This window comes from Typha latifolia, chromosome 14, assembly GCF_019914945.1.
Source record: "Typha latifolia isolate L0001 chromosome 14, TyphaL0001v2, whole genome shotgun sequence".
Lineage (NCBI taxonomy): Eukaryota > Viridiplantae > Streptophyta > Magnoliopsida > Poales > Typhaceae > Typha > Typha latifolia.
Window position 1 is genome coordinate 2,847,793 of NC_133099.1, and position 108,221 is coordinate 2,956,013.

The 108,221-nt window shown below is 35.0% G+C and overlaps 11 protein-coding genes and 1 long non-coding RNA gene across 35 annotated transcripts; 10 read left to right on the forward strand and 2 right to left on the reverse strand.

The window, feature by feature from the left end:
• Positions 1-4,976: 4,976 nt before the first annotated feature.
• Positions 4,977-11,026, forward strand: LOC140800979 (two-component response regulator-like PRR95). 4 transcript variants are annotated; one of them, XM_073155939.1, is made up of 9 exons: positions 4,977-5,609; positions 5,706-6,031; positions 7,565-7,726; positions 7,816-7,946; positions 8,054-8,209; positions 8,712-8,883; positions 8,987-9,293; positions 9,594-10,302; positions 10,564-11,026. In XM_073155939.1, the coding sequence occupies exons 2-9, from the start codon at positions 5,803-5,805 to the stop codon at positions 10,693-10,695; spliced, it is 1,998 nt and encodes a 665-aa protein (XP_073012040.1). In that variant the 5' UTR covers positions 4,977-5,609; positions 5,706-5,802; the 3' UTR covers positions 10,696-11,026. The 4 variants fall into 4 exon arrangements, 3 of the variants coding, with proteins under 3 accessions (XP_073012040.1, XP_073012042.1, XP_073012041.1); XR_012111344.1 differs by lacking the exon at positions 4,977-5,609 and having other exon boundaries at positions 5,625-6,031; positions 9,594-10,048; positions 10,116-10,302; XM_073155941.1 differs by lacking the exon at positions 4,977-5,609 and having other exon boundaries at positions 5,871-6,031; positions 7,565-7,719.
• Positions 11,027-11,896: 870 nt separating this feature from the next.
• LOC140801022 (NDR1/HIN1-like protein 1) lies at positions 11,897-12,917 on the forward strand. The gene has a single exon (XM_073156001.1). The coding sequence runs from the start codon at positions 12,035-12,037 to the stop codon at positions 12,650-12,652; it is 618 nt and encodes a 205-aa protein (XP_073012102.1). The 5' UTR covers positions 11,897-12,034; the 3' UTR covers positions 12,653-12,917.
• A 3,612-nt stretch (positions 12,918-16,529) lies between these two features.
• On the forward strand, positions 16,530-27,092 carry LOC140801494 (uncharacterized). 11 transcript variants are annotated; one of them, XR_012111462.1, is made up of 3 exons: positions 16,530-17,534; positions 26,035-26,073; positions 26,893-27,092. XR_012111462.1 is itself a non-coding variant. In XM_073156660.1 (2 exons), the coding sequence occupies exon 1, from the start codon at positions 16,696-16,698 to the stop codon at positions 17,506-17,508; it is 813 nt and encodes a 270-aa protein (XP_073012761.1). In that variant the 5' UTR covers positions 16,530-16,695; the 3' UTR covers positions 17,509-17,539; positions 26,893-27,092. The 11 variants fall into 11 exon arrangements, 7 of the variants coding, with proteins under 7 accessions (XP_073012761.1, XP_073012757.1, XP_073012755.1 ...); XR_012111460.1 differs by lacking the exons at positions 26,035-26,073; positions 26,893-27,092 and adding exons at positions 21,355-21,520; positions 21,628-25,272; XR_012111463.1 differs by lacking the exon at positions 26,035-26,073 and having other exon boundaries at positions 16,530-17,566.
• Positions 27,093-32,628: 5,536 nt separating this feature from the next.
• LOC140801122 (protein STAY-GREEN 1, chloroplastic-like) lies at positions 32,629-37,365 on the forward strand. Its single transcript, XM_073156126.1, has 4 exons — positions 32,629-32,739; positions 32,837-33,010; positions 33,090-33,257; positions 37,171-37,365. Exons 1-4 carry the CDS (start codon positions 32,629-32,631, stop codon positions 37,363-37,365), a joined length of 648 nt encoding a protein of 215 aa, XP_073012227.1.
• A 5,377-nt stretch (positions 37,366-42,742) lies between these two features.
• LOC140800592 (protein STAY-GREEN, chloroplastic-like) lies at positions 42,743-44,659 on the forward strand. The gene is made up of 4 exons (XM_073155346.1): positions 42,743-43,057; positions 43,133-43,306; positions 43,408-43,575; positions 44,141-44,659. The coding sequence occupies exons 1-4, from the start codon at positions 42,947-42,949 to the stop codon at positions 44,441-44,443; spliced, it is 756 nt and encodes a 251-aa protein (XP_073011447.1). The 5' UTR covers positions 42,743-42,946; the 3' UTR covers positions 44,444-44,659.
• A 2,930-nt stretch (positions 44,660-47,589) lies between these two features.
• On the forward strand, positions 47,590-61,944 carry LOC140801497 (lysophospholipid acyltransferase LPEAT2-like). Its single transcript, XM_073156662.1, has 14 exons — positions 47,590-48,209; positions 49,134-49,314; positions 49,457-49,516; positions 50,691-50,854; positions 50,927-50,990; positions 52,245-52,313; positions 53,048-53,143; positions 55,349-55,393; positions 55,568-55,638; positions 56,032-56,098; positions 58,060-58,110; positions 61,174-61,284; positions 61,371-61,418; positions 61,513-61,944. The coding sequence occupies exons 1-14, from the start codon at positions 47,806-47,808 to the stop codon at positions 61,642-61,644; spliced, it is 1,563 nt and encodes a 520-aa protein (XP_073012763.1). The 5' UTR covers positions 47,590-47,805; the 3' UTR covers positions 61,645-61,944.
• Positions 61,836-70,978, reverse strand: LOC140801496 (uncharacterized). Its single transcript, XM_073156661.1, has 12 exons — positions 70,606-70,978; positions 70,319-70,437; positions 70,134-70,240; positions 69,934-70,021; positions 66,790-67,828; positions 66,586-66,640; positions 66,424-66,505; positions 66,163-66,243; positions 65,849-65,953; positions 65,708-65,757; positions 62,757-62,883; positions 61,836-62,010 (listed from the first exon to the last, which is right to left on the reverse strand). Exons 1-12 carry the CDS (start codon positions 70,748-70,750, stop codon positions 61,942-61,944), a joined length of 2,067 nt encoding a protein of 688 aa, XP_073012762.1. The 5' UTR covers positions 70,751-70,978; the 3' UTR covers positions 61,836-61,941.
• Positions 70,979-73,713: 2,735 nt separating this feature from the next.
• Positions 73,714-79,165, forward strand: LOC140801204 (polygalacturonate 4-alpha-galacturonosyltransferase-like). Its single transcript, XM_073156204.1, has 10 exons — positions 73,714-74,070; positions 75,365-75,399; positions 75,510-75,569; positions 76,088-76,216; positions 76,304-76,382; positions 76,466-76,509; positions 76,808-77,142; positions 77,217-77,574; positions 77,646-78,233; positions 78,478-79,165. Exons 1-10 carry the CDS (start codon positions 73,905-73,907, stop codon positions 78,751-78,753), a joined length of 2,070 nt encoding a protein of 689 aa, XP_073012305.1. The 5' UTR covers positions 73,714-73,904; the 3' UTR covers positions 78,754-79,165.
• A 1,507-nt stretch (positions 79,166-80,672) lies between these two features.
• Positions 80,673-86,657, reverse strand: LOC140800931 (histone deacetylase complex subunit SAP18). Its single transcript, XM_073155865.1, has 7 exons — positions 86,345-86,657; positions 85,875-86,035; positions 84,968-85,000; positions 82,932-83,042; positions 82,757-82,852; positions 81,087-81,158; positions 80,673-81,003 (listed from the first exon to the last, which is right to left on the reverse strand). Exons 2-7 carry the CDS (start codon positions 85,983-85,985, stop codon positions 80,971-80,973), a joined length of 456 nt encoding a protein of 151 aa, XP_073011966.1. The 5' UTR covers positions 85,986-86,035; positions 86,345-86,657; the 3' UTR covers positions 80,673-80,970.
• A 2,265-nt stretch (positions 86,658-88,922) lies between these two features.
• On the forward strand, positions 88,923-94,022 carry LOC140801471 (uncharacterized). Of its 11 annotated transcripts, none has more exons than XM_073156626.1 (10): positions 88,933-89,119; positions 89,597-89,656; positions 90,171-90,276; positions 91,331-91,542; positions 91,618-91,869; positions 91,946-92,022; positions 92,104-92,485; positions 93,471-93,525; positions 93,607-93,671; positions 93,732-94,022. In XM_073156626.1, the coding sequence occupies exons 2-9, from the start codon at positions 89,612-89,614 to the stop codon at positions 93,666-93,668; spliced, it is 1,191 nt and encodes a 396-aa protein (XP_073012727.1). In that variant the 5' UTR covers positions 88,933-89,119; positions 89,597-89,611; the 3' UTR covers positions 93,669-93,671; positions 93,732-94,022. The 11 variants fall into 11 exon arrangements, with proteins under 11 accessions (XP_073012717.1, XP_073012727.1, XP_073012726.1 ...); XM_073156625.1 differs by having other exon boundaries at positions 93,744-94,022; XM_073156621.1 differs by having other exon boundaries at positions 93,614-93,671.
• Positions 94,023-95,287: 1,265 nt separating this feature from the next.
• On the forward strand, positions 95,288-98,202 carry LOC140801036 (PTI1-like tyrosine-protein kinase At3g15890). The gene is made up of 5 exons (XM_073156026.1): positions 95,288-95,531; positions 95,617-95,761; positions 95,852-96,114; positions 97,041-97,415; positions 97,817-98,202. The coding sequence occupies exons 1-5, from the start codon at positions 95,476-95,478 to the stop codon at positions 98,058-98,060; spliced, it is 1,083 nt and encodes a 360-aa protein (XP_073012127.1). The 5' UTR covers positions 95,288-95,475; the 3' UTR covers positions 98,061-98,202.
• A 528-nt stretch (positions 98,203-98,730) lies between these two features.
• Positions 98,731-102,730, forward strand: LOC140801037 (uncharacterized). Its single transcript, XR_012111354.1, has 2 exons — positions 98,731-98,868; positions 102,353-102,730. It is a non-coding gene; the product is annotated as an uncharacterized lncRNA (long non-coding RNA).
• The last annotated feature ends 5,491 nt before the right edge of the window (positions 102,731-108,221 follow it).

The following is a 108,221-nucleotide window of genomic DNA, read 5'->3' on the forward strand; positions in this document are numbered from 1 at the left end:
TAAATGTGATTAAAGTCATCAAATAATTATCCAAACTGACATACACAAAATTGGCCCACACTAAATTCTATCGTGCCTCTTTAACTTTTTAAGCTTGGTGTGTTTTGTTGATATATCACAGAGACTCTTGGTTGTGAACCAGTTGGGCTCTCATATGATTTCACTGATTAGTAGATATTTTATTTTTTCTATAAATATTCTTACCGTAAGTTTAGTATTCTTACTTTCTTTTAGTGCATTTCATAGTTGATTGGATTCTGCTTGTTAATTGCAACTTGGATTTGATCATAACTAGGCTCACTAAGGTTTAATTTTGATTTTTTATTTTCTTTTTTAGAAATAATGGGCATAGTCCAATTAAGAATTAATATGTTACGAACCGGTTTGATCCGATCCAAAACAATTCTAGACTCAATTAGGTTTATAACTTTCGAAGAAATCTGCGAACAATCTAACCAATAAATCTTTCTGAATTTTGGATATATTGTCGCTCTTGAAAAAAGTTTTCCAACGAATCTAAGATCGCAGGGTCTAGACGGTTAGATCTTGAATTAACGATAAAGCAATGGCCGAAGATCAAATAACCCTAGCTTGTTAGCCCTCCAACCGACAGAATATGGGAGAAAGCGTCAATAGCTAGAGACAGTTGGGAAGGAGATAAAGGCACAATACCAATTTCAATTATCATATTTCAACTCAATTTCCTCTAGATATTTATAGAGGCTCGTCCTAATACAACTAAGTTAAAATCCTAACAAACCAACTAAACCAATCTTCCTTATCTTCTCGGATTAACTTTCGTTTTGCTGCAGATAGATTCTAAAAAAATAGTGAATACTAAAATTGTACATCTGAAGGTTGGCCATCTTATTCAATTAGTTTGATATTATTCGAATATTTGTAGAATATTCTACAAATATTTTCTCAAAAAGAGCTGAATTTAGCTAATTAAATAAAGTCCTAACCTGCTTTAACTAAACCAAATAACCAAATAAGATAATTAGACTTAATCTATTTAGACCAATTTCTATTTAATGTGATCCGACCCCGTTCGTCGTAATAACTGAAGTAAAAATTTACGAAAAAAAGGATAAGAAAGAAAATAAAATGTTACAATAGTAAAAGCAATAAGACTCCCATTCTTGCTAAAGCCATGTCAGCTCTAAGATGAAGCCAGACGAAATAAGTGCCTTGAGAAGTTGTTAAAGATTATCATGAAATATGAGTAATTAAAGACAATGTGCTTAATAGTTTCGACTTCCAGGCCACAGACAGCACAAGAAAATAGCCCAGTTTTAACCCATTTTTGACAGGGATTCACTCTGGTGTGAAACTTATTGAAGAAGGCTAACTAAGGAAAGCTCAATTCAAGTCTTATCCAATTCGAGTTAAAATTAAGCTTACATCAGATTTGAATTAAACTTGGCCCAAAATATATTTGATTGTGCTGCTTATCAAGCAACTAATTTAGGTTTGAGCCCATGCTTGATTCTTAACTTTATCAAGCTGGGCTTGATTATTCCCCTGATTAAAAAAGCTACAAACTGACCCAAAAACAAAAAAAAACTAATAACAAATATAGAGTTGTAAATAAATCCACATCGCGATCCACGTCATCACGTCCACTTTATCCAACTCCCCCTCAAAACTTTACAAAAATTACATCACCTAAATCCACCCACAAACCACAGCATATTGCAATCAAATTGAAAGCTAATATATACCCAAAAGACTAACCTCGGATCGCGACTTGGGAATCCGACCGGGAGCTAATTACGCCTCGTCTTCGTCCGGGAAAGCGAGGCGGGAGGCGATCGCGGAGTGGTACATTGCGTCGTGCCACGTCGCCGTCGCCCTCGTCTCCCTCCGCAGGACCCTCGCCTTCTCCGCCGTCAGCCCCGCCCTCCTCCTCGCCGCCGCCGATGGATCTCCTTCCGCCGCCGGATCCGCCTCCTTCTCGGATCCGTCGCGGAGGACCGCGCGGAAGAGGGGGGCCCACCAGGGGCGCTTCGGATCAGAGCCGGGCGGAGGGGAGGCGGACTTCCTAGGGTTTGAGGAAGCGGCGGTGGCGGTGGCGGCGGCAATGGGGAGGAATGGAGGAGAGGGGAGAGAAGCCATGGAGCTGGAGGAGTTGACGAGGGTTTTTTGATCGGGTCGGAGGAAACGAGGTGGTCTTTTTACTACTAGTTTTTTAAGGGGAGTGACGAAGAGGAGAGCGGTTTAGTTTAAAAAGGACCCGAGAAGGCACCCGCGCGGTGATTGGCTGGATGAGATGGGTCGTGGGCTCCATGTCTCACTGGTGTAATAGGCGTTATGAGGTACGGCCGTACGCGTCTCGGAGATTGGGCTCGCTTGTCACGTGAGACATGTTGTAGCTCGATGCATGATGTGTACGTATGGGAGCAGATCCTCTGCGGCCATGTTCACAGGAAAAATCTAAAACACCCTACTCTGGTTGGCTCACACTTTCCGATGTAAGCTGAAAGGTATCATGTAATCGTAAATTCCTACATATTTGTTTAGCACTTCATTAGTACTCATCATTTAGGGGGGAATTGCACGTTACCCTTCTCTTCTCAATTTCACGACTATGCCTCATGTGTCGCCTTCGGAAAGAGAGCATCGAGTATTTTATTTTATCACTGTTGTTATGCACTTGAGATCTTGGGGGTCATTACTTAGTATCTCGGAATTCTTTTTGTCAGGCTAACTTATGATTAGGACTATTTAGAGGGAAACCAAGAAAAATTTAACATTATTATAGCCTCCTCAATTTTGATAATTTAGAATGCGAGGATCCTTTGAGGCATTCAAGATGAAGGCAAAACACATTGCTTAGCTGGCATCTCAGATGGTATTTGAGTACTTTGATAAGGGTTGGGTTAAAAAATCAGCTTGACCCAAAAGCAAAGAGACTGGACTCCTCCACCTCATGTATCACTAAAATCAACTTCAACAACTTGTGGGACCCGCTGAGCAACGGTGGTAGTATTAGTTTCTTGGCATGTAAATCATGTCATTTTTGAAAGGGATTCCATTGTACTCAACCAAGTAATCAACAACCCGAATGAAGTCCCCTGATGTATTCGAGAAATTGTTCACTATTATAAAAACTTTTATAACTCTTTTTTATCTTTCTCTATTGTGCACGCGTTCAGAGGTTGTAATAAGATAGCCGATTGGGCTGCTCATTTTGTAATGCAACATTCTTTTGATGCTCTACGTAGGTGGCCACCCATCTCCCCCCGAATCTAGCTTTTTATCACCTTTGCTGACGTCCGAGGCATTTTTATCCCTAGGACGACTTTTAATACATATCTGATCTCACAACTTATTTATATTTTTTAACTTAAATATTTAATCTTTTTATGGTCGCCACTAAAATATAATCATAATTTCTTTATTATATTAACTAAATTATAGATTTAAAAATTCCCGTTACAAACAAAGTGATATAGAGTATTGATCAAATTTTAAATTATATATACATATATATATATATATATATATATTATCATATCTTTATCATCTCAAATCTTATTAGTATCTTATTCAATTCTTTACAACTTAGAGAACTTTCATATTCAACTTTTGGTGTAATTATATAATATAAAAAATATAACAGTTGCACTTTAATTAAGATCATATGAGATTTAAGTGCTTAAGTTAAAAATATATTCGGTTTTATATTAAAAAGTAAAAAAAAAAGAAGAAAGATAACTCGACCAAACTTGTGGGCCCCCTTTCCTTGCAGACTTGATCGGATTTCTATCATAATGGACTGGGCCGGGCTAAGTGTAATAATCCGCATTTTTTATCCTACACGGGCTTAGAGCCTTAGATGCCGGACTCCGTTAACTAATCTATATGATCCTGCGACAGCTCGTCGGATTGTAACGACGAGTGCATTGGGAATTTGGGAGTTATGCGTGATGTCATAGAATGTTATTAATTAATAATAAACTTTGATTAAAAAAAATGCTTTTGTTTGCTATTATAATCATAATACTCATTGCTTAGGAAATGAGAAGCTTATATACTCATGAGCACTTATTTGACTATCACGATTATACATGGGCTATTTAGATTTCTTAAATTATCACTTCTTTTTTTCATATCTCTCGTGAATATTTTTTTAAGACACACAAAAAAAAAAATCTCAAACACCTTTTTTTTTATATTAAGTTTTTGTTACTTTTTACATTTATAAATTATCATGTGTTGGTCACACGATTACTAATAAAATTTTTAGTTTGCTAAAATTACCTTCATATTTTTACATGAATATTTGAGTCATTGTAGCTTTTCTATGTAGTGCATATGGAGTGAAATATATATAAATTAGTGACAATTCAAAGAAATCTAAGTATAATTATTTTTTATTTTTAAAAGAAACACAAGAAGATCATAAAATTTGAATGTATAATGACTAGATGTGTCAAATACACAGGAATGGGATGCTTTGACGCACATGCATATTCTTTTTCATCATATTTTTCAAACAAAAGAAAAGAATATCTCACTATTGGATTATATTCATCCACTTGGATCCTATTTACGCACGACTAAACTCCCCTTCTCTTTATCATTAAGAAAAGTATTAAATACAACAATTAGCCTATCTTCCAGAAGACTCCAAAGTAGCTTACTCCACCACAAAAAGGATCCACTAAAGATCCACACCCACTCGACCATACACGTGGCTAGTCCACTGTAGTGGTTCCCATGCCAACCTCTGAAACAAGCTAAAGATACCAATAAATATCTCGTTGCATTAAATATCCATCAAGGAAATGGATGGCTCAAATTGGTCATCGTCTCTCCTTCCTTAACTTCGCGCGGCCCACTCATTGCTCCCATTAATTCCTCCACGTCAGCCTCACGAAACCTTGTATACCCAGAAATGACGGAGACTTCGTCCCACCACTACTCCATTATATTATATACATATCTCGTCAACTCTCACATCAAACAATGGAAATATTTCCCAATTCCCCTTCTGCTTCCAACTCTTTAATTATTAGCCATCAGTCCTCTAATGTTATCTTCTTAGTAATAATAGTAAAAATATCCAACTACCGGTCGAGCCAAAAGGTTCAAGCCAACGCGGATACGATATTACGATCCATTTAAATATAACTTATTTATTAAGCTAATAATATGATTCATAGACGAGCTATTAGATCATAGAAACTATTTATATACCAAAAAAAAATCAGGGCAAAGGAGTTGTAATATCCCAATCCGAAAGCAACGGCGCCTCCAAGGCCACAAACCCTCCATCCCCATTCCCCATTCCCCATCACCCACGTGGCGACCTACTGTCCGTACATCTTATATCTTTCGCCCACGTCCTCCCACGTGGCGGTTGTCGGGGAAAATATCAACCGAATCGGGTGCGCGGTAGCGGATCAGAGCGGAGTCGTCTGCCGGAGAGTATCCGAACCTGTGAACCAGCTCGCGCCACGTCATCTGTGGAAATCACGTGGGAGGACGTGGCCGTCGCACCGTCCAGAAGAGGAGAGGTGGGTGCGCGGAGATATTTCTGGCCCCAAGCTGAAGGACGTTACTGTGCGGAGCGGAAGAAATATTGCCATATAACCCCCTGCGTTAGTAGAATTTACGTTTTGGATCCTATCTATTAGCTGTTTGTAAATTGTACTCCTTTATTTTACGTTGAAATAATAGAAATTGCCTGAACTTAGGGTGTCATTTGCGAGCGTCACAAGAAGAAAAGAAGCACAGCAGCGGCAAGAGCTTATCGGATTCCTTTCTCGAAGAGGGAAGGTATTGGATCGGGGAATGGGGGAAGGAGAAAAGGAGAGAGGAGAGGAAGAGGTGGTTGTAATGGAGGGGTTGGAGGAGGAGGAGACGGCGGCGGCGGCGGCGGCGGCGGCTGGAGAGGAGGGCGAAGGTGGGATGAGATGGGGGAAGTTTTTGCGGAGGATGCCGGTTAGGGTTTTGCTGGTCGAAGGAGACGACTCCACGCGGCAGATCATAGCGGCGCTCCTGAGGAAGTGTAGCTATATAGGTTTGTTTCTTCGTGATTGATGCTTATTTGCCTCGTAACTTGTAACTTTCTTTGTAGTTTAGACTTTTTCTGATCGATTCTGAGGAAGTTGCTGGGAATTTGTTCGAGTTAGTAGGTTTTGTTGTGCTTTGGTTTGTTTGATTGAAGACCGGAATAGCGAAGTGGGAGGAATTTGTTGACGGGATTTGGTTCCTTGCTTGGTATCCTTTAGTTGGCGATGCAGTTTCTTTTAAGGTTTACACCTCATTTGTATGTCATTCAACTTACTATTTGTTTGACATAGTACTTTTTTTGTAGCTCAATAATATTGAGGGAGATTTTCATAGATTGAGCTGAAACTGCTGAAGCTTTATTGCTTGTCCGTCTGTGATAAAGAAATGAAAAATGATGATGATAACTTTAGCACTCATTACTTGATGGCACGTAGACATGTAGTATTGCAGGCTGCTATTGATCGTTGGAGCTTACGTCACATTTGTTTGAATACAGATTTCAGAAGTTGATATTGGATTTTCTTTTTGTCTAGACGGATCAAAATTGCAATGAACTGTAATCATGATTTTATTAGAACAGAGTCAGTCCTTCCTTCGAGATAAAACTAGCGAGTGGCTTAAGATTTCTTTAACTCCAGTAGTGAGAACTGTGTTGCTGCAATTTTTGATGCATGATTCTAATGCTAAGAAATCTAAATGCTTAAGTCCTTTAAGAACATTATAGCTATAAATTGTACAGAATTATCATAGGTAAGGTTAGATTCCAAGTCATTGGAAGGCTGACGACTGGCATGAAGGTTAAGAGAACTGAGGGCTGGGAGGTAATGGCTCATTTGCATTGATTCTGTGCATTGAAGTCCTTGTGCATAGCGTTAGTTGATTTTTTAACAAGATTAACCCATCATCCAGTTCATAGTAAAGGTATATGAAATATTTGGAATATATTTTATTTGTGGTATTTGCTCCTACTATTTTCTTTGAAGAATCTCTTAAATTGGATTTACTGAATTAGTTAGTTACATGCTGATGACTATCAGTATATTTTGTTTTTTATGTTCAAGGAAGCAATTGAAAATGTCCCATTTCCATTTGGTAGAACTAGGTAGTGAAATCTGTGAGTTATATTATGCTTGATCAGAAGAAAAGGCATTTTCTGGAATGATCTTCAAGCTAATGTGGCCCCAGCTTGAGTGAGTTGAGGTTAGCTCGAGCTTGGCTTGTTTAACAGCGACATGTAGTTCAAACAATTTTAGAAAAAAAAGGAATTTGCCTTCTTAACTTGGTTCATCTTGAAATGTTTCCGATTATTGTGATTTGACAATTTGATGCTGTGACGTATGCATATATTAGCAGATCAATCAATCAACCTTTGCATGTTTTATTTGTGCATATTTGTTTGTCTTGTTTTCGCTAATTCTCTTTTTCATTCTAAATTTTCCTGTTACTCTGTCATTAGAACTCTATGTAGTATACACATACTGTAGATAACTTGATAAAATTTGGACATGACATTATTTCTTTGTTTTCTTCATTTGTGCAGTTGTTGTAGCCTCAGATGGTATAAAGGCATGGGAGACATTGAATGAGAAATCGTACAGCATAGACCTTGTTTTAACTGAAGTTGAGCTGCCCTTGATGTCTGGGTTTGGTCTACTTACAATGATAATGGCTCACGAGACCTGCAAGAACATTCCTGTAATAAGTATGATCCTAGTGTATCATTATTGTTCTCCTTATTTTATATAACCTTGGAAAATATCAGTATCAATCTTCTTCATCTGATTCATGCAGTGATGTCTTCGGATGATTCTATAAGCATGGTTTTCAAATGCATGCTGAAAGGTGCAGCAGACTTTCTTGTTAAGCCAATCCGGAGGAATGAGTTAAGGAACCTCTGGCAGCATGTCTGGAGAAGACAAATTGTATGTCACTTACATATTGGAATATATCTTTCGAGATAGTGTTGCACTTATTGTGGTTTTATTTTTTCTTGTCATTGTTAATTTGCTTGTGTTGTTTTACGTATCAGTCAATTGGTGGATCTAGTGATACGCATGGGAATCAAGATGAAGATCATACAAAATGTGAACTGAAAGCTCAATCAACAAAAGGAAAAGTTTCAAGAGAAAATGTAGCTTGTAAAACAAAAAGTAAGGAGCATAGTGAACAAGAGAGTGATGCTCAAGTAAGTATTTTTACCGAATACGAGCACAAGATATAGCTTTTCCTCTTCTATCTTATAAATTAAGCATGATATTAAAGTGATCGTTTTGTTTGTTGTTCTGGAATCTTATTTGCTCATCATGGTAATTCTATGACTTGTGTTAACAACAATTTGATGTATGACCGATCATCCATTTAAGTATAAGATTTGTTTTTCATATAGTTTTTCACTTGATCACCTGAGGGTTTATCTAAGGTTCCAAGTGAAGTTGTCTTTACTTTTATTTATTCTGCAGTCAGAAAATTGCCTGTATAAATTGATATTAATCCTTAAAATTGATATTGATCCTTAAAATTGATATGCATAACTGTTGTCTTTCTACGTGACAAATTCTTGAGTTGTGGTGCTTTTTTCCTACCTGCAACAGGACAGTAATTTGTAAAATTGCTGACTAGTTGTATTAGTGAAAATACTTTCGTGGAGTTTTGATTCGATCTCTCACATTTTGCTACTGCTTGACCAGAGCTCTTGTACAAGGTCAAACATGGAAGCTGAGAGTAAACATGTCCACATCATGGAGTGCGAACCGCAAACAGCTAGGCACAAACCTCATGTAGGTCATAAAGTGGCTCGGAATGCTAAAGATCTTACTAAATTAGATAGCTTGTTGTCAGTGCAACAGCCTAAACATCAAGGTGTTCATCTTTTCTTGACTTCTGATGAAACTCTTCTTGCTTACTCTTGTTCCATTTTATGTGTCCCAAATGAGCTGATCTCCGAAACATGCTTGTTCCGTAGCAATGTCCAGAAATGAGGACTTCATCCCGAGAGGATCACCGTATCATAATGATAGTATTGTGGAGAAGGCTTCTAAAGAAGTAGAAGATCTACTCCGGGGGATTGATAATCAACCGAAAAATATGGATACACCAAGAGAGGGAGATGCTCTTCATAATAGCTCTCAAGCGAACAACATCAAGTGCTTGTCAAGCCCCTTGGTTCATTTGGAGCTGTCATTGAGAAGATTTGAGTACAGTGGTTCAAGCAAGCAAGAGAATGATGAAAGGAATACACTGAATCATTCAAGTTCATCAGCCTTTTCAATGTGAGTATCTTGCTGGCCCAAATTTCTAATTGCCTGATTTACATAGAATGCCTAGTCCAACTGTTAAAACTAAAGGGTAGTTATGGACATTAAGTTATCTAAGCATAAGAAGCTTTAGATATTTCTAAAATGATTTTAGAAATTGTCTTTATACTCGTAATGCACTCAAAATTTATATCTTCCATATATCCAGGTCATGGTATAAAATATCATATATAGCTTAATGTTATTTGCACTGTAATTTTTTCTGATATTTCAGTTAAAGTTATCCTATTGCAACTCACTTTCATTCTCTGACAGGTACAATAACAGGATTTTTTTAGCTTCTAATGTTGCTAATGATGCTCCGAGTTGTAGTATTTCGACACCAAATATGAATCTGGAAGGTACAAATTCGACAAGTACTGGAGTCGTAGGTCAAGATGGAACGGCAGTTCGATGCACTCCTATTAGAGTTATACCCTTGCCTATTTCAATTGGAGGCATGCCTTGTGATAGTTTGGTTAAAGGGAAAGATCCTCTTATGCGGCCTCTATGTTGTCCGGGATCAGCTCGTTATCTCTGGAGTAGCACCCAATCCATGTTGCAAGAAGTAAAAATGCAGACAAATTCATCAGACCACTCTGACCCAGATAATGTTAACTCCAAGCAAGTTGCAGATAGATATGATCAAAGTGTGAGGAGCCCATCTCACCATTCAATAGATAAACAGGATGTAGGACAATTGACTGAACAGGAGCATGCTTCTGCTAAGGGTGAGAATGGAAGTAGTAGTTTATGTGATTGTGTTAGAATTTCTCTTGACGTCAATGCTCGTGGCAGTACTTTCAATGGAGCTAGGGGGCATAGCAATGCACCCAATACACTTAAGACCATCCCCAAAGATGCAAATAGTGAGAGCAATAGTCATGACGGGCCTCACCAGGCAGAGTTACATTGTTTAAGCCCCAGAGAAGTGGCCTTAAACAAGTTCAGGTTGAAAAGGAAGGATAGATGCTTTGAGAAGAAGGTACCATCTCATTACTACTGTGGTTTCAATTTAATTTCGGTTTCATGTTAATGTTTGTTGTTTTCTTGGTAAGCTTATAACTTTAACCTTTGTTAATATCACATTTATACTGAACCTCCCTTGACTCCTGAGGCAGTAAGTGACTTTGGATTTCAGTTTTAATGAGTAATAGTAGTAAAACAATTTAGTTTATACTGTGTTGTGATTCTTCTATTTACTATAAAACATTTCAGCTGTTACTAATTTGGAACTCCTCCACAGGTTCGGTATCAGAGGAGGAAAATACTGGCAGAGCAGCGACCGCGAGTCAAGGGCCAATTTGTTCGCCAAGAGCAGCTTGTGTCCCAAGGAATGGGAGTGGATTGCCATAGGAATGATCCAGTCAATAGATAATCGTCTCGTGTCCTTTAATTGAACCTCGTTATAGTCAAAAGAGTGTAGTTACACTAACCTTACAAGTTATATCATATATCGTTGTTTAGTCTGTTTGCATCATATATAGGTTGCTTACCTCTTGACTTCAGGTTCTGTAATGAGGCTTGTTATGATTTTGGCAAAGTTTGTACAATTGGGCTGAGGAGTGCTAAGAATATGTAGTGAGATGTAGTTGTTTGTGATCTTTCACCTTCATTTTTCTTATATTCGGCACCTTTCAGTGTGTTGTATATAACGTTAGCAGATTTTTTTTTGGTTCTTATTTTAAATGTTAGCAGTTGTTACTCAAGTAGTGATTCTCTTCTTTCATTTTTTTTCTTTCCTCTTTTTTAACGTTAGCAGCTGTTACAAAAGTAGCGATTCTCCTCTCCGTATATTTTGTATAATATTCCCAGTATATGTAATATTTTGTATTCTTTGTTATTCCCTTTCTATTCTTTCGCCTTTTCCGCTTGCCATACTGACGTAGGTTTCTCGCCTCCTTTATTTCTGAATAGATTTTATCACGTCACTGAAAGGCAATTAAGAAATACAATGTGTTTCTTAAATACATTTTATCTCACCGTGATTGAATTTAAATTTAAAAGATCAAAACCATGCGAGAAAATAAAATTTAAACCACATAGATTTAAAATCTACCCAATCTGATTCGATTATATATATATACATATATATATATATATATATATTAGTTTCATATCAATTTCAGTATTATCATAGTCGGACTAGAATTAGATTTTAAATGGATAGGTAATTGTACCCGGTGCCTCCAGCTAATAGGATAGTGCTCAAATGATTAAAAAATGCTCATATTAAATAAGTGTACATAAGTTTAAATTTTAATAGCACAAATTTAACTTGGACATCATTAGGGTTCTCACTTATCTAAAATAAAATATTCATATCCAGTCCATTTATTACTGTATTATGTCCAACTCGAAGCAAATTCGAATTTAATCCAATAATAGATTCTTATAAAATACAAGACATACAATAGTTTTATTCCAGAGTAATAAGACACGAATTTTTGCACTAAATTTATAATGGCTAAAACTTAGCACGCAACATTTTAATCATATCACTTAAAATAACACAAGCTAAACTATAAAGTAGGTCGGTGCTTATGTTCCAAGGGACTCGAGACTATTCACACTACATAGAAATCGTAACAACCCACCACCATCCTTTCCACGATGCCATCACGTATAATAAGACTCTAACTCCCCTCTCCTTTCCCTCACAAATCTCTCACAAACTCACTCCCCTCTCCCACTTCTCTCCCTCCTCCCACAAACTCATGGGTGATGCCAAGAAATCCACCAACCGCCACCACCACCCCATCCGCCTCTTCTCCGTCCTCCTCCTCCTCCTCCTCTTCCTCCTCGGCCTCATCTCCCTAATCCTCTACCTAATCTACCGCCCTTCCAAACCACTCATCTCCATCGCCTCCATCTCCATCTACTCCTTCTCCTCCTCCCCATCCACTCCCCCACCGAACCTCCTCTCCACTAGCATGCAGCTCACCATCCTCTTCCACAACCCCAACCGCCGCGCCAGCGTTCTCTACGACCGCCTGTCCGCATACGTCACCTACCACGACGAGCCCATCACTCCGCCCGTCGGGATCCCGCCGCTCTACCAGGAGCGAGCCAGCTCGGTCTCGGTGTCGCCGGTCCTCGGATCCGGGTTCGTGCCCGTGTCGCCCGGCGTCGTGCTCGCTCTGGAGACGGATCGGGCCTACGGCGTCGCGTCCATGCGGGTCGTCGTATTGGGTCGGGTCAAGTACAAGTCCGGCCCGTTTAGGAGCAGGTGGTATGGTTTGTACGTGACGTGTGACGCGCTGGTCGGAGTCAAGAAGGGCTTGGCGGGGCCCGCGCCGCTGCTCGGTGAGCCCCAGTGCAAGGTCAACGTGTGAGTCATTAGACCTACAAAATTAAGCTGTTTAATAACCATCAATAATGCATCATATCATATCTTATCCTATACCTAAATTGAGTAGCTCTTGGAATGGAAGTAAATTTTGATTTGTTTTGCTAGATAATAAGGAGATGAATCTCTGTTTGAGAGTATCCGTAAAAATGAAGAACGACTTTATCGTTTCTATTCGGATTTATTCCAAAGTAGATAATAAGAGACTTATATTGTAATATTATATACTCATTATTTGTCGGTTTTTAAAATTTTTGAGTTATTTGATTATTTAATATAGTATTAGTCGATGTATTAAAAATATAATATATATTGTTAGTCATTTTGATTATCTTAGACTTGCATGTACATCTAAAAGGATGTTCTTTGGATCGGATTCTCTAGCAAAGGTGCATTTTTATAATTTTAATCTCTTTAGTTTTAATTATTCTTTCCGGTGGAGAGTCATGATAAGGTCGACTGGCAGAGAACTTATGCCTCTCTTTTGTGCGGTTTTATGCTGGAAGTGGCCAACATGTAAATATTCCATGGGGTTTGCCCACTTTAATACTTTATTCCTTTTGGTACTTGGTGGGTTTTTCTGTTCCCTTTTTTCCCCGTAACAATGGTCGTTGAAGCTTTCCAGTACGAGATGCCAATAGCTCTGTAGTCTGTAGCCCAAACTTTTATTAATAAGAATTCTTTTCTTTACTTTTTAATTATATATAAAATTTTCACACTGATACGATAAAGTTTAGTTAGTTAAAAAAGGCTCATGAGTATACCTCGGTTAGAATCATAATAATATTTGTATTTAGTAGGACATTATTCATGTGTAGCTTCTCTAAAAATAACAAATTCTCAGAATTTGTGACTAAATTAATATTATTTAATTGCAATATATATATATATATTGCTAAAATATTAACATTATTTTTTTACCTTTGTAAAAGCATCTGGAACTATATTTTTTTTTAAAAAAAGATTATATTAAGAAGTTAACTGGGTATAAAATCTCCCGAGCAATCGGAGACTAAAATCTGAACAAGTTTAAAAAGAAATCCTCCATCCCAAGGACATTTAAAGCTCCCTTTTTTGCAAGCTAATCAGTAGCAAAATTAGCTTGATAAGGTGTATGAATAATTTTACAATTGTTAAAATTGCTAGTTAGGTTTTTGATATCATCTATTATAGAGGCAATAGACCATGGCGGCTAATGCCTATCTTTCAAAATGCTGACCAAGATAGTTGATTAAGACTCGAGCCATGCATTAAGGTAACCTTTCCTAATCGAGTAGAGTAAAGCTTCCTTTAGCACCATGGCTTCAGCGATAAGTGCCGACTTTTAGCGTCCACTTCTACAATCTGCAAGTAATGCTTTACTATCAGTCCGCCGAATAATAAGCCCCACTAGCTACTGATCTGTTATCAAAAAACCAATCAATGTTTACTTTGACACATCCATGAGGTGGGGGATCCCATTTAACAGATGTAGGGTTAGGGCTAGGTTTCATTTTTCTGATGTAAAGCTAAGCATGATAATCATTAGTAAGGGTTAGATTTCTAATCCGTTCCTTGTTAGTCTCTTCCCTTTTATTTGAGAAAGTGAATTTGTTTCGTAGCTTCCAAATCTGACATAATAGAACTGTACAACAGCCCTGAATCTAGGCTTTTTCAAGATTTGGTAACCCCGTCCCTAAGTGCACCCAAAAACTATTAGACCATCTTTCCTCTATCCCTATTTGATTGCCTAGATGAGCTTTCAAGCAGGCCCAGAGACTCGAGGCCACATGGCAGTCAAAGAAGAGATGGTCAATAGTTTCTATCACAATAGAGCACAGCGAACAACTAGCATCTAGGGTAAGCCTAATAGCGGACATGTAGGTTCTAGTAGGCAAGCAACCTCAATCCATTTTCTACAAAAAAAACTTTAATTTTAGGAGGAACCATAAGGGACCAATTTTGCTTCCAGCCATCCCAATGGTCAGAGATCTCATTGTCCGGCTTAAGAAATCGATAAGCCAACTTAGAAGAAATGCAACCAGTGGGATGAAGCTTCCTAGATCCACAAGTCGTCAAGGTTTTGAGTGGGGAGGTTGATACTAAGGATATAATCAATGTGTTACAGGCTAAACATGTCAACGACAGTGTTGTAATTCTAGTTGCCATTGTTAATAAGCTAAGAAACATAAGTGACCGAATGTCTATAATGCATATTGAAGTAAGTCGGCCAGCGCTCAATAGGTATAGGACCCAATCAGGGATCCTTCCAAATGTTGGTGGACTGATTATTGTTGAAAAACTTGATAAAGCCACCTTTCAGATCTTTTAAGGTAGAAATGATAAGATGCGCTCTATGTTTAGACTTTATATTAATTAATTAATTAATTAATAATATATATATATATAATTACATAATATGTCATTTTAATAATATTAATTTTTAATAAAAAAATATATTATTAGAAAACTCTTATCAACATCTTTATAATAAAACTAATATTCATCAGTTTTAGAAATAAGTTTAAATTACTACTTTTTTTAGTTAAATATATCGAAATTATTACACGAAATAAAAATAAAAAATTTAAAATAACTTAAAATTTTCAATATTAGATTTATTTTAAAATCTTAATGAGACATTTCCATATTTAATTTAACTAACTATATTATTTAATAAAATATACAGATGAAATTTAAAATTTTAGATTAAATTTTAATAGGGCAAAATTAGAATTTTTAAAAGTTAAATAGTATTAGAGCTGGGCTCTAAATTCTTGAATGGGGCTCTAAATTTGGAGCCCGATGGTTACAATTTTTAATTTTAATTTTATTCAACTAGAAACCTATTTGTATATAAGTTTATAACGATGAAATTTATTTCCCACTTAAGTTTACCTTTTCAAATATCAAAAACTAACATTTAGTTTGTTATCTTCATATTGAACTTTATGGATAAAATAACAACATGATTATATGAATTTTGTTTTGAGTTTCATTATTTTTGAAACGCGGAAATTCATTTCCAAATAAAAATTAATTAAAATTTCTTCAAATAAAATCAATTAAATTCTATTTAGAATTAGTTCCAATAATTCCTCTCGATCCCCGTAGATATTATCCTGTCACTTTAAACCCAAGCCTAATCCAAGGTTGCTCAATTCAAACTTGAATTTGGTGAAAGTTTGAGTTAAGTCTGATAATTGAATTAACTTTGATCAAATCAACCTTGCTGTGAATGAAGCTCAGGTCGGTGAGAGTAGATATGACCCTTATGAGGTTAGACATTAATTTAATACTGTTAAATTGTATATATGGCTTTTAGATTTAGAGTCAAAATTAGTGGGTTTATCTTGCGATCAAGCATAATGCAAAATTAATTTTGAAAAATAATCAAAATTAACGTTTTAAAAAAAGAATATTTTTTTAATTCTATTGTGTTTAGAGTGTCTATAAAGATTTTTTACGTCAATGCCTTTTTTATTTTAGATTTATACATTTAAAAAAAAAGAGATGATAAATAAATGTCAAAAGACTAATAGTTTGATGAAGAAAATATCGTCATCTATTTGAGAAGAAGAAAAAGTTATCATTTTAATTTTTGTTCTTCTACACTTTTTTCTTTTCAGAATAAGCCCTTAGTCCAAGTTCATTTCATAATCACCCATGCAAATGATCCATAAAGCAATCCATTCCTTATAAGATTTTTTCTGAATTGCAATAATGTTCCGTTATTAAAAAAACATTGTTTTCAAATGAGGACATTGTTTGCAATTTGAATACATAATTATCAGAAAAGGGCATCCATACAAAAAACATGCAATAGATTTTGAAGGATAATCACGCAAATACAAAAATTTGAAGAGTTTCTATGCAAGCCCAGCGCTGGTAGGAGTTCCACGTGGCGTATTAGAATTAAAAAATAATTAAAAAGAAAAAGAAAATCTGAGACCAATTTATGAGAACTACCACCGTTGTATTCCACCCTCGTATTTTCTCCATGGCCGTAGAATCCATCTCCAACCTCCTCTTCCTCCTCCTCTTGCTGTGATGCTTCCACCTCCTCGCTTCCCAACCCTCCTCCCATCTCCATCTCCATCTCCCGATCTCCTCTCCTTCTTTGCCTCGTTCTTCTCTTTCCTCCACTCCTCCTCCCCTCTTCGCCGCCGCCGCCGCCGCCTACTTCTCCTTAATCCCTCTCCGATGCCCAACTCTCCTCCTCCTCCTCATCCTCCGTCCCTCTCCTTCTCCTCCCCGGAATCCCTTGCCGCCTACCTCACCCCTCTCCTCCCTTCCTCCTCCCTCTCATCCTGGGGCGTCACCCCTGGCACCAAAACCCTAACCAACCTCTTCATCGAACTCGTCCACGGCGAGACCCTTCTCCTCCACCCGTCCCCGCCTCGCTCCCCCCATCCGATCCGCGCCGTCCACGTTGCCTCCGTCAACATCCGGAACCCTAACGGCGCCCTCCTCGTCGAATCCCACCAGCTCCTCTCCGACGGGTCGGTCCGGGAGCGGTGGAGGCCCTTGTCCGAGAAGATGCGGCCCGGGGAGTCGATCGAGGAGGCGGCGGTGCGCGCGGTGCGCGAGGAGATCGGGGAAGGGGTCGGGGTGAGGGTCTTGGAGGGGACGCATGAAGTCAGGGTGGAGGAGAGGGAGTCGGCGTCGTACCCGGGGTTGAAGGCGAGGTACGTGGTCCACTCCGTGGAGGCCAGGGTGGAGGGTCTGCCGGCGGAGGGAGAGTTCGAGACGGAGGAGAGCGGAGAGGGGGTCGAGGATGGGGAGACCAAGGCGGTGGCAGTTAGAAGGCATTATTGGAAGTGGGTTGATGGTGACTGCAGTGGCCGTTCTCGGTTGCCATGAGGTTGGATTCGTTGGCGCCACAGCCGGTGAGGTCTTGATCACAATCTTTCTAATTCTGGTGATCATATACAATTTCTTCTTCTTTTTTTCTTTCCAGTTTTGGTTCATATATACTGGTATTGGCTATTGAGTTTAAAGAAAGGTTTGATATAAGGGAATGTTCTATCTCTTAGTGATGGTTAGGTGGATTTCTAGCTATTTGTTATATATTAAATTTATTTTTTATTGGGGAATGTATTTTATGTGATTCTGTAATTGCTAAATACGATACCAAATAAAATGGGGGCATTTCTTTGGCAGTTGGCAGTTGTTTTGGTAGAGTTATCTTGATTTGAAACTCAACTATAGTAGCCTTTACTTTTGATCCTGAAATTTAATGAATTTACTGTCAGTAATTGTTTAGATTTGAGCAGAATAGGATGCATCGTGTTGAATGATAGTTTTTGTGTTCAGATTAAGCTAGTCCAACGTACTTTCCATATTATCTCTTGATGTTATGCTTTTCTACTATGAGCGTTCTGAGATATATAAATATATATTAACGAGGTACAACTGATATGTAGGAAAGATGAAAATGAATATTAGCAACTTAGATTCTCTCGGATTGATTTCTAACATTTTAAAACAGATCTTTTGTCCTCAAGTCTTGTTGTTAATAGTAGGCAACATGTAGGCGACATGTGAATATTTGGTAATTGTGAGATAATTATATAAAGGAAAGTCTTCTTATGATTTGGTGAGGTTTTAATGAGGTGTTCTCTTGCGGTGGAAACACCTGAGACTTGGAATCAAGCCGATTCTCCTAATTTAATAGGGTAGCAACCAGGATGGACGTGTGGATAATGTGTTTGTGAATTAGAAAAGGTATTTTAGGAGAAATAGTGGTGCAGAATTCTAGAGCAACAGTGAAGAAGAACAAGGGAATAAACTCCTGGAATCCACTAATAAAAAATAAAATTAAGCAATTTTAAGATATCAAAATATTAATTATTTATAAATCTCGTAAAGAACATCACAAGCCTTTATATAGGCGAAAATCCTAAATGATGAAAATACTAAAATACTTTAATCAAAAGACTAAAATCTCCTCACATCAAAGTCTTTCTAATGATCTATCACTTTGCCAGATTGTCACCGAATGGGCTGCCCTCTTGCTCCTGTGCGAGTACATATGTCTAAAGACATTATACACATCAACTCTCCAGGGGTGGGAGAAACTTAATTGAGTGGTGCTAAAAGTGGCTCTAGTAGAATTTCAAGATGTTCGAATTAATCTGCTGTAGCTTTTCTCGATTTATCCACGTGTTGTCAAAATCTGAGTAGTCTCTTCATCAAACTGGAAAATATGTCAACTCCTTAAGTATTAGATATTACTTGTTCATCCAAAATAACCTTTATCTTTTCTTTTTGTATGGATGGAAAAAGAAAAGTGGTAGGATAAAAAGCAAATATATCTGGAGGGGTGGAAATAGATGTATCATAATGACCATCTGGGATGGTCAAAGGATTTTATAAGCAACTAAATCTTCAAACATTAAAAGTGGAATTAATGCTTTAATAAGAGGGAATAAATAACATAAGTATTAAGTCCTACACATTTCAATATTTAAAAGTGTCCAATCATATGAGCTTTCAACTTCCTTTCAATTTTAGATGGATACCGCTGAGGTCTGACACGAACCATGGCATAATCTCTAATATGAAATTCCTTAGTACATCTATGTAAATTGGCTTATAACTTATATTGAAGATTACTAATTTCGGTTCGCTCGCTGATCTCTTGATGCAATGAATAAACATGATATGCAAATTCGTTTACAGACTCAAAAACTCTAAAATGAGGCGACATGAGAAGATTTAAAGGTTTACGAGCTTTTAAATCATAAATAACCTCAAATAGACTCTTGCTTATGACTTATTAATAAAATTATATGCAAACAATGCTATATGAAGAATGAAATCCTAATCCTTGTTATGATTACCCACGAGTTATCGTAAAATTTTTTCAAGGCTACGATTGACAACCTCTTTTTGACTATCAGTTTGATGATAAAACTGTCGAAAATTTCAATTTCATGCTCACCATGTGCCACATTCCAAAAGTAACCATAAATTGAACATTCTAATCTAACACGATAGTGTTAGGTAAACCATATAGTTTGATTAGATGGTTAAAATAAAGATTGACTTGATTTTAGGTAAGCCATTATTATCTATCATTTATTCAAGTTCTTTGATCGAGCGCACAACTTTGATCACCAGAATTCTCAGTGTTGCTCTCATTAGATGATGATCCACCTAGTTGAAACAAAACCCACTTGAGAGAAAAGAAAAGGATCACGAAAGAAATGTAAAGTTGAAGAAACAAATATCAGAGAAATCTAGAGAGAGGAGCTTAGGGTTTGAGCTCCATAGTGATTCATTGACTCCAAATCCCACTCGAGATAAGAAAAGATTTTTTATTTGCAAAACAAGGGTTGAGCTTCATGTTGACTCCAAACTTTACTCAAGATAATGACAAAGAGAATTATATCAGAGCGGTGGGCATTAGTGACGATGTGGAGGCTAGAACGATGGGCGGTGATGACTGTGACAATGTGGAGGCCAAAGCGACGATTTGAGAATGAGATGACTATTTGAGATTTGAAGGAGGAGAGAGGCAGGATAGCTAAATTGAACTAAAAGTGAGTCAACATTTAGGGTTGGAAGAAAGGTTGGCAGGTTGTCCTAACCCGACATGACTTGTATAATTACATGGATTAGTGGTACCGAACACGATCGTTTATTAATCAGGTTATGTAAGTTGATCGATTACTAAACCTAAACCTATTTAAAAGTCGAGTTATTCAGTTGGGTCAATTTTTGCCACGATGCAAGTCATTGGTCTCCTTCAAAAGGGTCAATGTACATCTGATGAATCCTATAGGATGGTCCTCATAAGCATGATACTCGTCATTATCTTGCAAGTCATTAGGGTTAGGTTTGTAGACTCGTCCATTTACGTCGCCGCCTTCTTTGATCGTGTTCTCCTGTTCCCTGAGGTATAAGGTTTTGCTCCCCATGGCCCACTTGCTTACATTTGTGGCATCAATAAGATCATTGGCAAGCATAGCAACATTCAAGGTTCCTTTTCTTTTTTCTTGGCTAAGTTAGCATATTATCTTAATTATTTTTAGGAAGTATTATTCTCATTTGGGTTCTTATTCCATTCGGGGCAAGAATAAAAGGTGATTCTACTAGCAAGTTGTCTTAGTAGTTATTCTCTATGACCATTGCATAATTTAGTGCAAATGTGTAGGCCTGGTCTAATGTGTAAGTTTTCCGAACTCTTGCCTAATGTTTTTATGGAGACCATGTTTGAAACGGCTCATGGTTATCCAATTATATTCTAAAATGTTTCATTTTAACATATATTTCTTTAGTTGGGAGACATAATCACTCATAGACTTCACTCTTTATCTAAAATTGTTTCATTGATTCAGCAAATCATTGTGGTAGGAGTGAGGTAGATATTTTCCTTTTTAACTTTTCTTTAGTCTATACACAATTAGTTATTAATGGATGATTCCTCTGAGTTAAGATTTGCTTACATGCTCAATTAATTTTATTTGGGTAAAACCTAACCTTTTGATCCTTAGATAAATTATATTACCAAAAGAAATAGTCCGTTTCACGAATTCAACCGGTGAATACCAATCAAATTTGGGAGCATTCACCTTAACATATTTCATCATTTGATATCCAGAGCTTCTATGTTCTCTAATGCTACGGCATTTCTAAACTCTTTGTTTATGTTCTGATTCAAAATGCCATTTTAAATAATTGTCATTGTGTGAACCTTTCAAGGATTCTTTTTTGTCGAGAGTGGTCACAAACTTGGCGAGGAATCTTTATGTCAAGGGTGACATACCAAGCTCCCATGTTGGAAGCTTCAACGTCACTTCCGTTTTCTTGTCACTCACAACCAGTTTTGAGAACCTCAAGACATGCATTGAAACTATCAAATTTTATGGTGATGCTAGTTCCATACTTTTCAAATGGTTTTTTAATGATTTTCCAAATGTTATCCTTGCATGGATTGCATAACAAATTGGGATTGTGAATTGGATATTCCAACAGAAATGGCAGCAACAGCGATTCGGCGGCAACAGTTTTGTGAGGTAGTGGTGGCAGCAACAAGGAGGAAGAAGCAATGGTGGCAATAATTAGGCGGTCTCCTACAAGTGGTCGACAAAGGTAAAGGCTAGTAAAGTGGTGAGCTGTTGATTGGAGTGGAGGAAGTCAATGCAAGATGGTTGGCAGATCGAGGTAAAGAGTCTAGGAGTTAGTGGTATAGCACTAGAGGTGGAGGAGGCTGTCAATGATTTTGGATGGTGTTGCTATCAGATGCGAGGCTAAAGGAGAGATGATGGTGATAGGGTGGTGTTGATGGCGGGAGCGGCAACACACTTGCGGTGGAAGAAATGGTGGTGACAATAGGGCGAGGAAGCAACAATGACACTGACAATTGGAGATTGAGGTGCGGTAAGGTGATGCTGAGGCTAGACTAGCTCGGGTGGAGAGGTCGACAGATTGAGCAGTGGAAGTTGGTTGGCGATGAGGCAACGCAACGATGGTACGGTGGAGAAGATGACTATGGCAATGGTTGAAGCAAAGTTGTGATGCCAAGAAGCTTAGGAGAATACGAAGTAGAGCATGACTGAGGTGATCTCTGGCAGTCGAGCAAGCTGTAATATCTGAAGTGCTTTCAGTGACAATAGCAACTAATGTGTTGGGGAAACTCATGTTGATCACTCCAATCGAGAGATGGCTTGAGGCTAAGGTTTAGAGATGCATGGGGAAAGGATATGGAGTTGGTCACATGATAGAGAAGGTGAAATTAATGAGTTGTGTGGTTTGGCTTAGATTGGGTGGTTGGGCCAAGTGGTTTTAAGAGTGGAAAGGGTTGGTTTGATTTGGATTGTGTTTAGGTGGAATTTGGTTGGGTCTAAGCAAGACACATAGGAAATAATTGGAAGATGAGGGAAGTTTTTGTGGGTTTGGTAGGGAGGCAATGTGAAATATGGTGGATTTGTATAGTTATGATAAATTAGGATATAATCAAGGTTCTCATTTTCGGTTGATCCCGATCTTGGTTGGCTAGTTTTGGCTAGGGTATCGGCTGTTTTGACTGATATCTGATTTGTTTTCGATGGGATCGACCGATTCGCCCTTTACTTGCCTCTCTCTCTCTTTTTCTCTTCTTTCTCACCTCTTCCATTAGCGACCGAGTACATCTCCGGCGATATTTTCGAAGGTAGATGAGCTTCGTACTTACATTGAGACATTTAAATAGTATTGAGATAAATTTGGTTGTACACTGATATATGATAGGTGTACACAAAATATAAAATATAAAATTATTTTCTTAGTGTACTTGGGCATGGAGACAATATATTTGAAGTATGTGGATGCTGATGCTCATTTAAAAAATCCAGATATATTTGTCAATTAATGGATTATGTGATATGAGAAGCAGATAAAAAAGAATAGTTCAAGTGGTTACTTATAATAAGGTCATTTATAAAGCTGTTGAAAATTTACTTATGATAAAAAATCTCATTTATATTGGATGCCATGTGCTGCACATTATATTGATTAAATGTCAGAAGACATTGCAAAAAATTCTGAATTTGATATGGTTATATATGAAGGTCAGAGGTTGTCAATTCTTATATATAACTATGGTTGGATTCTTAATTACTTAGGCAGATGATTGGTGATAGGGAGATCATCAGACTTGGCATCACTAGATTTGCTACTCAATTTTAGCCTTTGAGAGCATCATGGCTATAAGATAATATTATGTGGATGTTTACATCACATTAGTGGTTTATAAAAATTAAGAATATGAAACCTAAAAATAAAATTTTAGGTAAAACTTTAAAAAGCATTAACTCTCCAATTGAATGGTGGTTTATTGATGGATGGGAGGAGACAACAAATTTGACACTATTACAAAGAAAATTATAAATCAAACTATGTCTTAATCATAGTGTGAAAGAAATTGGATTACTTTTTTCTTAATCCACATCAAAATACGCAACCGATTGATGATAGAAAGATTGGAGAAGTTAGTTTTATATTATTTATCATATGAGATTGAGGGAGAAAAATTTAAGAAAGAAAATGTACAACTGATTGATTTAAATAATATTTTTTTATGAATAAGATCCCTTCACTTTATGGATTAAAAAAATATATGGCAGATTATTAGATAATAGATATAACTTATGGTTAGATGACATATTGAGAGACTACAATGAAGGCAGGGGTTGGTACGAGTCGTTTGATAGCGAGAGATAATATACCTACTAGTACCATAATCTTAATGATACATCTGGTGCATATACATATCCTGAGGAAAGTCAAGGAGACATAAGGATCGAAGACAGAGAAATTGAGGATGTATATACATATCCGTGATATAATCATGGGAATGTTGCTTCATATAATTATGATGGTCATTATCCTCAGTATTCCCAATATTTTCAGATACAAGATCCATATACTGGTTATTATCTTTCTCAGACACAAGTCACATGATAAAATTCATACAATATGACTAGTATAATGGAATTATTTTTTGGAGCATCTAGTCTTAGGTATCATTATTTACAAATTTATTGTGATTGTAATGATGAAGACCATAAAAATTTACCAAAGTCAGCTCGAGATTCATCAAAGTTTTAAATTTGGAGTAAATTAATATATTTTTTAAGTATTTAGGCTTCATGTTGACTAAATTTTTTTTTGTTATTTTTTTTGTCATTTTTCTAAATTTTTAGAAAATTTTCTAGATTTTTAAATAATATTTAAAATTTTATGTAATTAAAAAATAGTCCGATTCGATATGAGTGGCCAATATGTTCTATTTTTTCAGATGACCGATACCGATCTCAATCTTGATATTGGAAACTTTGGATTTAATAAGAGGATTAAGAAAAGGATATGAAGCTAGAGGTTGCTGGAATTGATTAGTAAAAAGAAAGGCTAAATTTGTTGAAATATCATAAAGAAAACAAATCTATAAATTTGAATTTTAAAATTCTGAAATTTTGAGATATAATTCATTTTTTTTTTTAAACATATGCTCTTTTTTTTTTTTGCTCAAATACATTTTCTTTTTTTTTCTTCTTTGTTTTAACTTATGGCGACTATGGTGATGAAAATAGTTAAAGAGGGCTTGGTTGCCAACATCTACTGTCAGGTTTTGCGATAATGACAGGTTCTTCTTGTTTCTCGATGATGATGATCTCCGCAGGCGATTCAAAACTAGTTGTGTGATGGAGTTTGAGATGTTTCAGTGTTCGCAGCGCAAGCGGGCGAGTGAAAAAGAAATGAGAAGCTGCATGGAACCTAGGAGGTGGACATCCATATACTAGATCTTCGAGGAAGCAGTGATGGATGACAACCTCATGAGCTTTGGCTTTGATACTAAAATTCATGTAGAACAAAAGTATTGACGAAGAACGAATAACAAACCCACGAAATTCATCAATGCGTGTTGGAATCTAAGGATGGACGAACTGTATACCTCCTAGCGGCGATTCGCTCGTCGTCGAGCTTCCGTTGTTGCTGACTAGGTTTGTTGTGGTCTGTCTTGTTTGCAGCACCTTCATCTTGAATTGCTTATTTGCTTCGTCCAAATGCACTATCTAGTCTTTGTTGAACATGTTATTAACTGGTGATTTACAAATAAAACCAATTTAGTGTTTACTTCAATTTATTTATTTATTTAATTTTGAAAGTTTTTATAGAACATAATGTAAGCTAAGTATATCCGTTTTGATTGGAAGCCTTATTAGCAATAGATGTCATGAATCTACAACCCTCCTGTCAAGGAAGTAGGCAGGTTAATTTCTTCTCCAAGTTATTACAGTACCAGTATTCAAATTCATTAGCAGAACACCTTGTTGAATTGATGGATTTGGAAGCCAATCAGCTGATCTTTCTCGTCATGTCCTTAACATGATCTTTAGATCAACTTCAAAATGTCTCCCCCTTTTATGTTATTTCTCTCCCAATGAGGGTTTACATTTACTAAAATAATTTTTTACAGCGGCTTGTTAGCAGTATCCAAAGATGAAGAATTGGAACAATGTAGAAGAACCAATATAGGGTGTTAGAAGGCTAGATCTTGGAACTTAATATCTAGTAAAGACTGTAGTTGAAATATATTGCTTGCAATAATTGAAAATTATATGGAGAGGTCCTATAATCATGTTCTAGATGACTAGAAGTGTAGCGGCAAGTTGGTAGGCTGTTGACTTTTCATGAGGTCCTAACAATGAGGTTCTGGAAATTCTATGATGCAAGAGCATAAATTCTGAGACATTTCAATTAGAGAGTTGATAGTCAGTCTTTGGTTTCCTTTATCGAGTTTAGTATAGTGAGGATTAATTTTATTTGGGTTAACTTTATTCTTGTCATTTATTTGACGTACTTTTACTGTTTTTGCAACTTCTATATTTGGATATTTTATAGGCTCAACTTGGCGCTTGTGGATCGATATGACAATATTTGGTAAGTTTATAGGTACATGTATGGATAACGTCTCTTTTAACCTAATCCAACTAAAATTTAAGTATTATTGCTTTTTTATCTTCCCTTATTACAGAGCAAGATTAATGTCTTTTGTAACGATGGTTGTGGTTTAATAGTTTTGTGTCACAGAAATAAAGGAAAGATGTTTTCTTCCTCTTTATTCGCGTAAAAGATTGATCAATTTAATGCTAACCCTTTCTGATTCTGAAAAGTCAAGAGTGAGTTGGTAGTTATCCCTTTCATTTAATCTGTCATCTTCTTTCCTCTCTACATTTCCTTTTCCTTGCTTTTTCTTATTTGATTCTTTACTGTTGAGCCAAAATATTCTTTTTTGGCTTTTGGTATTGTTGCAGTTTCGTACCATCAAACTGTAGCAGTAATACCTTGAGGCTACTGTAGCAATGTACCATCGCTCCTGTATCGACTGTGCGAAACTCTTCTTCCTTTTAGATTTATCCCATGTTCCTTTCTCATTTTTTTTTATATTTATCCATTTGCTGGTTTTACTAATGAAATCCATATATTTTCTCATCTTGGGTATTTTTCCTAGAATCCCTCTCTTTTCCTATACACATCTTACAGCATTTCAGCATCAAAGCTATCTGTAGCAATGTACCGCCGGTACTGTACCGACTGTATGAAAACATTTTCTAATCAGATTTCCGATTTGATAGCTTTCCCCTTGTGTTGCTATTTTATTTATTTATTTATACTGTTTTTGCTATAAAATTCCATCTCTTTTCCGATGTTGGATATTTTTCGGTTTTTCCTATAATCCATCTTTCTCTGTATCTATAGGACTTTATATGTTAAAGCAAGGGCGTGCCAGGGAGCCGTGTCTACCCTAAAAATTTGTATGTTTGATAAGTTATTCTGTTGATTCTGAACCCATTGCTACAATTACCAAGTGTATTATTATCTACCTCTGATTTGTGGAATTTACAATGGTACACTTGGTACAAATTGTGTTATACACAAAGTTCACCATTAGGTTTAAATTACATATGACCAAGGGCCGATCAGTTATGACTTATTAAAGTTAAAAATGTTAGCATCTAAAATGCTGATTTACTGGAAATAGAGATTAAAATGAAGCTTTAATATTCATGAGATTTCTTTGTATAGCAGTGTACTATTATCTCAAATTACTTTGATCAGTGTAACTGGATTCCTTGGAGGCACAGCAGAGTACTAGAGGTCATTCAAAGTTGTATTCTTTGTTTGTCTGAACGTTGTCTATATTGTTCATCAAAGTCTTTAATGCCTATATTCTTTATGTCATTGTTGAGGGGGGAAAAAAAGAGGTGAGAATGCAATAGGCTCTTGATGGGGATACTATAAATTAGGGTAAAACAATGAAGAGAGTGGTTAATGATCAAGTAGAGCTTAACTGGTTATGTAGCGGAGAACTCATACTGGCATTAGAAATGCCTGAAAAAAACTCCACTCTTTCGTACTTCTATTAGTTGTATTGAGCTTTTCTTGATAACAAATCACTAACTGATTTGGAACACTTTGCATGCATTTGATTCGCAAAACTTATAGCAGAAGAATTTATGTGGTCTATGCCAGTTTGGTTCAGTTGGTTGTGGAAGTTTGTTTTTATGAAGCAGTTCTAAGAGGGTTTAATTTTGATGTCATTGATATTGAGCTGTTTTTCTTTTATAGTGCAATCTTCTGTTGTTGGAAGATGTTTGATGAGTTCTCACGGGAAGACATTTTGTAGAGGATTCCTAGATAAAATTTTAACAGAATTTTATTTTGTAGCCTGGATTTATAATTTCTTTTCCCATAATACCCAGTTTGGTGGTGGTGATATTAAGGAGAGGCCTAAAAATTAACGCAAGTGATTGTGCCCAACCTACCACTTGAAATTTTAAATATTTAACTAACGTTTTCTTTACCCCATGGAAACCGCCTGCAAGTAGAGCCCCCAAAATAAACGAGCTGTTTAGGCTTAGCTTGGTTGAAACTCGAATTCGGCTCGACTCAGTTACAGATGAGGTATTGAACTGAGCCTGAGCTAGAGCCGGCTCGCTTAGGCTTGACTTGATAGGCTTTTTACATAACCCTATTCCCAAATCCTAATTCATAGCCCGCCTCCTCCTTCAGCACCGATGCTTGTGAGCTCGTCCTCCTCAAGCTACTGTGGTGCTGGCCTCCTCGTCCTCCTTCAGTCCTTTGCCAAGCTCTACCTCCTTCTTTGGCAACCTTGATTGTGAGCTCATCCTTTAAAAGTTGCCGCTGTGTCGGTCGCCTTGTTCTCCTTCACCAAGCTCGAGGGAGATTTTGATGACGAAGGCAAGGCCTATCAGGCCACGATAGCGGCGACGAGGATGCAAGAGCTCCTCGATCCACTTGCCGAGATGGATCCGTTTCGGAACTGGCTCGTTGTCGAGGTGACAATGGCAATAGAGGAGGGGATGAGGGTGATCGGGTCAGTGTTCTAGAGGGCGGTGATGCTGCTACGTCCTCCTCCTCAAGTTGCTGGCCGTAGTGCTCGACTTGAGCTCAATTTGGCTTAGTTTGGGTTAAGCTTGAATTAGGCTTGAGAATAGGCTCATTTTAGGCTCGAGCTTAGGCTCGTCTCGAGTTGAGCTGAACTTGAATCCAATTCTATGACTCGAAATTCATTTTGAGATGATTTTGAGCCAACTCGCTCAGGCTCGGCGGGGCTGAACTCCTGTCTTTGTAATGAAACCTTTATTATATTCTTGTGATTGGACGTATATAGAAAATGACAACATCTTTCTAGCCAGAGTTTTTGACAAAACTAGACTCGTTTCTATTATTCCTTTTTTACCAAAAATAACTTACACTCCAAACTCAATATTAAAAGTGGTCTATTTTATTATAGCCATAAGTATTTTACTTGTCTCATCCTGGGACTGAACTCCTCAAAGTAAAATACTGATTAAATCAGCGTTTTATCAAGTAAAATATTAATCTGATTAAAAAAAATAGATGCCTAAAAAGTTATATACATATATATATATATATATACATGTTTACATGTAATTAAAGTGAATTAAGGAAAGTCCTGTAACTAAAGTGAATTAAGTATTAAATCTCTTCACAAAAAGTTAGCCCTAACAGATTTAGAATGATCTGCTGCCATTCTGCTGCATGGTCAGCTTTCTTTCGAATCAATCAAAAGAGTTTATCTTCAAAGATTGATATGCGTATATTCGGAAAGAGGCGGCTTTCCATAATAACCGGAAAATTCAGTGGCTATATGCAAAATATAATAAGGTTTTTCCAACATTCACGTTTCTTTTTAGGTGTCACTTTCTCGGCGCATTATCATACGTACAAGGAAAATACATCTTCCAACGATAGGGAGACATTAGATCTCCCCCCACACTACACTAACATGCATTTCCAAATATATCAATATCTTTGGGTTTTTTTATCACAGTATCACCACTGAAAGTTTTTAAAATAGTATTATAATTGACACTGAAACCTTTTGGCTCTTTCTAAAATGCCGTTATAATTGACATTAGATCTCTCTCACCACAGTCCATACTACCTTAACGTACATCTCCAAATGAATCTAGATCTTTCGGTCTTTTTCACGGTATCACCACTGAAAGCTTTTAAAATGTCATAATTACCCCCCTGTACTTTATTTTAATATTATAATTAACACCGAAATCTTTTGGTTCTTTCTAGACTGCCATTAAATTATTGTTAGTTATTTTTTTCTTCAAAATATTTATAAAATATTACTAACAGTAAACATTTACTACCCATATGAATGTAGCAACATAAACAAGCAAAAGGTTTTTCTTTTTTTTTTACATAGAAAATATTTAATTAAACTCAAAAGTAATACTAAGATGACGCACCAAATGCATAAGTTCACAAGTGGCATTAAATTAATATATTAAGAGAGACTTTACAAATTTAAGGTAGTATTATTAACTTATAATGAGAAGTTTTTTTTCTTTTTCTTTTTCTTTTTCTTTTTCTTTTTCTCTAAGATTGTTGGTATATAAGTCCATTATAAACTTAACTCACAAGTCCACAACCCTACTTACTACTTCTTTTTTCTCTAAGGAAAAAGAATTGTCTGGTTACTGAATGTAGTAGAGGAGTCTCTAACTAAGTTCTAGGCCTGAACTCCAACCAAATGTCACCTAAAATGCTACAATTACAATTTAGTGGGGTTCGTAAATAGCTCGAGGGTAAAATTATCGTTTGTAAATTTAGAAATACCCTAATAAAATTTCTAAATGTGTAGAACACCTTGCCGACGAGTAATCCAAAAATGGCACGGTCCATTTAGAGCAACTTGCTCGGCAACTACAAAAAAGGGTCTATTTTTCACCCCAGATTGCCTGAATTCTCAACCCTTTGACCGTACTCTGATTATAAACATGAATGAATTAATAATTAAAATAAAATTGAGAATAAAAAAAAATTACATGATTGTGCGATAGATTAATTTATAGCATAATCTAGATCTCATTTAAATTATATAGGTATTACAAATTTCAAAGATAATGGAGAATATTATTGCCCGTATCATAGTTTATCAAGCAATTCTTTATTTATTTTTTAAGGATTTGAAGTGGTGCATCAAATCTATTTAATTAGGTCAATTTTTTAATAATAAAGAAATTGCACTAAAATATTAAGTTAGAAAATACTTCTATTTTATTTCCAAAACTGTTCGGCGTCTTTGGCAACCTACTCGACAATTCTTTTTTTTTTCAAAAAAAAAAACTACTCGACAACAACGTATACCTTCATGATTTGACGTTCGATTTATATTATTTTAATTCTTTGGAAAGCTAAGTTAAAATTTTAATTGTTATGTAAGATTATGTAGTCCTGGGGTGTCAAAAGTTGGGAGAAATATTAGAGTTTTTGACCAAAATTGACTAATTTTTTAAATTTTTATCAAAACTAACTACCATCAAACTTATTTACTACTCAAAACGTTGATCAATTGAGCATTTTTATCGTCAAACAAATTTTTTTTTCTAAATTACTAAGAGACTAAGTGAAAATAATTTATATATATAAGGACCAGTTTAGTATTTTTATTCAGAGAAAAAATATTGATCAGCTTAGCGTTTTTGTTATGACTACAATGAATTAAATCTCATTTAGTAAATAAGTTTGTGGATAGTCTATTCTATTAAATTTTTTTGAAACGCGACTAGTTTGATCAAAAACTCAAAATATTAATAATGGTTTAGTTGTCTTATATTTTTCATGAACGCCAATGATTGCTTTGAACATAAATTTTGGGTACAACATCCAAAACACTTGATTCTATAGAAAGGAAAGGATGTTTAGTAATGTACAATATATGCATTATTCATTTGAAAATAATAGTTTAAAGGTATCAATCTCATTTTGCATCTATAACTTATTTAGCTAATATATATGGTAAACGGTTATTAAGAAAATTAATATCATATAATATGGTGTGAATGATATAATAGAAACAAAATGTGGGTGTTTTCAATGAATTTTCTTAAAATTTATTAAAAACACTGCATTTTGGTTCCATTATCATTCCTAATTTACTATATGAATATTAATAATTCAACCTCTAAATTTTTCTTTGAATGCGTTACGAGCATTCTCAAGTTTCCTTAATGAACAGTAACTATATAGATGTATTAAGTTAACTATAAAATGAAAGAATGTAAGCAGATTCTAGTAGATTAGCCAAAGCTACCGAGGAAGATCAATATTTATGAGAGAGTTATATGAGCATTATTAGAGAAGAAAACAAGACAACTCTCTGAGTATTGCTCTCGAAATAACCAAAGCTCTCTCTCTCTCTCTCTCTCCTTGTCTTTCTCACGCTCATGGGTCACCATCGTCCTGGGCGGTAGCATCGTTTAGGAGAAGGGAGAAAAAGATGGTGGGAGAGAAAGGGAAAGGGTATATTTGTTCAATGTTACGGACCAAATTGAAATTAAGTTCTCTTTCTCCACAAGGGGGATCTAGATTATTTCACAACTGATGTATTGCTATATAAGCTAACTGGTCTAATTTTTTTCACGATACATTAATAAAAAATTAAAATTAAAATTTTTCTAAAATTTTGAGGGTATTATAACCTAAAAAAATTTAAAGGATTTTCATAAAATAAAACTTGAGTATATTTCAACTATTCTCACAAAAATCGGATATAGTAAGTAATTAAACTTTTTTTTATTTTGCTTAACCACCGGGTAACATTATTCTTATTTTTTCTTTTTCCTCTTTTTTTTTATAGTAAAGTGAGAAGTCACAGGCGTCGTATATAGTTGGACCAGATTAGCTGAAACGTTAGCCTCGTATGTAGTTGGATCAGGTTTTTTTTTTTTTTTTTTTTGTAATCTACTATTTGTGAATAGTATTCGCATAGTCGTAGGTCCCTTCTTGCAATTATTTTCTTAAATAATTAGTAGCCACGGAATCCTTGGCCAATCTTTCAAGCGAATTAATTAATTAATTGCCAACCTCGGAGTGCACTCTCCTTCCCGTCAAACACTTCTCCTCGTCCCTCTTGGGTTCATCACCAAGATGGCATCTGCGGCTTCTCTGTTTCAGCTACCAACCCAACTAAAGCAGAGAAGCCCCTCCTGGCTCACCAGAAAAGAACGCAGCGTACGCGTAAAACGATCAACTTTTCCGGTAAGCCCATGCAACTCATCTCTCTATCTAGCTAATTCTTTGCAGTCATAGCTAGGTTCGAATTTTACTCACTGGGAAAATTATTTTTACGCAATAGGTTGCAAGGCTATTTGGTCCGGTGATTTTCGAGGCATCCAAGCTCAAAGTTCTACACCTTGGAGTGGAGAAGGAGAAGCACCCGGGAGAGCTACCGCGGATTTATACGCTCACTCACTGCGACATCACCTCGAACATTACGCTTACCATCTCCCATACTATTAACAGTGCTCAGGTATTATTATGGGTGGGATTTTGAGATAACTGAAGGGGGGTTTGAACAAAACAAGAACTTGTTTTCTTTTCTTGGGCAGCTCCGGGGGTGGTATAATAAGTTGCAGAGGGACGAGGTGGTGGCGGAGTGGAAGATGGTGAGAGGGAAGATGTCTCTCCATGTCCACTGCCATATAAGCGGCGGCCACTTCTTGCTGGATCTTGTCGCACATTTTCGATACTACATTTTTTGCAAAGAGCTCCCACTCGTATGCACCATTCTTTCATTCCCTCCTCTTCTTTAATAAGTTGACACAAATATAGAGTTAGATATAACTTAGATCAATATTGAAAATACTTTGGAGTTGTAAAGAAAAGAATTAATAATTAAAATTATTAGAGTATAAAATATAAAAACCACCTTTATCTAATCGAGTATCCGCGTTTAAGTTTTTAGAATAATTTATAAGTTTACATAGTATCTGAGTCATTTAAAAATATCAAATATTTACTTATTTAATTTAAATTTATTTTTTGAGCTTCTTAAAATGTTTCAAGCCCATAATATGAAATATAAAATTATTATTCTCCAAATTGTTGTAAGTGATTCTTGAAGTCAAATCGGATCAGGTAAAAGCTTTCCTACTTCTGTGGGTTTGCCTGGAATAAATCCGATCAGGAGTTAAGAGTCCTTTTGTATTTATCTTTTAATATAATACAACTTAGAGGTTAAAAGGACTTTTATAATTTAATTGGATTTGACTTTTTTATTTACAATAATAAACTCTACTGCACACCGCATATGTAGTTAATATGTGCATACTTAGTTTTATAAGCTAAATATAAAAAAAAAATCAAATATAATAAATTTACAAAAGTCCGGAGATCGGGACCAAGCAATAGTAGATTAAATTGCAATAATATGACTTAGAGGTCAAAATTAGTATCACAAATGATGGGTCAGATGGAGAATAGTGATTTACTAGTAGCCACCACTTGTATGAACTATCTTGGGGATGCATGGATTCTAGTGTCAACATGGGGACTGGTTTAAAACATAGAGACCCGATGGTGGAATATTTTTTATGGAAAATGATGTAGCTTGCAAGACAGCTAGAATCAAAATGATCAAATTGTCTATGCTTAATGGGATAGATAGTAAGAACTGTGAAGAATATAAGGTATATTCTAGATTTAAAGAAAATTTTGATTTTTTTAAGTGATCTTGAGTCGAACGGATTCTCTATTCCGATATCAAATGGCATTCTCAAAAGGAGTAACAATTATCATTAAAGGAAAATGTAAGGAAAATATAAAGAAAATTCCTATAAGTTGATAGTGAGTATAATTACAAATGGAGTAGCTGTGGCTACTCACGTTGAGATATGCACTTCTCATCTTGAGGACAAGGTGGACAGAAGTGTAATGGAATGATGTGATCTAGACATGATCGAAGCACTTTAAGCTCAATGAATTGAGTCTAATTTATTTTGTTAGTTTAATTGTTAATCGAATTTATCTAGAGGGTTTACTAATTTATTTACTTGCATGTGCTAGTTTTCTTTGTTGAGTAAGTAAAAGTTCTAGTTGGCTATGCATGTGCTAGTTTCCTTAATTGCTTGAGTAAGAGTCCCAATAGGCTATGACTTATTTAATTAGCTAACTACGTTTAAGTTAAGTATGAATTGGAATCGAGTTAATCACTATAAATATATAGAGAGCAGCCTTTTTGAGAATTATGCAAGTATTAAATATTTTTTCTTAACTCCGACACTCTCTCTCTCTCCCTCTCTCTTCTGGACCATCTCCCTCCTTCAATTGTCATTGCCTTTATCCCTTAAAGCTAGCCACCTTCACCCTATTTCTTCCTTTTTGTTACTCGACTAACTCCACTACCAACCATCACCACCTTGCTACCACCATTATAACTATCATTACCGCCACCACCTAACTGCAAGTCATCACTACTTAGTTGAGCTTTCCATTCTCTTCGTGCATCCTTCCAAAAGCACCACCACCTTACGCCAATGATCTCTTAACTCTTCATGCATCAACAAGGCCCTAATCGAAGCCTTCAATCAAGCCCAAGCCACCTCTCTATATCTTAGCCACAATCACCACTAGGGGTATAAATGATTTGAGCTTGAGCAAGTCAGCTCTAGCTCAAGCTTGGCACGGAATTAATTTTAAGCCTACTAGCTTGGCTCAAGCTTAGGTTTAGCTCAACTCGAGCCTAGCTTGAACTTTTTTAAGCCTATTTTAGAGACCTATTCAAGCCAAGCCGGATCAAGCCTGACAGAGCTCAAAGATTCGCTGCTCTAGCAAAACAACTTGGTTGGCGTTATACTGTTGGAGTTACATGGGTGCCTTGAGCTAGAGGTGGTTGACCTCTCGATGAATGGGTTGATAGAGTGAATACCATCGTTTGTCGATAATCTGCCCTCTAGGAGCTCTAGCTCAGCGTCAACTAGGTCTTTAGCACAATCCCTCCGTAGCTCAATGGATATGGTAACCTAACCGACCTCGAGCTCAACAACAACCAGACTCCAGCCCTATCTCAATAGAGGTTAGACAACTTCAAAATCTCTGATGCTCTACCTGTGGTCAATGGGCTAACGAGGACCATCTCGTCGAAGATCGACAATTGCGTTAATCTAGAGGTGATTGTCCACTTGCAAAACGACCTCACGGGATCCATCCCAAAGAGGAACCTAAGCTTCCTCGACCTTGTAATGCTAGAGATCAAGACGTTGAAAGGTGGAGGAGGCTTGTTGATGGTAAAGGAGGAGGATTAGGCAACGGCTTAAGGAGGAGCCGGCTTGTTGGATGAGAAGGAGGAGGAGGCAGGCTGATAGTGGGGAAAGAGGATGAGGAGGTGATGGGCCAATGACTTTGGGAATTTAGATAGGAGCTACAAAGGCTATCGGGATTTTGGAATTTAAGATTTAGGGTTTGAATTTTAGAGAAATTTATATACCAAGCCTATCGAGTCGAGCCCGAGTGAGCCGATTTCAGCTCATGTTTAACTCGGAATTCAAATCAAGCCTTAAATTTAGGCCTAGGCTCACCTCAAATCATGCCACGCTTGAGCCACTCATTCATTTTGACACCCCTAACCACCATCTGGTTGTGCCAGTTAACCCATTCTAGGGCTTTCACATGTCAACCCCTTTACTCAGCTCAAAGCCCTAGATGGACTCGATAGATCCTCACCAAACTGTCAAGTCTATGGCTTTTGCTCATTTGACTTATCTCTTAACCAAATCATGGAGCCCTCTCGTTAGCCATCGCTCACTAAGACGTAGATCTATCTTCCAGCCAAGACTGGAATACAATTTAGTGGATATTTAGGTACTTAAAGGGTACGGTGAATTTTAGCATTTTGTTGCAGTGACAAGATGATACAAGACAAGTTATGAGATACATAAATACATATGATATTGGTGATTTGGACTAGCGAGGGTTTACTATAGGTTCTTTGTTGTTACGGATCAGTTTGACCCGATTTGAATTAGTTTCTGGATAGAAATTTGTACGAAATTTTCAAGAGAGTTTTTGATATATCTAGTTGTTGATTAATATAAAATTTTGATAGGCTGTATCCCTGAAAAAGATATTTTTAATGAATTTAATTTTTCATAAATCTGATGGCTAGATTAGAAGATATCTTCAAAAAAGTGGATGAAGATCGGAGGATCAGATCTGATACCAATATTACGAACTAAATCTGGACATACTCGGATGTAAGAAAATTATATTAAGTCAAGCTTTATGTTATTAAACTTGACTTGTTCCAAATTTTGCATATAAAACATGCCGAGATATGGTATCCATGTTGGTGTATTCAATCTCGGCTACAAATTATTTTCTTGCATGGGACTCTCAATTATGAAAGTAAAACTTCTCAAAAATATTTCTTTCACAGTTGATCAATTTTAAATTCTCTAAATATATTTTATATTTTACTGTAAAAAAAAAGGATAAATTAAGAGTAAAATATTTATTTGATATTTTTCATTACACTGTCAGAGAAGTGTAATGTTAAATAAGCGAGCAAATTAAAGTGTTACTAAACATAAATTAGCAAAAATATATGTGAAAACTGGCAATAATTTAGGGCTTTAAATGTTCTTCTAACCTTACTGTTTACCATAAAATGACAAGTTCAAGTGCATTCGATAGGTACTGAAGGCCTTTGTACATGGGGATGGCAACTTGTTCGACAACAACCCAGAACTACAGGAGGCCACTGTGTGGGTTTACTTCCACTCCAACTTGCCTGAATTCAATAGGATAGAATGTTGGGGTCCTCTCTGGTGCGCCGCATCGACCACCAGCAACGAGCTTTCCAGTTATCGAAATAATTCAAATAATTAAATAAAAATGAAAAATAAAATATGAAAGAGAAAAAATGCCGTGGGGAATCAAGATGTATTATCTTTATAATCAAATTTCACTACAATTTATTTGAATTGTAGTCTGTATTATAGATTCTTTGTATAAGCATTGCAGGTTTCTAGGATGGAGTAGAATGTAATTACCCATGTTAATAGTTAATCAAGTAATTCTTTATTTAGGATTTAAGGTAGCGAAATCAAATCTATTTTATTAGGTCAAGCCTAAAATAAAGGAAATATAGAACCAAATTATTAGAACCTAACTTGACTTGGGACTCCTAGCTAATTAATTAGGTTTTAAGTGGTTCGAGAATTGTTTTTTTCCAACCCTAGAGCAGGTTTCAAATACTTTTAACTTCATAGTACACCGAACCTTTAATCGATTGAATATGAACCATCTAAAGAAAAAGAAAAGGCTTTAATTTTTAATCCCTTTTTGTGGGTAAGTTATCATAGAATGGAATTCAACTTCAAATAATTAATATAGAAAAAATTATTTAGTAATTTGGTGGTTTAGTGACTTGGCTCAATGGCTCAGTTCGATTAATAGCTCGACAATGCAGTTGGCTTGGAGGAGCAACGCGACAGTTTAAAGTAACATCTCGATAAACTAAATGGCTTAGTATATTAGCTAAAACTTAGTGAGACTAAATATATCTGTATCTGAAGAGGGTTAGTCTCTTATCCAACCTATATCTCACTTTTAGACTCTTAAATGTTAAAAAATTTCTCAAGTTTTATTATCTAAGAAAATAAAAAAAAGGTTTAGTATATTTTCTTTCACCTCCAGCATTATGATCTATCTAATATCACATCCTTAAAATATATAATTTACTCTTTATATTAACTAAAATGTTATGTTTTTCATTAATTCCATTTTCGGATACACTTTTCGAACTTTTTTATTACTCGTATATAAGCCCTAAACTAAAAAAATAAATATCTACTTATAATACTCTCTTGAATAAAAAAAAGAAAATAAAAAATAAAAAAGAAAAGTAAAACTCCTGAACTAAAAATATAAAATAATTCAGGGGATATTTAGCGTGATTTTTTTCATATGTATATATAAAAATAATAATAGTTCTAAATAAAATTATTCATAAATTTTTTCAAAGAAAAAAAGGATATCTATTAACTTCCACAATTATAAAAAACTCTCCGAAGCCAAAAACTATAAAAGATCAGAAGAAAAGGATCCGGTCAAAGTACAACCACAACCTATGGTTCTACACTACTACTCCAGTTAGTAAGCCAATCAGCAGCACGATAGCCTCTCTAAACAAATGTATAATTTCACAATTTTGAAAATTGCTAGCTAAAATTATTATATCTTCAACGAGAAGCCAAACGGTCTAGAGAATCTTTGACTCGGTTTTTATGCAATTTAACAACAAGAGTGAGTCGGATTCGAAGATAATATTATGAGTATTTTTGTTCCGTAGAAAGCGAGTGTCTCACAAACAATCATTACTTTAGTAGCTAAAATTAAGAGGAAAAAAATCGTATCTTAACCCTACATAAATAGGATCCATCAATTTTAACTTTGATCCATCCAGGGGCGGTGATAAGAATTTCTAGTTTGCTTTGTGATTTCGATAAATCGGTGTTCGAAATATTAGCTGCCGACAAATTATCTGTAAATTAAATAAGGGTGCACAGCAACAAGCTGCCGATAATTATTAAAACTAATCTAAAGAATAAATATATATTTTAAAATGGTCTCTTTCTTTTCTCTCTCTCTTTTTTTTTAATTTAAAAGAAAGTCCCTTTCGATGATGTTATCTCCACAGAATGATATGCATGCACGATGCCTGTAGTCGAAAAGAATAATTAAAATTTGGCGGCCATATATAGAGAAGATTTCCCAATGCAATTCACGTGCTTTGTTGCTATAATGTTATCTCGAATCATTCACAACTTGGATCACGTCCAAAGCTCACGACAGCTCATACCTCTTCCAACGCCAACGAGTCAGCGACACATCAGCAGATTTACCCTCTACGTTTACACGCAAGTCCACGTAATTATCCCCTCCACTAAATTATCATAATTACCGATAAATAGTTACATAAGACCGATGAGTTAATAAATCCCCCAACAAACGAATCACAATTAGCCCATTATTATCTTAACCAATTTGACAAACGCTCCTAATTAGCCTAAAAATTATCTTAGTTACCAATTAAGTCTTTTGTTTCTTTTAGAAACGATATTATGGTTAGTTATTACCAGAATATTCATAAGATAATCTTTATAGTTGGTTATTAAATTCAACGAGCGTATACAAATCAAATATTTTAAATTTAAAATGTAAAATATTTGCAACTAAATTTTTGTCTTGCATAAAAAAGAATTTCTTTCCTTGTATTATATAATTTTTAGTATAAGTCTATTTCAATCTTAATTAGTTAGATTTAAGAGTAATATTTTTCAAAGAGCTTAATGATTTTTGGTGGTAATATGATATATTAAAGAATATAGTGATATAGAAATTTTTATAATTTTTTCAGCTGAAATTTATTAGGACCACCCTAAGTTTTGTATTATTCATTTGGATATTTGCCATTCGATCATTATATATTTGTTCTACATTTAATGTCTAAAACAATCTAAAATTTACTTTTACCGACTAAATAGAGAATTTTTTTATTACTTTTAAAAATAAAAAAGATCTAAATACTTCTCATTCGATCATAAAATTCTCATTTCTATAATTTTATCTTAAACTTAAAAAAGGTATAAAGATCATTTTGCATCTTTAGCTAATTTCAACACATTTATATAGTAAGTGTTCATAAAGTAAAGTAATGTCGTGATATATTTTATGCATTAAAAGCAAAATTTATGGATTGAATAAAATTCTTTAATCTTTTTCGGAAAGGTATAGCCATGTTTCATTGAAACTTAGAAATAAAAACGTTATCTAAGTTGTTATCCTCCAAGAATAATAAAAACTGAGGTTCCACCTGCACCAACCAAAATTGGGTCGGAAAACTAAAACCTGTAACTAAACACCACCAACTACTGCTCTCAATTTAAGACTAACCACACGTAGTATCAAATTTAGACAGCAAATACTACTCCAGATAACATCCACAAAAGCAAAAGGAATAACAAACAAATCCACAAAACAATTGACTCCTCCAAAAGAACAAAAGATAACATCCATTCCATCTGCATTCATTGAGGATAACTAGGTCATTAGCTCTTGCTCCTTGCATCACCTTCTTTGTTATTTTTTTACTGATGTCTCTCATTGTAAGGTCAATTTAATGAGCCACCCGACAAATCTTTTTAGTAATAATTAAAAATTCTATTATTTCGCTCCAGTCAGATACACCAAATCATAGCTAACAACTAGACTAAACACCAATTTCAATTTCTCGGTTCTTTAAACCAATGAATCTTTTTTTTTTACTCCTTTGAACCAATCTTTCACATGTTTCATATTCTATATATTATTTTACCCTCAGTTTTTTTTATCATATGTTCTATAATTTTTTATAACAAAAGCCACGCTTACGAAATGGATGATCCACACACACACAGTGAACACTCTTTGACCGGTCTTTATTAGCAAAATATCTCCGGTTAACACTTGATTATGACAAACTAACTAAAGAAAAAGTCTGAACTTTTTTAAAAAATTTGCCGAGAGATTACTCCTTTATTATTTAAGAAATTTGTGAAACGATTTTACAGGAAAAATACTATCAGCCATGAATCTCCGCTTCATTCTATCAATATATTGGATAACATTATTTGCCACAAAATTTACTAACAGCTCCTTTTCCAATTTCAAATTCTCGAAAAGACATAAAGACATTGCACTCATGGCTAGAAGTGTAAACGAGCCGAGCTTAATCGAGACCGACTCTTATTAAGCTTGGATTGAAATTAATTTCGAGCATAGCTCTCTGATCAAGTTTGAATTGAAATAATTTCAATTCGAGCTAATTTTGAGCTTATTTTAAATTCGAATCAAACTCGAGCTTAAACGAGCTACTCAATTAGTAATTTCAAGCTTTATCAATTCAAGTCATTTTTAAGCCTGAGCAAGCTTGAATTTATTTAGGCTTGAATTAAGTTTGAGATAAAACTAATTCAACTATAAAAATATAAATATTAATAAATATAAATTACAAGCAGTAAAAATAATTGTGTTAAAAAACTACAAGCAACTATATATATATATATATATATATATATATATATATATATATATTCGAGCCGATTCGATCTAGCCGGCTCGTGATCAAGTTTGGCTCGAATTTAATTTCGAGCATAGCTTCAAGATCAAGCTTGGCTTAACATATTTTCGAGCTGAGCTCAAGCCGGGTCGATTATTTTAACAGCCCTACTTGGCCATCCCAAACAATATTAAAGAGACTAAGGAATTGAATGATAAATATTAATATATAATAAAATGTAAATAATAATAGATCCGCGTGCTTAATAATATATTTCTTTATTATTTTTTGGGAGTTCTTTTCAGATTAAAACTCTCACAAGTCTCAATTGGACTAAACACCACGAATCTCTTGTTTTCTTCCTAATAAAAGAGAAAAAAAAAATTAGGAGAACATTGCGTCAAAGCTACAAAAGAGAGCCATTCCTTCACATATCACCATTCCCACACGCCTCCTTCCCTCTTCGATGGCTTCCCTGATAACTCGGAGGCGACCTCCTCCTTCAAGTAATTGCGACACCATTCTATGTCTTTTAGCCAAGAAATTGCTGACAACCAACCACTCAAAGGGTCAAAAAATAGAAAATAATAATAAAGTAAAGGGAATTGCATACGACACCCTACATTTTCAAGATTTTGAGATTAGACCCTGTATTTTTCTAATCTGAGCTTGGTTAAGGGAGGAAATATTCTGTCACCTCAGTTAGTAGTCTAGTTATCTTTTATCTTATATATTATTCTTGTAAATAGTAATATCTTGTATGATACTATTGCTGCTGCAGAGGATCGATGTATTAATATGCATCTAATAATGTGCCATCATCGTTCATGCGAAATAAGGCATCATTGAATCTGAATTCTATTAATACCAATTATTGTTCTATATATTATAGTTTTATGTTTATTATGTTGGATATCCTATTCATCGGCAGCATTGCTCTTTTCAATTTTATTTTAAAAACGGTGTCATATTTAAATTATTTTGGAACTTAAGCCTCGGAATGCTCGCATAAGCTGTTTTAATTATTTAAGCCCTAGATTAAAGTTATCTTGTTAGAAGTTTTAACTCAATTTATGAACAGGTTGGTATCAAAATTCCGCTTAATTGTAGGTCCCTGTTTGTAAATTTCCATAAATAAGTAGCCACGTGTGTAATAGAGAAAGAAGAATAAAAAAAAACTTTAAAAGTCGTGTACCTCCGTGGCCATGTTCCAACCTCCCACCTAAAAATTTTCTAAACTCCAGAATCAACTCTCCTTCCAATCAAACACTTCTCCTCCTCCTCCTCCTCCTCCTCCTCGTCGTCGTCGTCGTCGTCTTCCTCACGTCTATTCCTCGCTCTCTTCTCCCTCTTGGGTTCATCACCAAGATGGGTTCTGGGGCTGCTCTGTTTCTACTACCAACGCAACTAAAGCAGAGGAGCCCCTTCTTGCTCACCAGCAAAAAACACAACAGAGGAGTAAAACGCTCGACTTTTCCAGTAAGCCCAATTCATCTCTATCTAATTCATTGTATCTAAAATGAAAATTAATTAGAAAGAAGATTTACCCAATAGGTTGCAAGGCTATTTGGGCCTGCGATTTTCGAGGCATCCAAGCTCAAAGTTCTATTCCTTGGAGTAGAGAAAGAGAAGCACCCCGGAAAGCTACCGAGGACTTATACTCTCACTCACAGCGACATCACCTCGAAGATTACGCTTGCTATCTCCCATACAATTAACAGCGCTCAGGTATTGGATCCTAGTACTAGGTTTATTATTGGGGTGGGATTTTGAGAAAACTGAGATCGTTTTGAGCTTAAGAAAAAAGAGCTTCTTTTTTTCTTGAGCAGCTGCAGGGATGGTATAATAAGTTGCAGAGGGACGAGGTGGTGGCGGAGTGGAAGATGGTGCAAGAGAAGATGTCTCTCCATGTCCACTGCCATATAAGCGGCGGCCACTTCTTGCTGGATCTTATTGCAAATCTTCGATACTATATTTTTGCCAAAGAGCTCCCTGTGGTATGCTCTAATCTTTAATTCCTTCCTCTTCTTCAAGGTGACTCAAATATAGGGTTAGATAATTCAGATCAATTTAGAAAATCATTTTATAACCGTTAAGAAAAGGCTAATAGGGGTTAGAATTGAAAATCGATCAAGCTTCACTTATTTAATTTTCAATTTAAGCTTAGTTTTGAGTCCACAAGGGTAGAAAAAAACCTGGGCCTTTATTATAAACTGCTCAGAGAATAATAATTGAGATGGATTCGAATCATGAATTAAAGTTAATTGAAGCTTGATTTAAGTCAAGCTTGACTTGTTCCAAGCATACAAATGTAACAAGCTTAGATAGGGTACCCATATTTGCTGTAATTAAGCTTAGGCTTGAAATTAATTTCTAGTACCTCTTAAATAATTTTTCTTTGAATATCAAGTGATTGCGAGATCAATTTTAAACTCTCGGTGGATCACCTCATATTTATTTTAGAGGAAAATAAGATAAGTTTACTTTTGATATATTTTTTTGTTACATAAACCGGCAATATGTAGATGTTCTTCAATGACAAAGTTAGCTGGCATTTGGTAGGTTCTGAAGGCCTTTGTGCATGGAGACGGCAACTTGTTCAGCAATTACCCAGAACTGGAGGAGGCCACAGTGTGGGTCTACTTCCACTCCAACTTGCCTGAATTCAATAGGATAGAGTGCTGGGGCCCACTCCGGGACGCGGCGTCGACCGGCCGCGGCGAGCTCGTGCCGGTTTCCGGCGAGCAGCCACGGCGGTGCCCGGTGGAGTGCAGCTGCTGCTTTCCACCGAACAGTTTAATCCCTTGGCCTCATAATCTGCATGAAGAGTGCTCTCAAGAAGCAGCAGGGCAGCAACAGCAGTGAAAGAAGAGTTTGGTCTAAACTGCATGGCTTTGTGGATAGGAAGAAATGTGAAGATGGGGGGGAGAGGTTATTATTGGGTAATCCTCTCTTTGATTCTTTAAATTGGATAAGTTGTGTGATAGATGGAGTCCATTTAAGTTGTGGGTCTGTGAATAGATGATAGAAGTTGGCATTGTGGAGTATTTAATGAAACATTAATTAGTTATTTTTACTTAATTATGTATGCTTTTAGATGTTACTCAAGCCTTATCTTGTCTTAATGGGTAACTCGATATATCTCTATTAAGCTTGCAGTCTCAAGCTTTCCCTAAACACCAAGCAGAGCTCAACCAGAATACAAGCTAAGAGTAATATTAAGCTTTAACCGGAGACACCCAACTATTACACATTTTCACAAGGACAATTGTACAATAATTTCTTCTAAATATTCTACAAATAAAATTACGTGACTATTTATTAACTCTTGATATCATAGATGATAGATAGACTGAGATTCGATGAAGGCCGATCCTATGCGAATCAATTCAATAGGCATACATATTGATCTTATGTATTCGACGATTATAATTATAATTAGTTAAAATTTTATATTATATTATATTTATTATATAATTAAAATTATTAAATACGCGTGATCAATATACTTCCAATGCCGTGAGCCAAACATGCCTCTTGCGATGATCTCATTTCTATAGCAAAATTGGATGAATATTCGTGGGAGGGTTAGAAACCTTTCCATTCTTTATTAATACGTAGGATATTCTTTGTACATTAAAAGCCGTACATAAAAATATCAATTGCCAAGCCCTTGAAAAATATAGGCCTTCGTTCTCAAAGATCAAGCCAAGAGAGGTTGTTCCGTTTCAACCCACCCAACTGTGTTTACACCGAGTACGTCAATCACGTGCAGCCACGTCAGCACCTTCTACCGTGGACGTAAACGCTATCCCTCTCTTCTCGTCGCCGTAGTTGTCACTGCAAAGAGGCTTTGACGAGGCTGGAGATGAATCCAGAGTTTTTTTTTTCTTTTTTCTTTGTTTTCTTGACTAAAACTCTGGAGATGATTCCAGAGTTAGTAGTTGTCCAAGTGGAAACTGAAGAGGAGGAGAAAAAAATAATATATATATATATATATATATATATATATATATATTACGTTTTGCTTCTATTATCATTATATGATTATTTATTATTTGAGTCTTGTGTTTTATTTAAAATATTTTAAAAATACTTTGTTGTTACTTGTTAGTTTTCTTATCAGTAAATTACTATATAAATGAGTTAAAATAATTGTAGATGCAAAATAATATTATTGCCATTGAATAGGAAATTTAAGTTAAGAAAAAATAAATAAATGAAAACTATATATTTCAAGTCAAAAATGAGGAATATTTAGATCTTTTAGTTTTTGTAACTGAATATTCTCTATTTTATTAATTGCTGCTCAGGTAAAATTAAGTAAAGGAAGTCTTTGAGGTATTAAAAACAAAATTCAAAGACTCTGTCTTTTAATCTATCTAAAATTTATACCTTCATTTTTTATATTTAAAGAGGTAATTCTAACTTTTAACATATGCTCAATGAATACTTTTTTAACTACCTAGACCACTAGTATAATAAATTTAACTTAGAAGTTTAATAAAATTTAGTTACAGATCTAATAACAGAGTATTCTTTTTTTTGTTTATATTAATAAAATAAATTTAATTTGCAAATATTAACAATGGAGAATATATACCACAAACAAAACAGATGGCTAACCCCTTTGACACGAAGATAGAATAATAGGTCCAACTATAAAAAGTTCTCAAAGTAGAGGGTAGTTTTGCAAATATTCCTGATCAAAGATCTCTCTCGAGTGACGTGTGACCTTTTAATTTGTCAAAACTAATTATCATGAACTTTGACTCGCAGGTTGAGACAAAAGTCAAAACATTTACAACCTGTTGATGATCTTGATAGATAAATTTGAAAGCCATCGCAGATAACGAAGATGGAGGATTATTTATCTCAACAGATCGGGCTGAGATAGTTGGGCTTCTATGGGGCTCCTCATTGACTGAAAAGAAAACATCTTAGGATTAATTATCCCCTAGACTCTTATAAATATCCTTATTCTATGGTCCGTTTATCACATACACTCCTTATTTTATTTATTTATTTATTTATTTTTATCGCACTTTACTTCTTTTAACTATCGAAAGTCTCCTGCATATTTTTTATCTGGAATGCGCAGAGAGACCAAACTTTTCGTGTTTATCAAGTTTGGGTAAAATGGTTATTTAATTATTTTTTATCTACAATAATTAATGAGGAAGAAATAAGAGATATTGATAATTAAAATAGTTAAGCTGCAACAAAAAAAAAATTATTAGCAAGTATTTGATAGCTATCCAAAAGAGATATAAAGTTGCCCGCCCTTTTGCCAGGTCTCCAGTGTTGCGGCTACTATCTGGTGGGTAATCTACCATAGCTATCAAAATTTGATTGCCTCACCACCTAGAAGTGGTCCACTTGCCGCCATAGCTAACCGTTGACAAATAGGTGCCGACTTGAATTTCTCATGGTCACTTGCCCTAGTAAGATTTGATAATTTGTTTGGTTATTGCCAGATATGTTTGTTGGGTCCATTTTGGACGGGTTAAGCTATAAGACGTCAACCCTTAAATGAAAAGCGATAGAGTCTAAGTCTCTTGTAGCTATTCTTATTTGTAGAGCAGCATTTGAAGATCAAGAGGGAGGCTTATTTTAGGACGGATGCTCTATCTCGTCCGATTATTTTATTTGCATGAATACTTGTATTGTTATAAGCTGATGCCCTAGGTCTTTTATATTGATTAGTCTGTCTTTCACCAAGAGTGAGGCTTGCTTCGTGATTTATTTGTGTATCAAATTATAATTATTATTTTGAGCTTAATTAAACATTTTCATACTTACTTTCGTAAAAAAAAATTTGGATAAAATGGAAGCCGTACACCCAAAGACCGGCTCACACGGAATCCAATCCATCGGACTCAATCCCAATTAAACCCAATATTTTACTCGAACCAGCACCGGGACGTAATTAACATTTATATTGCCTTTTGTACAGTACCGAGGCAACTACCCAAACGTTGCCAAGTCTCGACAGCACAACTGTACAGATTATAAACCACTGGAATACGATACAGACAAAAGGATTTAAATAAATAAATTAAAAAAAAAAAACTGACAGAATACCAATCGCATACCATTTCCACCCACATTCTCGATTATCCAAACCCCAAGATTCTATAAACGGAATTCAACCGACTCGAAGCTCAAGCAGTAAACACTCAGACCGCATTCTTCCTCTCCTCCAAAACCCCACTCTCTCCTCTCCCATGGGAAGACCTAACCCTAGCAGTGATCTCGCCTCCCCTCTCCTCATCCGCGACGGCGACGGCGCGGTCGGCCTCGACATCGCTGAGGAAGAGGAACCGCTGGAGAACCCGTTCGAGTTCCTTGGCGCGCCGCCGCTCTCCATTCCGCCGTCGAAACCCGTGGATCCGTTCAGGAACCACACGTCCAGCGTCGTCGGGGTCTACGAGTGGTGCAAGATCGTGATGCTCTTGCCGGTGGTGGTGCTGCGGCTTGCGCTGTTTGGGGTCGCCCTCGCGATCGGGTATCTTGCAACGCGGGTCGCGCTCGCGGGGTGGAAGGATAAGGAGAGCCCGATGCCGAAATGGCGGTGCAGGATTATGTGGGTGACTAGGATCTGCGCCCGTTTCATCCTATTCTCTTTTGGGTAATACCTTTCTTATTCTCGTTTTATTGCTATCGTTTTTGAGTTCTTGGATGAAGAAAAGAGCGACGTTTTGATGTATGTGTTCGTGTGTAAGAAAAAGACTTGGTGCTATGCGTTCAAGAAATTAGGTTAATGTTGATTTAGACCAGAATCATCCTTTAATAAAGAGTCAGTTGCTTTTGGTATACAATGTGACGAAGGTTAGGATGAGAACGGAGATTCTTGGTAAAGAATAACCTTTTCAGGATTATCTTGTTCTTTAAGTTTTCCTTCCTCAAATTTTCCAAGATAAGTGGAGAGAGTCTTCTCTTTTAAGATAAATTAACAGCAAGATTTAGGTTATGGATATATAATATCTGGTTCATGAGTTGACTCTATATTGATAAGTGATCCAACATTTCTAAAGTTTGCCTCTGATGAAAGAAACCCTAGCAGTTGGTTTACTAGTTTAACATTTGAGACTTAAAATACTCCAATTTTCATAGGGGACTCTGCGTCATGGTATATAATTAATTTTAATTAGCCTGTGTGCATTAGTACCCATTCACTCGGATGAGAATTTTGTATCTAAATAAATGTAACAAGACTATGCCAAGGGATGGATTTCATGCTGTTTATTTAAAAAGTAAGGCTGAGATATATATGATTTGTGTTCCTTTCTCTGTTTGAGAGTTAGAAAATGCCTACTTGAATACCAAATTGGCTCTACTATGTCTTCTCAGCAAATATCCTGAATTGTCATGTATGTTATCTTTCTTTAATGTTGACACATTACTAAATTTTTTCTTTTCAGAAGTTTTAATAATCTTTTGCTGTTTCTGCCTAACAAGGAATGCTCTGAGACTCTCATTTATGTTATTTCATTTGTTTCAGTGTAACTTCTAAAATTTTTATTGTTTTGTTGTCACTGTTGTGCTACATCAGGTATCATTGGATTAAACGAAAAGGAAGGCCAGCTTCAAGAGAGCTTGCACCTATAGTCGTTTCTAATCACATCTCGTACATAGAGCCCATATACTTCTTCTATGAACTTTTTCCAACAATTGTTGCATCGGAGTCTCATGATTCAATACCATTTGTTGGAATGATTATTAGAGCTATGCAGGTACTAGTATTTGTTCCTTTGCAATATGCCTTGATAATAATATCTATTACATGTGTGAAGTATTATTATATTCCATTTTCCAATGTGCACGTGTTCATTTCAGATTAAATTATGAGTGGTTTATGGTGTATCTTGTTTTTAGGTAATTTATGTTGATAGGTTCTCAGTGGCGTCAAGGAAGTATGCTGTGAATGAAATAAAGGTAAAAGGCCTCTCTCTCTCTCTCATGGTCTCCATATGTATGTGTTTATATTCCTGGTGTTATTATTTTCTGCCATAAATTTTGTCACTGATGTTTAACATTTCGTTGTCTCTTTGTTATGTGTTTATATTCCTAGTTTTATTATTTTCTGTCATAAATTTTGTTACTGATGTTTAACATTTTATTAGTTATCCATTTCTTTAGATAATTCATGTCTTACAATTGGTGTTTATCATTGTTGTTTGCCATACTATTCTATATGTCATGCTATCTTTTAGGTATAATAGGAAAAAATGAGCTGGACGTTAGCATCTTAATTATGCTTTGAAATGTTACGATAGTGACTCATAGTTTAGTAGGCTCTTATTGAAATCATGAATGAATGATTTATAACAGAAGGAATAATAGATTGTTCAACTACCGTGCTTATAACAGAGTAGCTTAGCGACAAAGTCTCATGTAAGTAACCATGATTAATTGATACAGGCTTAATTATTCTGTTGCTACTTACTATGTCATAACTCATAAAGGAGGCATTTAGAGGATTGTGAATGGCACTAATATGGTAGATAAATTTTATATTATGCAAACCTTTTCCCCTGCTTTTATCTACCTGCCAGCTTTGCTCTTATTTCTCTTCTGTTCAATGAATACTGTGCATGTAGGTCTAACTTGTTGCCTAAAAGTTGAGGCAAAGAAAAATAATTAAGGAATATGTTACCAAGGAAAGAGGAGCGTGATGGCTGAGTAATAATTTGGGTAATTGAGCCTCTCAAATTCTCATCCATTCGTCAATTTGTAGATCAGTAATTAGAAAGATGATCCCCACAATTTTACTTGCTATCAGCCTATTATGAAGCTAATAAAGGAAACCTTACAAAAAGATATGAGGCTTTTGTATAGATCTAAGTTTTCTATTCTCCTATTGAATTACATATTGTTATCCCATCCCAGCTGCAGTGACATGATTCACTGCTATCAGTTTTTGGCTGGCTTAATCCTGAAGCATGCTCCCAGGAATGAATTCTTTCTCTTTAGTACATGTGGGAGCCTATGATATTCTCAAATTCCTGATTATGTGGTTTGAATTAGAATAAACCAAAAGGAAAGAAACAATTGCCTCTTTTTATTATGTATTTGATACAGAAACATGCTTTCTAGGACCTGATTTCAGAGAAAAGCTTCTTGCAATAGTTTTCCACGTGTCCTGTTGTGTCCTGAGGGAACAACTTCAAATGGGAGGTTCCTTATTTCATTTCAACTTGGTGCATTCCTTCCTGGCTATGCAGTTCAACCTATTGTAGTTCGCTATCCCTATGTGCATTTCGATCAATCATGGTAAGTCTTTTGCATGTGTTGTGCTTATTATTTATTTCCTCAGTTATAATGCTTTTGATGTGTTAAACTCAGGGGAAATATTTCCTTAATGAAGCTCATGTTCAGAATGTTCACTCAGTTTCACAATTTTATGGAGGTATGCCTCCTGAATAATATTACGAGCTTGTCCAATTTTCCATTTCTTTAACTGCATTGTTATTTTTCTCACCAATTAACCTCACTTTACTAAGATCCTGCAGTTCCTTTTAATTAATTCTTTTCTTCCTTATAATTATTTCCTATAACGGTGTTATGTTTAATGGATTTACTTGGAGAATTATCTGGCCTAGATTTTTCTGGAGATTTGACTAATTCATGTCCAAGTTTACCTCAGATTATTAAGAACTTCTTATGTTCCTATTTATGTTTGGGTTCTTTATATTCCTTTATTCTGCTGATTACACATTTGTACGACGCAACGAAATCATCCAGAATCTTGATAGAATTATTCAACCATGACTTATCCTCATAGGTTATGAACAGAAAAAACAGGGACATGTTCATCCCTTGCAAGCTTTTACTAATTTTATTTTTGAATGTCTTAGTTATACTTATGCATTTTATGGATTGTTGTAATGCACAAGGATATGCTATTATCAGTTCATTCTGTGAATTCATACTTCTGGGCCAAGATAGTTTGGTGATCAGTCGGGCAAAAGAGAAAGGGTTTTCAAATGCAGATTACTTGATAGGCCCACTGGTCAGGATCTGCGGAGTGCAAGATATACCTTACTTTCCTTTTTGGAGGGTCTGTTTTTGTGGGTAGTTTTCTAGAACTGAAAGTGATACCCTCAATCTGAAACTAGTAAGGTTTTGAGATGGTCAAAAGTTGGTTGATGGGTGGTTACCCATCTCACTCTTGTAATAACCACAACTTTCTTTTTAGCTGAAGTTGATTATGTTTTTCCCCCTTTCGACTGATTGTAGTTCTGCTAACATGGATTTATATTGTATGACTATGAATGATTTGGTGTTGCTATTTATACGGTGCGATCTTCTTATTTGTTTGTATTTTGCATGAACTTTTCTAGTTTCAAATCAATACAATATTAGCTTTTAATGCTTCGGCTCGTCTGATTTAGATTATTTTTTAGCCAATATCTATCTCTTCAGTGACTTAACTAAGTGATATAACTATCATAAATCATAACTTAATATGGTGTAGGTTGACAGTTACCCGTCTCCTCCCTTGTATATCAATGGATTTTAAAGCATTTTGCTCCAATTTCTATGTATGTATAAAAAATGTCATGCTCAGGGTTTTGTTGTTTTCACTTTCTTGGACTCTCATAATGGTTGATGAATATGCACATTGAATAAGAAATAATGCATCTTATCTTTAATTTAACAGGTGCAGTATCTCCCAGTTGTTGCGCCACTTGAGGCCAAACACCATAACGCTGTTCAGTTTGCAGAGCGGGTGTGTTTATGCAAACAACTTGCAGAAATGTCCACATTATCTCTTCATAGTTTGTTTCTGTATTAATTTTCAATGAAACAAAATTGATTGATAGAAATCTTTGTTTGCACATAATGCATGCTTAGCTGAGTAACTTATGGTTTTCAGGTCACAGAGACCTGTCTATAATATATCTAATACTGCCAAGTTGAAGGTAAAAAAGGCTATCAAGATATTTATACCAGTCTCACTCTGTCCTTAAAAGAACCTAATGTTGAATTACATTAACATAGATAAAAGTTTACTGAAATTGTGAAATTGGCGGCTTAACTTGTCAATCTTGTATGCAGATAGAATTACAGCAGGTCGGCCCTAATAATAAGAACCTATTTTTCTCAATTATTTCTGTTGTTGCCATAAAAAAGTTTCTTACAAATTTAATAGCCTGATATACACGACAATCTTGTTACATGGTATTATTTCCTATCCAGTAATTGCAATGTACTTAAGAGATATTTTGGATTTGTTAATTGAGATTTTTCTGAGGTGACTCAGATATTTATATAATTTGCTGTTGGTAACTTTAATATACTTAAAGATTCCTTGTATTTTGCTAATTGGATTTTTTGTAAGGTGACTTTTGTGATATTCATCTAATTATTTGCAGACTTGTAGTTTAGATGGATGTAGGTAGCATGACAAGTTCCAATGTACAACTAACATGGCCTTTTTTGTGGACACTGTTTGATTTGCAGACTAGCTATGCGATGGGATGTGCGCTTAATGTTTTACAGACATCTCATTCTTATGGTGACCTAATGATTCTAACAAGAGCGATAGAACTTGGAAAGGTGTAATTATCTTTTGATATAGAAAGGCTTCCAATTTGTGTTATCCTTTTCTTCTTTTTCAGAAAAATATGCTTGTTTTAATTTGTCCTAACGAGAACTGCTAAGTGATGTTTTTTTAGTGTTTTAAAAAATATAACAACAGGGCTGTTAGCCTATGAAGCACGGATGTGGGACATAGACACGACACAATACGGAGATGGCAACACGACAAATTTTAAAAAATAGGACATAGACACGGCATAGGACATGATGAAATAAAAAATAAAAAATATATAATTATTGATACATCTAAAATAAAAGTTTGCAATCTAATAGTGTAAAATACACATACATCAAACTATAAGAACTAAGAAATATCATTCAAAAAACTCAAAAGTATACATCAAGCTATAAGAACTAATAAGTATTCATTAAGCTATAAGAACTAAGAAGTATACATCAAACTATAAGAACTAATTTAGAAATAAGACTACATTAAATCTATAGTGGTAGAGAAATATGTATTAGAAGATTAACAAATTTAACAGCCTTTTATATCACGGTATCAAAGATTACAATATCAAATTAATCATCAAGCTATAAGAACTAAGAAGTATTTATGAAGCTATAAGAACTAAGAAGTATACATCAAACTATAAGAACTAATTTAGAAATAAGACTACATTAAAACTATAGTAGTAGAGAAATATGTATTAGAAGATTAACAAATTTAACAGACTTTTATATCACAGTATCAAAGATTACAATATCAAATTAATCATGAAAGCAATATCACCCTATCTACCTATCACATTATCAATTTATCACACTAATTTGAATTAATGTATAAACAATAGAAATTTAAATTAAGCCCTATCGGTATTAAAAAAAAAAAGGAAAAATGAAAGGCTTTAAAGGAGACCTCGCGAGGAGGAATGGAGGGAGAGAGAGACAGAGAGAGAGAGAGAGAGACCTTGCTTCCCGGTATCAAAGAAGCTACTTAATCGCTCTTCTGTTGTAGCCGCTCGCCGTGCTCAGTCCGTTGCAGGTGAGAGATTTAGGGCTAAGAGAGTGAGATTTAGGGAATTAGGGCTGAGAGATTTCCCTTGGGGGGGGGGGGTGGTTATTATTTTCGGGTTTGGATTCAGGTTAACAGAAAACCCAAACCCGACCTGTTAATGCAGTTTAGATCTCTTCTACGGTGTCCCCCCCGTGTCCAGCCGGTGTCCAAAATTTATTTATTTATATTTAATTAAGGATACGTTGGACACGTGTTAGATGCGTGTCCGACACGGACACCTCTCCTTGTCCGTGCTTCCTAGCTGTTAGCCTGTTAGTTATGTTCATGAATTGAAAGAATAATGACTTGTCTATTATACATATATAGACAAGATATAGACAAGTCGACTACTGATGTAGTCTAACAAAATTTTGCTTCTTTTTCAAATTAAATAATTGTTTGATCATTAATATTTTCTAAATTTGCTCTCATCTCATGCAGATGTGCTGGTATCTGTCATTGATGTTACCTGATGCATAAATCCAATTATATATAAACACTAGCTTAGACTTGAGTACGAAACTATGAATTTTAGTGTTCTGCAAACTGGGCAAGTCATTATAATATCATAGTCACATCAGTTGCTTTGCAGATGGGTCTTTAATCATCGATTTGCAATATAGTCATTTTTGTATGAAGGTGCTTATTTCATTAATTTAAAGCTTGATCACTTTCTTAGGTATGTTTATGATATAAAAGACTTGTTCAGCTTTTCTTCCATCAACTTAATATACATACTTTTAAAAACACCAGATGCTTTAAGGAATTATCCGATACGTCCTCGAAATTATTCGACAAGTATCATTTCTGATAAGGTACTCAATACAGATACATGAGAGTATGGAAGTCTCCGTATTTCCTAGTACTACCACACACGTATGTATCTATGTATATGTAATATTTTTTCTTGCTCTTGAGGGTATATTGATTGAATGAAGGCAATGATAGTTTCATCACGATAATGTTTGAGGACAACCTGCTTTTGATTTCACATGTAAGGCTATTCAGTGATTTGGCTAAAAGAATAATCCTTCCTTTTCTGTGGGTAATGGACTTGCCTATGCTGCATATGCAGCAAGTGTTTCTTTTGGTTCTATTGTGGCACTTGATAGCATTGCATTTCAAATGGCATCATCATCCCTTACATATTTTGATCTTTATTGCAGGACAACTGCCCAAATTATATGGTGGAAATCGCGCAGGTTGAAAGTGTAAGAAGGAACATGAAAAAATCTCAGTAATATTTAGGGAAAACATCTGATACTGCCACTTAGACTGTGATTATGAACTGTTTACTTACATTATGCTTGGCTATTAAGAAAGAATATTGTCAATTGAAATCATTCAACCTCAAGTTCTAACTCTCTCTGTTGTTTTTTCTGCAGTCCTTCAACATAAGCACATCAGAGGCCATGGAAATCTTGAACCAATTTTTTGCTATGAAACCAGATTCCAAGTAATTTTCATACATGTCTTGAGTCAAAAATAAATATTAGAATTTCTTCATCTCTCAATATGATGCTAACTTTCTTTCAAATGTTACTACGCCTTGACATTATGTCCGAACTTTTTCCAGATGTATATTACCATTGAATCAATGGGCATTCAAACTCTTTCAGTATAATATACGTACTGTGGAGTACAAATTCATTCAGTATAATATACATGAATTAGATTAGTACTGTGGAGTACTAATCTAATTCATAATAATATAACAATTAATTATTCTTTCGCACTTGGCATTTGGTCCATTTGGATGATTATTTGAACTATTGCTGTTTATTTAAATGTTCATGTGAACTATATGGGAAACACGAGGCTATATTTGATTTAACCTTGATGATGGCAGCGGACGTGTTGGAATGCATGATTTTCTTGTCGCATATGGATTGCAGCCTACTCCTCTTTGTGTGAAGGTTAGCTATGAATAAATTTTATATATGTTTAGGTAACTTGGTAAAATTTATGTTTGGCGTTCATGATTTTTTATGCTATTTGTTTGATATTCTTTACTTCCCTATATGATGCAATTCTTGTTTATAACTCATGAAATACTCTAAAAGCTTAACATATTTGAGTGGTGGCTTCTTTACATTTTATATTCTAACACTCCTCATGACTTGTGGGCTCTTACGCCTAAAAAGTGGATTTGAATTTAATTGGTTAAGGTTTCATATGGTAGATAGGCATAGTCGAATTCAACCTCGGGACCTCCAACTCTACTTTCAAGATAATTTATTAACTACTCTAAACGCTTAAGCTATTAGAGAACAGTGACTTTTATATTTTATATTTCAATGGTTGTCTTGCTTGCTCTTTGCCTGTTTTTCTTTCTTCTTTCTTCTATGTCCTATGATATTGGACATTAAATAGAGATTTGCACAATCTACCTTGATCTCCTTATGCATTGCTACAATTTCTTGTCCTCTTGTTTCCTCTCCTTTCCTGTTCGCCACCTAACACCTAGTTCTAACTCTTGACCTCTGCTTTGGGGAAGGCTAGCTCAGGCATGATAACATAGGTTTGACCAACGTCATCATGACTAATTTGGAAGGATTTAGGATTCTACCATATGTGTGAAAATAAGTAGAATCAAGCATAAAAATATGGGCCTGAATACCTGATCAAACTTTTGTGATATGTAGCATGCCCATTTTGTACAACATTATGACCTGAAATATTTTGAATTAATGTCAAGTCCTTGCTTAGTCTTCGTTTAATGTTTGACAAATTAATGATGTAGTCATAGATGATCATATCGGTCTGCACTCACCATGCCGACCCTAGGTCAGCACGTGGCGCGGGGTGGTGCCGTCAACACCTCTAGACTTTTGGGAGGCCTTTTACGGCTGTAAATGGACTTGTAAGAATCTTTTACAGCCGTAGGAGGCCTCCGTCATAGTTGGAGGAGGATGGCAACGTAGGGCGGTGATCATTACCGATTTTCTCATCGGGGAAGACAATTTACTCGAAAAGGATTGTGAATTAATCACGATCTGCTTTGACCGGATCGTCATAAGTGAGATCTGCTCTGAGCAGATCTAACTAATTTAAGTTAGATCCACATCTTCTTAGGCGGATCTAATTAATTTAACTTAGATTTGCTTAGGCGGATTATATATTTCATAATCCATTTCACATCTTCAAGGGATGAACTTGACCATCCTCCAATCTAGCGAGAGATCTCAGTGACAGTGATGGAATGGAACATGTAAGGTAATTTGCCTCCCTTTTTCTCTCCTGTTTTCTCTTTTTTTGTCATCGGCTATGCCATGAGTCAGCCATTGTGCATGCCAACAGCAAGGCTAGTCTTGGCTGCAGTAGTCAGAAAACACACAATTACATTATTAAGTCCTTTGCAGCATCTTTTTTTAAGCCCATGGAAACCGTAAACATGAAACTAGTAACATAGGATTTGTCATAATCATGGATGATTTACATTGTTGACGATTAAAGTTGACTAGAATATTTTAAAAATAAGTCCAATCCCAAATTTGTCATACCATCTGGTGTGCTGCAAGGCACACATTGCCAGATCTTTGTTGCAGTGGCAAGATCAACCTGGGAACAGTCCACAATTATCCATATGTCACTTTGAGCGATGATCTTCTTTAAAATGACACATTTGTTTCAGATGATCCACTGACAGTGGTACTCTTTGAGAGACATACTACCCTTGGTTGAAGGCACTGTTCAATACTTCAAGTTTCACTTGACCTTGAGGCTGAAGTTTCTTGAGCATATTCACAATGTATATAGATGATGCATATCTCTCCGAGTTTTTCATAATGCTTTGAAGTTTTAACTAATTTGACAGCTCATGTTACGTTTCGTGCACCATACTTCACTGATCAAACACTTGCACTTTATTTTTCAGATATTTTGCTATTTTGATCTGGAAAAGCAGGGATCAATTACATTTCGTCAGGTAATATCACTGATATAGTGATTTACAATACTTAATTTTGCTTCTTTTTTTGGCTTTTCTAAGTAGGATTCTGGAAGAAAATTCTGTGGAAATTTCATCACTGATCATATAAACCTCTTAAACATTGACTAGAAAACTTACCTCTTAACAATTTTTATGGAGTGCAAAGATCTTCCTGTGAACTTATTGTCATTTACTTAGTCACCCCAGCACGTCAGCAGTAGTCAATTTATTCCTTGCTCTTACAGTATCCTTGATAAGCGGGGAATGAGCAGCATGGAGGAATAAAATCTAGATAATGCAAATCTACCTAGAATTTAACACCAGTCCAAAACCTTGTTGTCTTCTCTCAACAGAGTAGCCTTGTTTGAGTTCGGCAAGATAATGCATCATACTAGTCGAGTATCATTTTTCTTGTATTAACCAGGTTTGTGACCTCCAGCCTTGATATGATCATCATGATTCCTTCTCTTTGGGATTATGGAGCAACACAAGTCTGACACCATTTTTGTCCTCCATTAACTATATTATACTTTAGGCACAAACTAATTCTGGTCTTCTGATAATAATATTATCCATTTAAGTATGATTGCTATGAATTTGATTGTTTGTACATTGTATGCTTCTACATATTTAATCATCAATCTTCACAAAACAATAGATGGAAATCAAGCAGCTGTATGATTACCATTATCAATTTTCTACAGATGTCTTGATCAGATATTAACTGACTAATCTGATAAGAGAAAAGGGAGATGCCAAAATCACGCCTTCTCCATTGTGACCTCAAAAAAGAACAAAAGGAAAAGAAATGGCATCACTTATGAGTTTTTCTATGCCTAATTTCCCTGTGAAGGTTCCTATATTCCTGCAATTTTTTATTAGCAATAAGATTGCAACCATGCTTAATCCCTTGAGGTGTTGGACCAACAAAAAGGACACTTTATATATTCAAAGCATAACATGAAACATTAGATGGCATCACTTATGTTCGGTTTACTTGGGTTGCGTTCACATGTAGAATAGGAATAGTAAAGTCTAATTTATTATTACTAAAATGAGGAATTTATTTTAGAAAAAGTTATTCCAATTCTGGAATAAAGGTGTAATGATTATATTTGATGTGATATAAAGTGAATGTAAAGAAAAAAAATTTACTGAAATACCATTCGATTTGATATAAAGTTGATTGATAGGATAAATGGTAAATAACATAAAATATTTTATAAATGTAATGTATGCAATACATGCAATACACATGCATTGCTATGTTTATGTATACAATGCAGTTAACTCGATATGCACAACTAGGCCAATAGGTATACAATACACATGTAAGGCAATACTTATGCAATGCTATATTTATGTATGCAATTGAATTAACTCGGTATAAACAATAGGTCGATATGTATGCAATACACATGTAAGATGATACTTATGCAGTGCTATATTTACGTGCACAATGCAATTAGCACAGCTAAGCCGATAGGTATGCAATACACATGTAAGACGGTACTTATGCAATGCTATATTTATGTATGCAATGCAGTTAGCTCAATATGCACAGTTAAACTAATAAGTATGTAACACACATGTATGGCGATACTTATGCAATGCTATATTTACGTATCTAATGCAGTTAGCTCGATATATATGCAATACACATGTAAGATTTTTTTCCAAATATTATTATATTTTATAGTTAAAAAGGATAAAATTTTATTCTACAGAGAAAATATTTTTTTTTGTTTTAGCTTAAAACATGAATTAATAATATTATTATATTAATTTTCTTATTTTTTTTATTTGAAGAAGGAATATTTAATTAGGTATAATTTAAATAGTAAATATATTATTTTGTCTTTGAGTAAATATTTAATTTGATAACATATTATTTTTTTGATGTTATTAGCAAATATATAAATTATTTAATAATAAGGTAATTTATAAAAAAAATTATATCAATTAAATACTATAATAATTTTATAATATTTAAATTATATTTATGTATATACAATTAAAATAATACTTTTTAAAATGTTTTTTTAATGAAATATTAAATTATGGACATTTATGCTATTTAAGTTGAATTTTATTTATTTAGTATAAAATAAAAAATGATAAGGAAAGAGTGATAAATCATAATAAGATGTTTGAAAGAGATGAGAAATAAATTATAATAAATTATTTAAGATATGTAATCAAATTAAGGGTAAATTAGTCATTGGGTTATTGTATGGTATAAGATATAATTTTAATAAATAGTGTTTATATTTTGGAATATGGTTATTATGATGTTTAGCTGTTATTCTAGAATAAGAGGTTATATTCTAAAATAAGGATTTTTGTTATTCTTTAAGTGAGGAGGGGCTTGTGGAATAAAGTGAGAACAATTCCATTTTTTTAATACCAGAAATAAAGAGTTAATACAGATATAAACTATTACAATGTTTAGTTGTATACTAGTAAACTATTATATTCTAAAATAAGGATTTTTGTTATTCTTTAAGTGAAGAGGGGCTTGTGGAATAAAGTTAGAACAATTCCATTTTTTTTTATACCAGAAATAAAGAGTTAATACCGATATAAACTATTATAATGTTTAGTTGTATGCTAGCATAATGAGTAATAATTATATTTGATGTGATATAAAATTGATATTAAAGTAATGGAGATTAGTGAAATTATATTGGCAAGTAGTGATATCTTATACCAAATGACCAAAATACCCCTTAGTGGATAGAAAGAGATACTAATACATAAATTTATTTTTAATTAATCTTTACTTATGTTATTCTTTTATGAGAAAAGTGCGTGCTTTTTATTATGCAATATGGGCTTTGTATCAAGAATTTTTTACAGGAGGAGGGTCTACTACTTTATTGCGTATGGTGGGACTGATGGATATTTATTGCTAATTCTTAACTTTTCCTAATTTCATATAAGGAAAAGATTGTTTTAGGCGTTCTTATCATGGTGAAAGTATCACATCCTCACTTATTGGTTGGAAATATCACATCGATTGCTAATGCATGAATATTTCACAATTTGGACAACCTGCAGTTCTTGATTGGGGTTGCACATCTTAGGAAGCAGCCATCATTCTGCAGAGCCTGTGAAACCTTTTTTAATAGATGGAGCAATCTTGCAACATGCCAAATTTCCAAGAGAGAGGTAAGGTTTGACCAAATCTAATTATAATTGAGTAGAGAATACCACTATCATAGTCAACTTTGCTTATCCTATTGGATCTACTGCAGCTAGGCGAAATCTTGCCATCAACTCTGTTGTGCATAAATGATGAAACTGTAAGTTCCTACAGTCTTGGGAATGAATATTCTTTTGAGCCTTGAAAGCATGTGCTAGATACCACCAGACGGCTAATTCTTTTTAATATTGCAGGTTCATAAGCTATTCCGTATACTTGATGTAGATAACGACGGAACAATCAGCAGGGATGATTTTCTCATATGCTTGAGAAAATACCCATTTCTTCTTGCTCTTTTTGCTGAATCCTCATTGACCATTATATGAGGATCACTTGCAAACCACAGTATGTCAAGCATATCACCCTGCCACCTGCTGGAGCCCAGGGAAACTATGCAAACGCCATTTTCCTACAGAGTAGGTAAGGAAAAATAAGAGGTTGCACAGGAAAAAGAGGATGCAGGTTGAACTGATGATGTATGAAGTTCAAGGGAACAAAATTTTGACACAGATGCTCATGTAAAACTTTAGCTGTTATTGCAATCATTGTCTCTGTATGTTTATTTACACCAAAACTGATAATAACAGGTGTAATACTACACAAATGTTTTGTGCATTTCTTTTTCACATCAAGGTGCACTTCTCTTTTGATTTTGATTCACTTTTTGGCGGAGCGGTCGTATTCCTGTGTACCTGTGAAATTCTCGGCTGTTAGTATGTCACCAAGATAAGATATACAATATATGAGCTTGCAAAATAAGTTGAGAAAAAAAGAAAGATAATTATATTAAGACTTTTGAACTATTCTTTTTCATATGCCTTCCATCAACTTTTTGTTGTGACACAGTAAACCTTATGAACTATTAAAAATATCTTATCCCTTCTAGAAAAATTAAAAAGACTAAAATACTCCTGAGAATGTAAGGATATTTGGTAAACTAAAATTTATCTTTCTTTCCTCTAAAACATAAAACATATCTTATAGTTAAGATATTTTTGACAGTTCGGGAAGATAATTAACCCAGAAAAGAATACCAAAATGCCCAATATACTTTGTTTGACCTCTAACTATAGGCCAGAGTTACTTTAAACCCCTAAATCTGTCATTACAATCTAACAACCTTAGCTATCAAAAATTGATAAGCTCTTAATGGTTGGCATGATACTCCGCGCTTGTCATTACAAGTTTACAATCCAATTCGTTCTCTATTTATTTTTTTCTGTCAGTATGTTGATGCTAAGTTAGCTAAAATACAAAACGGGTAGATACTTCATATCTGCACTCCTGAAAAATAAGTAAAATATTTCTGGCTAGAAATTCTTTAAATTGATAGCCAATCACGGTTTCAAAAGCGTTGGAGCAACTTTACCTCGGTAATGGTGAGCTCTGAAGATTTAATTGAAAGCATGTATACCAAGACAAGGGAAGAAAACTGTACCTGGGGACCTGTGACAAGCCTTGAACGTCCAACATTGGACGCCGGCTGCGAATGCTGTTGTTGTTGGCGTTGGGGCTGCTGTTCAAACTCCTGCTGCTGAAGTGCTATTGCAAGTTGGAGATCAGAACTGTGAGATCATAATAAATGAAAAAGTTAAAAAAATAAATAAATAAGAGAATTTATCCCCACGTAAAAATGATTTTTTAAGGAAAGAGGAAGAAGCAAAAGAACTAGTCAGCAGGAGAGAGCATAAGAAAGCAAGAAACGACCAAATTACACAAGTAGAGTTTAAGCACTACCTATCTAAAAATTTCTTTTCAAATAAGAATATTGGTAAAACTATGAAACACGGATACAGGCTACATTGACATGGATACCACAAATTCTGAAAAGCAAGATACTAATGCAGAATGGATACACCAATAAATAAATAAATAATATATTTTTAATTTATTGTCAACCAATATAATATATGGTAAAAACGATAACGTCCCAAAAATGATAACATAAAGGAAAGAATGCTATAAATTTCGTATCTACATGCCTATAACTTTAGAATAATATTATAACATAATCTAGTATGAAACTCAAAATGTTAGTGAAACAATAAAACCTAACCCAACTATTCATCTACATTTAATTTGGATCTTTAAATGGTGGTCAAATTATGTCTAATTCATCTTCAAATAAATAAAGCTTCAAGTATCATGAAGAATTAGATGATCGTATATACATATAAAGCATATATTTTAGATCGTCTGTCAGCTATATCCCACCATATTCCACTGTATTAAAAGATAAAAAAAAAATTATTTGGCCAATCGTACCCAATACGTATCGAGTCCTATCAAAGTCCAATACCTATCAGATAATAGCACAGAGGGGTAAATGAAGTATCCATGCTTCATAGTTAGTTAATTAATGATTGCAAGCATACCCACATGCAGGAATGCATTTCATAACTAAGTATATTCGAGTGCATCTATATATGCCTAATTGCCTATGTAACGGGCAAAGCAACAAAATCTTACCTAAGTAGTGCATTATCAATGTTTATTTACGAGTAATATCAAATAAAATAATTTACATGAAGTTGATTACTTGGATTCTTTTAAGGTTAGAACTTGATAACTAGTTAATTACGAGTTGACAAGATATAATGGCAATAAAAAAATAGAAAGCTTGAACAACTTAAACAACAATAAGTAAAACTACGCATGGCGTTCTCAAGAACAGCTTTGAAAACTTAAATTAAAAACATATCTAAATCAAGATCTTCACTAAAAGTTAGGTTTTAATTTTTGAATATATAGTTTGTATTTAGGTCCTTGCAAAGGACATGGAAAACCAAGCACATTCCATACTTGATAACCGCAATCGACCTAGACAACAAAGTATAAATCATTGAAAGGATAGCACTGCTCAGCAATAGCACCAGGCAGATCATATCCCAATAATACACAAGTAAAGATTTTGATTTAAAATACAAGTATACAATCCAAAACCCCATTAACCAACTTTCTCACAAAAATCAACAATGGAAACACCATAGAGATAAAGAATTTGCAAATAATGTTATTGATAACAAATAAACAAAATGAAATCAAACTAATTGCAATTGTGCCGACAATACAATAAGATAGCAAAAAAATATATGTCAAAAACCTAATAAAAAGAGGGGATTTCAAAAGCAATCCAATTGAATGGATGCCTAATAATAGGTAGAACACCTCGCAAATCAGATCCTTTTAGGATTTGACTTGTAGTTCCATTTCTTGTTTTAATTTCTAAGTTTCCTTCGAAAATAAGGTTTCTGGCATGTGCGTTCCAACACCAGAAAAGAGCGTTCGAACGCCTAAGTGCATTCACAAGTACAGAGACCGCTGAAATTGCATTCGAACGCACTCGACGATGGTGCTTGTATTAGGTTGATATTATTAGGATGTTTTTGCCGGATTAGCTACCAATACATAATGTGGATAGCAGCCCCATTAGAGATTATGAATGAAATTATCAAGTTCTCTTTTATTCTTCTCTCTAGACTAAAAACTTTTCCCACCTCTCTCAGGCCCTAACCGTGCGCCCTCGACGCCGGTTACCTTAGCCTCCCTCGTCTGTCGAACTCTCCCTCCCTCTTAAAACATCGACTCACTTCTCCCTCCTCTTCCTTTACCCTACAACTCTCGAGTAATCTCTATCATAACCCACATCCGTTTTATCTCCACCATTACCATCACTTTCCGTCACCAACCCTTCCACCGAGACTCCACCATATTTTACACCTAGCAATGATTTGAATCTACGAAGAGCCTAAATACCAAAAACATAGATCAAGAAGTCACAAATCGAATCCATCTGGTTTTATAATTTTCTGAGGACGGTACAATATCTAGCAAATATTCTCTTCGGACTATGCGGACTGTCTTCCTACACCCGACCTTGATCTGGGCTGAGTTCGATTCATAACAAATCCCGTAGGGAAAAAAGAAGGAAAAGATTGTGATCATGTTAACAGGTGAGACAAAAGACCACAAAAAATAAAATGTGGCAGTCATAAAAGGCCATAGAGAACAAGAAGGATATGTACTTATGGAGTGCCATGAAACTAGTAGTAAAATGATTTTGTTAAACATGAAAAGAAAAACAGATTTCTCAAATGGATCCAAATATTATATAAAGCTAATTCCTGTGGCCAAAATTAATTAAAATTCAATGTCTCAACATTTTGATAAGCAGACAATTCATTTGACAAGCAAATTTTTCAATAATAAACTCGACAATTTGGGGTCTACCAACAACCAACCTGATAAGGATTTTTTAGCAGCACACAAGTCCACAATTTGTCAATATAACGTAAGCAGTAGTAGGCTTGAATAATTCCATTGACATTGATAATAGAGATAACATCTAATGACAAATTATTTATCTAAAAACTAATAGAAAGGACATACTTTAAATTTGAACTTGATGGAGCTGAACTTTCAAGTGTAGCAAGATAATCCTGCAGAGAGATCATAAGTTCTGTAATATCCCCTAAGTGTGGAACTACAAAGGAACAGGCTTGTCATAATCGGCAGTGATAAGATACATACAGCTGTACTAGTCATGGCATGTTGCTCGTTCCATGAGTCATTGCCTTGAGTCTCAGCCTTGAATTCTGTGAAGTTGCCCATCATGAATACAGAATCTCCATTAACCTTTATAGACATCCAAAGAAGATGAATTAAATTGGGAAGAAGCATCTATCCAGAATATGGCACATCAAAGGAAGGAAAGATCCAAATAGAAGACCAAAGAATAAGTGAAGGAAAAAAAATAAGACAAAAGCATGCAAGAATAATCAAAACAAAATAATGTACACTAAAAGTATTTTGTCGGTAAACACTGCCCAGGAAGAACAGTATACCTCGTTCAACTTTTCCCATACCAAATCAGGCTGGTTGATATAACCTTGATCAGTAGCCAATAAATATAGTTCCCCATTGTACTACAGGAAAATAAAAGGAAGCATTTAAATTTCACTGGAACAAAACAGATCAGGGATGAAATTGGTTTATTAGGACAAAATAATATCCACATTTTTCTTTTTCTTATTTTTCTCCACACAAAAAGGAAGAAAACTATCTCAGAAATGTTAAGAGAGAAGAAAATCAATGTCTCTTTATACCTTAAACATAGTGCTGAAGTGATTATTGCGAAAAAAGACACACAGTTCTCTTTCCTTAAGACCTTCCTGTAAACAAAATAGTCTGCAAAAAATAGAGTAGGTAATCATCACATAATTCTCGCAGGAAAGGATGACAATTATATTCAGCTACAAAGAGTGTACCCATAAACTGTCAGCTGGCTGGCATTGCTTTCCAGGAAGTTTTTTATAACTTCGCCTATAAAGAAATATTAACATGTAATCTGAATAATCAAAACCGCTGCAAGAACACATATGTGTATATGTGTATATATACATATATGTAAAGAGGCACAGAAAGAGAGGCACATCTATAAACTATATAACTCAAGATATGTAAAGCCTTACAATGATGAGAAGCAACTTCATCTTTAAAACCATGATGAGAGGAACTCTCTTCTGTCTTTCCAGCCTGCTCAGCAAGAAGTATCTCACCTTCATAGACCGGCTCTCTGTCTTCATATCTTGGAAGTCCGGAATCAAGTATTCGTTCCTCTCCTTCATAAATGGGCTCACTCCCTTCAAAACTTGGAGTGACAACACCAGAAACATCTGAATGGTCACAGGGTGCAGCTTGAGTAGAAAAAACTGCAGATTCAGACTCAATTGAACTATCAATGACCTTAAGATGAGTCTGAGATGTCGATGAGTCTTCCATCACTGAAACAGATTGATCCGTTCCTGAAGCAATCATGGAATCCTTGTGTGTGACAGAAACATCAGAACCATCTCCACCAGTAGACAGGAAAGATGTGGCAAGTTGTTGCATCCCATCTGTTCTTATATTCCTAACCGAATCATTAGATATCAAAAGATCAGCATTTCCTTCAGAGACTAGCTGATTAATGCCATTATGAGTATTGATCTGGGTTAACAAACAATTATGTTCTACAACACCATCATTGCAATTGACAGACGCATTTTGCTCCCGAGGCTCAAACAAGTTTGACTGATGTAGTTCTTCAGATTGAGCTTCACCAAGTGACCCCAAAGGATCAGCAAGAGCAACTGATTCAGAGGTCTGACTACCAGTATTTCCCTCATCAACAGGAGATGGACTTGGAGCAGCAGCAGGTGTTTCAGAAATATTAACTGCTTTTGGACTTTCATCTTTAGTAATATCAAGTACTCTCAAAAGCTCTTCTTCTTCTTCCATGTCACCTCTGCCTTTTTGGTCTGGTACTGGACAATCATCAAATGATCTTCCTCTTGAAAGACAAGGTGAAGGAACTCCTAATGCTGCAGTAGTTGCAGCAACAAAATCAACGCAATCTTCTTCCTCTGTCTGATTATTTTCTACATCCAACTTCCTAGTCTCAAAATCAACCAGCTCAGCAACAAGTGTATTGTAAGACTTTGACCCAATTACTGCTGCAGTATCAGAGTCCTGGAAACAGTATAGCTCCATCAATGTACATGATGATTGTTTGCATTAGCAAATAGAGGCTTAAACCAGGTCAGATTTGGACAAGAAATCGAAGTATACGGAAATAATGCTAAAAGATTGAGAGAAGTGCAAGTGCAAATGCATGGTTAAATAGATAAGATAAGAAAAATAAATTCATCTCATAGGATGATGAGATGGGACAAGGCTCATACATCCATATATTTACAATTTGGATGTCTGCATGTTATAATCCATAATATGTTTTTCCCTGTTTTAACCTTCAGAGACATGTCCATCAATGGACCTTGAGATGTGTTCTAACATTAGAAATTTAGAATCCCATGCTTGTTGGTTCACACTGAAATTATCCTCCAGCCAAACTGGACAGTTTCAGGTCCAAACACAGCTGTTTTCCACATTTACTTTCCAACAATATGAAAATAAGTTGTATATTGGTTAATCAGTCATGCCCTCCAATCCAAATATTTAGTGCTTTTTTAAGCACTTCCAGATCAATAAAGATCTTATGAACCATTTCTGACTAGTAGATGGTTCACTTATTTGTCTAGCTAAAAATCGTAGTCGTCGAGCATACAATACTTGATATTTCTCTCCTATTTTTTAATACCCCAAATTTCCTTAAACCAGTTAAATGCTTGTGCATTAAAACTTTACCAACCCATTCATTAAGGCGCCTTTCCTATAATAGTGTTCTCCAAGACCTTTCGCCTAAGAACAAGAAGTTGTACAACTTCATCATTAGAATAAAAGAGCTACCAGGTTAAAGAAGTCTTCCTTTTAATAGAAACTATCTCTAAGTACAGAACTGTCATGTGTAGTGTCAAGTGTCCACTTTTCTGGTACAATAGGATGTGCATTGAACATATATGCTTGTCATATTGTAGGTAAGCAAAAAGTTTATGCTGTAAGACAAATGCAAAGATCATACCATGGATACTTTTCTTCATGAGTTGGATGATGTCGGTTAAAATCTGTATACTAAATAGAACAAGGGAATGGAGAAGATGGAAGTCTTAAAAGACTATGAATCCTCCACTAATAGAATACAATATGGAAAAAAGGTCAAAATATAGCTTTCGTAGGAACAAAAAGACGGGGCAGGAAGTCTTAAAAGACCAGGGCAGGACTTAAGTAATGAGGATATAAGCTTTCATAGGAAAACTACTCTCCTGGTAAATAGCAAGCTGCATGAGTTAGAAGAATAGAGGAGAGGTGATGAATGATTCATCAAAACTGGATTCTACCATTAGCTAAATAAGCGAGGGAGATGTAGCTATTAGAAAAAGAAAATCCTATGTATATATGCATTGACAGAAAAAATCAGCAATTATACTGGCAACATTAATGAAGTCAAAAGAGGAAAATATTCTTAAATGGAATTCAAGTGATGTGATGCTAGGATCTGATTTTATAAGTTACTCAAATATTCTTCTCTATTATAAAATAATCAACCTTTTTCAGAGAAGCAAGCATGAACTGATGTTCAAAAAGAAAAGCAAAGAGAACTTCATCGTGCATAATTAAAAGATAAGGATGATCAAACAACGTTTAAAGGAATCATTTCCATTGCAAAAAAAAAGAAAAAAACACAGCCTAGAAACAACTTTACCTACTCTACTATTTATCTACCTGATCTAACTGATCTGAAGAAATTATTGATAGAGAACAATGAATATCCTAATTGGCATATTGCTTAAATAAAAAATGGCAGAAGAGATGTACTACTTTTGGTGACAGGGGTACGGTATCAGTAGATATTCCCTAATAGCAATAGGGAGAATATTCTAGAGGCAAAATAAGAAACTTCACACATCATTTGAGATAAGAACCTGCTAGTCCCCAATTATCTTGGCCAAATTTAGTACCATAGAAGTGAAATGAAATGCAAGGTACAATCATTTTCGAGTAACAAGGTTAGGCAATGTAACAACTGATGTGTCAATGGATAATTGCTTGATATCCTAAAACCATATGTACCAGAAAAAAAATTCACTTTGTAGGCCAAAAACCAGAGTTCATCATTTCCCACGACAAGTCTTGAGAAGACATATTATAGAGTTCATCATTTCCCAGAAAGTTGTTACCTGGGGATCAACTATCCACCCATGGTAGATTGGAATGTCAAGGAGATCAAATATAGCGCACTCCCGTGTAAACTCAAAATCATTTATCCTACAAAGTTTATTAAAAAAAATATTCAGAAACCATAACTCTATCACCAAGGGTATCAAACTATCAATACAAAAGTATGCATACTAGGTAAATGAGCCAGATTATCACTCACTTCCTGAAATGCACATTTACATCAATTCCGGTTGCAAGACGAGGCAGCAGATCGATTGCGTCTGCTATGTTCTGCTGCTGATTGTTGACATATCCATCATCTTTATCCTGGAAAGAAGAGCACAGATTTGATTAGGATATCATATTTTAACCACCTCCAATCAATCATCAAACAATAGCAACAACCTGAATGTTGCTGTTGGAATCGATCAATCTTTCTGCCACAAGAGACAAAAGCTTCTGCAACGAGACCTCCGAAGCATCCAAGCTCAAGTTAAGGATATTCTTCAGCAACAGTACGTTACCTAACAATAAACGATCAAGAAACCGTTCACAAGAACCCAACTAACGAAAGATTCCATCAACACGCATCATTTTTCCGATCAAGAAACATCAAAACGAGAAACGTAGACCAACCGCAGCTACATTTGAAAAGAGGATTAGAAATGGGGGCAAAGACGAAGGAGACTCACAGATTGCAAGGAGAGGACACGGTCCGTTGTCGTTTTGGAGCACGATTGCGGTCGACCGGCCAAGAAACTGCACCGCCTTCATCTTGTAGACCGTCTCCATCTCCTCCCCCTCCGTCTCCTTCTTCCTCTCCTCCGCCGCCGCCATGAACGACCTCGAATTCCTCCCTAGTTGGAACCCTAATTCCTCTATCTCTATATCTCCTACCTCCCAAAACGACGCGATAGATGCTATAAGAAGAAGGATTTTGGATATTTTCCCCCTTTTCTTGCAACCGCGGGAGAGATTTTTTTTTTCTCTTTTTCTTTTGTCTTTTGTCTTTTTCTTTTTTCCTTCCTCTCGTCTGCGAGGTCGGAGGGGGTATTAAATAAGAACGATGAGGAGCAATTAGAATTTAGTTAATTAATTACGAGTCTGCGCTGGCTAGTGATATCACAGCCGTTGGATCTTTGTGAAGTGGGTGTTTTTAATTTATTTATTTTTTGTGGCGGTGTGATCGGAGAAGACCAGAGAGACCTGTGCGAATTGCAAAGCCATTTTTACGAAATCACCCTCTTCTCTTGCTCCTTTTGGCTTTGGGCTTGGGAAGTTTTTAGGATAATTTCAGTTATAACTTCTAAACTATTTATAAAATAGTTCATTTTTTTATTATATTTAATTAATTTAAAATTTGAATTTAAAAATATTTATTAAAGATAAAATGGTAGATAATTGGATAAACTTTTTAATATATTTATCAAATTTTAGATGACAAAAATATAACGAACATATTATATATTTTTATTTATTTATCATCTTAAATTCTACAGTATTATTTTAAATGTATTGAAAAGCTTATCTAATTATCTATAATTTTATCTATTTTTAAATTTGACTTCTAAATTAATTAAATATAATAAAATAAATAACAGTTTCAGTTTGAATAAAGTGAAATATAATTCTCTTTACTTATTTTTGCATACGCACTACTCCCTGAATATTAAAAATCTCTAAAATCTCTCCATAAACATGCGAAAGAAAAAAGAAATATCTCTCTACTTTTAACACTATCTTTTTCATTCTTTGTTGTTTCCAAAATAAGGGCATGAAATAATAAATCTATTCTTCAGGTGACAATTTATAAATAAAAAAGATTTGAAAGGTCTTTCAGTAATCTAAAAAAATAAAACTTGAGAAATTGTATCTGAAAAAAATGCCATAGTTCCGGAGGGTCTATATGAAATTATCTAAGTTTTATTTCATTTTGTACCCTCTTTTATACTTTACATCATATATTTTTAATATTTGTAAATCACAGTCGCTACAGGGGTGAAAATGTCATAAAAAATATCATTACCAGCTCAAACTCATATTCCCATGATCTCATCTCAGAATCTCAGATCTTTCTATACAAATTTTTGGTCCTTCTATCGATTCATAAATATTAAAAACATAAGGAATAAACAGTAAATACATAATAGCAAGGGTGTTAAATGCAAATTGCCCTACTAATTAACACTTGTATATATTTTAATTCGACCCTTATATTTTGCATTAAATCACTTAAAACACCTTTCTCAGCAACGGGAAGACAAGCCATTCTCCACTAAAACCAATCCTTGCTTACGGCGTGCAGTCAAATAACACTTTTCTATTATAGACTGTTAGTTTAAAAGCTCATTACCATTATTAGCATCTTTGCTAAAATTAGATGAAGTGAGTTCAGAGGAAAGAAAAAAAATTAACAGACAACTGATAATTTTGATATGACCCAGACTGATAAAAAGAAACATCTTACAATTTTAATTTTGTTACAAAAATTTATTTATAATTAAGATCACATCTTATTAAAAAATTTATATTTTCCACTATAGTTTTATATTAATCACTTTAGTTCAGTATTGTTATATTTAAACTGAAATAATTATATTTTATAATAAATTTGATCAATCCATATATATTTGAAGATACTTATTAGAGATAAAGTTATAGATAATTAAATAAATTTTTTAACTTGTCTAAGATAATACTGATTAGATTTCAGATAATAAAGACATAATAAAAACATATATATAAGTTTAATATATTTATTATATAAAATATAATCAGTATTATTTTAATATATATTGAAAATTTTATACAATTCTATATAACTTTATATCTAATAAGTATATTCAAACTTGGCATGGAAAGGTAAAATAAAATAAATAAAATTACAAAAGGTAAAAAAAATTCTACACAAATCCTAAGTTAAGTTTAAACGGATAATACCTCCATGAGATAGGATAAAATATTTTTTTTAATTTCTAAAAAAGAGTGACTTTTAAGTTATCCTTTATCTTTTATATGGCCTTTGAAATTAAATAAAAATAGTTTAATATTAGCCGATCTTATCGGGATTCAGTGTTTGGATTACGAGTTTGAATGCTTAATTTGGTTATATTTTGTTAGAAATTAGTTTCTGATTTGTTTTCGAGTTGTTTTGAAGGTTTAATTTGATTCTATGGTTAAGTTTACCTGATGGTTCGAATTAAATTATATGTACTCATCGTAGGTTGGGTGTGGCTTAGTATTTGCTAGCAAATATAGAACTCTATATGTAAATAATAAATGGATATATAAAAACCTGGTAGTTATAGTAGTTTTTTGTAATATAGTCAAAGTAGAGGTTTTATTTGTAACATTAAAGTTCAGTCGTATTATTCGTATATAATTCTCTAAATATTATTATAAATTATGCCTCATCTAGCTTAGATACTGTGTACTACAAGCTACAGCACAGTGAATAAAATAAAAGGTAGAGATAATTATAATAAGGCCCTTCAACTATTATCTATATCTGCACCTCTCTTTCTTTTCTTGTGTTAAAAAAAATCACATAATTATTTTATTTATAAATTTTGATTTTATTTTTCTCTAAAATAAAATATGACTAAATTTGGGAGGTTTTTTATAGTTAAAAAGGCTAAGGTATTATGGAAAATAAATGAGGGGTCTATATGAAATAGACGACAATTTAGGGATCTAGCTGTAATTATCTCTATAAATATGCACACTTATATAATTCCCAAAATATCCCCGGTTACACAATCCCAAAGAGTAAAGAGAGCCAGCCCCTTCATTAATCATTCCTACTATAGCCTTTCAAGTTATTTTCCTTTCGTCTTCCACCTCTCCAAAGCGTTAATGTTTCGCTGATCGATCCACCGATGCGAATAACGATCTAATTCCGTTTCCTCTAGTCCTTATTCTAACCGTTATCCGCCCCTCTATTCCTTCTTCCTCGCAATTTAGGGTTGTTTACGGATAGATCGCATCGCTAATGCCGCATCCGAAGCGGGTTTATTCCGCCCTCGGGAGCGGGAGGAATAGGGGCGGTGGCGGTGGGAGCTTTATTCCGCCGGTCGTGCTTCTCCTGTTCCTCTTTATCCTCGCTCCATTTCTCTTCCTGGTGGCGAAGAATGGAATCCACAGCCAGATCTCCCCCGGTAAGCTTGTGAAATCTTTCACTTTACTCTTTGATTTTGGGTCTGAATGATTGTACGGGCTTCAGATCTGGGTTTGTTTGAGGAAATCGATTTGGTAGTTGATTATTTCTTGTCGTTCTGCGCGGGATCCAAATAGTTGGATGCGGATTCTTGCAGATCTGTGTGTGTGATTCAGCGTTAGTTTTGTTGTTTTTGTTTGGCATTTGGTGTTTCTTTTTTTTTTTCTGTCGCTCTTCGTTGTTAGTTATAAAGGATTTGTTAGTGTGGTTACTGTGGATAATGTCGAAGCTTGAATGCTAAATGGAAATGGGAGGTTTTCATAGTGTCGGTGGCATAATTGGGGAGTAAAACTTAGGCTCCGTTTCTTTTACCGTTCTTAGATTTTTGGCCTTTTACCGGTGAAGGTGAAATCATGAAATAGAAGATAGAAAAGCAGTGATAATTTAAATTCTTCTTCTTCTTCTTCTTCTTCTTTTTTAAAAAAAATCTTAATTTATTCAGGGATTAGGTTGTCATGTTATTAAGCTTGAATATTGGATAGTAGCCCTGGGGAAGCATATTGAAAGGGCACGACTCATCTCAGTTAAGAGGCTGTTGATCCGAGATTGAAGATCTATCTTTAAGGCTCCATCATGAACCTAAGGAGGTTGAGTAGTGCTACTGCATATATACCAAGCCAAGCCCAAACAACCTAATCTTTGGCTTGCTTCTTCCCAGTAACATCATCATATTCTTTCTATGTAATACACTTGTATTTACTAGAAGATATAGGTGGACAACATATGTGGAAGTTAATACTTCTTTTATCATATGATTAAATTTTGGGATGCATTCAAATATGGCCCCTTTGATGCCACATGTCAGCGTCTGGTTCAAAGGTAACTTTAGAAGATTGAGGTTGTTTCTCCTGTATACCTTTGAATTCATTTTTATATGAAGTTGGGATCTCCTTCATCCCTAGGTGGTTTTCATATAAGTAGTCAAGGGCGAAAGTATAGTGAGAGTTCAAGTTTAAGCGCAAAGGCTGAAACTATAATGGTAGTTCAAGTTTGAGCTTAGAGGAGCGAAATGGTAGTGGTTTCTAGGTATGTCTTATCATGTGAGATCGAAGAAAGAAAACAGCAAAGAACTGACATTGTGGCAAATCGTTTAAGTTGAATCATGGTGGATAGAATCAACACACTTATCTACAAATATTTATGACAAAATAGCTACTTTTATATAGACGTTCAAGTTTCCATATGAGGAATTCCTATATTTAATCCATATGTGGTTATATTCTTTATTTCTGCAGAAAGAATGGGCACAATGGACTCTCCGGGCAAACAGGTTACTTCTCTTTTAAGATATTCTCTTTTTTAACTTTAATCCTAGAGTGTCATTTTTTTAAAGTCATTATTTTGCTCTGTTTTCGTCTCATATTTAGAAGTACCTTGCAGAGAATGGATTGGAGAGAGCAGTTTGCCATTCAACACCTGAAATCTATTTTAACAAAAGAGGTAAATACAAATTACTTACTGGCACTTTTTTCTTGATTTCTCTATCAATTTGTTTGGATGAATATCCTCTTACTGATGTACGGCCTTCAGAGTTTTTTGTTTGTTTAATGCAATTCTGCTATTAGGTTTTTCTCATGGCTTTGATGGATCATTTCTTAATTAAAAACATTCAAATTCAGACTTGGAGGAACTCTCCATCCACTCTATATTCAATGCATAGCTTTGTGTTGGTAGTGAGCATGAACAAAACTGAAAGATAAGAGGGATGGTTCTTTTTTCTTTTTGGGGCTTGTATAAGATAATTGCCTGTATGAGGTGTTCTAGGATGCCATTATTATGTTTAAATCTTGGCAATATCACTTTTAAATCATACTATTTTTTACTGTTGGCCTTCATTTGTATAAGTGATCACATTAGGCTGAAGACTAGTTTACTATAACCCAAATCAGCTTATATGCAGCCATAGGGACCATTTTAAGATATATACATTTGTATTATCTTAATCATTCTTTTGGCAGGTAATGGATTCTTTATCCGCTAGTCAACATGAACTGGAGCCCTGGAGTCTCGACTTATTTAGAAGAAACCATGTCTCTTCTTCCTGGAAAATTGATGGCATGAACCAGATCAATACAAGCCTGTCAGATGTAAGTGTCATTTGTTGATAAATCTTTTCGTCATAACATGACTGCTAAAAATCTGATTGTAATCATGTTATCTTTCACCTGTTGAAGCCACTTCAAACATCTTCAGATGTTCAACAAAAGAGTGCTCAAATCTCTGTGACAGATAAAGAGCTTAAAGATGACTCGGGTATAATTAGTTAACTTTTTCATATAACTATGTTTTTCAAGTATGATCTGTTAAATGGTCAAGGTGATGATTTCTCTGTGCAGATCGACATGAGCCTCTTGACACACCGGCAAAAGTAGCTCGAAGGGTAACTATAAGCTTTTTCCCTTCATTTTCCTCTGTTATCTGGTCCATGACAGTGAGAAATTATAATTTTTCTTCTATTATGTTGGAATTATTTCAGATGTCAAATATATGAACTTCTCAAATATATAAATTTCTATACTTTATGACCTTATGAGTGGATAAAAATTATTAACATATTGTTAATATGTTATGTATACTGGGCTATGTTACTGGTTTGTAGTTATCCCAATCTCTTTTATATAGAAACACTCTCTTTGAGTTTGAACTTTGATATGTGATGATACTTCTACTGCCTGTAGAAACTGCGAGAGAAAAGACGAGAAAAAAGGGCAATGGAGTTGGTTCAGCAAGATGATGAGGCATTAGTTAAACTTGAAAATGCTGCCATTGAGCGTTCAAAAGCAGTAGATTCTGCTGTACTTGGGAAATACAGTATATGGAGAAAAGAAAATGAGAATGAAAATTCCGACTCAACAGTTAGGTTGATGCGGGATCAGATGATAATGGCTAGGGTCTACTCTGTGCTTGCTAAGTCAAAGAACAAGCTTAATCTTTATCAAGAACTATTGACTCGCCTGAAGGAAAGCCAACGTGCAGTTGGAGAGGCCAATGCTGATGCTGACCTCCATCACAGGCAAGCAAGCATCTTTGTCACTCTGTGTTCCTTATTGGTAGAGCACCTTTAACTTTTCCTTATCTAATCTGCAGTGCACCTGAGAGAATCAAAGCAATGGGCCAAGTTTTGTCAAAAGCAAGAGAAGAACTGTATGATTGCAAGGCAATAACTCAGAGATTAAGAGCAATGCTTCAGACAGCAGATGAACAGGTCAGGAGCTTGAAGAAACAGAGCACCTTCCTCAGCCAGTTGGCTGCAAAGACAATCCCCAATGGGATTCATTGCTTATCTATGCGCTTAACAATAGATTACTACCTCCTCCCTCTAGAGAATAGAAAATTTCCACGAAGCGAGAATCTGGAAAATCCAACTCTTTACCATTATGCTCTCTTTTCTGACAATGTTTTGGCTGCATCAGTAGTTGTCAACTCAACCATCATGAATGCCAAGGTGATGAAGTAACTTCCATAAACTTCATTTGGAAGCATAATATTATCTCACATTTGTTGCTGAAATTGCAGGAGCCAGAGAAACATGTATTCCATCTTGTTACTGATAAATTGAACTTTGGAGCAATGAACATGTGGTTTCTATTGAATCCACCTGGAAAGGCAACCATTCATGTTGAAAATGTTGATGAGTTCAAATGGTTGAACTCCTCGTACTGTCCAGTTTTGCGACAGCTTGAGTCTGCTGCCATGAAAGAGTATTATTTCAAGGCTGATCATCCCACGACGCTCTCGGCTGGCTCTTCTAATCTCAAATATCGGAACCCAAAGTACCTCTCTATGCTGAACCATTTGAGGTTTTACCTTCCACAGGTGTATCCGAAGTTAGATAAAATCCTTTTTCTTGATGATGACATAGTTGTCCAGAAGGATTTGACAGGATTGTGGTCTGTTGATCTTAATGGAAATGTAAATGGTGCAGTAGAGACATGTGGTGAGAGTTTCCACCGCTTTGACAAGTATCTCAATTTCTCCAACCCACACATTGCTCGTAACTTCGACCCTAATGCGTGTGGTTGGGCCTATGGAATGAACATTTTTGATTTGAAGGAATGGAAGAAAAAGGACATAACTGGGATATATCACAAGTGGCAGACTATGGTAAGTCATTGTGGAACTTTTTTTATTGTTTTGCACATTCCAGATAGAACAAGAAACGCTGTATTTGTTAACTTAGAAAAAGAATATAGGAATCATTGTTAAATGCAATTTTGCAACTACTTTCATGTGTCGATCATACTTTCTGGTACCAACATATGCATGCTCATGAACACATACGTGATTTAAATGGTCGACAATCTGTTGCTTGTGTCTTACGACATCTCTTTTCTGTTTTCCTTGCCAGAATGAAGACAGGGTTCTCTGGAAACTAGGAACACTTCCACCTGGTCTTTTAACATTCTACAAGCTGACTCATCCTCTGGACAAGTCATGGCATGTGCTCGGATTGGGGTATAACCCAAGCATCGATCGCTCAGAAATAGAGAACGCTGCTGTTGTGCACTATAATGGGAACATGAAACCTTGGTTGGAGCTTGCGATGACTAAGTACCGGCCGTATTGGACAAAGTATATCAAGTATGATCATCCTTATGTCCGTGGCTGCAACCTAAGTGAATAGTCTCTATGGAACGCTCTTAGAAGATAATAGTTTCTTGGTTGGAAGCCAAAGGAAAGCTGGACAAAAAGAGTCCCTTGGACAGGCACGCCTCCTTAAATTTTTTTCTCTCTCATTTTCCTGCTCATGCTTGTTCTCCTCTTCAGTTTAGTTTCTCCCTCAGTTTTGACCTCCTCTCTGTAGAAAGGTCTCTATGCTTCATTATTTGTCCATTGGAAAGTTGTATGAACTTTGTGATGTTAGGAGATTAAAGCAATTGATTATATTCTTCTGTCAATTGCACTCCTTAACCGTAGCAAAGGAAGCCCGTGGCGTGCATTATGAGGAGTTTACCTACCTTCTCTTACACGGTGGAAATTTGAAATTTGAAATTTGGAAGCATACTAATAGTATTGTTAAATTCTTTTCCAGGAAATATTGCTTTTTCTAGCTAACATTTGCTGTAGAAAATTAATAATCAAAGTTAGTTCGTGTTGGATATGCAAGTTCTCGTTGGCATTTTGTTGGACGACCTAACGTCAAAAGAAGAATTCTCCTACAGTAGGTTTTGGAGAGTCGGTCAGAATGAGAATTAATTTGCTTATAGCATATGTTGACAGAGTTGTTTGGTTTCTGGAAGGTGGGAAAAGAAAGTCACGATTGTGTCGAACTCTATTATTTATTAGTTTTTATATAATTGTCACTGAAAACTTTTAAACTGTTATAATTGCAATTATATTCATTCATAATATTATAATTGCTATCGAAATTATTATGCTCGTTCATTCTCGTTCAAAAATACTATTCTGTTTGTTAAATTTAATTAATCATAAGTAAAACGTAATTTAGATTAAAAATTTATTTTGCCCTTACATAAATATTAAAAACGGTTTAAAAGTTATTTAATATTATACCCAATATTATACTACAGTAAAATGTATCTTATTTATCTGACGTAAAAATTATTGGATAAATATTTTCTAAACTTAAAAAAGAGAGGTATTTTAGTCTTCTACGTGTGTTTATTAACTTTAATAATAATCTATTACGAATGTTCTATTAAAAATTAACTATAATGATAAATGTGACAGATCCAAAGATTTTAGTAGCAATTTTAATATATTTTAAAGAATGTAGTGGCAATTATAATATTTTAAAAAAATTCGTGGTATTATGTAAAAATCCTCTATTTTATGGTATTTGAAGAAATTGTAGTAATTGAGTTCCTTCACTTTCCTAAGCCACCCAATTATTATTTTAGCTTATTTCACTCCCTCTTCCTCTTCTAAAGGGAGATGGTGACAGTGCCTTTTCATATACTGTATATTTTCATTATCATCATAGTTACATTTTTTTAAGAAAAAATAATTATATTAAATTACGAACCACCAAATACAAAACTGACGTCCAGAGGCCAAAAATGATAAAAATAAACGATTAAAATGCGGTTCAGCTTGTTTGCCAGAAGTGAATCTATATCGATCCACACTAGTTGATTTGTTAGCCTGCAGAGAGAGAGGAGCACCTCGAGGATTGCCTAGACTTTAGGGCTTGTTTACTTTGAATTTAGAGACACCTCCTGAACTGATTCAAGGATATTAACTAAATATTTTTGTCTTTTTTTATATCTAAGTTCAATCTTTAAAAATTACGACTAAAGTTCGAAACTTTACCTCAAATCAAACAAGACCCAGCTTCCAAGGAGTGGAAGAGCCTAATCCAGATCTCAATCAATAGCAAGGGAAAATTATATAGTTTGGCCAAGATTCAAAATCCTCTGCTATTACATTCCCAGTAAACAAATACACTTGCAAAGACAAAAGTGATGCCTTCCATTTTGTCTAACAACAATTTTCGTTGTCAACAGTCAGCACCCATTCAGTTTGACAAGTCACTCAGATATGTAGATTAGATAAATAGGAGATCGATGCTACACACATATATACTTCAATATAATTCCATAGCTGCTGCAACAGGAGAAAATGTCGAAGCATCATCGAGCTTGCGAGGAAATTTAGTACAAAGAAAAAGAAAACCATTCAGATGCAAATCATAAAGCTTAAAACAATTCCAATAATTCCAACATCATAACACAAGATTTGATGCATCAAAGAAACTCTGACAAGGATACCACCGAAGACAAATATGTTCTGGCCAACAGCTGCAACATGATTTGTACTACAGTGCAGGGCACAACCTAACATTCAAACGCCGCTTTCCAATCCGCCATGGAGATGCCCTCTAGATTATAGCAACACTTAAATAATCCCCTATCTTCAAAATAAAAGGTAAATAAATTAGTATATATCTAATAGGTTGAGTGAAACTAGAAATATTATTTCCAAATTGATGCTCACCTGAAAGCTGAGTTCCTGCAGTGTCTTTCCATCATCAAGTCTTCCATTTCCATATGAGAATGTCATTCCCACCTACAAGATCAGACAAGATTAATTTAACATAACTTGTATCCGAGTACTTATTAACATGAGCAAAACTTTCTCAAAGTGATTTATCCCAACTGATAGAAGACAATCTTCAGCATAGCAGTACAATATAGTAACGTGGCACATTTGAACGCAGCCATTGTAGCTTAACTTACATAACAGCCAAGTAAAACATCATCTAATCCTCTAAACCACCCTGCCTCTTGCTCCCCTCCAGGGAGTGCACGAGAAAGAAAAGAAGAGTACTCCATTAGACACAGGCTAATCCTGATTTCTTAAGTACACATTGACTAAAATAACTCAATACTTTTTGATTAAAAACTTACTACCTAAGCATACATGCATGGCATCAAAGTAGACAAGAAATCACGTGTGTTAACAGAAAATGGGTTCATTAGACATATACCAAAGAAAGAATTCCTAACTGTGGTGACAAGGACTGAAATAAGTAACAGAAAGATGGTTGGCATGGAAGTGTGGAACTAAATGCCAAGTTGCAAACAGAGAATAAGTTGAAATGATCTAGTCTACAGCAGAATGCATATTCAGGTATACTTGTTACAGGAAACAAGAATACATATTCAGGTATTTGCATCGATAGCTGCACGCATGCAGATGTCATAAATATAGCAGGAAGGAAGATGGAAAACTTAGTTATGCATAACTGTTGGCACCATGAGGCAATGAAATGTTACAAATGAACCTCATGGGAGAAATTCGACTATTACCCTGACCTCAGGGTGAAATGAAACATTCCCTTGTATATCCATGTATATATGTGTGATAACACTATTAATGTATTGTCAACCATTCAGATTTGGGACATCAGTACCAACTCAAACCAACATCAACTTTTGCATGTACTTCCACTAGCACATAACTCATAGATGTATACTTATATGCGTAAAATACTATTGGAAGTTAACCATTCAGATTTGGTACTAGAGAACCGACTCAATCCAGCAAGATAGCTTATCTGGCACATCTCATCATCAGATTACAGGTTTGAACAATAACTGAGCATCACTTATGTCCCAAACTGATGAAGAGGAGATAGACAATCACAAAGCAATTCTATATCATGCATCCACACAGTTAGCATGTATAATAACCTGTAAAAAATCAAACAAGAAACAAACATGAAGATCTGAATATCTTAAGGTACTTATGCATCCAGTCTAATCCAAAGTGATTAAATCATGGTCTTTCTATCGACAAGGAAAAAGGCCTAAGGCAGAAATTCTTGGAGTAATTGATGACAGTATGACACTACCAACTACTGAAGGGGAAATAAAATGATCATAAAAGTGAATAGAAACTGAACTTGATTTCTCTCTTTCTGTCCTTATTAGTGTGGGGAAATAAGAAGAAAAGGCTTGTTACTTTGCTTGGCATTTCTATACTTTCAATATGGAGATACTGTTTTTTACATAATAGCCCCTTTCAAAGCAATTCCACTGGAACTCTATTAAACGATAATGGAGATGATACACAAAAAACTGAAACCCAGAAAAAGAACAATCTGAAGAGGAAACTTTTCAGAGAAGGAATGATTGTCTCCCTCAAATAAAGCCAGATCTTACCGGCCTCACTACAAAACGACCATTCTTGTCAGGATAGACAAATGCAAATGAGAGCTTTGCATCTCTTCTCCTTGCTGCAGGAGCCACCTCTTTGACCTATATAAAGAAGATAAATTTCATTAGTTTAGCCATACAATGAAGAACTAGAAGAATTATGATTTTGGAAATCCATTACTAGATCAGTAAGTTCACGAAGGGTTGCATCCTTCCATGTATAAATCTGGACCTCATCCTTTGGCTCCTTTCCTCTAACAGCAAAGTCTTCATTGGGATGATGGCCACCAATCTGTTATTGCCAAAAGTTGCCAAGATCCGTGCACCATCAACAAGGATATTAATGTATACTAGCATAAAACATCAGCACACCATGACAGTACAAAGTGTAAAACCCACTTAAATGACATTGACATACTCACATACCACAGGTTTTGGTCTGAGAAAATCAGAAAATAATGGTCAGTGCAAATTGATAGAACTATCAGATAGAAATAATCTTCCTCCAGAGGTATATAATCTAGTATTGATATACTTTGGTCACATGGAATAAACATCTGATGCTTAAGCCAAAAAAACTGGCAATCAAGAAAACTCGTGTAATCTTAAAACAATTAAAAATGCTGATTAACTACATCAACTTAATGGTAGATTAATGCTAATGCCTATCCGCACAGGCTAACAGCCATCATAACCATAGGCTGATAAGGTTCACACAAAACAAGACCACATGATGTTCTCCATGACTTCAATTTATCTAGCATATGAATGTACTTTTCATACAAATACTTGCCATGGGAATAGCAAGAAAATTAAAAATAAATCACCGTTGGATATACATTAAAGAAATCTGAACAAATTTATGGCATTCTCAGATCTCAGTCCACATGGCTCCCGCCTATGCGAGATATGGGAAAGGAAGATGTACGCAACTATACCCTCATATTTGAGGAGGTTGTTTTCAAAACTTAAACTTATGACCTCTTAGATGATTGTTTTCAAGACTTAAACCTATGACCTCTTAGATGATTGTCTTAAGTCTTAACACAATATGCTCGTCATACCCGCAGTTACGAGAAGATCAGCAGATGGTGACTTTTGTGGTGAACAATGGGGTACAAATAAGTGCTGATTTAAATAGAGTAAGATGGAGATTTGGCTACAGACGGGATTTTTATTGTGAAGTCACTTTAAAAATATTAATAATTTGTTCTAGAGGCCTATCTAAGTTATGGATGATGAAAAATCAGTGGAACACCTATTTCTAAGATGTGGGTATGTGAAAAAGATTCTAAAGAAAATGATAGGGATTTTTTGGAATAAAAAAAAAATCCTACACATTTAAGAGATTGGTTATTGGGGGTGATAAAAATATGAACAAAGAAATGAGAAAGTGGCGGTTGCTTTGGCTTGCGGCTTTGGTTTGGAACATGTGACTTAAAGAGAAATAACAGAATTTTCAAACAATATTCTAAAACCTGGGAGAGTTTGTCTCTCTTTTTTTCTGTGCTGGGAAGAAGCTCAAGGAGAATCTGTGTTGAAGAGAGCTAATTGATTGCGAGTAGATACAGTGATTCTGGAGGATAATTGATTGCTGCTCTGGGTTCTGAATTAGAGCTGATTATGTCTTGTTGTGTAGACTTTTCTAGTTTGCTCAGTAGTGCTATTGTGTTGCTTTTGATGTTACGTGTGAATGCCTGTAAGTGGCATTTTTTTGTTGGTTTTAGTCCTGTGTGGACTGCTGTTAGATGTCTGTGCCTTTGTGGTTAGTATGTTGTTATGGTTCGTTATGTTTTGAGGATGGTTAGTTTGTTGGTCAATCCAGTATGTTGCTAGTAGGTGTTTGTGTTTTCTACTCTGGGGTCAAAGTATTGTTCTGGAATATTATCGTATGTTTTGTGTTTGATGTTAATCTCTAAGATTGGGATTAACGTTCTCAAGTTTCAGTGAAACAGGGCTGAGGTCTTTTTGTCAAAAAAATACCTGCAATTACAAATTTAAATGGTCTGTGACATTGAACAACAATGACAATATTTAAAAGCCCACAGAATTTAAGCTACAGAATCATAAGTTCGCCATGGCTCACAATAGAGGATGTGGAATATTAATAACATACAGTTTAAAATTTCAGAGGGCATAAATCCAAGAATCCATACAAATAAAATATTTAAACAACCAGCAAACAACATAAAATCAGAGTATGAAATGCATTGCTACCTTCGTAAAGACTCGAAGTAAGAGAGGGCAAGTCTGCACATTCAACAGTAAAATTATTAATACATTTCTCAACAAAGACAGCACTTAACAATGATTATAACCTTAAGAAAAGAGCATGTTTAGTGAGTAAAATGAAAATCATAAAGCATGACCCCTTAAGTCTGTTTGATTAGAGAAACTAACTCTAACATAAAACTGCTAAAACTTATCCAAAAAGAACATAGCAGGGCTAGTAACAAAATACAGAAAAATATTAAATTCAGTAGTAGGAGAAGAATGAGAAAGGTTAGTTTAAAACTACACCTAGATTTTTTTTTAAAAACTAACATACCTGATGTACACGCCATAAAATTTTCAAAACTGACAATAAGTTATTCGTTGAGTAGTAGGATCCAAATGATAATGGACAAGAAATTTGTTTGTATCTCAAGGACTCAGGGCAAACAAAGAGACAAGAATGAAGGAATCTAAGGGAACAATAGAGAACGGAGAATAAAACAATGCATTCAAATACATACTACATACACCTTCAAAGAGGAAAATAACGAATAAAATCAACAAATAGCAATGCAACAACAACCACCCGCTAATCCCAACTATCTGGGGTTGTCTGTAAGGAACTTAAATGATGATTATCCTGCTGGCTTTATGCACACAGAGATTATAATTATGACAAAATTCAAACAATCCCGATGTTCCAGAGAGATTTTTTTTTCATTTACTGAACAAGCTCCTTTCCACGTCTGTCTTCTTCGTACTGAATTATAAATAGGAGGTTACCAGATAGAGGCTGAAACATAAAATTAAAACTAAAAGGCAAACAAAGATGGCGGTGCTCATCTAAAACTAAATGGTACACAATCCAAAATTTGCAAGGCAGTAAACATCCAAATATGAGTCAATAAACCTTCTCACGATCCACGGGCTCAAAGCGGGGGCGGGCAGGCGGCGGAGGTCCCCTGGCCTGAGGGGGACCGGGTCTTCCCGGCCTATTCTGCGGTTCAGCCACTCCGGCCATCTTTTCTCTCCTCTTCCCGATCAACAAAATCCGCACGTGATAGAAGTAACCTAGTAGAAATTAAGCAAGATGAGAACATATATACCAAATTGCGGATATCTCCTAATTCCAACAACAAAATTAGCAGAATAACAACATGCGGACAAATATAACTCCACACGCTTGCTGCGTAACAAGCGTCTACATATTATAACACTAGCAAGGAAAATGAAAACTAAAGAATGATTACAATGTCGCGGAATAAGAACCACTGAAGGAAGCGGATGGGACGAATAATTAGGGTTAGGGTTTTAAGGGAAGAATCTAGAGAGATAGAGAGAGGGAGAGAGGAAGAGAGGGAGGTAGAGGTGGGAGATTACTTGTTGGAAGAAGTCGATGGTGGCCGGCGAGGTGCGAGAAAGACGAAGAGCGACAGGGGAAATCGGAGTTGGGGAGTGAACCAGACGGGTATAAATGAGGCGAGCTTGGTCGAGCCTCCGCTTGGTTGATCAAGTTCGTCTCGAAATTAATTTCGAGGTATATTTTGTTCGAGCACTACACAGCCGGGTAGAATTCAAGTCTAAATAAAGGCACCAACATAAAATAATTATAAAAAAAAACACATTAAAAGAGAAGATAATATAATGGCCAACAGCAAAAATATATTAATTCATTTTTAATAGCTAAGAACACACATATTACCAAGAATCCCCAACTTCCATATACCACCATTAGATCTATTTTTAAATTTATTTATTAAAATATATAATATCAAAACTTAAATATTATAATGGGTCTATTTTTACTGTAGTTTTAACTAAAATACTTTACTGTTAAGTTTTTTTTTCAAAGTAAAATGCTAATATTATTAGTATTTTTTACTTTAACGTTTTGAGTTAGGACTACAGTAAAATATATTCTTTTTAATATTTAAGTTTAAGTGTTGTCTATTTTGATAAATAAGTTTGAAAATATAGTTAATTTGGTCAAAAACTTGAAGATAAAAATCAAAAGGAAAAAAACAGCGTGGAGCCATTGGAGAGTATCTTTTACAAAAACAAATAGAAAAAAATTTAAATTATTTTCAAAGCCCTCTCTTAATCTCCACTTACATAGCTTTCTTAATCTCAACTTACACGAGTGTAAGATTAAAGAAAAGAAAGAGAATGAGCAAGACAAAAGGGAAAACGAGTTGATACATTTAAAATTTGGTTCAAGCCTTAATTAAGCTATACTACATAAGCTTGAATTAAATGACTCGATTCAACTCTAGGAAAAAGGAACCCTGAATCCTAAGAGATAAATTGAGATAATGGTACCATTGTATCGTAACGAATGGTTCCAAATTATACATTGTATATAATATATTAAAGAAATTTATCATATATTTTGTTTTTATTATTAACACCTTACAAAATAATTATTTATGAGTTGACCAAACATTCATTTTGACACTAATTCTCTTAACAATTGGTTCACTGATAAGAAAATTAATAGTTGTACTTTAGTGTTAAATATATTTTATTACTCTATACTTATTTTTCTATACTTAAAAAGTTTCAAACTAATTTATATATTTATAACTAAAGTGTGACTGTTAATTTTTTCTATTAAATTTAATTAAGTGCATGACTATTTTAATTATTTGATAGTATTATCCCAAACATCTACGTATTTTGCCTAACAAACACGAATGGAGTATTCTAGTCTTTTTTGATAGCGCTCAATTAAATTTGATAAAAGAATTAACACTGTCACTTTAATCATAAGTATATGGATTGATTTGAGATTTTATAAAATACATGAGGTGAAGTAATTTTAGACATTAAGTATAGAGTGGTAAAATATATTTAATCTTATACTTTTATTCATATGAATAAAATTTTAGATAAGCAGAAATTTAATACCCATACAATACAAGTTCTTAAATCAAATGAGCATAATCTCATTGTCCCCCTTTTCCAAAATTGGCATAGTGGATGAGACCTGACCTTAACTGTTCCCGAGCAATTCAACAAATGAGATGGGCTGCCATCATTAAGAATGTGCAATGATTGAGCGCCAATTAAAATGATTTCAATGATTAGACATGATGATCCTCATACCTTCCACTTGACAATGTGTTAGCCCAAAGTCTGGTAGACTGGGTTGTCTGAGTCAAGGGAACCGACTTAATTTTACTCTGTTGCAATCCTAAACTATGAGTCTTAGTTAACACAGGGTTACCCTCAACAGGGGACCCCTGTTCTTAACCATAAGGCACAGTTGCTACAAGGGCACTCTCTATAGAGGCCACCTTTGCCTTTTGGTCATGAGAGTGGTGGTGGTGGTGATGCTAGTGCATGAGCCAACTCTGTGCTTGCTTGACGACTCCACTGGTGAAACAAAGTGTTGTAGTACCTTCATAGATAATCAATTGGTACATATTATTATTCTTGGGAGCCAACTCATATGATCTTTTTCAGGGATTGCACCATATCAGCTTCTATGCACACTTTGAGAAAATCGAGACTTTTTTTTTGCCTTGCCAGCATGGTGTTTGTCAACACAAAGAGGACTCCCAGAATAAACTGCCACATGAATTAAAGCTTTAAGCTCCCAATATTCTTCCGATAGACGAGGTAGCGACGAGGTTATGATCTATCATTATTTCATATCTCCACCTCTACAAATTTTATCAAAATAAAAACAAAAAGATCTCCGGGCAGTGAAATAGCCTGAGGTCCGAAAATATCACTAGGAAATTTTTTTTCCATTTATTATCCTAAAATTGTGCTTTTTTTGTTGTCTCAGTATGAAGCTCGATGGGTGCATTTGATTCACTTTTTTGTTTAGACAAATTCTGATTAAATCGAATTAGGGAAAACTAATTATGAAAGAGCTAGGATCTGCTATTTAAACAATAACATATCAAATGCGCGGCTAAACCTTTAGCTCCGACCCGATCCAATCCGATCCGATCCAATCCAATCCAATCCTGTCTCTCTCGCTCTCCGCTCTCCGCTCTCACCGTTTCTATTCCCAGTCGAGGTAGGCCTTCCTCTTCTCCACATCACTCTTCTCTTCTTCTCTCTTGCTTTTCGATTTCTCGGTCTCCCTTCCATCTCGTCGTCGCGATTTCTCGTCCGGTTCTCCCGTCCTCGAAGCTTGAGCTGGTGAGTCTGATTCATTTCCAAACGATTCGGAAAATGGGTTCTTATGATTTCTCTTGTCGAATGTAGAGTGAGGAATTGATGCGTCGCTTTCTCATAGAACTTTGCACTTTTGTCTGCTTAGCTGTTGATCTCATTGATAGGATAGCGTTTGCCAAGGTCGGAGTTGGGCGGTTGAGATCTAGGGTAAATATAATACGTTAATATGCAGTGTTTGTGATACAACGAACATTGGTCTCAATTTCGTTGTGATTGGAACTTTTCAAAGTTATATTTTTCAATTTTTCTTCGGGGAAACACTGCGATAGAGTTGGACCAAACTTACTGGTTCTCCAAGAAATTTATATTTTTAGTGCTTCTGTATGCTTTTAGCTTCATTTATGCTTTCTATGTGAATCTTTAATTTAGGATTTCTTTAAATTTGATGTGACTATCACATGATTCCTCAATTTGTTGGTTGCTTAAATCTCTGTTATACAGGAAGTTGGTGAAGAAATGCCTTTAAATGGAAGCAGCCCTGTGGATGGATTGGATAATAAGGTAAATGTTTTTTATTTTATAATTATTCTTTTTTTTTCTTATAAGAAGAGCATTCTTGTGGATACAGTCGTTGTTGTTAACCTTCCTAGTGTGGTGTGGAAGATTGTTTTATCGTTCACATGGAAGCAGAATATATGGAGAAAGTATAACCAGTCAACTATTTTTTCCCCACTTATCCTGCAACATGAATCTAATTTTTCTGAGAACGACAAATCGGCGGATATCATATTGATTCTGAAAAGGCAGAAAGGTGCTTATCCCAGGATAAATAGTTCCATAAATATGGTGTACATAGTTTTATCCAACTATTTCTTCCTTAAAAAATGAAGTCATAATACTTATTATCCACACACTCGTTGTACTTGATATCCATGGTTATCTTGTACTTTGTTATGCTTAACATTTTCTCTCATGTTCTTTTGTATAACACCATTTCTGCTCCATCTGGGCAGATCTGCATGTTGTACTTTATGCGCGGGATCTGCTTATCTTGCATACAATCTCTTAAAATCAGGTCATGGTGGTGGATCCATTAGATGACTCAACGAAGGAAAATGCATCTGTTGTTGACTCTTCATTGAGTGAAAGCAAACATCAAGTAAAGGACTGTGATGGCCAAGGTCTGTGACAATAATTATTTTGTTACGATTTTCAACTGTTTTGTATGTAAATCATGAGATGGAAATACTTGATATGCCATGGTCATCAGAATTTTTCAATCCGGTCAGTAGAAGCTTAGAAGGACAAGTGATCATAACTATGTAGATAAATCCTGGATGAACTCATTTTGGACGATGGATAATGTAGCTTCCAAAAATTTAAAGATGACTTTCCTATAGCAAGCCATCAAATGGACTGTCTCTGATAACTTTTTTGCTGGTTCAAAGTTTCCAAATGGTCAAAAGATGTAATTCTTCAGTACAAATCATCAATATGTGTGTGTTTTGAAAGAACTGCATTGGAAGAACTGTGCAATATGATATTTTCTATGCAAGAATGTCAGAGTGCATTTGTCTCTTGTCACTGTAGTTGGCATGGCTGCGTAACGGAAAGAGCTAGGTTGATAGTTGAATTTCAGCTAAGACTAACTTACTTAGAGGGCCAAATTAATTTTATACCATTGGGTAAGAAGAGGACATTCCAGTGCACAAAGTCCTGCCATTGGCTAAATAATGTTGCATGTTGACTACTTGTGATAATATTTAATATTTTGTAGTTGCTCCTCTTCAAATGTTGAAAAATAGCTACTCTTTTTTCCTAACCATCACTCTAAACTATAAGGAATTGAAAGATAAGGGCATTATTCCTTGCGTCTGTTGAGAATGTAGAACTTGACCTTTGTTTACCAATCACTTAGCTACTATAAAATCATATGTTAGATAATGAATATGCAGTAGAAAATTTTCATTTGTGAAGTTTAGTTATCTATTAGTTATATGTTAGTTATCTGTTAGTTTAACTGCAACAATCTTATGCTGAGCTATCTACTTAGCTTTGTGACAATAATTTTATTTCTGCTGTATACTGCATCATTTTCATCTTACTATGGGTGCTTTTATTTTAATTTCTAGCCTTAGACTGCCAAAGCCCGCCCTTTCCTTTAAATAATTTACCCATAATAGACTGTTCGCATTATTCCTAACCCTCATTGGTCATGAGTTATCCTATTGGCAGAAAGCTCATGTGGCAGAAATACCTGTTCAGAGGGAGAAATAGTTCAATCTTTCTGTGAGGACAGCGAATCATGTCCCAGGAATGAAAAACAATTTTCAAGAAGATATTTTATCATAAAGAGCTTGAGCCATCAGAATATCCAGTTATCAGTTGAGAAAGGCATCTGGGCAACTCAACTGATGAATGAACCTATTCTGGAAGAAGCTTTTCGTGTAAGAAAGTAGAGTATCTCGTAGAACACGTCTTATGACAAATGTTCTTTAGATTGATCTGCTCTTTTCTTGCAGAATTCTCATAGAGTAATTCTAATATTCAGTGTCAACATGAGTGGGTTCTTCCAAGGTTATGCTCAAATGATGTCTTCTGTTGGTTGGAGACGAGACAATGTTTGGAGTAAATCAAGTGGAGGGAGTAATCCATGGGGTCGCACATTCAAAATTAAATGGTTAAGATTACATGATTTACCGTTCCAGAAGACACTTCACCTTAAGAACCCACTGAATGATTACAAACCTGTGAAAATTAGCAGGGATTGCCAGGTGTTCCTCGAATAGCCCCGTACCTTGAAGGATCCCTAGTTTGATTAGCTCATGATCTTTAGTATTGATTTCTCAGGAGCTGTCAGAAGATATTGGTGAAGCGCTCTGTGAGCTGTTTCATGGAGAAGTAGATATAAAGGGTAAACATAAGAGGTATAAACTATAAAGAAGTTAGTTTAGTTAGCTTTGTTTCTTCAAGTACTAATTTTAAAGTCAAGTTATGGCCTAGTGCAGGAATTGTTTAATGGATGAAAAAGGTCAGAAGAGACCGTGTAAAAATTTCCAAGCTCATTTACAGGATGAAGATTGTGTGCTTTCTGCTTCTTCATCTCACATATGGGGTCAAGCAAACATGTTACATCCATCCTTGTTTTATCAGCACAATGATCACAGCCACTTTTTGAGAATGGAAGGATCTCCTATGGTTTCCATCTTCCAAGAGTCATCATCAGACTTGGACTTACAAAGGGTCTCAACAGTGAAACAACCAAATCTTTACAGAAGTTCAAGTAATGTAAAAGGGCCCAGGGAACATTTTCCTCAACCAAATAGGAAGGGTATATTTGATGGGAGAAACTCTGCTATATCAATATCAGAGGAAGATATTCTTGATATGGTATTATGAAGCTATCCCTGGTTTATTCTCTTCTAATTTTCAAGTTGATTTTATGGTTATTGTCTAGTGCTGCCTAATGGTCTTTTTCAGAAAAAAAAAATGCTGCCAAGTGTTAAATATAATTAAATCAGTAAGTTTTGTTGTTATACCTCAAATAGTTGGAGATGGCTTGTCTTCTGTAAGAGAGTTGTCTTTCATCTCCAAGGCATAAGACACCAAATAGCCTAGTGAAACACAATCCAAACTGCATCATCTTGTTATTTTGATTTTTTATACTCTTTTATAACAACTGCTTCACTACTGTATAGATTTATGACGATGATTTTGAACTGTCAGTTGATAATCTTTGCATGAAAGAGATGTTTTTGTTAAACAGCAGTAAGCTTCTGAACTGACCATAAATAAACCTCCAGTTTAATATACAGGGAGAAATTCTGGCATAAGAATTTCTGCTGGATGAGTTTTCTCCATTTTGTCAGATTTTCTTGGGAAAAGTATCTTTTATTGCGAACATAATTCATTTAGCTCCTAATCAATGCCAACACTTGGGGGGATGTTTGGTGTGACGTTTCTAACCATGTAGATTCAACATATTTTTAAATACAATATTCTGATAATGGATTCCCTTATTTAGGGTCTCTATTTGCTACCCTAAGCTCATATTCTATATTTTGACATTCATTCAATTAGCGCAGATTTCAATACTCAGTTTCTCCACCTTCAATGAGAAGGGAATGGAGCTCTACCTAATTGAAAGGGAGCTATACCACTTCTTTTACTGTAATCGGCTGAGATATTTTATAGCTATTTGCTAGTGGTGTTTGTTTAAAATTGTAGCTATTTCCACATATGCATTATCTACAAATACATCCAATCAAACGGGCCCTTGATGACTTTGAATGGAACAAGTAGGAAATTCGGTACCTTCTTATTCTAGCATTAGAATATTTTTCTTCTTAGTAACTTAGTTATGCTTTTTCTTCAGACATACGAAGAGTACCTACAAGCCATCGAGAGAAACTGTGTTAATTCCACAGCTGGTCAGTTTTTAAATTTCTTTTAGATGCCAATTGATTGCTCAATCTTGTTCATGTTCTTAACTAATTTGGTGCCTTTTGTAGGCTGCAGCAGGGCCTTCATGGAAAAACCAAGGAGGGCACAAAAGTGGGGCCCAGAGCAATGACGAGTATGTTCGCAAACCATTGTTTGACTGCAATTTTGGGAGTTTTAATGTGTGCTTTGCAAGTCTGTTTTGCAGGTACTCTAGATATCCTGCTGACCGGTATTCCTCAGAATCTCAGATAGATCAATGGCCAAGCAGCTGATGATGCTGGGTTCAATCTTACTATAAACAACTTGTTCCCTTGCAAAGAGGCAGGTGTGTTTGATGCTAGCAAAGCTCAATATGGACAATAGTAAACTTGTAATTTTTTGGAAAATGACTTTCCCCATACTGATCCATGAATGAGAAGTGGGGTTGTGTTGTATATACAAGTAAAGAACATAAGAATAATCTTGAGAACTGGCTCTTGACGCCTATCTGTTTGATAGAACGATGAGGAAGGCCTTAAAAGATATATGCCTATAAATTCATATGATGCTGACAAAGAAAATTGTATTAAATAACACAATTTTCACTTCTATATGTTAGTCACCATTTGTGGTCTTTTTTATTTCTTAATGACCTGGGGAACTTAGTGTAACGTTTGATATTCTCAGTAAGGACGTGCGATCTAAACAAGCTTGTCCATTTTTGATAGCAGAAACTTGTATCTGTTTTCCTGGAAGAAAGATTAATCCCCAAATCGATGAAGCTGCATATTGCAGTGGAAACTGACTTGTTATTTCTTTTTATTTCCTCAGGAAATTTCATTGCATACGTAGTGTGGTTAACTGGCTATCATTCTGTGAGACTAAATTCTGTTGCAAAGTTCTCTTGACTTCTTGACCAATGGAGCGAAAAGTTCTATACAATCTGGATTATAATAAGCAATAACTCTCACTCTGATGTCACTATATTCCATTTAAAATAAAAGAGAAAAAAAAACTTGGACCAATTCAAGAGCAATCAGAGGCAAAAGCATGACGCCATCCTATTTATTTTAAGATAGAGAGAAGTTTACCAAAATACCATATCTTTTGTCTTTGTTTATTTTTCATATTTTATTATATATATATATATTTATTATTCAATCTTGTATTTTATTTTTAATATCTCAAAACCATTGAAAGGTAAATTTTACTCTAATGGCGTTATTTAAGAGTATTAAGGTTATTTTATATTTGTAATTATTTTAACTCATCTCTATCGTAATTGATCGATAAGAAAGCTAATGATAGATTGCTTTTGATAATTTTTCAGTAAAATGCATGAGTTGAATGATAAATTACTATATGATAAGGTATAAATAATAATAAAAGTAAAAGGTAGAGTGTTTTTGATGAATTTCACTAAAAATCATATGTTAAAATATCTTAAGCAGGCTGAGCTAGCCAACCCTATATGACTTGGTCACTGATGCCACCGTTCATCATCAACCCTCAAAGCTGACACAAATTTACAGAGAAAACAATTCATTTCTTTACGCGTAATGAGAGTGTAGTCTACTCTTAAATCATTAGTAAATTTGCATATAATCCCGGTGTTAGTTGAACGAATTGGTCCTGTTCAAGCTAATGAGAAATGGGGTTAGCTAGAGATTAGAGACTTTATTTGTTTATTATTCTCATCTTTCATTCTGACGTTTTCAATCAAAGGTTACTCTACGCATATAAATACCAAAATAGAGTGAAGTCCCCAATGAGGAGAGGCAACAAGGTAGACAAACTACCCATAAGGGAACAAACGCTAGAGTTCTAAACAGCATCACTCTTCATTCTAAACCACTTTCCACGAAGACTTTCCGAGCCGTCGTCTCCACTTGTAACGCCACTTTTACCTTCTACTCGTCACCATCATCAAACTAGCCTTCCCCCCTCTTCAAAGAAGAATGCTCCAAAGATGCCTCTGTTGCATGACGGTGGGCAGATCGGAATCAGCCGGAAGGTAATTAATCTTGTTCTTGAGTAGTTGATTCTATTCAAGTATGTAGGTATGCATTACATTCATAAATCATAATACGTACTCTCAGATCGAGCAAGAAAAACGACTACCCATGGGAGATCTACACACTGAAAGAGCTATTGCACGCAACTAACAACTTCCACGAGAGCAACAAGCTTGGCGAGGGCGGCTTCGGGACTGTCTACTGGGGCCGGACGAGTAAAGGAGTGGAAGTAGAGCTCTTCCTCAACATCTTGATGTCTTAGAATATTAATTGCTTGTTATTTGAATTAATTGGTTGCCTCTTTTTTGTTTTTCTTCAGATAGCAGTGAAGCGGCTCAAGGCGATGACGGCGAAGGCGGAGATGGAGTTCGCCGTCGAGGTGGAGATTCTTGGAAGAGTGAGGCATAAGAACCTCCTCAGCCTTAGAGGATTCTACGCCGGCGGCGAGGAGAGGTTGATCGTGTATGATTATATGCCGAACCACAGCCTCATCAGCCATCTACACGGCCAGCACGCGGCGGATCTCCTCCTTGACTGGCCTCGGAGGATGAAGATCGCCATCGGAGCGGCCGAGGGATTGGCGTAAGTAATCCCCGTGGTCTGCAAAATTTTTTCCTTTTCCAGAATTTGTCGATCCTATGCTATAAAAATCACCTTTCCCTCATGAATTCTCCTTTGGACAATTTCATTTAACCCGCTACCATTTTTTTTACTTATTCTGAAATACAAACATTTTATCTCATAACAATAACTAAAGGTCAAAATAGTCGTATTCTATAATATAAATATAATTCATCAAAATCTTATTTTGGACTATACACTAACTTAATTATCAATTTATCATTTATATCTATGTCATCAATCTATTTTATATCAAACTGAACTATATTTATCATAATTTTATAAAAGACAAAATTTTTTTAATATTTTTCTATACTTTACATGATAGCAAAAATAATTATTATACTTTTATTTTAAATGCAGGTAAACATAAAGATATTATTCTTATAATAAATACCTTATCTTAGAAAATAACAAATGTGTATGCCTAGTTTAGAAATGCAATTATTCTAAGTGAAGAGGCTATAACCATTTTTTATGTTTCCTCTATTTTTTTTTATCCACATAAACTCTCTAAAATAAGGAAGATACTGAGTTCAAGAGATTTATATGAATAATTTAAAAGATAAGTAGAAAATAGTAATAGTTTTTGGGGGGTAAGTAAATTTATTTTTCTTTCTTTTGTATTCCTACTTTCTAAATTCCTTCCAAAAACGTAGTGCTAGTGTATTTTTCCTTTTTTTTTAATCATTAAACTACTCTAAATGTTTACTCATAATACATATTTATTTAACAGAAGCCAAAGCAAGATTATTTCTTTCATTAACGGCTTACACGGGAGTAAAATATCGATAAAATAAAAAAAAGATTTGCAAACACCATAAGGACTTGATGGGGTTTTATCATTTTGAGGAATTTTTTTCTTTACTTTTTCTTTCCTTTATTAGGTACTTGCACCATGAGGCGAGCCCCCGGATCATCCACCGGGACATCAAGGCGAGCAACGTGCTCCTGGACGCGGAGTTCAACGCGAAGGTGGCGGACTTCGGGTTCGCGAAGCTGGTGCCGGAGGGGGTGAGCCACCTGACGACGAGGGTGAAGGGCACGCTGGGCTACCTCGCGCCGGAGTACGCCATGTGGGGAAAGGTCTCCGACAGCTGCGACGTCTACAGCTTCGGCGTCCTGCTGCTCGAGATGGTCGCCGCCAGGAAGCCCATCGAGAAGCTGCCCGGCGGCGTCAAGCGCGACATCCTCCAGTGGGCGGCGCCGCACGTCGAGAATGGCAGGTGGGAGCGCATCGCCGACCCCAGGCTCGGAGGAAGGTATTGTTTTGTGATTACGACTAAGAGAAGTTTTACAAATATAAAGCGTTTAAATTAGTTTGAGAACAATAAAATGCAGCCAAATATGGTCATGTACTAGAAATGAAAAAAAAATTATGCAAGAAAAATTTTCATGTCAAATATTTTGAACTCTAAACTTCAACAGCGAAAGTTATTTTAGTCATTTATATGCATGTGTTAACTTGAATATCCACTTGTTAGGTTAAGAGAATATGAAAGAGTCAAAATAATTTTTATTAATAATTTTTAAAAGTTTTGAATGATAATTATATATATATATATATATATAAACTATATTTATTATGAAAACTAGAGTCGAGATACCATGAAATGTTGGACGTTAGAAAGTGGACTCATAACATATATTATATCTTCGACAGGTACGACGTGGTGGAGCTGAAAAATGCGGTGGCGGTGGCGATGCGTTGCACCGACAACAAAGTGGAACGGCGACCGACGATGAAGGAGGTGGTGGAGATGCTCAAGAGTGGGGTTGGGGAGTGGAGGGCAAAGGAGGTAGCTTCGAAAGTGGTCGGGAATGGTGGTGAGGAAGAGGATGAGGCTGGAATTAGTGATGCATCGCAGTTTGAGAGGAAGAGCTGGAGAGTGTCGAGAATGAGATGACATGGTTGGTCTTTCTTTCTTTCTTTCTTTCTTTCTTTCATGGCTGGTAGAAATGCTATTAGAGTTTGGTTGACTTTGGTTGTTATTTTGGTCAATTTTATTACTTTGATAAGAAAAACTAGTACTTGTGTTGTGCCCAAAAGTGGTCTTCTTCTCGAATCTCGATGTGGTCATATAGGTGGGAGTTTACGAGAAATTTTGGTTTGTCTTTGCTCTTTTTAATACTAAGGCAAATTATTAAAAGACTGGAACCCATTTCCTATTTATTTCTGGGGTATTTGGGGGAATAGATCCCATAAGTTATGAGGAACGAAAAAGGTTTATATTGCGTGTATATTTTTATTAAAAAAAGTTATCTACTCGTATACCTCTCTAAAATTAATATTTATAAAACTACCCTTTAGAAATTCTTACTTTTGTATGGATATTGATAAATGTTAACGAATAACAGTAAAAAGAAATACTCTTATTATATCTTACGTACATTATTTAAGGGCATATTTGTCTTTTCATCTATTAGATTGTTCGGATTTTAAAATATAGCCCAAAAATAACTAGAAACGTATCCATGTTAGGTATTAAAGGGTATGTACGTAAATACGAGATTTAGAAGGATATACAAGCAAATAATGAGCTTTTTGAGAGGTATACAACTGCAAAACTTTAGGAGGTTGCGGATCTGGATCTACTGTGCCCGACCCGCAATCACTCAGTTTTCCTAGCTGGGCCCATGCCGGCCCAGTCTCGACGATGGCGATTTCCTCTCCATTCCTTCTTCCAGTTCCACCTTTCTCTAGGGCGGATTTGGGTACTTATTTTATTATCGTTTCCTTTTGCTTTAAATCGTTTTGTAGATTTAAGCTTATTTACTTCCAAGAATCATCCTATCACGGTCTTAATGCGCTCTTTGAAATGATCTCCTTGGCGTTGTCTTACTGCAAGATGTTCACTTCAAATGCTTTTAGACTATGGATGTTCATCTTTAGTTAACCATAGTAAGATTCTGTAGATCTTTCGTTCATGCGATTGTAGGAGAACTGTCTTTGTGCGGTTAATTTTGATCATGCTTCGCTTAAGCATGTGGCATGTTGGCAGAGAAACGCATTAAAATTATGAACAAAGATGTTACATTTCCCAGTATTTGTGTTCCAGAACAGTAACTAGTTTGAAGCACTAGGTCAAACAATTCAAACCTCATGACATATTATAATCTTTTTTGCAATTTTTCCCGAATGTTTAGATTTTTTTTTCTGGTCAACATGAAAAAATGCTTAAGCGCCGAAATTTTGGAGTTTCTTTTTGAGTTATAAAGTCAGCTGTAGTAATTTCTTTTGAGAAATAAGAGAAGTTATAATGGTTTCTTCTGAATAGCGGCTTTTACTTTCCTCAAACTGTATCTAGAGGACAACATATATGCTAATATTGATTTCTTGATAAGGATCTGTAGGTTCTCCTTTTAATTGGTTAAAATGTAATGTATTAGCTTTTCAGCAACAAAGAAGAAATGTTATAGCTTTTCTCTGGATGCCCGATTGAGGAGAAGAAAATGGAAAGAGAATATCTCTGGATGCCTGATTGAGGAGAAGAAAATTGAAAGAGAATATCTACTATGCGAGCATAGAGTAACGATCTTGATGAAGTCGAGAAAATGAATGATAAATAATCTGAGAATCGTGAGGTCTATGACTTCTAGCTTTATGTAAATTAGTGGTGAAGAAACTGATTAAATGAGCAAATGAAATTTTTGTCTGTCAAGCTACTTACTGTAATTTGGCAAAACAATTACTGGTGAATTCGGGGTCTCTTTTATAACTACTGCTACTATGTCTTCGTAACTACTTACTAGTTACTACTACCTCCCATGTTGGTTTGGTCTTCTCCTACATCTCAAGGTACATTCTACTTGATAAAAAAAAAATCACTCCTACAAGAAGAAAGCTTTAGGGCTTTCCCTTTAGTGTGAACTAGTTTGAAGACTTGTTGTCTTGCTTTAAGGTAGAATATACTTTTGTTAATGTGTTCATATACTCCCTTTCCAGAAATTGTTTGTAAACTTTGGAACTTTGGAACTTTTGGCTTTATCGATATTTTAATTGTTCCGCACCTTGCTGTGAAAGGAAGTCTGAATGCATTTCTATTGTCTATTATCTACTGACTTATGCTCTGGATTTGGTTAGATCAATGAATGGTCACATATTGTCTTTTACCTTTTCTTTTTATTTTTTGAGAAGAAGCCTTTTATTAGTTAATGATTCTGTGTACCAGTGATATCATGTGATATATGCAAACTGGTATGCAAATTCATTTGTGTACTGGTGCGTATTTTAAATCATCACAGGTTTCACTCTTTGTTATAGCTTGTGCATCTTTTTTATCAATGAACACTGGCAAGCAATTTATATGTATCCATGTGTTCTTGGGTGCATCGAGAGATATAGGTAATAGGTGCTTTGAGTTATGTAACCTCCAAAAATTGCACAATGCTATCAGACGTGGTGTACATCCAATATCATAAAATGAAACTAAATATAGTGAGAAGGCAGATTCAGTTAAGCTAAAAATCTTATCAGCCTTCATTATTTATGTCGCTGCAGCATAAGGAGTACCTAAAGATAGTCAGAGGGCCTACCTCTTTTTCCTGCCCCTTTTGTAGTGAACTACTATTTCTGGCCCGAGAACATACTGCCATATTTCTGTGAATGTTACTGTTCCCACATATAGCCCTAAAACATTATGATAATCTTTGTTAGCTGGATTTTGCTATACCATCGGTGTTACATTAGCTGAAAAATCCAAAATTAACATCTATGATTTGGATTAACTTTCCGCCGTATTGATAGTCATGATGTTTTTGCAATGGTTAGCCATTTGACTTCTCCTTCTCTTTCAATTAGCACCAACTTTTGTCTGCCACATAAATCATACCCCCAAGATACATATAGAAATATTTAAAAGCTGTGTGATGCAGCTTATGGAAACTACTTCTTGCTCACTGATGGAGTTCAAATAGCTGAATCTCATGATTTTTATTATTTGAAGGTCTAAGTAATTTCAGTCAATTGAGTTCTCTAGGAAAGGATCATATGGATGAAAATGTTAGAATTAATGCATGATGAATCTAATATGTTCGATCTCTGAAGCCTCAATTTGTTCTTGTTATGTGCCAGACATCATTGGATTCTTTGGCAATCTTGTTTATCTGCGAGGCTTCTCTGTTTTAGTCGTTTGTCTACCGGTTTTATTGTGACAGCAATATTCCAATAGATGGTGGTTATGTCAAGGGTCTTCAGTTTATGTGTTTCTCGTGCACTTTGGTTTTTAGATTTTGGTTCTTTTGGACCCTGTTGATCTGCATACCTCATGTTACCTTAGCTGATTTTAGTTCTTTGCTTCGCAAAATCAATTTTCTATCCAGCCTTAAGAAATGTCAACAAATTTAAGTGCTTACCATCTTTTGTTTTATGTATGGAAGTTTCATCCAACACTTTCTGTGCCTCCAAGTACTTTTTGTTGTGTTGAAATGAAAGCTAGTGATTGATGCATATGATTTGAGGATTTTCATAATTCTCTCCAAGAATTTTGAATGCTGGGGATATCAGATACATTGGACCTGCAGCTTTAGTTCATCATGTGTTCTAGCACAAAGAAAGTGACGCTAACAACCATGACGAAGATGCCTCCAAATGTGCCTTCATCTATTTGCTAGGCCATTCTGCTTTTGTTGTCTGATTACTTTGTTTGCACCAAAAGTAATGTAACCTTGGATCATTAGAAAGTACAAGAAGTTAGAAAGGACTTGCTAGTTTCATACTTGAGGAGTTTGTTTCTAAATGCTATCAAAGTCTATTCTGTCGTAGTGTTGAAAAGTCTAGTGTCCCTTAGAGTTATTAGTATCAGTTTCATATTCGAGGTCTATGTTCTATATCCTATTGAGGTCTAGATTGTAATGGTGTTGATCTATTTATTGTCCGTCAAAGCTCTTCTTAGTCTGTACTTATTGGCTTTAACTTTTGGTTGCCTGTTCTAGGGACTTTTTGTTTATGCTCCTTGATGGTCTACTTCTATATTATCTCTAGCACTATCATTTTATGTATGTTGAGTTGATTTTGTTCATTGTGTGCTATGGTGCTCTTATATTTAAGATGTCTGCTAAGGTCGAGAAATTTGATTGATTGCTTACACTTGCATGTTTAACTTTCTATTATGTTTGATTTATTCATGTATTTATTGGAAAGCTCTAGGTAGTTTTATATTCTTCACTTTGTTTACTTTTCCCTTCTAATCTGTTTTAGTAGGGTTGATGAATGGCTTTGCCTGGAGAAAAGTGAGGAGCAAGTGATCAATGACATCTTTACTTGTATAACGGATGTGGAGGACATTCAAGACCGAGAGCGCTTGCTAAGAGTTTGGCGAGTTTACATCCAGTCTTTGTACCCTTCTGTCTTGACAGTTGATCAGATCTCTGCATTAGGTTCAGTAGTCTTACCCCTAGAGGGTTTGTAAATGTTAACATTTCGGTGTCCATCTAGTGTACATATTATTCACTTTTATTTACCATTAGGTACTTGTGCATGAATATGCAGTGGATTGTAGATTCTCATATGAAAGATGCTTTCAGGTTCTTTCTCACGAATGCGATAGGTTTCATCGCCTTCTTATTGTTGTTATTATAGTTGCGCTTACCTGTTATACTTGTGCCTTCTCATTTGACAATAGTTACTTGTCCATGAATATGTTATGAATTGTAAATTCTCATATTAGAAATGTTCTCAGGTTGTTTCTCACGAATGCTATAATTTCATGATGCCCTTTTTTTTTACTGTGCATACTATTTATTGTATTCATATATAAGAGAATCGCTTTCTGCATCTAGAAATTTTATTCTATCACATACATTTACCTGCTTTAGTTGTCGTTTCTATCTAGCTTTTAATCAATCAATTGATTCAAAAGTTTAAAAAATTGTTGACGGACCGATAATGTCTCATATTTTTTAAGACACAACATACCATCATACTACAAAAATAAAAAGTGGACATTAGTATATCAATCTTTTAAAACAACTATGATACGGTCTACGAAATATATCTGACATAAATTCTCACTCAAACTAATGCTTGGACACCACAGTAGAAAAGCCCAGATCACTATTTTGAAGCTGTAAGGTGATAACTAAGAAAAGAAAGGGCACAGACAACTGAGACAATTAGTAGTTTTGAGCTCATCAACTCAAAAAAGTTCACACATTCCCACTTCTGTTGGTCCACATCAAGATCAAGAACATACATCTGGCAAAAGGAGGAATAAAGGAAAACGAAGAGAACAACAGCATGGCCTAACACACACCTACTAGTGCTTCCCAACTCAAAGCTCTATCAATCTAGTAGGTATCCTCGGATGCTTACCATGTTGTTGTTATTGTTATCTTCACGCTTGACAAGGAGATTTAAAGAGTGAGGAACAAAGAGAGTTGGGAGAGAAACTAGGGTTCCCTTTGGGTATCATACATAGGTATCTAGAGTGAAAGAAAGTTGGGATGGTCCCAAATCTTTCCAACAACTAGAACATATTCTCATTAAGGTCTCTAGCTCACATGTCCCTCACCCTCCCCAGTTTTCAAATTATATCCCTAATTTTAATCCACCCCCCATTAGCATAGCTTCCTACCTAGCCTTTTGTCTCCCACTCTTATCCATCTCAATACACTCAACACAATCTTGCCCATAATCTTGAGACATGTGCTCTTTGTGATCCATCTCCATGTATGAGAGTTCTAATTAGAAGTTTGGAACACTAGGAAGTGTAGGATAGAGTAGGGATGCACTCAAACCTATGAAGAAGCATTGCTTTCAGTGATTTGGCAAACTCTAAGAGGCTTACTTTTTTAAAACCTTTTTTTTTCTTTTTTTTTTCTTTTTTTTTTTACTCACTGCCAAGCTGAAGGGAGGCAGCAAAGACACAAAAGGAATCAAAAGGGGCCATAGGAATGACCAGTAGATGAGTTTATTTATGTGATGTGAAACATTTGAAGTGAGAAGTTAGTGGGAGAAGAGCATGTGATGAAGGTGGCCCACTATCAACTCACCCTACTTTTCCCCCCCATCTCTCTCTCTCTTGTCATGAGTTTTTTAAATTTCTATTGATGTCACTTGATTGCAATTTATTTTGCTTTAACATTAATTCTTCAGTTAAATAACACTAATCAACATTCAAAACCCCTTTTCAGCTAATGTGGTATTGAGCTATATAGCAGCGTACAATGGGGGAGTGGGGGGTTAGAAAGGTAATTTTAGGGTACTGGGAGAAAGAAACAATAAAGTGATGTTTGGACTCACCGTAAGCAAATTGTACTGAATAGTAATAGTGGGTGGACATGTGAGAGGACAAAGGTTCGGATAGCGACCCCCCCCCCCCTCCCCTCCCCTTCTCTCCTTTCTTTGTTCATGTGCATGTGCATTGACGTTGATGTACACGACTGGAGACTGGGGTCTGGGGTGCGTCAAATATGCTCCTAAACCTTACGTGCTGCCCTTCTTTGGCTTCTTTTTGTCATATGAATCGGAGGTTAATTACACTTTCCACCCTCCCCTTTTAAATAATAAAAAAAAATTGTATGCAACACCCTGTTTTATAATATAATTTTAATTTACACCCTGTATTTTTACTATTTATAGATTGAGTCTTATAATTTAGTAAATACGTAGAGAAAATAGATTTGAGCGAACACGTGATAATATTCCGTTAAGTAGAAATATATTTATTTCTAAAATAATTAAAATATATTTAATTTTAAAATAATTAAAATGTCCTTTGTATGACTTAGTAGAGGATATTTTTATAAATTTTTAGTATAGTTAAATTAAGAGAATTAGTTATGTTTAACTAACTAATTTAACGATACGGTGTTTTCGCTAAATCATAGGCCTAGATAGGATGTAAATTATAATTTTATTAAAAGACGGACTATTATATACAAATTTTCCTTAAAATAAAAAGAATTTTACAAATCGCACCCTATGTTTTATTTATTTTGTAATGTATACTAAGTCTTTCAGATTTTTGTAACCTGATCTATACTTTTTTTTTATAATTCTAATTTCCATTAATTTAAACGGTACCTAATAAAGAAATATTTTATTATAATATATAAAATAATTTATAAATATCTAAATTATCTATGTCAAATATAAAAAAAAATAATTATGAGAGTATTTGTGGCCGATGTTTAGTTAGTCAAAATAACGTAATTGCGTTAAACTAGAATTATAGAGACAAAGAAGATATTAAAAATTATATAATAAATAAAATATAGGGTGTAATTATACTAAAATAAAAAATAAAAACTTTTTACTGCATCGAATCTTGAATTAAAAAGTTTATGTGAATATTAAAAAGAGAGGTTAGAATGTATATGTGGAAATTAACTCTGGTAACCTTGTATTTTGCCTTTTAAGCTTTTAATGGATCGTAAGAATAATGGAAACTAATTATATTCCTACCTACTAGGCTACTACTCCTGCATTAGAATGCCCAAGTGAAATTTCTGGCATTTTTTATACATGAGCCCCTGTATGATAGACTCGACGACTCGGGACTTGGCTATGGTAATGGTCTTATAACACCCTACATTTTAGTTATATCACAGACAAGGCCTTCTTTTATTATTATTATTATTATTATTATTTATAAATAGAACCATCGGTTTGTTAAAAATATTAGAATACACGGTACTACTTGATGGACAGAGATAATCTAATTCGACAGTTAGATTAACTTAGTTTAAAAGACCAAATCAAGTCTCTAAACTAGTTCAAAAAATGCTTATAATATAGTATTTGCTTTTACCCTCTTGTGCTTCATTTTGTATCACATAATTATTTTCTGTGCCTAGAATTTAAATTTTTTTTTACCATCTGAATTGTTAGTCCTTTTTACAATGACCTCTTAATTTTTTCTTAGTATATAATAATTTTATCAACTATTAAAAATATCTCACTTGAACCCTTTTATTAGAAGATCATTATGTACTAAAAATAAAAATTTACCGAGTTATTATGTAAAAATATATATAATTTGGGGAGTAAAAAAGAGAATTACACCGGAAAAAATTGACATGTTCGGCCAATGACACGTGATATGAAATAAAGTAAAGGGGGTTAAAAGCAATTTTACGCTAAAAAAAAGGATGGTAGGTAAAAGATTAAAACATAAAAAAAGAAGAAGAAGAAGAAGCAATTAACCCTATATTATTGGAGTGAGCTACAGCAGTCCTTACACGCGCTTTGCTCGTGACCCAGAAACGCTTAGTTCGTTAAGCATCGGGATTTGCGCTCGTATTCACTGTAGCTGGAATCCTTCCTTCTTTTAAATTATTCTTCTCTTCTCTTCTCTTCTCTTCTCCCTCCTCTTCTTCTCCATCACATGCGCTGCTGGCAAACGAGAGGGAGTGAGGGAGAGAAAGAGAGAGAGAGAGAGGTGTCTGCTCTGCTCTACTATGCTCTGCTCTGCTCTGCTCGGATGAGATGGGAGACAGAAAGAGACTGCAAAGGGAGAGAAAAAGAGAGTCAACTCCGGGTAAGAGCACACGGCTCGAGAATTGCCCACAAGGACTCAATTATTGGAACTCGCTCACCCCCATATCATTCACTTATTACAAAATAAAAACTATTTCTTTTCCAGAATTTCTTTTCTTTTTATTATTTTTTTTAAAAAAAAGAACGACAAACAAACGTGTTCCAAAGATTCTAATACAAGTTGTTGTTGTTGTTTTTTTAAAAGAACTCCGTGATTATATATGATCTATGCCTGTACGTCGGTCGGCATCCAATGCAGGAGTATTGACCAAAGTAGGTAGTTACCTATATAGGAGTGATAGAAAAGTATTTGCCAGAATAGGTGTTCTCTGGAATGCTTGCCTTTTTCAAGGGAATTTTATCACAAACACCCTGTATTTTACTCTAATTCGATGTTTTATTATTCGACTTCTGTATTTTACCTAAATTATCTTTAAAATATTTTTACATTAATTTTGTTAAGTGTCAGTTACCGTGTAAAATAATTGTAATATCTTGAATAAGTTTTCTTAGGTCCAGGTTAAATAAGATTTTAAGTTGAGTGAGGGCTATTTTATTCTATTTTATTTTCAAAAGTATTAGTAAAAATAATTTGTATTCTAACTATTGTTAAGATAAAATTAAATATCCATATGATAAGATATAAATGATAATAAAAGCATAAGGTAAAGCAAAGGCAACGTGGTTTTGATAAATTAAACTTTTTTTAAGAAAAATAATATTCTACTAAACAAGAGTTGTTGCATGCAGTGTAATCTTTTCAAAGTGGCAAAATTCCCACATATGATTTCAAAAGATAAGATTATAGATATTATACTCATTTTACTTATAATTGTGCTACATAAATATCAACCAATTTTTAAAAGATAAACACGCTCCCTAAATGCTAAAATGTTGAACTATCTATAAGGGTTTTCAAATATAAAAACACTTTAAATTTTTATTGTTATACTTATTTTTAGAAATATTTGAGGGTCATATCAATATCTTTGATGTCAGACTTAGATAAGAGCTTTGAATTAAGGTTTTGTGACTACAATCATATCTCAAAAGGTATTTGATTCCTAAAAATTGAGCAAAAAAATGTAATCACTTTTAAAATTTTCTCTATTTTTAATATCTAATAAAATTAAATAAATGACTTCTTTGTCTACTAAAAATAACTTTATATTTTTATTTTGACTTCATTAAAATGAGGGAATCACTTTATTATTAAAGTCAGTTACTTTATTAAACTCTATTTTCTAGCTATTAAATATACTCGTAGAAGTAGGAGTGCTTATATATAAGTTTAATAAAATGAGGGGAGAAATTAATTATTTTTAAACTTTTTTACTTTAAATGTATAGTTGTAAAAAAATTTACAATAAATTAAAGAAGTGACTTTTTTTCTTTATGACTTTCTTTCTCGAGAGAATAATCGTTTCACCAAAGTTCAGCCACTGCATTAAACCTCACTTTCTAGTAACTAACCAAGCACACTACAATGAAACCCTAGTGTGTGTCTTGGTATGATTAACAAAATCATATGCCTTTGAAAAAGCCGGGTTAGCTCCCAACAAATCTATTAAAAGCGCATAATTGAAGA

What these genes read in the sequence shown, in the direction of transcription:
- LOC140800979 (XM_073155939.1), top strand. Translation starts at nt 5,803, where the DNA reads ATGGGGGAAGGAGAAAAGGAGAGAGGAGAGGAAGAGGTGGTTGTAATG. An exon ending in AACAAGAGAGTGATGCTCAA is followed by an intron (nt 8,210 to 8,711) that starts GTAAGTATTTTT and finishes CTGCTTGACCAG; the next exon opens with AGCTCTTGTACAAGGTCAAA. An exon ending in ATAGATGCTTTGAGAAGAAG is followed by an intron (nt 10,303 to 10,563) that starts GTACCATCTCAT and finishes ACTCCTCCACAG; the next exon opens with GTTCGGTATCAGAGGAGGAA.
- LOC140801497 (XM_073156662.1), top strand. Translation starts at nt 47,806, where the DNA reads ATGGGAAGACCTAACCCTAGCAGTGATCTCGCCTCCCCTCTCCTCATC. An exon ending in TGATTATTAGAGCTATGCAG is followed by an intron (nt 49,315 to 49,456) that starts GTACTAGTATTT and finishes TCTTGTTTTTAG; the next exon opens with GTAATTTATGTTGATAGGTT. An exon ending in CTGTTCAGTTTGCAGAGCGG is followed by an intron (nt 52,314 to 53,047) that starts GTGTGTTTATGC and finishes TTTGATTTGCAG; the next exon opens with ACTAGCTATGCGATGGGATG.
- LOC140801471 (XM_073156616.1), top strand. Translation starts at nt 89,612, where the DNA reads ATGCCTTTAAATGGAAGCAGCCCTGTGGATGGATTGGATAATAAG. An exon ending in AGGAAGATATTCTTGATATG is followed by an intron (nt 92,486 to 93,470) that starts GTATTATGAAGC and finishes CTTTTTCTTCAG; the next exon opens with ACATACGAAGAGTACCTACA. An exon ending in CTGTGTTAATTCCACAGCTG is followed by an intron (nt 93,526 to 93,613) that starts GTCAGTTTTTAA and finishes TGTAGGCTGCAG; the next exon opens with CAGGGCCTTCATGGAAAAAC.
- LOC140800592 (XM_073155346.1), top strand. Translation starts at nt 42,947, where the DNA reads ATGGGTTCTGGGGCTGCTCTGTTTCTACTACCAACGCAACTAAAGCAG. An exon ending in TAAAACGCTCGACTTTTCCA is followed by an intron (nt 43,058 to 43,132) that starts GTAAGCCCAATT and finishes TTTACCCAATAG; the next exon opens with GTTGCAAGGCTATTTGGGCC. An exon ending in ATACAATTAACAGCGCTCAG is followed by an intron (nt 43,307 to 43,407) that starts GTATTGGATCCT and finishes TTTCTTGAGCAG; the next exon opens with CTGCAGGGATGGTATAATAA.
- LOC140801022 (XM_073156001.1), top strand. Translation starts at nt 12,035, where the DNA reads ATGGGTGATGCCAAGAAATCCACCAACCGCCACCACCACCCCATCCGC.
- LOC140800931 (XM_073155865.1), bottom strand. Translation starts at nt 85,985, where the DNA reads ATGGCCGGAGTGGCTGAACCGCAGAATAGGCCGGGAAGACCCGGTCCC. An exon ending in TACTTCGAGTCTTTACGAAG is followed by an intron (nt 83,043 to 84,967) that starts GTAGCAATGCAT and finishes TGGCAATAACAG; the next exon opens with ATTGGTGGCCATCATCCCAA. An exon ending in GTCGTTTTGTAGTGAGGCCG is followed by an intron (nt 81,159 to 82,756) that starts GTAAGATCTGGC and finishes CTGATCTTGTAG; the next exon opens with GTGGGAATGACATTCTCATA.
- LOC140801122 (XM_073156126.1), top strand. Translation starts at nt 32,629, where the DNA reads ATGGCATCTGCGGCTTCTCTGTTTCAGCTACCAACCCAACTAAAGCAG. An exon ending in ATACTATTAACAGTGCTCAG is followed by an intron (nt 33,011 to 33,089) that starts GTATTATTATGG and finishes TTTCTTGGGCAG; the next exon opens with CTCCGGGGGTGGTATAATAA. An exon ending in TTTGCAAAGAGCTCCCACTC is followed by an intron (nt 33,258 to 37,170) that starts GTATGCACCATT and finishes TGCATTCGATAG; the next exon opens with GTACTGAAGGCCTTTGTACA.
- LOC140801204 (XM_073156204.1), top strand. Translation starts at nt 73,905, where the DNA reads ATGCCGCATCCGAAGCGGGTTTATTCCGCCCTCGGGAGCGGGAGGAAT. An exon ending in AATCTATTTTAACAAAAGAG is followed by an intron (nt 75,570 to 76,087) that starts GTAAATACAAAT and finishes TTCTTTTGGCAG; the next exon opens with GTAATGGATTCTTTATCCGC. An exon ending in TCAATACAAGCCTGTCAGAT is followed by an intron (nt 76,217 to 76,303) that starts GTAAGTGTCATT and finishes CACCTGTTGAAG; the next exon opens with CCACTTCAAACATCTTCAGA.
- LOC140801494 (XM_073156660.1), top strand. Translation starts at nt 16,696, where the DNA reads ATGCTTCCACCTCCTCGCTTCCCAACCCTCCTCCCATCTCCATCTCCA.
- LOC140801036 (XM_073156026.1), top strand. Translation starts at nt 95,476, where the DNA reads ATGCTCCAAAGATGCCTCTGTTGCATGACGGTGGGCAGATCGGAATCA. An exon ending in GGACGAGTAAAGGAGTGGAA is followed by an intron (nt 95,762 to 95,851) that starts GTAGAGCTCTTC and finishes GTTTTTCTTCAG; the next exon opens with ATAGCAGTGAAGCGGCTCAA. An exon ending in GACCCCAGGCTCGGAGGAAG is followed by an intron (nt 97,416 to 97,816) that starts GTATTGTTTTGT and finishes TATCTTCGACAG; the next exon opens with GTACGACGTGGTGGAGCTGA.
- LOC140801496 (XM_073156661.1), bottom strand. Translation starts at nt 70,750, where the DNA reads ATGGCGGCGGCGGAGGAGAGGAAGAAGGAGACGGAGGGGGAGGAGATG. An exon ending in GTAAATGTGCATTTCAGGAA is followed by an intron (nt 70,022 to 70,133) that starts GTGAGTGATAAT and finishes TAAACTTTGTAG; the next exon opens with GATAAATGATTTTGAGTTTA. An exon ending in AGCCAGCTGACAGTTTATGG is followed by an intron (nt 66,506 to 66,585) that starts GTACACTCTTTG and finishes TATTTTTTGCAG; the next exon opens with ACTATTTTGTTTACAGGAAG.